The sequence below is a fragment of the Sinohyriopsis cumingii genome, chromosome 9 (genome assembly GCF_028554795.1).
Source record: "Sinohyriopsis cumingii isolate HCF-2022 chromosome 9, ASM2855479v2, whole genome shotgun sequence".
NCBI classification, from domain to species: Eukaryota; Metazoa; Mollusca; class Bivalvia; order Unionida; family Unionidae; genus Sinohyriopsis; species Sinohyriopsis cumingii.
In genome coordinates, this window is record NC_142969.1 from 63,784,187 (window position 1) to 63,928,365 (window position 144,179).

Genomic DNA, 144,179 nt, shown 5'->3' on the forward strand with positions numbered 1-144,179 from the left:
GAAATGTAATATATCATCGCCCAAATAAAATTGAAATTGATTCCTTTATATCGGATTTCCATAGACTCGGACTTATATCCGTCAAAGATCTGCAAAGCACGATCCACCCCATATCCAACGCAATGAAAGCACAATATTTATGTATTACAATACAATTATAACTGAAATATAAATGATTTCATTTAATATTTTTATATTTTATTTCTTTTTTATATATGTTGGTGAGCAATTGGATTGAATCATATGTTTTCGCGTATTTGTGGTGGTATTTTGTCTTGCAGGTATTTTCAAGGGTTCTTCCCATTACAGATATCATAAAGGGTCCTCCCCCTTACAGGTATTATCAAGGGTCTTCCCTCTTATATATAATATCAAGGGTCCTCTCACTTTCAGATTTGATCAAGGGTCCTCTCCGTTGCAGATATTATCAAGGGTCCTCCCTCTTACATATATCAAGGGTCATTTCCTTTGCAGGTGTGATCAAGGGCCATTTCCTTTACAGGTGTTGTAAAGGGTCCTCCCCCTAACAGATGTTATAAAAGGGCCTTCTCTTACAGTTATTATCAAGGGCTCATTCCCTTACAGATATTATCAAGGGTCCTTTCCCTTACAGATATCATCAAGGGTCCTCTCCCTTACAGATATCATCAAGGGTCCTCCCCTTACAGGTATTATCAAGGGTCCTCCCCCTTACAGGTGTTATCAATGGTATTTTACCTTACAGATATCATCAAGGGTCGTCTCCCTTGCAGGTGTTATCAAGGGCCATTTCCTTTACAGGTGTTGTAAAGGGTTCTTCCCCTAACAGATGTTATAAAAGGGCCTTCTCTTACAGTTATTATCAAGGGCTCATTCCCTTACAGATATTATCAAGGGTCCTTTCCCTTACAGATATCATCAAGAGCAGCAGAGAGGGTGAACAGACCATAGAATTCCGACAAAATAAATAAAACAAACAAATAAATCATCTCGTAGAAAGGTCCAGATTTTACAAATGAACTTTCCTTGAGATGTTTATTTTTGCAATTACCGATTGTGCTAATAAAACCTCAGTTCGAAATAATAGCTGAAAAAATAAAGTACTCTACGTGTTTATTTATTTCTTGTTTATTTTTTTGACGACCAACGTTGGTAGGTACCCTCTCTGCTGCTCCTCTTCTGCTGATATTAATTAAATTATTATGTTATAATAAAAATGGTACATCCAGAATCTCATACTGCAAGAACAGCACGAGAACGATTAGAAACAATTAAAAAATTTCTTCCTGTCAGAGACTCATTTAGAAAAAACTTGCAAGCGCAGCAAGAATCAAAAGTTGAGTATGAAGAGGACACTAAAAAACTGTTTAAGCCCGTCACTGCAGCTACTGAGAAAGCTGCGGCGGCTGCTGAAGAAACTATATGGGGAGATATTGCGGAGGAAGATGAGAAGAGGAAAAAGGGTATTTTTCCGGTATTAGAAAAAACAGCAAGAAGAACTAAACAGACAAGGGAGATTTTACGAGACCTTCCAACTGGCATAGCTGCAGCTCAACCTCCACCTGTTGATGAGGAAATACTTGAAGGTATTAAAAAACTTCATACTGAAGTCGCCGATGTGAGAAAAGAACTTGCATCTAAATCCAAACCAGCAGGAGAAAACGTAGAATTAATTGCAAAATTTAACGAAGGAGTTGTTGAGGAAATTAGAAAAACTGAAAGAGAGAGATTACCTGAAGCAATATTAAATAGTATATCTAATAAATCTAGTATTTTAAAACCCCGTTATGAAAAAACAAATGATGATAATTTCATTAAATGGATATATCGCGTATATTACAACAAAAAACAAGCTAGAGGTCCAGAATTTGAAAGACTTAAAGAAGAAGTAAAAAGACTTTATAGAGAGAGATGGGAACAACCAAAACAAGGAGAGTCCTCCCAGTATCAGCTTCCTCCACCTCTGCAACAAATAGAACAACAACAACAATCTTCTTCGCCACAGCAAAGGTTGATGTCGGAAATTAAAAAGGCTAAAGAGTCACTTAAATCACCCTCCTCGAAGAAAATTCCTTCACCTTTACATAAAATTTCTGCACCGAAAATGACATTTACACCGATAGGTTCACCACATGGATTTCGAGAAGGTTCACCCCCGGTCACCACTGAAGTACTTACTCCGGTAATGCAACCACCAGTATTTAAAACACCTCAAGATGAACCTAAAACAGGATCTGGTTTATGTCCTGATAATATCATCAATGACGTATCACGGTTAGAAGTTCTCATAGGAGGAAAACGTGCCGGAAATAATTCACCAGAAATAATTAATGAAGCAGCTGATATTTGTCGGCGACTATTTCAAGGTGGTATCATGGATATTGGCGTTTACCGAGAACTTATTGATGAGCTCGTTGATGACTAGTTGTTAGATAAATGGTAAATAAAATAAGATGATTGTGCATGATAATCATCGTAAACCCACACAGGTTAGAGCGGTAAACTCACGATTACCAATCTATGAAGCAATTTACGGAAATGGACTTGGTGATGTCATTCGAGGATTATTCACGAGGATAGCTCCAAAAGTAGCACCTGTTGCAAAACAATTATCGATGAAGGCTATTGATATTGTTCGTGATAAAGCTCCTGGAGCAATTGTCAATGTTGCTGGTAAGGCGTTCTCGGCGATCAAAGAAAGACTAGCACGATTACTGCGACGAAAACAACAACCACCGGTGAAACTGGCAAGTACTGAGGTGATGCCCTCAGACGTAAGTAAAATAATAAATCAGGCTGCAAATCAAAAACTAGCGGCGATATCTGAAGAAGCGGAAAAAAATATAACGGCAAATTTAATAGCAGGAAGCGGTTTTCGTCGACGATGATCATCATTTGAAAAAATGATAATTATAATAAAAATGTTCAGGCGCGAATCAGACCCAGCATTTGATATGGAGGCACCTGTCCTTAAGTACGAGTCAGTACGTGATTATCAATTTTATTCTTATGACGCAAGACTACCAAATCAGCGTTGGAGAATCGAATTACAGGTTCATGATACAAGTAGATATTTCTTGCCCGCTGAGGCGTTTATTGAAGTAGAAGGTACACTTGTAACGAATGTTGATGCTAATACGGCATATGCTGCTAATTTACGTGTTGGTTTTGTCAACAACGGGATCATGGCATTATTTAGTGGCGCCACATACATGATTGATGGAAAAAATATTGAATCAATTCAGAATGATGTCGACGTTGCTACAACAATAATTGGTCTGGCGAGATATTCTGACGACTTTACAAGATCAGCTGGTCCAACAATGATGTTTGCTAAGGATATCACCGATAACGCTAATCATATCAGGTATATTAAAATACGGACACCCCAAGTTACTGCAGTTAATCCACAACCAGTTGACTTTGAACACGAAACTAGACCAGCTGCTGATTTTGATATTGTAAAGGGTGATAGCATGACTTTCAACTTAGGATTTGCAACACGCCAAGCATCGCTGTCGGGAGATGATAGAAATTTTTCGTGTGCAATTCCATTATCTCACATCTTTGGATTTTGCAGAAATGTTAGAAAGGTCATCTTTGGAGCTAAACACACAATTGTGCTCGTAAGAAAAAATAATGATAATGATGCAATCTGGCGAGGTGGTGGTATTGCCGATGGTAAAGTAAATATATCAAAACTTTCATTGTGGATGCCAGTAATGACTCCATCTATTACTGAGGAACAAAAATTACTATCTTTTATGGATCAAGGCGGTAAATCATTGCTATCATGGTTAACAGTAACCACAGATGCTACTCAAAGCAATATTAATGGTTTATTTACATGGCAAATAGCATCACAGCAGGGTGTTTCTGCACCACGACATATTTTTATTGCACTACAAAATATTAACCGGATAAATAATCAACAACAATCACATATGGTATTTGATAACTTTGGAGTTAGTGAAGTATCCCTACGGATAAATGGACATCAAGAACCATCCGAGGATATACAACTAAATTATGCACAAAATCATGTAGCGCGCGCATATCATCGTTTAATGTCATTCATGGGACGTGATCAAAATATAGATACTGGTTTGCAAATATCACAACTAGATTTTACAGGTGTATATCCGATTTATTATTTTTCACTAGAACATCTTGATTTATCCAAACAATCTGTTGTTGATGTACACTTTCGAGCTCGTGTTACTGCCCCTCCTCCTGATATACCCGGTCCACCAATTGTTCGCGGCGCCTACAAAGCAATCGCGGTCATACTTAGCGACAAGGCCATGTTACTTGAAGGTGGCAGTGGTCGAATGAGGGTCGTTGATGCACCGGTGGAAAATCTTTAATCGTGTTATTTAGAAAAATATATTTTATATAAAAATGTCGTATAGTCATGTTAATGTTACTCTGACCCCGGGTCAGGTAAAAAAGCTTCAATCAAAAACCGCCAACAAATGCGGAACTAAAATATCACTAAAACGAGATCATATTAGTGGTGGTCCAAACAAATTATCGTTGACAAATAATCAGATTAAACATTTCAATAAAGCCCTAGAATCAAAAACTGGAGTTCAATTCCATCTCTCCTCGAGCGCCATCAAAGACATGGTTAAAACGGGTGGTATATTCCCACTACTTGCGGCCATTCCGGCATTAATAGCTGCAGCTGCTCCAGCCGTAGCAAAAGCGGCCGCGTTAGGTGCTGTTGGAACAGCCGCTGAAATGGCACTAAAGAAAGCAACAGGGAAGGGGTACAAAAAAAAGGGACGCGGTCTAAGATTACCGGGATCTCGTTGGGGGAGAGGCCTAAGGCTTCCAGGATCATTTCGTTAGATGCTCCAGCATCAAATTTTGATTTACTTGATGCCGCTAAAAAATTAAAAATATCTGCCTTTAGAGGTGTTTTCATGCGAGATCAATTACCGAAACAACCAAACAAACTAGAAACAGGTATTATTAATCTTGACAAACGTTCCGGACCGGGTACTCATTGGGTATCATACGCGGTTGATCCGCGTGGAATTGTTTATTTTGATTCGTACGGGTTAGCTCCACCTGTTGAATTTATCAAGTATGTCGCACCACTCCATGCAACCAGAGGTTATAAAGTTTGGTATTCAACGCTACCCACACAAACAATGACAGATCCGCCAATATGCGGCCGTGAAGTAATTAATGTACTCGACGCTATATCAAAATCATCCAGGCCGCCACATAAAGTCGTGCACGATTATACAAGCAACCGATATGTTGCGCGTAAAGCATTTTAAACAACGGATCTTATTATAATGGTTGACATTTACGGAAGATCTTCACGCGTTAAGAAAATAAAATCCGACGTTGATCTGTCAAAGTATGCGACTAAAGATGACCTCGCTGATATTATGAACTTTGCTGGAGTTGATCAAGATGAGGTTGTTATTTTTCAAGATCGATATGGTAAACTAAAAACCAGCAATATCAAATGGAATGATATAGTCCGGCGAGTACTCGGTGCAGTTACAGATAATATTCCCGTGTTTACTAACGGTGGTAGAATCAGAGATTCAAGTGTATCATTAGCAACCATCAGAGATGAAATTGCAAAAAGTGTTGCTAATCGCGTGAGAAACACCGGTGACACAATGACGGGTGAACTTAACATGAACGGGAACAAAATAGTAGTTTTAAGAGATCCAACATCTGACGAAGACGCAGCAACAAAAAGATACGTCGATGTCAACTATGGCACCGTAGATAATAAATTATCCACGTTACGGGCCGAATATGATGTTCACGTAACTGGTTTTTCAAGGTTCCGAAGAAATTTTCAAAAAACCGATGAATCTATAGATAAATTCTTCGGTACTCCACACGTCATTGACATGAAACTCGTTGATATCAAAAGTAACCTAGACACGATCAAACAAACACAGCAAGACGTCGTAGCGGGAATTCCTGAGATTGTCAGTAAAACCAATTTGATTAAAATTCCAGCTGCAATAACTCCCGGGCATATTACAAACATCGTATGCACGGTATCATCGGGATTTGCAACATGGTCGCAGCAAAATAATACTATCAAATATACCGCAACAGTCACTAGCGTGTACAGGCTGTCTGTGTTTTCCGCCGCTAAGTTTGAAATATTTACAACGTTTCCATGGCGTCATTCCACAGACAGGTTTTCCGGGGTTGTATCTGTTATATTAAATAGCGGAACCGAAGAAATATTTATTCTGGAAGCAGATGATAAGAAATTAACCGCAACATCCTTCTGGTGGTGTTTGGAATTTGTAGCTGAAACACCTCAATTGGTTACGGCATAAAAATATATATGGACGGTGCACAATACAGATACAATCAAGCGCGTGAATGGCAGGCGGCGCTAAAAGATCAAGTCGATCAATATACAGTAAAAGTAAAAAAATATCGACGACGATTGGTTATCGTTGATGTGATTGTTTATTCAGTATCCGCTGTTGTTGCTGGAACCGGTGTAATATTATCAGCGTTGACAACAATGGCACCAGTAGCTGTAACTATCTGTATTTCAGCAGCAACAACTATTGCAGGTGTGCTTGGTATCATCACAAAAAAAATATGTACTTGTACGAACGAAAAGTTATCCGATTACAAAATAAAATTACATACAGCGACGGTAGCATACTCGAAATTATCCTCGTTGTTATCAGCGAGTCTCAGTGATGGAATTATATCTGATTTCGAATTTTCAATGATGACCAAAATATACGATGAAGGTATTAAAGATACAAGTATCAATAATGACAGAATTACTCCAGCAGATCGTGACCAACACAACTCCGCCAAAGATAACGATGATCTCGGTAAGTTCAACCAATCCTGAATTTAGTGTTAATTTTCCTACTGCAATTCCAGTAAAAGAAATAGCACTAGCACAATTACGAGTATATTACAGCTGGCCAAATATCAGATCAAAATCATTTAATGGTACACCAGCAAATAATTCGCTCGTATTTACTAACAACAACAAACCCGATGGAACACCTGACTGGGTTGTTGTTGGAATACCAACCGGCAGTTATGAGATCGAACAAATCAGTGAGGAATTTGCGCGTAGAATAAAATCAATAACGGGAAAGGAATCAAAAATATCAATAAACGTTCATGAGCCGACGTTGTCCTCGACGGTTGAAATAAACTCGCCTGATTATGCCGTTGATATTTATCAGTCCACGATAAGATCCGTGCTAGGATGGCCTGAAATATCACCACCGATAACACCGATACCACCAGAACCGAAAAAGTCTGATTATGTCACGGATAGACAATCATATCATGAAATTAATCCATCATACGGGGAACATCTACGTATTATAAAAAATAAATCAATGCTTCACAATTTTGTCTTCTTCGGTGGAGTTGAGGCATGGTTTTTTAAAAATCCGGGAGAAACAGGACCTCATTGGGGTTTTCATCGAGAAACGATTATTAGATTTTTTCAGGAAATCAATCAAGAGTGTAAAAAACAACTAGATCAACTAAATCAATATTTTAACGAACATATTTTTGACATATCAGCGTCATCGCGTGAAAAAATCATCACGCGTGTGGAAATATTAAATCAGCTTATATCAGATATGGAATATATTAATAACCGAATAGTTCAGGAGATGGTTAGTCTTTTAAAATCACCTGAAAATTCTGATGCAAAAGCATGGTTAGAAAAATATAAAATAACAGAAGCCGATGTACCAAATTATAAATTTCCCGGGTATAGTGTAACCGAGTTAAGAAAATCTGTTAGTGATGTCATTGATGAGTTTTTTCCTAAAATACTCGATGCATGGAGAAAATTAATTCCACCTCCAACTGTTCTTAGACATGATAATGATCCACACGGCGGCGGAAGACACGTATCTCCGGGGATCGTTAATATAACACCGACGGTCGCGGTCAATCTGGTTTGTGACGTAATCGATGGCAGCTATCAAATAGATCTCGGAAGATCAAATCAGGCTCAACAAGGATACATCCTATACACGTTCACACCACAAGTTCCCCCTGGAAATTTAATCGTGCAAGAACCAACTAATCCCGTGTATTTGCGGTGTCACAATAATATGTTAACGCGAATCAATTTTAAACTCACAGACCACCTTAATCGCTTGATTGACATACGTGAAGAAGAGCTTGTAATAAATCTGTATGTAAAGTCCTAGGACTTTTGTCGTAAAGACTTTTGTCGTAAAGACTTCCGTCTTAAGGATTTATCGTAGATCTTTATGTGGAGGGTTTTTACATGCGAGGATTTCTTAACAGTTAGAAGAACATTTGTAACAGAGATCAGAATCAAATTCAATCAACTTAAAAAAATATTTTATTATTACTGGCACAAATTTGTGTTTGGTACAAATTAATCGGCCCAGGCAACTAAAAAAGCTAGTCGATGAAAGTAAAATTAAAATTTCTATCACAAAAAAAAATAATATTTATTAATTTTCCTGATTTTTACTGAAATTGTACAAATTACTTGATTTTGACTACCAACTACCCCCTCAGAAACATAAAAATGCACGAACTACTTGATTTTGACTACCAACTACCCCCTCAGAAACATAAAAATGCACGAACTACTTGATTTTGACTACCAACTACCCCGTCAAAATCAAGAAAGTTCTAACCTTGTCAAATTGTTTCTAACAAATTTTATTTATTATAAATTAATTTTATTTATTAATAATATTATTTTTACTGAGATTTTTATTTTTTTTTACTAAAATATAACGAAATTGCTCAATTTTCCTGATTTTGACTACCAACTACCCCGTCAGAAATCAAGTAATTTGTGCATTTTTCTTTGATTTTGACTACCAACTACCCCGTCAAAATCAAGTAATTTGTGCATTTTTCTTGATTTTAGTAAAAAAAAATAAATTAATTCAGTAAAAATAATATTATTAATAAATAAAATTTATAATAAATAAAATTTATTAGGAACAAATTTGACAAGGTTAGAACTTTCTTGATTTTGACTACCAATACATGTGGTCAGCGTTGACTTGGACCCCAGTTACCAAAACTTTCATTTTCATTATCATCAGTAACGAGGTTACCTTGGATCGTTTCACCAGTAACGAGGTTACTCTGGATCGTTTCACGATCTGACATTATTTTTCTTAATTGTCTTATGCGAGTACTAATCGTTTTCTTTGCCTCATACTCGTGGGATAATAACGACTTAATTCTTTCTACGGCGGTAGAAAGAGGAACGAACTTCTTCACATGATCATCTTCTACGGTAGCTAGCGACTGAAACATTGCCGATTGAATCCGTTTCATGAGCCTGTATTCAGATGATAGTGTGTGTGTCCCCATGGTTTTACGTTCTTGTAAAATCTCAAAGTCAGAAACTATTTTTTCAGGATTAAGTTCATCAGATATATTAATTCCATCTTTTTTTAATTTTTTAATAGCGACAATTACATCATTGATATTTTCATGGTTCATTATATAATATATAAATCTTTAAAATAAAAAAAAAATATCCCTAGAACACCTATCGAGTGTATTAGCGAGTTCGTCGGGATGTTTCAGGGACAGCACAGCCAAGAACTCGTAGCTTGCCACCGCAATCTACCAAGTTCATTAGGCAAATATTCCCTCTACGAGAGCCCCTAACCCGCCAAACAACGGTCTAGAGGCCCAAGAGGGAGGACGGCACAACCCTCATAAACTCGTAGCTTGCCACCGCAATCTACCAAGTTTAGAGGATATACACATAACATATAACTAACTAAGGACAGCACAGTCCTCATTAAACTCGTAGCTTGCCACCGCAATCTACCAAGCTTAGAGGATATACATATAACATATATACAATGAATGAAGAGCCCCTATCGAGTGTATTAGCGAGCTCAGATTATGAATGAAACGGTACTAACTAAGGACAGCACAAGGACAGCACAGTCCTCATTAAACTCGTAGCTTGCCACCGCAATCTACCAAGTTTAGAGGATATACATATAACATATATATAGTGAAATGAATGATATACAATGAAATGGTTATATACAATGAATGAAGAGCCCCTATCGAGTGTATTAGCGAGCTCAGATTATGAATGAAACGGTACTAACTAAGGACAGTACAAACATATACGCTCAGCAAAATCACACCCACAATAATTAATCCAGTGGGTGATACGAAAATATGTATCAACAACCAGTCAGTATTGTAGTTGTGAATTTGCTGAGCGGAGGGGTTCTTGCGGTTCCCCCCACTATTATAAAAATCGCAATTATGCGCACCACCGACAAATTGTCAGCCATGGGGATTCGATCCTGGACCGCGAGCGTCACAGTCCAATACCATACTGATCGAGCTATCAAACATTGTTACGAACATATGTTTCGGAAGTTAATATATAGCTAAGGAACCAATATTTACAGTAAACAGCGGTTTCTGAATCATAACAGTTTCTGTATTTAACAGTTTCTGTATTTGTAGCGGTTTCTGTATTTATAACAGTTTCTGCATTTATAACAGTTTCTGAATAATAGTTTCTGTATTTGTAGCGGTTTCTGTATTTATAACAGTTTCTGCATTTATAACGGTTTCTGTATTTAACAGTTTCTGCATTTATAACGGTTTCTGTATTTAACAGTTTCTGTATTTGTAGCGGTTTCTGGATAATAACAGTTTCTGAATAATAACAGTTTCTGAATAATAACAGTTTCTGTATTTATAACAGTTTCTGAATAATAGTTTCTGTATTTGTAGCAGACCGAAAATCAATAATAACAGTGGCATTAATGCACCAGTTAAAGAAATTTCCAGAATTGTAAGTTCAGTGAACACACAACTGCAGGTCAATTACAATGAGTAACGGTTTCTGTTTACACACAGCTTCCTACGGATCAATAATATTATCTGTTGTATGATGGGGAAATATTTAAAAACCATAAATAATACTTATGAGTCTAATGAGTTAGGTTCGTCGGCACTATACGATGTAATTAGTTAAACTGACTAATTACGATCATAAAAAACTAACCATCTACGAAGAAAACTATATATTACAAAGTAATCTCCCCTTAAATCAAAAATTCAGTAGTGTATGGAGGACCTCTGTGACATAAATTAAAAAAATTAATTCAATGTGGTGATGATAGTTAATAATGTGGTGATGATAGTTAATAATGTGGTGATGATAGTTATTGATACTGAAATGTAATTTTCTGCTTATATTTTTTCGAGAAAGCTGTTTTATATATATTTTCTGCCACTCTTTGTACTGATTGCGGGTGAATATCAAAATATTTAGCAGCTGAATACATTGAACGCAATTTTATTTCTTCACCAGTTTCTATGTTTGTAGAAATTACCGCCCTCTTTCCGATTGTCTTACATCTTCCTGTATTACCGCGTGTATTATTCTCGCTGTGAGAGATAGCTTGTAAATTAGATAAATTATTGTTTTGAGGATTTCCATCAATATGATCAATAACAAGACCATCATTGATCACTCCGAAGAAACATTCATACGTAAATCTATGACAGAAATAATGTTTTTTCCCAACTGTAAATCTAAGATAACCAACATTATTAATACAACCAACTTGTCTCTTCAACTTGCGGTGTCTGATGATACCATTAATATTTGATTCATAGTTTGTTATGACAGGATGTGGGACAAATATATTTTGCTCCATTATAATAATATTATATGTTTAAATCATTGTTTGTCTGAAATCTTGATATATAATCCTTCACGGATTTTATAGCGTTTTCACCGCTATTATTTTTTTTGTCATAATATCTTTTAAGCTCTCTGAACCGTTTCCCGCCACACTTCCCACATAATTCTGTCTTTCCTCGCACTCCAATACCACACCGTAGACATGGTATTGGTCCTAGACTTCCTCGTCGTATGTTTTGTGAGTGCATCCAACAAAATTCCTTTCTACAGGATTTGTTGCATCGATTTACTGAGCCGATCATCAACCATCTGCATTGGGACATTGTATATATATATATAATTTTCTTTATTTAAATATTTGTTTTAGTTATATGAACGAGTTTGAGAGATTATCCCAAACTAGGCCTGTTAAGTATAAATTCAACCTTGACAGATTATCTCAATTGCCAGTACGAGATCTGGTTGATCCGAAAAATAAAAGTTTGATCTCGAAAATTCATGACGCTAAGAAAGAATTTTACACGGATGGTGCATCTCATACCTGGTCAACGTTCAAGATTATACGCCCTGACTCCGTCAAGGACACTGACTTTGTCACGGACGCTACAATGAATGACAAGCGAGCGGCAACTATCATTAACTACATCGCTGAATACGAGGGCAATCAAAAATATTTATTCAGAGTAAAATTTATTGTATTAACAGAAACAGATAGTTGGATTATCCGTGACAAATATGATCCTGTCCTTGGCAATAATAAAACTATCATATTAAGTAAAAATTCCAGACCGGGTCTATTGACTGGTATTGATAAACCGTATTATGAACGAGCATATCCTGTAACAGCGGTTATTTATGGAATTTATGAGATAAATAAAAAACCTAACGTTGATAAACTAGCGCCGATGAAATTTTCAAGGTTAAATTGTGTAGCTGAACGAGTAATAGAACACTTTACAAACGCGATGCGTGGAAATGGATTAACTGATTTAAGGCGTGAAAAAATAAACTCGTGGGCTGATTCAGTTAGGGATACCGGTGCTACAATAAAAGATGTTGCTGAGTTAGGAAAAATATTAAAATTTCCAATAACTGTGGCGACAATAACGGGAGAAGTACTGTACCAGTCGAAATATAAATCGAAAGGAGCTCCAATAAATATTATCGATCATAACGCACACGCATGGACTAACGCAGTAACAATATTTCCACGTGATCGAACTGTTAGATTTTATCCCACAGATATGGCTGTGGCAGATATGAGTATGTTTGATTTTATTAACGAAATAAGTAAAACCGATCCTGTATCGGTATGGTTATTCAAAAGTAATGAGGAGGGTGAATTTGATCAGTTTGTCAAACCGAACGGTGAAATATATCGCACAGAATCCCTCCATGACGAGATGAAAAATCTTGCGACGTTTTTACAGTGCAAGCACGCGGAAAATACTGACAAATTACTAACTAATTGTTTTACCGTTCCATCTGTTGCGGCTCATTTCGCCAGAGAACGAAATTCATGGAAACCAACACGATTTGATTTACTCGAGGACGTACGCGCAAGTTGCGTCGAATATGGACATGGCGGATTATGGAATACCAAATATAATTACAACGATGTTATTTCAGTTGATATGGTTGCATGTTATCCAGGAAGTTTTCTGGGATACGGAGATTGTTCTACGTACTTTGAAAGATTTGGTCACCCTACAAACGAGATGACGCGAGTGGCAATTAATGGACCATTACCTGATTTTGATCTGACTGGATTCGCCTGTATTGAGTCGTTCGAGTTTAACGAAAATCTTCACAGGATTTGTTATGTTTGGTTTGGCAGACATTTTTGTGAAAAACGTTGGACGCCTATAGTTTTGTTGCGATATATGCTAGATTGTGCGATACTGACATCGTTGGTGGTCAGTGAGGCAATTATATCATATCATGCACAGACCAAAGTTTGGTTGCCCATGTCAGATTCTGAAGTTATCAGCGAGTTTAAGGATGATATTCCTAATAAACTCAAAACCGCAAAAGATCTTGGTAGAAAAATTATAGGTAAATTTACTCAAGGTGGTGCATATGATTATAAAAGACATCACGCACGATTAATTTTAGATGATGCCGAGTACGATTTTATAATCGCTGATACAACGGCGAAAAATACATTTGTAAATCGAGAGAGTGTTTATTTATCCGACGGAACAAAATTAGGTACGATCGTTAGTTACATAAATGACGTATCCCCGCAATATACTCATCTAAGATCTTCCATGTTGGCTTATGTTTCTATAAATTTATTATCGATGATTAATAGATTTCCTGAGACCGCAGTCAGAGTCGCAACGGACTCGTTTTATATTTCAAGTAAATATTTAGAACCTGTTATGAAATTTACAAGTAATGATGAACGATGGGGTTCGTGGAGAATAAAAAAGGAACTATTACACAATTACACAGAATCAGCAGATGTTCCAGTGAGAGATGTTTATCGTGAGGGTAATAAAATATCAGAAATGTCGAAAGCACCATCGTTGAGTGATCCAATAACCAGATATAAGACAGTATATCTCAATGGACCTGGTGGATGCGGCAAAACAACTCGAACGATTAATGTTTTTAGAAATTCAGATATAATCGTGCTGACACCCACACATAGACTTGCACGTGAGATGAAACAGCGGCAAGTACAATCGTGTACGTATCATAGTTTCTTTCGATGGCGCGGGGATACATGGACTCCTGAACGAATGGGAGAAAAATATATACCTAAAATAATTATTTGGGATGAGATATGCACGGTGTCATTAGATACATTAAAAATGTTTCTTGATTGGTTGTTGACGAAAAAATAATGTGTGGCGATCATGGTCAACCTCCGCCTTTTGTTGGACCATCTCCACATGATTGGTTAAAAAATTTCGTTAATTATTACGAAGAAATAGATGATGATCATAGAGCTCTTGATGCAAATTTGAAGGAGTTTAAAAAATTAATCAGATTACAATCAAACAAAATTCAGTGTGAAATAATACGTGGAGTGATCTCAGAGACATCAATGAGTGATTTTTTGAACTCATGGAGACCCACCGATTTGATCGTAGCAAGTAGAAAAATAATCAGAGACGCTTTACAACAACAGTTATTTCAACTACATAAAGAACAATATTCAGAACTACCCGTTCCGTTATGTTATAGACCATCAGATACACGAAAACAGAATATTAATGTTGATATTCCAGGACAGACTGAGAAGCAAAATCTCGTATTAAATGATATTGTCGCCGTTGATATCAGTGTGGTCGAAGATGCATTACGCGCTGACAAATCTCCATGGGTGTTGGGATACGCTATGACGATCCACTCGTCACAGGGATTAACTATTTCTGATACACGAGTCTGGATTGTAGACGATCGCATCGAGTGGTCAAATTTAGTTTATTTAGCGGTATCGAGGGTCAGAAATATATCTCAATTACGTAGAATTATAATTCCTGAAATCGTTGATAAATTTAACATCATCGATGATGATATAATAAGAAAAAAATTAATCGGATACAAACAATCTGACAAAAAAAATAAACGCGACTTTGATCTTGATGTTGAATTTATTATTGAGTTAAAACAGCAGCAGAACAATCACTGCACCAGTTGTAATTGTATAATGTTATGGCGATATTCGAATAATGATTCAAGACAATTTACCGTAGATAGAAAAGATAATAGTCGCGGTCATACACGAGAAAATACCATGTTAACCTGTCTTGAGTGTAATCGACGTAGAGGCGCTAGAGCCTTGGGTGCTAGTTAAGTGATCGAAATCACCGGAGTGATCGCGGCGGTAGTTGTGTATCCGCGGGAATTATTTGTAGTTGTTCACGTGTAAATCCACGTTGAGGAGCAGCTGAATCTAATCTGTAGATTGCAGGTCTGGAAACGCCTGCATTTCTTCCAGTGGATCTTGTCACGGTAGATATTTTGTGTGTGGTAACACTCCAAATAGGATCAGTTGCTCTCGCGCTACCACCTTCAAGTTCACCAGGCTCATATAAATATCTGACTGTGACATCACCTAATATTTTTTGTTTTCCAGCATCTTTCCGTTGTGTTGGTATATTTTTTTTTGTGACAGCGCTAATGGGTTTCATGTTGGTTGTTCGTGTGATCTCATTATTTAATGCAGCTATCACGATTGGTAATCTTGCAACCCATTCACGAGATCTTTTATCCTGAATAAATTCCCTCGCGTATTGATATCCAAATAACCGCTCAGCAAGTGTTCGATTAAATCGCTCAACAATTGCTTGATCACGGTGAATTGCAGTATGACCTCGTCGTATTTTGGTATTATGTTGTTTCATCAACGATGATACTGGACCAAGAAATTCTTTACCAGGATCAACCTGTAGTAGCTGTGGCCATCGTAGACCACCTCGTGGTCCACCACCTCGTTGATAAATTCGTTCAAACGCATCGGCTACTTCAGATGATGTTTTCGCTGATAGCGGCTCTGCTTCTTTATATCTACTTGCAACATCAACTACGGTTAGCGCATACTTGTACGTTTTTCCATGTACAGTATCATGCGGTAAAAACAGAATATCAGCTTGATGAACTTCATTAGGAACACTGACATCGAAATACGAGTACTGAATTTGTTTAGGACGTGGTAGATAAATTTGCCATATTGCTTGTTTAGATAACCACGTTTTAGCAGTAGAATGTTTAACCGATGCTGCATCAGCAAGTTTACCAATTGCTGCTTTGCCTCTCCAGTATCCTCTCGGCGAATAATAAATTGATTCCATTATTAATTACCAGCCCCAATCGCTAATTTACCTTTCATCGAGGATCTTACTAACCAATTAGCTAATGATTCTCTAATATTTTTATTTTTTATAGAATTTAATGAATGAATTAATTTTACATCTGCAATATGCCTATCTTGTAGATTTTTACTTTTATAAGCTACATCATGAGCATGACAAGCTCGATCAATAGCGTTTATTGGTTCCTCGCCTGGTTTTGGTTGATCCTGATTATCGAGCCTGATATCAAGTCGAGTACCAGGACCGCAATAATTATATCCTGGTAGATGTTTTTCTCCGCTGTATTTAGCCCATGGAGCACCTGGAAACTTTGACATCAAATTAGCAATATCACCCCCCCCCCCCCGCTTATTAGGTAAAAATGAAAATTTCTTTCTACAGCAGACAGAACATTTTCCACCGTACGCTATTTTTTTATTTTTTGTTATAACTGTGGCTAAATCAATAGTTGGAGTTTTAACTTTACAGCGTAAACAATATAAATTCATGTTATAATATATATGGATATAATTGATTTCTCAGCAACTCGGCAGCGAGAGCCAGTTAAGCATCATCCTGCGCTACCGAACTCCATCAGAATGATTATCATAGGACCATCTGGATCGGGTAAGACGCAATTATTACTTAATCTGATAATGAGATGGTTGAAATGGGATAAGTTGTATTTAGTAGCACCATCCGTTGATGATCAGCGATGTTATGATGTACTTAAAGATTTCAATGAAAACGCGCGATTACTGGATGAGGATAATGATGTTATAGAGTTTATAACCGATATTGATGAAGCACCATCCGTAGATTCCATAGATGGATTTATTAATAATTTAGTTGTATACGACGATGTGATGCTAGATAAACAATCAAATCCAGCCAGAATATTTTCCCGAGGTAGACATAAAAATACAGACGTGATCTATGTTACTCAACGATATACACAAATACCAAAAGTGATCAGAGACAACTGCAACATTTTAGTTGTGTTTAATGGCGTAGACACACACACGTTGCGAAATATTCATCAAACTTGGTGTGGTGGTGACATGGATATAATTAAATTCAAAAATTTCTTCTCACGAGCGCAAGCTACCCCACATGGATTTATAACAATAAATTTACATGATCCAAGAACAAGATATCGTGTGGGTATTGATAAAATATTTGGGTAACAGGGGGAGCAGCAGAGAGGGTACCTACCAACGTTGGTCGTCAAAAAAATAAACAAGAAATAAATAAACACGTAGAGTACTTTATTTTTTCAGCTATTATTTCGAACTGAGGTTTTATTAGCACAATCGGTAATTGCAAAAATAAACATCTCAAGGAAAGTTCATTTGTAAAATCTGGACCTTTCTACGAGATGATTTATTTGTTTGTTTTATTTATTTTGTCGGAATTCTATGGTCTGTTCACCCTCTCTGCTGCTTCAAGGGTCCTCTCCCTTACAGATATCATCAAGGGTCCTCCCCTTACAGGTATTATCAAGGGTCCTCCCCCTTACAGGTGTTATCAATGGTATTTTACCTTACAGATATCATCAAGGGTCGTCTCCCTTGCAGGTGTTATCAAGGGCCATTTCCTTTACAGGTGTTGTAAAGGGTTCTTCCCCTAACAGATGTTATCAAAGGGCCTTCCCTTACAGATATTATCAAGGGCTCATTCCGTTATAGATATTATCGAGGATTGTCTCACGTACAGGTGCTATCAAGGGTACTTTCCATTACCAACATTATCAAGGGGCCTTTCTTACATATATTATCAAGGGTTCTTTCCCTTACGGACATTATCAAGGGTCCTCTCGCTTGCAAGTGTTATCAAGGGTCCTCTCCCTTACAGATATTAACAAGCGTTCAATCCCTTACAGATATTATCAAGGGTTCTTTCCCTTACAGAGTCATCCCCCTTGCGGATATCATCAAGGGGGTATTTCACTTACAGATATGATGAAAGTTCCTCTCAATTACTGGTGTTATCAAAGGTATCAAAGGTCCTTTCCTTTACAGGTGTTATCAAGGGTACTTTCGCTTACATGTATTATAAAGGGTCATTTCCTTTACAGATATGTTCAAGGGTCCTCCCCCTTACAGCTATTATCAAGGGTCCTCTTCCTTACGTGTATTATCATGGGCCATTTGGCTTACGGGTATTATGAAGGGTCCTTTGTTTTACAGGTGTTTTCAAGAGTCCTCTCCCTTACATGTATTATCAAGGATTCCTTTGTTTTGCCTTACATTCATTATCCTTGGTCCTTTTCTATACAGGTGTTATCAATCGTCCTTTCCCTCACTGTTTTTATCAAGGGTCCTTTGCCTTATCCAGAGTCCTCCCCTTACAGATATTATCAAGGGCCCTGTCCCTTCCATAAATTATCGAGCGTCCTCTCCCTCACTGTTATTATCAATGGTCCTTTGCCTTACCGGTATTACCAATGGTCTTCTCCCTCATATGTGTTATCAAACGTCCTTTCCCTTAAAGATATTATGATGGGCGCTGTCCCTTCCAGGAATTATCAAGCGTCCTCTCCCTTTCTCCCTTACAGGTATTTTCAAGCGAACTTTACATTACAGGCATTAACAAGGGTTCTTATTGAGGGCCATTTCCCTTATAGGTATATAAAATTTCCTCACTCTTACTGGTATTATAAAGGATCCTCTCCATTACTGGTATTATCAACGGTCCTTTCCATTACTGGTATTATCAAGGGTCCTCTACATTAATGGCATTATCAATGGTCCTTTCCATTACTGGTATTGTCATGGGTCCTCTCCGTTACTGGTATTATCATGGGTAGTCCCCCTTACTGGTATTATCAAGGGTCCGTTCCCTTACTGGTATTATCAAGGGTCCTCTCCATTACTGGTATTATCATGGGTCCTTTCCATTGCTGGTATTATCGAGGGTCCTTTCCCTTACTGGTTTTATCAATGATCCTCTCCCTGACTGGTATTATCAAGGGTCCTTTCCCTTAATGGTATTATCATGGGACCTCTCCATTACTGGTATTAACAAGGTTCCTTTCCATTACTGTTATTAGCATGGGTCCTCTCCATTACTGTTATTATCATGGTTCCTTTCCAATACTGGTATTATCATTGGTCCTCTCCATTACTATTATTATCATGGGTCCTTTCCCTTACTGGTATTATCAAGGTTCCTTTCTATTACTGGTATTATCAAAGGTCCTTTCCATTACTGGTATTATCATTGGTCATTTCCATTACTGGTATTATCAAGGTTCCATTTCATTACTGGTATTATCATGGCTCTTCCCTCTTACTGGTATTATCATGGGTCCTCTCCATTATTTGTATTATCAAGGTTCCTTTCAATTACTGGTAGTATCATGGGTCCTTTCCATTACTGGTATTATCATGGGTTCTCACCATTACTGGTATTATCATAGGTCCTCTCCCTTACTGGTAGTATCAAGGTTCCTTTCCATTAAAGGTATTATCAATGGTCCTCTCCATTACTGGTATTATCATCGGTCCTCTCCATTACTGGTATTATCAAGGTTCCTTTACATTACTGGTATTATCATGGGTCCTTTCCATTACTGGTAATATCAAGGTTCCTTTCCATTACTGGTATTATCATGGATCTTATCCCGTACTGGTATTATCATGGGTCCTCTCCATTACTGGTATTATCAAGGTTACTTTCTATTACTGGTTTTAGCATGGATCTTCAGCTTTCCTGGTATTATCATGGGTCCTCTCCATTACTGAGAGCATAAAGGTTCCTTTCCATTACTGGTATTATCATGGATCTTTTCCATTACTGGTAATATCAAGGTTCCTTTCAATTACTGGTATTATCATTGGTCCTCTCCATTACTGGTATTATCATGGGTCCTCTCCATTATTGGTATTACCATGGGTCTTCCCCCTCGCTGGTATTATCATGGGTCCTCTCCAATACTCGTATTATCATGGGTCCTCTCCATTACTGGTATTATCATGGGTCCTCTACATTACTGGTACTATCAATGGTCCTCTCCATTACTGGTATTATCACGGGTCCTCTTCCTTACTGGTATTATCAATGGTCCTCTCCATTAGTGGTATTATCATGGGTCCTCTTCCTTACTGGTATTATCATGGGTCTTCTCCATTACTGATATTATCAATGGTCCTCTCAATTACCTGTATTATCAAGGTTCCTTTTCATTACTGTTATTATCATGGGTCTTATCCCTTACTGGTAATAACATCGGTCCTCTCCATTACTGGTATTATCAAGGGTTCTCTCCATTACTGGTATTATCAAGGGTCCTCTCCATTGCTGGTATTATCATGGATCTTCTCCATTACTGGTATTATCAAGGTTCCATTCCCTTACTAGTATTATCATGGGTCTTCTCCCTTACTGGTATTAACATTGGTCCTCTCCCTTACTGGTATTATCATGGGTCCTTTATATTACTGGTATTATCAATGGTCCTCTCCATTACTGGTATTATCAAGGTTACTTTCCATTACTGGCATTATCATGGGTCCTTTATATTACTGTTATTATCAATGGTCCTCTCCATTACTGGTATTATCAAGGATCCTTTCCATTACTGGTATTATCAAGGTTCCTTTCCATTGCTGGTATTATCGTGGGTCTTCTCTCTTACTGGTATTAACATGGGTCCTCTCCATTACTGGCATTATCAAGGTTCCTTTCCATTACTGGTATTATCGTGGGACTTCCCCCTTACTGGTGTTATCATGGGTCCTATCCCTTACTGGTATTATTATGGGTCCTCTCCCTTACTGGTATTATCAAGGTTCCTTTCCATTACTGGTATTATCATGGGTCCTTTCCATTACTGGTATTATCATGGGTCCTCTCCAAATACCATGGGTCCTTTACATTACTAGTATGATCATTGGTCCTCTCCATTTCTAGTATTCTCATGGGTCCTCTCCATTCTGGTATATTGATGGGTCCTCTCCATTACTGGTATTATCAAGGGTCCTCTCCCTTACTGGCATTATCAATGGTCCTCTCCATTACTGGTATTATCATGGGTCCTCTCCAAATACCATGGGTCCTTTCCATTGCTGGTATTATCAATGGTCCTCTCCATTGCTGGTATTGTCAATGGTTCACTCCATTACTGGTATTATCATAGGTCCTCTCCCTTACTGGTATTATCATGGGTCTCTCCCTTACTGGTATTATCATGGGTCCTCTCCATTACTGGTATTATCATGGGTCCTTTCCATTACTGTTGTTATCATGGGTCTTCCCCCCTTACTGGTATTATCATGCATCCTTTCCCCTACTTGTATCATCATGGGTCCTCTCCCTTACTGGTATTATCAATGGTCCTCTCACTTACTGGCATTATCAATGGTCCTCTCCATTACCGGTATTATCATGGGTCCTCTCCAAATACCATGGGTCCTTTCCATTACTGGTATTATCATGGGTCCTCTCCCTTACTGGTATTATCATGGGACCTCTCCATTTCTGGTATTATCAATGGTCCTCTCCATTACTGGCATTATCATGGGGACTCTCCCTTACTGGCATTATCATGGGGATTCTCCATTACTGGTATTATCATGGGTCCTTTCCATTACTGGTATTATCATTGGTCTTCCGCCTTACTGGTAGTATCATGGGTCCTCTCCATTATTGGTATTATCATGGGTCCTTTCCATTACTGGTGTTATCATGGGTCTTCCCCCTTACTGGTATTATCATGCATCCTTTCCCCTACTTGTATTATCATGGGTCCTCTCCCTTACTGGTATTATCAATGGTCCTCTCCCTTACTGGCATTATCAATGGTCCTCTCCATTACTGGTATTATCATGGGTCCTCTCCAAATACCATGGGTCCTTTCCATTACTGGTATTATCAATGGTCCTCTCCATTGCTGGTATTGTCAATGGTTCACTCCATTACTGGTATTATCATGGGTCCTCTCCCTTACTGGTATTATCATGGGTCCTCTCCATTACTGGTATTATCAATGGTCCTCTCCATCACTGGTATTATCATGGGTCCTCTCCCTTACTGGCATTATCATTGGTCCTCTCCCTTACTGGTATTATCAATGGTCCTCTCCATTACTGGCATTATCATGGGTCTTCCCCCTTACTGGTATTATCATGGGTCAACTCCATTACTGGTATTATCATGGGTCCTTTCCATTACTGGTGTTAGCATGGGTCTTCCCCCTTACTGGTATTATCATGGGTCCTCTCCATTACTGGTATTATCAATGGTCCTCTCCATCACTGGTATTATCATGGGTCCTCTCCCTTACTGGCATTATCATTGGTCCTCTCCCTTACTGGTATTATCAATGGTCCTCTCCATTACTGGTATTATCATGGGTCTTCCCCCTTACTGGTATTATCTTGGGTCCTCTCCATTACTGGTATTATCATGGGTCCTTTCCATTACTGGTATTATCATGGGTCTTCCCCCTTAGTGGTATTATCATGGGTCCTCTCCATTACTGGTATTATCATGGGTCCTTTCCATTACTGGTGTTATCATGGGTCTTCCCCCTTACTGGTATTATGAATGGTCATCTCCCTTACTGGTATGTCGTGGGTCACTTCCATTACTGGTATTATCACTGGTCCTCTCAGTTCCTGTTATTATCAAGAGTCCATTCCATTATTTGTATTATCAAGGGTCCTCTCCCTTACTAGTATTATCATGGGTCCTCTCCCTTACTGGTATTGTCATGGGTCCTTGCCATTAATGATATTATCATGGGTTGTCTCCATTACTGGAATTATCAATGGTCCTCTCCCTTGCTGGTGTTATTATGGGTCATCTCCCTTACTGGTATTATCGTGGGTCACTTCCATTACTGGTATTATCATGGATCCTTTCCATTACTGGTATTATCATGGGTCCTCTCCATTAATGGTATTATCAGTGGTCCTCTCCATTACTGGTATTATCAATGGTCCTTTCCATTACTGGTAATATCATGTGTCCTCTCCATTACTGGTATTATCAGTGGTCCTCTCCATTACTGGTATTATCAATGGTCCTCTCCATTACTGGTAATATCAAGGATCCTCTCCATTACTGGTATTATCATAGGTCCTTTCCCTTACTGGTGTTATCATGGGTCCTTTCCATTACTGCTATTATCAAGGGTCCTCTCCATTACTTGTATTATCAAGGGTCCTCTTCATTGCTGGGATTATGATGGGTCCTCTCCATTACTGGTATTATCATGGGTCCTAAGCGTGTAATAATATAAATACAAGACAAATGAAGAATGCAGGCAACCAGCATATTACAATACAGAAACGACAGTTACGACGCAAAATGAAAAACAAGGAAGGAAGTAGAAGAAGAAGAAAGAAAAAAGAATGACTGACTAAAGACGAAATTAAAAGAAAACAAAGACAGAATAACTCAGAGTATGCACAAAACAAAACTAAAATATATTAGTCGAATAGATGAGTTTGCTAAATATAAATCTGAGTTGATTTTTGCAGGATAAATTAATTTCAGTACTAGGATAATTACAAATACAATACCATTTAAACAAATTCACAAACTGGTTCAATGTAGCTTCCATTATTCAGCCCTGAAAGTCACGGTATATACCCCTTTATTTCCAGAATAATTTAACCAACTGAAGGATATTTTAGCCCCAAAAATCATTGGTGTATCAAAATTACCTAAATAATGTTTACATTGCGGTTCACCACACGTATATGTAAAACACTGTAAAGAAAAAATAGAAGACAAGAAGAAGAAGCATGATTTATCGCCAATAGCCCGATTCACTTGTATGACAAAATACTGAAATGTTGTTCACTATACAAACGAAAATAAACAAAACCTTTTCCAACATTGTTTGTTTTCTTTCTGAAAAAAGCAATTGTTTAATCAAAAACGTTCCAGGTATGAATCAAAGGATGTACCAGACATTGCTTATGTCCCATTAAATTATAGATTCCTAAGAAAAAGTGATTCTTTGTTAAACACCATTATATCAAGCATCGTGTAATTATAGATTTAATAAAAATTACAACAACAGGAACATAATAATTATAATAATAATAGTAATAATAATAATAATAATGATACAGAAATGTGAAAGCATTTATTATTGATGGAAAATATAACATTCCTATCATTCTCTTTAACAAAGCTGATATATTCTTGCGCACGCTTATTTCATTGTGAACAAGCAGACTCATTCAAACTTCAATAATTGCATGTACTCGCTTTTAAAACGAGTTCAAATATAAATTGCACAGACCCAGATGTGGATAATACACCAGCAGATTTGTTTATATACAGTTTATTTCAAGTAATCAGTAAAAGAAAGATAACAAAGAAAATAGAATATGATCTGCAGGCACATTAAGCGACGGCAGATCAGGGTCTATGTTGTTTGCAATTGCAATCGAGTATAGTACGTTATGTACTGACTACAAACACTTGCATCTTCTCCCAGCACGTCGTCATCCAAGGGGGGAGGGTATCAGTTTTAAATTCACATAGCTGTGTCACGCTTATCGATTGGCTGCCAGTGAACTAAGACATTTTGTATCTCAGAATGAATTTATCAATGTCGACCAATCGATTTGCAGCAAATGTATATACTGGGATTGTAGCTGAGATAATCAACTTACGAACGTTCGCACACATATACAGATTCTGATTTAATTAAATTAACCCTGTTGTGCGAAAATGGTGATAAGGATTTGTAAAAGACCAAACAGTATTTGATCTGGAATTAACCACGATTAAGCAGATCAGTGACATTAGTAAATTCAGTAAAGAAAGGTAATCACATTTCAGAATGATCTGTCTCATGAGGCATCTTGTCATTTAAATATGTTGTTCGGCAACTTAGCCCTGGTCTGGACCAACACACATTTATGATAACTCCACTCTACTTCTTTCCGTTTTTAATTTGGACATTTTGTGAGCTTTTGTCAGGAACTATAAATGTTATAGCCTTGGTACCTGTTTTCCTCGTTTTGGATTCAAAACTGTTTACATTTGATTTGATGTATACTGTGGCATGTATATTTTCTCCCACAAATATAGATATGAATCTCATCAATATGAAACTGAGTCTGAATTGTTCCGAAATACAAAAGATATTTTTTTAAATAATTTTTTTTAAAGCAGTTTAAAGACAAATATCACTTTGTGATTCCCCGCAAACATGGGAAAAACAACAATCAAACAAACAAACAAAAAGGTCCTTAAACAAAAAACCATGGTTTTATAATCAAGATATTATTTGATCATTCAATGGCTGTAGGCACCTGATTTTCAATTACCAACTTCAATTGAAAACAAAATGTATGCTATTTGATTCTAACTAGACTGTGAGGGTAAGGCTAGCTAATATCTCAAAAGTAATATTTATAACACCAAACAAATCAGTATCATTCTTGGAACCCACGCGGATTAGTGCGTTTTTGTCTCTGTTTCTTTTCAGATTTTACTAAAAGACTAACTTGCACCTAGTTCTTCAACGTTTTTAATAACATATATATTTATCCCTATTTGTATCATGTGTTAATAAGAACATGTTTGGGTTTTTTTGCCTTTATTTCGTTAAAGACTTTAATTTTGAGACTCTTTTGGAGCCAATAATTCTGACATTCAACGGCATACTTTGAATGGCGCAAAGTCTCTTCCTCTAGTCTAAAATAGGTGTGTTTTAAGGGCATTTTTGAATGTGTGTGTGTGTGTGACTTCAAAGACGGTTGACTAGTCTAGTATATCTATGGAAAAGGTAAAGTAGAATGACGAGCTCGATTATAATAGATTTCCTTCTTTCACTACGGTGTCAGAACATTATTACCTATAAAATGTCATACTAGTTCGTATGATGTGAACAAGACTGATGAAACTATTAAGTATTTTAAGGATCAAATTTACTGTTCCTGACGAATCAAGCACGCAACGTGTCATGATTATTAAGTAAATAAAGGGTACGTTCTTTAAAATTGCTTGTGAGCGTGCCACACTAATTTGAAAACAACAATAGTACCAATTTCTTCATCAATCATACAAAAAAATGGAATTCACGATCCTTTTCCACGTTAATAGCAAACTGTAGCAAGCGTACAATTTACATATTAAATAAATTATAATTGAATCCCCTCATTAATCATGCATAAAGCGGAATAGTTTTATCAGACTGTGATTGGCATCATCCATGGAATACGAGACCCCTTTATCGGTTTATCGCCAAGGTAGCAAACGCATCTCTTACTGCATGTCGCGGTTTAAACAATTGCTAATTTAATTTAATTCTGCAACCTTTTCCACCATCCTTCTTCACGCAATTCTATCATGACTTTAATTCAAGAATATCTGCCCCTACACCGTGCAAGTTTAAGGGAAATATTCTCAAAGAACGGTTGTTCAGCGTGTCAAGACTATGGACATTGGTACGATTTGAATTAGTTATATTGTTAAAAATAATTGTCTTTTGTTTTATTTTGAGAGGCATGTTCCGCAAAGTTCGCTTGATTACATACATTCGCGAATACATATATTCCTTGGAAATGAACTTCATTGTGGTGTTACAATGTGGGAAATGCGGACTTTAAGTTGGAAAATGTGTTGAGGATATGGAACAGGTTATTGGTGTTTAATTTAATCGAAATGTCATTCAGTCAGTTAATCTATTGCCACAGAAGGTTCTTGATGTTTTATTGCCAAAACAGAAAATAATATTGATCTTAGCATAGCCTAGAAAATAGATTTTCATTTGAAAATCTCACCACTTTATTAGAGACTAATATTTTGTTAATTCTGAAATATTCACGAAAATAATAGAAGCTGATGATGTCGACTCTGGACATTAGTCTGTGCAGCCATTCGAGTATTTACGACTGTTATAATAAGGGTTTAAATGAATAAATGACATATAGTAACTTTGCCCAAAATGTAACATAACCAGGCCAATTAATAGATTTTCAAGCTCAGCACCTCAGTCATTATTACGTAAACACACAGAGCATAACACCAAAGATATGATACGCATATATAAACAGTCTCGCGACCGTGTGCAGTTGATTCTAGACCAATGATGAATTTCCACACATTACACATTAGTGACGGATAAAAATAATGATAAAAAGCATTAACAATCCCCGCTTTCTAAATGAATTTGATATGGCACACACTTTTATCGCAATCCTTTCTGCTTTCTGTTGTCCCTTCCCTCTCATGCATAACGGACAAACTACACAGAAATGTGGAGTGAGCGAAAAAATGAATTTTTACTGGATTAAAACATTGATATATAAATTACACCAAGTAACCAAAAGAATTTGGTTCGTCGGCACGATATGTGTGCACTTTCCTTGTGATTTATCTACAGTATTTATAAATGAGTCAAAGTTGCAAACCATGTCGACATTATACGGTAAATTTCTCTGTTACGTGGTAGACATACTGTGATGTATTTAATGTTTTGTTAAACATAGTATAATGTTCTGAAAATCGATTATTAATAATTAAATATGAAAATGTTCAAAGGCCTCTCTCTGTCTCTCTATAAAGTGAAGATTTTCGTCTGTGTAATCCCACGATATATATATATATATATATATATATATATATATATATATATATATATATATATATATATATATATATATATATGAGAGAGAGAATTATAAATATACATCAGACAGAACGGAAAGTGCATTCCCTGCATTCCTATAGAAGAATGCTTGCTAATAGTAGGCAGAAATAATATTTTAATACAAATAATACTATCATACAGGTTAGAGAATTTGTTATTCGTACTCTACATTGCATAAATGTGTAACAAATGAATGTGTCTATAATATGGCTGAAGAATCCATTAATTTAGGGCTATGTTATGTGTGTTTTCACTTCTGTAGGACACACTAGACCCCAGACTGAATCATTTTAAAGTTTGAAATTTTATACGTCAATGTTGGTTTGTCCAAAATCAAGGCTTCACCGTCTGATTCTTTCAGACACTTGAGTGACTCTTTACCTTTATTTGACGAACGCAAGGAGGAGTCTCTCTCTCTCTCTCTCTCTCTCTCTCTCTCTGGACCATGGTAGCTAGATGACACGGGCTAAAATCTATGAAATGAGGATTTTCATCTGTATCATCTCACGATCCTCGATGTCTCTGGACTTATGAATGATGGTATAAGTTAAGCCAAACCGACCAAAGGATGAGAGAGAGAGAGAGAGAGAGAGAGAGTTTTAAAGTCAAACCGACCAGATATATAATATAAACTGACAACGAACAGTGCGAAACTAGTATCTAAATAGCATGAGCGCTTTCGACTCTTTCGTGAGTCTTTTTCAAAGACCAAACAAACAAAACAGAAAAAACAGTTATGTTTGCAAAACGTTACATGGTTGTTTCTACATGAATTAAACCTTTTGACCTTATTATGTTTCAACTTGTTGCTGATACTGGAAAATATTTGTATTGACCTAGAAATTGATGAGCCATAACGACATCTGTTATTTGATGTAAATTTATGTAAGCGCAAATTATATCCCGGATATTTCTTTGTTATAGTAGTCATAGGCTATTAAGCAAATTGAGATAATTATTTAAAAGAAAATCTGCAAAAGATGACTTTATTTGTGCTGAAATAAACTAGTAGATAGATAGATATAGAATATGATGTTTGTAAAACGTGTGGATTGTGGATCTTGAATGTGTTGTTTTGTACTTAACGTCATTTTCAGTACATTGTCAGTATCCCTCCAGGAAGAACAACCCGGGAAAACACCCGGAATAACCACTGACCCACAAGTACTGGCAAGCATTCTCACATACCCACATTGGCCGAGCCTGAGACTCGAAATCATGTCATCTATTAGGGGTTGAAAAATCTAAATATGGAAACAAATGACATAGTAAAAATCGAATATTGGGATTTGCTGCTGCTATTTTGTTCTCTTTAGGTCTATAATTTTTTCGTCGTATCGTCACTTGTCCATCACACTCTTCGAGTAACCAATTATCTGTACCTTCAAGCATCGTTTATGTCCGCCATCTTCATCCGACAAGCTTGATGTCGCGATGACGAAATGATTATTATAAATATTTTAAAATTTTGCAATGGTTGGTCGATTTTTCAGTCAGTGCTTGTTGAAAGGAATAAATGTGGTTTGCTATTCTAACAGTCAATATTCAGATAACCTATATGGAGGAGTTAGTTTTATTCCTTTACCAAAACCTAGAGTAACCTTGGATGGAGAATGACTTGTGGTGTACCTCTAGATCAGCTGAACATGTACACAATTAATGACAATTACAGCTTGTTTGTTTTGCACTATGTATGTGGGAAAGCATGTCGTTTTGATAATTTGAAGAAAAACTAATGAAAATGGACATTGAATAAATATGTAAAAATGAACGTGTCTTTAATATGGCTGAAGATCCCAAGTAATTTTGGGCTATGTTATGGGTGATTTGACAACTGTAGGAAACTCTAGACGGAATCATATTAAAGTTTCAAATTTCGTACTTTAATGTTGGTTTATCCAAAATTAATGCTTCACTATCTCAGTCATTCATACAACTGAGTGACTCTTTAACATTAATTAATGAACGCAAGAAAGAGCGTCTCAGCTCTCTCTCTCTCTCTCTCTCTCTCTCACACACACACACACACACACACACACACACATACATACATACATACATACACGTAACGACACTTCACACAGATATTCGTAGTGCAAATAATATTGCTTTGATTTATTTTAGATTCACCTGTATCTTTATGGAAAATGTCGAAAAGTATTAATAAAGAATCTATACCAGAAAAAAAAATAGGAAACATAATTTAAATATGATTAGATAGCAAAAACGACACTATGAAAACCAATAACAACAAGAGCAACACTAAAACCAAGAATAAGAGTATCAATATAAACAAACTACTACTACTACTGCTACTACTACTAATAATAATAATAATAACAACAACAACAATAATAATAATAATAATAACAACAATATAATCCATAATTTTATCATTTTATCGATCTCGAGGATTTCTGCGATGTTGAAAAGGTGATGCGTATGACTGGTGATAATAATAAAGTACTAACATTGTCAAATTTTTGAGTATGAAAAGTTCAACTAAATTTCTAAAATGTGCAGACAATAAAGAAATGCATGAAGACGGGAGATAAATGCTAAAGGCAGCCATAAATGAACTCTTCTATATTACCTCCCTTCAACCAAAAATTATCTTTCTAGATGAATCTACTTTGCTTAAAACGGCATTCAACAGATCCTTCCCGCGTGCGTGTGTGTGTGTGTGTGTGTGTGTGTTTAACGTAACTTTAAAAACATATCAGTCATATCACTACTATGCCATCAGTGCGGCAGTTTATATTGATGTCTAGCAATAGTGGCATCGTGCTGAAGACGTAGCATGATGTCACTCCCAGTCACATTATCCTGACACTAGGCCGGCCAGTCCTAACATTAATCTCTCAATGACGAGCGCCTAGCGATGAAGCTGTAAGTACAATCTTTAATAAGTCTTTGGTATGACTCGACCGGTGTTCGAACCCGCGACCTCCCGCATCCGAGACAGATGCTCTAACCACATGGCCATCAGTGTGGTCTACTCCCATCGAAATAACTTACTTAACTTAATAACATGAAGTATTTAAATTATCTATGTTTTGAAAGGCATGGATTGGCAAATGTTATTCAATGTTCTCGATGTATACTTAATATGAAACCTGTGTGACATCAAGAACTACTACAAACACTACAATCACCACTTACTCTATTACTACTACTAATACTAATAAAACTGATAATGATACAGCTACTACATCCATAATTATGAATTCTAATAGAATTATTCATTTATAGTTCATTTATGTGTTTATTTTGTTATGTATTAATTTAATTGTCTCTTTGTAAGCTTAAAAAAAAATGTTTATTTTCAATTTCATTACACGTCAGTGTAATGCAATTTTGTTTACTAGGAGCTCGATATTTTTCAGAAAATAGTTTGACCTTGACTCTTCAGTTGTAAACACCATATGATGACCTAGTTCCCGACCTTAATTCAGAAATCACTGAGACAAGCAAACAACTTTTTATTTTTATCTTATTCTTAAAGTAAAATGATTGGTTTTTGTCAAGGTCATACTGGGACTACGTGCTTTTAGACGTAAATACTTCTCGAAGCTTCTGGAATGTTGACCCTCGTCCGGGAATCTGTTTTGCGTTTCAAGTGACTGTAAAATCTTTGTTTATAGAGATATTTCGTCACTCTGTGCTTTTTCTTTAATCTGGAAAGTGTATGTTGTGTCAATTGGCGTTACAATTTAAGTTTTATTCACATTATTTGGATTCTAAAGGATAATTATTTTAACGGGAAATATGTAAATGCTCATACAGAATTTTTGGACAAAGACATTTATTTAAATATTATTCGGAATTCAAACACCGGAATATTATTTTCTGTGGTTCACAAGGGACTGTACACATCAGCTCTATTCTGACTACAGTATACGTCATTGCCTTTATACGTCATTGCCTTCCATTTTGGATTTTTCGTCGGGACTCGAACTTGAATTCATTTGAACATTTCATTACTAGGACTGGTTGGGAATTTTGAAAATAGAAGTACAACTAAAAAGTTGAAATTAGAGATAAGACAGGTTCGGTAGAAAAGCTACAGATGGACAGAGAGGTAGAGGTAAGATAAATGCAGTTTCTGAAATAGATGGAAGTAACACGAACTGAGTTGCAAAAAGAGAGTGAAGAGCGAGAAAGATAATGACAAATGCAAAGTATTGTGAATTAAATCGCAAATAGTCCTAAACGTTCTATCGCAAGTCCAAATGTATGAAGTTCCCATTTAATTACATTGGTATTTCTAATAAGTTCTGATATTGAATGTGTGGATGTGTGGATGTACCTGCAGTCTCTAAGGTGCTAATGTGTCCGTTGTCTACATTGTCATCATGTGCTAAAGTCTTTTGATGTCTCACAATAATATAATCCAATATTTTCTTTTACATTATAGTTCCTAACTAGTGTTCCAGTCCACGAACAGTACTGATAACTGTAATTTCAGTGAATAATAATTTGAATAAATTAATCCACCCATATCAAAAACTGAATACTACAGTAAGAATAATTCTGCTTCCGATATTAAGGCAAGAATGAGTAATGTTTAGATAAACAAGATTATACACCTCTCTACTTGACGCTTGGCACTTACCATTTTCTAGACATACTCTCTCACTTAATGGAATTGTCCATTCTGAGGATTCTAAAATCAGAATCAAGACTATGTTAACTCAAATTCAGGTAAACATATTTACATTAACAATGATCTGAATATTTAATCCACACTCAAAAAGAAACTTTTGTCTTTGTTTTATGCTGTTTATAAAATAAATGTACTGTTCGGGTACACTATAAACTTAACTTTGGACACGGTCAAGTACAAATACAAATAATACAGATTAAATATACACGACAACATATATAACTAGCATGTTCTTTGCAGTATAATATACATTTGGTGAAATAATCAGGAAATGTCTGTATTTTGGATGTATTCCGCAACGATTAGATTTTACTTCAATGTATAAACATGGCTTCGGCAAATGTATGCAAGGAAAATAAATGAAACACCAGCATAATGGACATTATGAAACTGTATATTTGTTGACATATATAATCTACAAAATCATCTCTAAGCATTCAGTATTTAAGTTAAGTGATTTTGGAATCATAGTTTTTTTTAAAAAGTCCATAAACACAATCAGCTATAATATAATCACAAACCATATGACATGTTGATTCAAAGCAATAATTATACATTCCAATTCAAATGAGGACGAAATCGCATGACAGGAAATCCACAGCATCTGCTAATGTAAATATTGTGTATCCATTTCCAAGGGACTGTAATACATGTATACACATTATCCGCAACGTCACGAAAGACGAAAGGCACATAACAAATGAAGATATGATATTCTGTGCTTTAATTTGTATTTATTTATTTATTTATTTATTTATTTATTTATTTGCACCTTTACCTGTTGACTTCTGTAAAAGAAGAACTGAATATGGCCTGAAGTCCATCTTCTGAACATAAATGCACTTCACTGATGAACTATGCTTAATACGGACATTAACTCACAGTGATTCCTCCAATTTGTCCCCAGTGACATCGCCGTTGGGGTTTCTCTATACTGGATTTATTCCACAATGGTGTTAACGTGCTTTTTAGGTGTCAATTGCTGTCAGTAATTTTCACATTTTCGAAGACATTATACTCCAGAGAGAGTCTATGTGGTTAATACTTTGTCTAGCATAGAAGATTCGATAATAAATAGCAATCGCAGTTGGTTGTTTCAAATTGCAGTTATAAATCAGGTAGATTACGAAAAGTACAGTAAATTTTGTTTACAAACGCGCTCACCGTTAACATTATCATATCCATCTTTAAGAAATTCAAACAAACATAAACATTGTCGAGTGAAGGGAAATTGATAGAATTCATTCGTGGCTGACATGAATTATTGAATCAATCAGTCTCTCTCTCTCTCTCTCTCTCTCTCTCTCTCTCTCTCTTAGTTACCAATACCAACAGTATAAACTTCTTCTTTTTTGAAGGTTTGTTATACAAATATTATGATGCTGTGATAGGATATAAATGCAATATCATTTCGAGAAACTCGTCGAGCGATTGTAATAACAATCGAATCAACATTGCCTTAAAATCTGAGTAGAATAGTCCTTTTTTTATTCTGTTTTTTATTTCGGTGGATTAATTTATTAAAATTATTATTCACTGGAATTACAACGTGCTCAATATCGTTCTTGGAAAGGAACATTAATTTGGAACTTTAGTGACAAGAACATTGTGGATTATATTATTGTAAAATGAAAGTATATAAATATACTGCATTATTTTCATCATTGCCATTTTTCTCCTGCATAAGATTCTCAAACAACGATCTCCATTCAGGTTCATATCCTATCTGAGTTCAAGCTGTTGTGATGAGGCCTTTTTCTCAAAAGTCTTTAAAAATATAAAATTCAGTAAACAAATTTTCATACTTTGCAGCTGAATAGATCACAGTAAAATCTAATCTAAAGCCTTCTGAAGAATTAGAATGCTTATTTTCTTTCAAAATAGTATCTCTTTGTAAAGAGATGTAAATAAAATAATTTTCTTATTTCGTTGCTAGTTTGCTTATCGTTGATACGCTTGATAATTGTTTATTTTGTTTTTGTTTTTGTTCGTATTTCTTCTAATTTTATTTTCTTTAACTCTATTATTATTTAGGAAACCTCCAACAAACTATAAGACATACTAGACAAATGATTACTGTGAAGAAAAGACATAAAATTCCTAGAAAATTTAAACAATAATGAATTTGGTAAATGGTTAAACTTTAATGTGTTCCCTCTACATGGGGAATACATTATACAAATATAAAATTAAATTTTCAGTTAACTGAATGTTCCATAAATCAGCAGACTCGACACACACAAGATTTGTCCGCGCAAGAACAAGTTGTAGTATCAGTGACGAATGTAAGGACGGGCACTCCTAACTTGGGATTTGTTCCAAGATCGATATTACAGAAATAAAAATATGCCTTTCACCTTACCCGTGAGTGAAAATGTTTATCACAACTGATAATGACACAAAAATGGGAATATTACTGTAGAAGTGAGAGGTAGGTTGATTTTATGTCATGTTCTATTTCTTTATTGTTTCTTGTAAATGTGGATATATTTCTTATCTGCGGACAAAATTTGAGATATTTTGTTAAATCGTCTGTATGCGAACAATGATACACTAATAACCGTCTCACCCTTCAAGCTGTAAAGTGTCGTTTAGACCTGACTACATTTTGTGTTCGGTTTCTCCAATCTTCAATTATTCGAAGAGCCCTACAAAACATGAAAATGTTCTTCACATCATTATATCTGTTGCCAAGGCAAACCTGATATATATTTCCTTATTTTTTTTTTATTTTGCATACAGCATGCTACATTGTTCACAGTTTATCTATTAAAACAGTCATTAATTGTTCTTTCTTTTTTTAACAATATATGAGATGTACACAATTTTTAACTTAGCGTTTACAAACTGTAGTTTTAAAGCACACGATCGGAATTTCAATACAACTAAGAAAGAGATGAAACTGAAACAGTCGACCTGGGTTGATGTGATGCTGAAATTTTAGACCGCAGCCATTCGGTCTTTAGTCCACAACTTAAACCACTGAATACGTTGTTTGTGTCTTCCTAGTTAGCCAACACCATATCAAAATTCCCAAGGCGTACAAATGTGTTTAAAAAACTATGACACGAACAAATGCATACAAAACAAAGATAAAGGCAAAAAAGGGGTAAAATTCTTTAAGTTCAAATCAAGAATGTACTTATTGCTATAACTCTTGTAACTTCGATGATAAATAGCATCGTGAAAATCACAGCCTTTTGTTTTTAAAAGCAAACATTGTTTAATACAATTGTTGCAAAAAAAATATTAAATATAACCGTCCAAAATTGTAACAGTCTTGTTTATGACAACATTTTTAAGAATAGCTCTTGATTCTTCTTCTTTTGTTTTCTCATAATTTTGTCACAAGTTCTTTATTCATTAATTCCCTGGGATAATTTATTCATATGATCTTTTAAGGCACAACAGCACAGTTAAGTCATTTCGGGCCGAGACAATGGGAGTAAAGAGCCATGCTCAAGGACACACCACGGACCTGGCTTATCCGATGGTAGAATTCGAACCGACACCATTTCGGTTGCCCGTACGGCACTCTAACGTCTGAAAAGGGGAGTATATTTCTTTGTTGTTTCTGAAATTTTGATCACACCACTAAGCTTGCTATTTGAAGCTCTTTATAGACTGCCCATATCCTTTGATCTCTGTGCTCACGTGTACTGATATGACCTACGAAAATAATAATTCTGTCGATAAGGTTGGAGTAAACCGAATGATATCACCAACCGGAACATGTACGTTAATGTAGGTCAACTAAATAAGGGGTTAAACTTCAGAAACAAGCCAATAAACTTCCTGACACAAAGGCCTTCAACCGTATATACAATATTTAAAAAAAGACATCGTTGGACAATGATGGCAATATAATGTAGACCATCATCAAAACTTTTCTTTTATATGTAATTCTATTTGATTGCATACTTCATGCATGTATTGTCTTATCTTATTTCGTTTCGTCTTATTTTAGTTTGTTCTACTTTGTTCGGCCGCTACAAATTTGGAACATTTCTTAATCGAGAATATCGGTTTCCATGACAGCTTTTAAAAAGAATGCAGAAATTGCCATTATATAAGTGTATTGACATGTGTTTTATTTTATAGTATTTTTCTTGTCACTACTTTGCAAGGAGATCTGTGATTTTAGCATATAGGTAAGAACGTGTTCCCGTTAGGTGTGCACATTCTAGTAAGCTGGATGTTATCTATCTTTCGGTCAAAATGTCAATATCAACAATGTATGTATTATGTTTAATTAATCCCAGGAAAGTAATTTTGCTCTTAACCTCATAAAACCAATTTATCCAAAACCCTTCATTGTGTTTCTCATCGAAGGTGAAGGAGATATGCGGATAAACTACCAAATAATTCGGCATCAGACTGGATGACATCACAGCTATAATTCTAAATACTCTGTGTTTCTTTTACAATTTTACTATTAGTGTGCATTGGTTTATATGATTTTAATATGAATTATAAATGTTTTTAAAAAACCCTGAAGTTAGGGTTACCATAGGTCCTATTTTTTCCCGGCCACGTCCTTCTTTGTGGTCCTTAAATCTCCGTCCGCCGGGTTTTTTAATTATCTAACAATGTCCGCGATTTTGCCCTGCTACGAAACAAATTTAGAGATATTTATATAGAACCATATAGGAGTGTCTTTGGAAAGAAATGGACATGTTTTACACAGGTCACAATATATTGCATGATATAAAGTCACGTTATATATATATATATATATATATATATATATATATATATATATATATATATATATATATATATATATATATATATATATATATATATATATATATATATATATATATATATATATATATATATATATATATATATATATATATATATATATATATATATATATATATATATATATATATATATATATATATATATATATATATATATATATATATATTCTATGCGAGTATATCTGCTACACATCATTTTTTGGTGATGTATGCTTAGTCGTGAGGGAATATGGGCTCGTGTGTGCAGACAAAGCGATGGGTGCTGTTTACCCGCGAACCTGGGTTCGAATCTCCGTAGAGTATCAATTAAAATTTCTCTAACGTGCATGATAGTATTATTTGTATTAGATATTAATTATGCCTTCTATTTTCAAGCATTCTTCTATAGAATCCAGATATATCACTTTCCATTATGTATGGTGTGTGTGTGTGTGTGTGTGTATATATATATATATATATATATATATATATATATATATATATATATATATATATATATATATATATATATATATATATATATATATATATATATATATATATATATATATATACGTGTGTGTGTATATATGTGTGTGTATGTGTGTGTGTGTGTGTGTTAATACGGTTTGAAACATAGTAACTTTTGAATGAATTACAGAAATTTTCAAGCTCAAATATGCTTTCTTACGGTGCACGTTTTCAGCATTGAACGTTATCATGTACGTTCTAGACATAAATACTGTACCAACTCATCCCTACTCAGCTAACGTGATTATAGAAACATGTCTTGGTCGTTTGACCGACAAGAATTTCACATCAAAGGCCGTGCTGGGCAAAATCATCAATTATTTTGTCAAAATACACAGACGCTTGCTATGAAATAGACATGATCTCAGCCGAAATTCAATCAATGGTCGGTAGGAATTCGTGATAAACAATATTGAACCGGCGATCTAAACACAAAAGTGAAGAGAAGGAAAGCCTGTTCGGATTGTCGCTATAAAAGAACAATCTTGCTTTCATTTATTCGTTGGATCGGTGATTTAATGACGATTTTGTCATTTATTCAAACATGGAAATGCATTTATGCAATATGTGTTTGTTCCTGCAGTTTTGTTCTCATGTTTGAGTTCCCTTTGGAACACATTCTTGAATACTTACATATATGCACACGTGCACGCGTACACGCACACATGTGTACGTGTCTGTATATGTGTATGTACCTGAAACAGCATACGGGTGTAATTTACACAACAATATTGTTAGTTCCTTAAATGACTAAAAGATATTCATTAACTTGTAATATACTTTTATTTTAACTGACTGCTTTATGATCTATTTGAGACACAGTCAAGATCCACACGTGCAAAGACGTGAGAGAGAGAGAGAGACAGACAGACAGACAGACAGAGAGGAACGAACAAAGATTCGAAATTGTAGATATTCATACTGTTCGCCCACACCCAAAGGAAGTGAGGAGAGAAACAGTCTGTAACGTGGGTATCGGGGTTGTAATCGCCCTTCAAATATTCCTTGCTTTTATACATATTGAAATAATTAAAGACAATTAAAATTCATTTGTATTGTCTTCTATGTGGACAGCTTAAAATGATGAGTTACGACAAATATATATTTTAATTGCTAATTTATGTTATGTTTCTTGTATGTAAAGACCGATGTCTCCACATGGTAAGGAAAAAGAAACAAAGAAAGAACGGAAATTGAAATGGAAATAAATAAGGAACGTGTGTTTTGCTGTGTTATATTTGCATTATTTATTCGAGATAATAATAATAATAATAATAATAATAATAATAATAATAATAATGATAATAATAATAATAATAATAATAATAATAATAGTAAGATTCCGATCGAGATTTTATAAAAATGGTTTCTAGAATATTTTATGCCGATTGTTCAAGCTATCAGAACTTGGTTAATCAGTGTCAAAAATCCATAGCTGGCATGAGGAGATAGAAGTTTATATTAAAGATGTTCTTTGTCATAATTGATTGCCATGCATTTTTCCATGATCAAACTTTCTTCAAGTTGTTGGCACAGAGTGTGTTTTGCTTCAAAAATGTAAAGTCAGATTTAAAGTGGTACCTCCCACTGTGGAATCCAGTTTAAAAAGTGACAATTGCAAATTGTATCCGCAAAAGTAAATGTAAATAAAACTGCAGACAAATGCAAAACGCTGATATGAGACATGCCTTGAATGATAATGTTTTATAGATACAGGTAGTGTTTAACAATAAGCGGTTACATATCTATTCCCCAAAATGTTCTCTACGGTCAAATTAAAATGACGTTTCGAATATACAAACACCGGTTTTCCACAACTTCTTCATCATTTAGAGTATATACCGTTCATTCCCGCAAACCCGAGACCTGGATAGAGCGCAGTGATTTATATAAAATCGATGCCAAATGTTTGACGGAAGTAATGATTCATTCTATAAAAAGGACTGGCCCTACTTGTTTCCAGAGCAATAGGTATGCTAAGCTTTTCTTTCCTATAAACAGTTCTGAATGTCGGATGTTATTTTCAAATCGTACCCAAACGGAAGAGTTGTATTCCAACTGCTAATTTACAATTATCAGTTGTTGTCAGAGTCGTTTCCCGTGGAAAAATATGTTTACCATTGGAATGGAATGGCGTCTATGCAAAATATTAACTGACATACATGCAAAAGTTCTAATGATATTTCGACTTTGAAATTATTCAAGTAAGTATGCACGATTAAGATGTTATATCAAAATTATATATCATACATAATTTTACACATTGATATCATGACTATATTTTGAGTTGAAATCTCGCTTGAAATAATTTTGCCAAGCACACTGAAACGGAATTTTCTTATTCCTCCCGATGTAAAGTCTAGATATGAAAAACATGGATAATTGAAGAACATAGATTTGAGAAAGGATATTTATATGGCTAATGTTACATATAAATTCAAGCTGAAATAATCAGTAGCATTGTACTTACTATTTAAAATCATATTGCAAATGATTTCAAATTTACACATCATATGTTGTTAACAACATATTTGGGAGCTTTTCTGGCAACATTTATGCAGTATTCATAAGGCTTTATACTATGAACCGTATTGTTTGCCTATTTCAAAATTCTACATGTTTAAAGTGCTTGCAAAGCGTTTGCTTTTCTTTTGAATCGTTCTTAAGCTTTCATTGCGTTAGATACATATGTTGCCCTACAAAAATAAAAGTCGTGTCATTTTCAAATAATTGAAGCACAATAAAGCTTGAATGGAAAAAGGAAATAAGGAAGAAATAAATGAAATAATAAATAAATTAATTCAAGAAAAATGAATCAAAGAAAACACGAAGAAAGAAATACGTCTACGTCAATATTATAAAATGACCAAATATTACAATCCATAATTTTGACCTTATGAGAATTAGGTAGAACTATTTTTGATGCACACCAATGTAACCTAAAATATAAATCAGTCTCACACATTGTCTATTTCAGAAATTAGTATAAGTGCAAAATATACATCCGTCTCACTAATTATTTATTTCAAATTAGTAGTAGTATAAAATATACATGCATCCCACATATTATCTCTTTCAGAAATTATTATTATTATTATTATTATTATTATTATTATTATTATTATTATTATTATTATTATTATTATTATTATTAAACTCAATATTTTACTTCCCTGTAAATAGGTTTGAGACACATTATCTTAGATTTCTCTGGAAACCTTAGCCATAACAACTCTAAAAATTAGAAGGTAGATTTTAAATCTTTTATACAACTGAATATTATATTCCCAAATTGGAAGCGTCGAATATTTTTTGGTTTTATATTGTTTTAAATCCTATTCTGTCAAACTACTTCTGTGTCAATGTCGATGTTATGAAAATATTTAATGTCTTATTTATTTATATCACCTCTGAAACTTCCAGCTCGAGAGTGACTGACCAGTGAAGTCTCTCTCTCTCTCTCTCTCTCTCTCTCTCTCTCTCTCTCTCTCTCTCTTCATGCCAGTACCAAATAGTTTTACGACAATCTAATAAAATTAATACTGGGAAAGAACGCCAATGGTTTCTCCTTCGTCTAACCAACACGATATCAAGGTATTCTTAAATTGACCGAAGATAGAGGCGAATGCAATATCTGTACTTACGTTTCACATGTGTGATCAATTTTGACTTATCGACAAAGTGTCTGGCTTTTACCAGAAATTCAGCAGGAACTTGACCATTAATCTTGAACAGAAAGACGAAGGGATGTAAATAATGACTAAGAAGAACGCCGAAACTTTTGTGCGAACCTGTAGGGAGTATGTTTCCAGCATTCACATCATCACCAATTACACAATAACTTCTAAATATATGGAATGATGTATTGGTAGGAATCAATTTTCTTCTTCAGTTCTCGACAGTAATTATTCTACTGAGGATATGTAATAGATGGATGGGTGGGGGGTCATATGGAGGGTGGGGTGTCATGTTCGAACTTCTGGACTGAATCCTTTCATAATACAAGAAACAAATATCTCTAGCGCGTCCCGTGATTGCTCCTCTTCCCATCTTAAAACAGTAGTTAGTTACAGCTTGTTTTCAAACATATTTCTTAATGTTTAAACCATAGATGAAATGTTCTCTGCTAGTACCATTTACATCATTTCGTTGTAGGATAATCATGAGAAAATATGTGTGGAATGAAGAAAAATGAAATTATCAGTTTGCCATAATCATTTATTCGTTCAAAATTAAATTAATGATACAATTCTATATAATTTTCTCAATTTCTAAAATCGTTTTAAATAAATATATTTTTAATGGAAAATTCAAGTTATTATTTTGCTTCAGATAAGTTTTTCTTTAGAATCAAATTTAGCTGGAACGTGTCTTCCTTATCAATTATTTCAAATTTAGCTGGAGCGTGTCTTCCTTATTAATTATTTCAAAGTAGAAAATGGAGAAATATATTACAATCTCTCTACTGTACAAACTTCGACAAAACAGATTTACAGAAAGAATGAAGTTATTTATTAGCTTTCATCAAATTCTTGCATAGAAATAAGTGAAGTTAGAAATTTCTTCTCGATTTTCAGTTACCTTTTAAAATCTGTGTTTTGTTGTGTAAGAAATTCTATAAAAAAAATAGAAAGTGTGAAATAATTATAATAAGCAGAAGTAGTACACGATAAGTATTTATAAACTGAGTAAAATAGATCGAAGTCTGCTACATTTTCTCCACAGATATAAGGTATATTTAATAAAATTGCGTAGCAATGGTTCATAATTTGGTTTATTTACTAAAATAAAGCATAATGATTCAGAATTTAGTGTATTTAGTAAAATAGCCCTAATGGTTCATAATTTGGTTTATTTTTTTTTCAAATATTTTTGTCAAATATCACCATAATGAGTCAGACTTTGGTGCATTTATTAAAATAGTCCCATTGGTTTATAATTATGGTGTATTTACTAAATAATGGTTCAAAATTTGGTGCTATAGTTGTATAGAGATTTTACTTTTCTTAATCATTAATTTGTGATGGAATTGTAACAACCGTACAGCTTTCAATTAAGAAGCGAATTCTTTACTACAGACTTACAGATTCATGGTAGTTCATAGCATTTTAGTTTTTATCGCAAAATGTTGTGTGTTTATGTGTGTATACATTCAAATGCAAATTATGTATATCAGTGCTGCGTGTGTTTATATCATAAAACATTGAGCAAAATCCTACCGCGTCAGATTCATTACCATAGGAACACAGAAAATAATGAAGAAATATATATATATATATATATATATATATATATATATATATATATATATATATATATATATATATATATATATATATATATATATATATATATATATATATATATATATATATATATTAGTTATAGTAAGTATCAAAATTAACAGAAATTAAATCGAATCAATTCCAAATTAGAATCAAGTGGAACTTTGGCTACCAGTTTGTCTCATTGGGAGGAATTGGGCTACCATAGGTGGATATATGGATAAATGGGCTACCAGTTTGTCTTATTTGGTTGAACTTTGGATACCATTTTGTCTCACTATATTTAGTTCAGCTACCAGTTTGTCTCATAGGTGGATATTTGGACTTCCAGTTTATTTAACGATAGCAAGGTTCTTGCTGGCGCAAATTCGATGATGTAGACTCTTTAACAGAAATTATAATTTTGTTTGCAAAATTGCGATTAGTATACCTGTATTGGACGAGATAAAAGCGACCTGTTTATGTCGGCAACTCTATGATTCGTTTACTTCTTTTGCGAAAATGTATTATTCTAAAACTGTATTATTCAGAGTAAAATAGAATGCGCAGTATAATAAAAGCAAGTCACGTGTCTATCAGACCAAACCAACGTATTAAAAATCTATAGAAGACGATCTTGAAGGAAAATGAAAGATAAACTCCACGTTTGCAATTCATCAAAGTACAAGATTTCCATTGAGAAACAAGCAAATAAATCAAAACATTCACTTTCCTGAGAAAAGCAAACATACAGGGTAAACAGAGATAGCCACACAAAGTTCTAAACGGAAAATAATATTAAGTTAAGATGAATTAAAGGAAAAACAAAACAAATATATTTATCTGTTCCTGTGGCGTCAATACAAATGAAAATGTTTCGGTAAGAAAATAAAAATATTACATAATGCCCCGAAAAGTTATATTATGTACAAGATGTCAACTGAGAAATATTTCACAACATGCTCACTTTATCCATATTAATTTACCTCCTTTTCTGCCATCGTCCAGTATATGTTTGCATCTGCACAAGAAAAACCAGAATTATATCAATGATAACTGTCATGTTTTTTAATGGTATGATTGATGTATCAGTAAGAATCTTCAACTAGCGCCCTCTCATTAATTGAGTAATGACTGTCCCATTACCAGACAGACATATGTTTGTCCTATACTCATTTCAAGTAATTTAGAGCTCTTCAAAAAATATTTATATGAACATAATAGCTGTCTTACGATGAAGAAAGCAATTGATTGATTGTTTATTTACATTTATTTTAATATGAAAATTTGACTGATCAAGATTATGTATACATATTTACAGACAAGCCGCCAAACTCCTCTATCTACGAATTGTATGAGTTGCTAACAACACAAAATGTGAGTGTACTGATTGGATTAAAAAGATGTAGAGATATTAAATACATGTATAGAGATAAAGAACATTTATAGAAGCTACAAAGATTAAGTACATGTATATAGAGTATGTACATTTAAAGTGATTAAGTACAATTATAGAGATTAAGTACACGTAAAGACATTAAGTACACGTAAAGACATTAAGTACACGTAAAGACATTAAGTACACGTAAAGTGATTAAGTACACGTAAAGACATTAAGTACACGTAAAGACATTAAGTACACGTAAAGACATTAAGTACATGTAAAGTGATTAAGTACACGTAAAGATATTAAGTACACGTAAAGACATTAAGTACACGTAAAGACATTAAGTACATGTTTAAAGTTTAAGTACTTTGATGCAGATTGAGTAAATATATAGAAGTTAAGTACATGTATATATACATTTATAGAGAATAAGTATATTTAAGAGAGATTAAGTGCATGTATAGAGATTAAGTATATTTATAAAAATTAAGTATGTTTAGAGACATTAAGTATATGTATAGAGATTAAGTAAATGTATATAGATTAAGTACATGTGTAGATGTTAAGTACATTTATAAAGATTCAGTACATGTATAGAGATTAAATACATTTAAAGTGAATAAGTACACTTATAGAGATTAAGTACATGTATATATATTAAATAGATTTATAGAGATTAAGTACGTTTATAGAGATTAAGTAAACGTATAGATGTTAAGTACATTTCCAAAGATTATGTACATGTATAAAGATTAAATACATTTAAAGTGAAAAGTACATTTATAGAGATTAAGTGCACGTATATACATTAAATATAGAGATTATGTACATATATAGATGTTAAGTACATTTAAAGTGATAAGTACTCTTATAGAGATTAAGTACACTTATATAGATTAAGTACATGTATAGACATTAAATACGTGTCTAGAGAGTGTACATGTTTAAAGATTAAGTAAATTTATAGCGATTAAGTACATGTATATGTATTAAGTACATTTACAAAGATTAAATTCATATATAGAGATTAAGTGCATATATAGAGATGATGTATATTTATAGAATTTATATTCAAAAAGTATGTTTTAAAGTAAACTCAGAATAGTTATTTATATTACCGTTTCACCCTATTTTGTCGTGTCTGTCCGAAATATCTGTCTGTCTGTATGTCTGTCTGTCTGTCTCTCTCACTCTCTCTCTCTCAGCTTCTGTATCACTGTAAATAAAAGAATGTTGAATGCGACATAAGTCTGACTTCATACAAATATATTTTGGTCATTTTTTATTTGTCTGATCCACCTTATGATAGCTGTCATTGATTTTGTTTTTATTTTATGTTAATTTTTTACTTTGACCATATTATATAAATGGGTACAAGAGTTTAAGATTTGTCACCATATATAAACTGTGGGTATATTTTTCATAAATATTTTAATTTTTGACATTTTATAAAGCATATTAATTTAACAAAGTAAATAGTATTTATTTTTCGTTTCTTTACAGCTACAAACGTCTTGTCACAGACTGCGTTAATAAGATTATTCTGACCTTTGTGATCCACAGCTACATCAATGATTATAGGTAATTGTGTAAATATTTATTTTTATTTTCTTGAAATAAATAAATAAATAACTTTATTAGCAATGAAACAGGTACAAGTACCACTTATACGTATCGTCATTAGTTTTAAATCTGGACATCCAAGAGATATCACGTGACCTGTCATACGTTCCTGCTCAGCTACATATTTCAATCGGAATTGGCTTCCTGCATTCGTAAGACAACAAGGGAGCCGATTCGTCCTGAGGCGGTAAAGGTAATTTATTTTCTATATATCATTTGATTCATAGTTCTGTTCAAAAGCCGCTAGGTTAATGAACTTAATGGACGTTTTGTTGCTGATGGGAGCAGATAGATCACATATTGATGGTGAAAATCTTTGTTTTAAGGTGGTTACAAAACCTAATTTTATTGCTATCATTATGTGGAAAATTTCACATTATTCGCTGTTATTGAGAGAGCTTCTCCTATTGGTGAACTATTTATATACGATCAATAACGTCTGGACAACAAGCAACGAATGCCTACGTGCCATCAAACTGACATTATGTTCAGTCTGCAAGATAACGAGAATGCAAAATAATTTGACTTCTTTTTATTTCTAAAAGATAATAGAAAACTATTACGTTATTATTATTATTATTATTATTATTACAAAAACCCAAACTACATTTCAATTTGTTATATGCGGTGTAACACACGTAACAACTTACAATCTGGCAAACATTAAAACGATAAAACCAGTATACACATACTAACGTAGTTAAAGTGCAAGAAATCTATAAAACAACATCCTGAATATTTTTATTTACAAACTTCATGTAATATATTTTCCATGATATTCAATGTCTTGCTGTGAAACATTGATATTTTGACATATCCAAATTTGTATTATTCAATACTACTACTGCTAGTATAATTATTGTTATTATTATTATTATTATTATTATTATAAACATATTATATACATGTTTTTAATTTACCCCCTTCTCCCTCCCTCTCTCTCTCTCTCTCTCTCTCTCTCTCTCACACACACACACACACACACACACAAATCGATTAATCGACCGAATGTTCAACATATATTTTTGAAAATTTAAATTGTACAATGATACAGCTGATTTTTATGTAAGTGTGGCTTTGAGTAAAAGAAGGCTTAACTCCTTGATCTTGTATTAATGTATTCTGCTTTAACGTTAAATTCTGATTCTTTCACACCTGAAATTTACACCTGTCCTTTATCCTTTGATGTTGCTGCTTGCGCTTCCAGTATGTACTTCAACCGATCCACTGATGGAGTAGTGGTGTTTTTATAAGGTGTTTATCTCTGTAACTGACAACACCCCCTCTGGACTGTGAAAACACACTTAGTCTCGCCCTCTATACTTATTCCATTTTCGGGACCAGTTACGAAGTAGCCATTTGTGATTTTATCGGCTTGAAACCTGTGATTTTAAGGACGTATTTTAAGCTAATATTTACCTGTCAATCATCTATTGTAGTGCGGCACTTTTAATGTACTAATAAGGTTACGGACCACTCGCCGGTTGCGCAGGAAAATTTGGAATAAATCATGTATATTTAATAGCCCTTGGATCTATATCAAACACAGCCTTTCAATTACCTTTGAGAGGTGAGAACTATGTGCCTGTCATGTTTTGAAAGAATACTAGAGAACAACATTTAATACTTTGTATTGAGAAAATATAGATATTTGTGGAAATGTATTAGCCAATCAGAAACGAAATAATTGTTCATTCCTTCTTATTGTGAAACCACTCTAGCCGGGTTGCAAAAGACTCTCCTCTTGCCGGCACGAAAAGCATACAGTATGTTGCTAATTCCTTGATATTAATGACAAATATCTTTACTACAATATTTGCAGTGCCAGACTGCAAATCAATAACATTTCCTCGATGCGTGCTAGGAAGAAATGCTGAATTTTTTTTATCATGAGTGGTGCGTTCTCGCTCTGGCATTTTGTAATGACGAAATCAAAGATTAATTATTAACCATCTATCAACACGAATCTCGTATGTAAACACGCCCTTTGTTCGAGAATCATCTTCCAAAAAGACTACCATCGGTTAGTTATAAAATATAGGTGGACTATTAGACTAATTAACAATTACGTTAATGCTCAGTTATACATTTGATATAAAAATCTGGAAGTTAGAGAGAATCTACACTTGAGTTTACACAATCTAATATACACATATTTTAATACACGTATGTGCATGTTATATGTGTATAAAGGTTAAGCTATAGCTTTCTATTAGGAAACTCAACGAAAAACACAGTATTCCTCAATTCCTTTTTAATTAACAAAAACACAGTATTCCTCAATTCATTTTTCATTAACAAAAACAGTATTCCTCAATTCCTTTTTCATTAACAAAAACACAGTATTCCTCAATTCCTTTTTCATTAAGAAAAACACACTATTCCTCAATACCTTTTTCATTAAGAAAAACAATCAGGACGTTTTCTTTCTGGTCAAAAAGGAGTGTTTGGTGAATTTACAATTAAAGTTAGTAAGAAAAATTAGGGTTACTTTCAGACACATATGAACAATGCAACAGGGTTCTGAAAGTTTTAAACTGAGGCACTTCTTTCATTTTGATTAGCCAAACAAGCAACAAACTATTATTATTATTATTATTATTATTATTATTATTAAATATATATTAATTTTTTTTGCATTGTTATCAAAGTACGCCAAATCTATGAAGAAGATGACGGTATATTCTGTGTAGACGTATTTGAAACTGGGAAGGCAATGACAGTGACACGACAACAACAAGGTTAAGTTTATAATGATGCAAATTGCCAAATAAATGAAACTTTGCATTCACCCGATGTATTTTGCTATTTTAACTAATGACTGTCTAGCAGGGTTATTTATTTTGAAAATAACGGTATGTGTAAACGAATACTAACGGGCCTACAATTTTAATACAGATTTTGTAAAAACTACAGATAATGTTTTGCAAAATATTTATATATAAAAAACTCATTTAAGAATGTATAATTTTGAAAAATATATAAAAGTCGCTTACAAATTTACTAAATTGAATAAACTGTAGACTGAAAATGTGTGTATCGTCAGTATTGTATATAAAAATACATGTAAGAATTCATAACTGATATCAAAACAAACGATAATATTGAATGAATGCAAATAACTGAAGGGAAATTAATCACCACAGATATCACAGGAAATGCAAACAGTTAACGATAGAACATTTCAGTGGACGGAATTTGTTAGCGACTTCTTATATTTTATATATGTATAAATGCATATTGCAATATATATTTTATATTAGTTTCATAAGGGAAGACATTATAGAGGCTGTACATTCTTTATTTTCATGTACTTTTTTCGATAAACAACTTTGCGTAACATCTAAATGCTAAGAATGTAGATTGTAAAATCGAGAAACCATGTCTATCCCATTTTTATTCCATGATTCCAGATAGTTTGTTGTGCAAAATCATGTATTGCTCAGTTATTCTGTTTTTCTTTACACTTCATCTCTCTTTGACACGAACCTCTTCCAAAAGAACCATTTCCACATGTGATGTTAACATAATGTTTGTTAATACTGCTCTACGTTCTTAGACCATGATATTTAAATCATTGTATAATGTGTAAAATTAGCAGATGTGGAATAGAAATTAAGCACAGATCTGTCTTTTAGACGTTGATGCATGTCATGTTTCAAAATAATGAGATAGGACGATTTCAAATTCAGTCTACTCTAATCCTATTGTTTCATTTTTAAATCCAAACCAACCATCTTGTTGAAGCTGTCGAATTTTTCCGTGGATGACAAATTACATTCCAAGAAATCCTTGCCCCAAAAGTCATTTATCACTTCCAAAGAAAACTAGAAACTTAAAAGTACAATGGCGCCCGCCGTGGCGGGGATTTGATTGGCCGAGAATTTGGGGGGCTTTGAATAGGACGCGGTTCTGCGCCAGCCGTTATCAAGATGAAACGGAGCAAAGATTGCAGGAAAAAAAAAGTAATTGTCCGCTTTCCTCTTGACTTATCTTATCAGGAGTTTTAGTGAAATATGGAAATCTGACAAGATCTGTCGCAATCATGGGTCACTTCTATAAAATAGTTCCTTGAAACGAAATTACTCAAAATAGGACTTGTAAGGGTCCGACAATTATTAAGGTATAAAAAAATTCAACCCACCATTAAAACAAGCAAAAAATTATTTGATTACTTAATATAATGAAGAGAAGATAAATCAAACATACACACTCTTATTCTCTACAAAAGTGTATGTTGTTGTTCTTACTGCTGTGTTTTTAACTAGCTATATAGTTGCAGTGCTAAAATTCTGTATTGAAACCATTTAAGAAATGCATACAGGATAATTATATTTTTTGAAACCAGTATCATTTAATTCGTATTCTCTAACGGAATGATTTGTTTCAAACACTCTAATCTTCACAGCTGGCCCTGTAATATTTCATTACGCATATATCTTCATAGAATCGTTGTTGTAACAGGAAAATATTTGGGAATATGTGAAATAAGTTAAAATGTAAGTTTGCTAAAGTTTTAGACCTCTATGGGTTATTCACTCCAGGATTAGCAGCTGATCTATGGAGGAAAGGCTAGAAAACCAGACCAAAGGGAAATACAAGAAGTGAAGGGAGTACTGACCTAGAAACCCTAGCAAAGGGACTTAGATGCAAGAAAATGTAAGCAACAAATCAATCTCAACAGAAATTATACATTTTACAAATTTGAAAAGAAAATGCAAAGCAGAGTTCAATTTCAAATTCAACGCAAAACAAAAAATTAACCAGGATGAATAATCTGGACCAATTAAATTAACTTCAAAAATAAGACTTTATTTCAAAATTGAAAGGTTTTACATCCATTAAATAAAATACAAAGCCTATAGGTACTGTAGACCTATTTCTGAGGCGTCATCTCTAAAGTTTCCAATCAGCCAAATATGCTTGGACGGACTTAGAGTTTCCAACCAACCATGTCTGCTGGGACGGACTTAAAGTTTCCAACCAACCATGTCTGCTGAGACGGACTTAAAGAAGTCCACAAACAGTACACGTATGGAAGGTTTATTCATATCTGAAAACAGAGAGAGAAAAAATCGCATATTTTTTTTATTTCTCTCTTTTCTTCACTAAATACGCATTAAATAAACACGGAGCCAAATGATGGGTATTCTTTTTTCAGTTTGCTACCAATATCACACACCTTATAAAATTGATTAATGAGATAGTAGTATTTAATGTCCAACGTTTCAAAAAGAAATATAATTTTATATTACTTTTCATTTAGTTATTAATCTGTTCTAGTCACTAATCAGAGATTTATGAATTGTACCCACTGTGATCAGTTTGACGATTCGGAATAGTTTTTTCACATGATCACGCAATCTCAGTAAACTAAGGGTAGTAGAAAACTAAACCAATCTATTCCACCTGATCAAGTCAAACAGTAATGGGAAACTCTTAAAGTGCGTTAATGCTACAAAAATGAAAACATGTAAGTTAACTTTGTGTATGAAAATATTTATTTAGAATAAATGTTACCATGAAAATATTTAATTGGTTAATTAGACTAAAATTGAAATTGTTAAAAAAATAAATCAAATTTCTTCTATTATCTACACATTTCACTGCTTTATGTCATATTATAGGAAATTCCAGTGTCATAAATTTCTGAAGAAAGATCTACAAAAGCTTGCCCATTTTGAAAAGTTGATAGGAATTTTTAGGAAATAAAAAGGTCATTTGCAATTAATTTATTCTAAACCTTTAATTATCTTGGCACCAGAGTAATGCCAGTTAATTATAATGAGTCACTATTAAAAATGTGCTTAGAAATAGGTAATTGATAACTATTATTATTATCATTATTATTATTATTATTATTATTATTATTATTATTATTATTATTATATCCCACTACCACTATATATATTCTGTCATAGAGAGTATTTGCGAATCAGCACAGACAGTGAAAGTAGCTCAGAATGATTAATATATACGAACATTTTTTGATTTGGTCAACATACGACCTTGGTACTCTTTAAAAATTAATTAATTAATTAATTAATTAATTAATTAATTAATTAATTAATTAATTAATTAATTAATTAATTAATCAATAACAACAACAACAACAACAACAATAATAATAATAATAATGATAATACTGATAATAAAGAGGTATGTTTTATGCTTTATTTATCTTTTTTATTATGAGAAAGTGTTTGTTATGACTGTAGCTAACTTAACATAAATTAGTATATGTTAGAGATATAATGTTTAAAATACTGAAATCCATGTATGCAAGGGCCAAAGCTTGTGTGAATAAGCCAAATCTCGTGAGATAAATATTTATTTGGCCGGCTGGGTGAGGCAAAGGATTTTTTAATCACGTATTTTATTTTTCTGGTTTAAAGACAAACATTTCTGAAATTGACAACGGTGTTACATTAGAATTTAATCAGCTATTTGCACTGTATATGCAGAGGAATTGGTTGCATTTGCCGAAACTGTTTCAACTTCCAAAAATTCTAAATGAACTAAAAGAATATATGGAAAGATTGAATAAACTTGAAAGAAAAACAAACCCAACTCAAATTGCAGTTTTTTGAAGAGAGGGATATTTAAGAGGATATGAAAGTTGGTATTTTGGTGATTGACTGGTATAGTGTTATAAATATTTTGGTGATTGACTGGTATAGTGTTATAAATATTTTCGTGATTGACTGGTATAGTGTTATAAATATTTTCGTGATTCACTGGTATAGTGTTATAAATATTTTCGTGATTGACTGGTATAGTGTTATAAATATTTTCGTGATTCACTGGTATAGTGTTATAAATATTTTGGTGATTGACTGGTATAGTGTTATAAATATTTTCGTGATTGACTGGTATAGTGTTATAAATATTTTCGTGATTAACTGGTATAGTGTTATAAATACTTTGGTGATTGGTGTAGTGTTTTAAATAGTTTGGTTGTGTTTTCTCATCTGAAATCTCGTTTTATATGTGTCGAGGAAATGCATTCTCCAGAGACACTTTGTAGTTTGAATATTTGACTTAATCGTTTGATAAGTTGTCTAAACAAAACCCTTTAACCGTCTATTCCAAATATTTAATACTAAAATACGTCCTGGTTTGAATTATGGGTCAGAGGTTTGGGTTTTACATACAAGGCAAATGACATTGGAGCTGTACATATCTTTTGTAAATATATTGTAACTATTACAAACCCCACCCAAAATGCTTAGATCGATAATGTGGTGTGAAGAAATATAAGTAAATATATATGCTCTTTTCGTGCAGATACATAATTTCACTCTTCCGATAAATGCCCATGTATGATAATTTGAGAAATGCCTATTTACCTTCATGCGTCCATGGTAATGTAAAACACATACCGTTTAATAACTTTATGCAGAGAATCAATAATATTATCCATATTCTACATAATTATCTATCTTTATCTATCATACTCTATGAGAATTAGAGTCAGCGTGTTTATCCTAGAATTATATTTCGTGCTTGTTACATAGTTTTTCAAACATGTATTTAGGAAGGTGGCATATGTTACAAGAAATTATATATATATATATATATATATATATATATATATATATATATATATATATATATATATATATATATAATTTAGGGGCAAAATTTCACCACTAAATATTGTTAGAAGTGAAATTTGTTCTAGTAATTACGTTATGTTTTTGTTTCCACGCTAAGAGGAAAGGAGAAATGAATGTGCCTTATACATACATACATACATACATACATACATATAGTAATTACATTATGTTTTGTTACCACGCTAAGAGGAAAGGAGAGAATGAATGTGCCTTTCTCATTTTGTTTCTGAAAATCATTGTTTAGAAATCCTATTTTCTCCAGCAATAAACAAAGGATCACACAAAATTATAAGGAATTATACGAAAGAAAACTAAACAATAGTTTTCTCCATGAAGGATAGAAAGACCATTAATCATTTTCTTTTGACTTTTTAATTTGCGTTTTCAACAGTGAGCAAGCGAGGTAAGAGGAAAAATGTTGGGCACTCTTTTCAAGGCATCGCGTATTTCTTTTCTATTTTAATTTTGACTAGAATTCGCTCCTATCAACTTTTTCTTTAATCAACATCTCGGGAGGAAAGAAAATTGGTTGTTGTCAATTTCAAGTTGCCCAGTTGTCGATTTCATTCCCTATTGGGAGAAAAGCGGAGATTCCTTCCGTCACTGATTAGTGGAGTAAATTTTAGTGTAGCGAAAAGTTCTGAAACTGACACCGGGGCAACATTGTGCAACCGGCAAACTGTGTATTTGTGACAGAAATAAGTTAATTAACAGATATTCCTTTGGAAGTTTTGTAGCCAATAAGGCTCATAGGTCATTAATCTTGATGCTGTCAGATTTTCAATTCTAATATTCGGCTCTTTCTTCATCAGCTAAATCAGGCGGCATATTCGTCTCTATTTCTTTAACACTTCGCTGCTTTTATTTTTTATCTAATTTTTTGCTTGCGATCTGATGTGTACAGAATCAAAGCTTGTTCTTTGAAAATTACAATACAAAGCTTCTATGGTCCCGGAGTCTTTGATTGGATTAAGGCAAACTCACGCTTTGATCAGTCCATGTCTCTGTTCAATACACAACAGCATTTGTAAAAAGCTCATAGAGAGTATATCCCCACAACACAATTCCTGAAACACTCTAACTGGTCAGTAAAATGGGATTATTTGTATGCTAGAGATTAATGGAAATCAGAAAATATGTATTGCATTGAAAGTAAATCCCCATATTGTATCTCCTATTAAAAAAGAAAATTCCATCTAAATCTTTTTATACAATCTGTTCGAATGGCTATCGTGTAATACTTGCGATATGTGTATCAGGATATAAGAGGATTTTGAGATCTTGAATCTATTACATTTCTAAGGACGCGCTTTTCTTGACTCCTAACTACTAACAAATCCCAAAAAATAAGATACGATCGTCCTATTCTCCAAATATAATCTCTTTATAGTTTGTTATTTATCTTAATATAAACTAAGAACTGTAAATGCTTACATTTTAAATCATCAGTTCAATTTGCTAGAAAAGCTACGAGCACTAAGTTGATGAATAATATGATAGAATTGAATATAAGAAGTAGTTTTTCTACATATTTGGAATAAAATTAGACGTGAATAATTCATTTTTAAGTATTATTTCGATAACATTGAAAACCTATAAATGACTAAGTTATAAACTAAATATGTTACTAACTTCAAAAAGACTGATGCAGTCATTGAAATAAACTTAAATAAAAGAGTTCATTTTTATTTCCATTATCCATCGATTTAAAAGTTGTCAGACATACATTTTAATACAAACGAAAAACAATATCTCGTAACTTAAGCAAATTTGCATCATTAACCCACAACCGCATGCCACCACCCACCCATCTCCCAAAAATGTGCCCATAGTGCAAGGTAGAAAAATAAGACATAAAAATTTTCTATCAAAGATAATAAAATGATATTTATATGTCTATACATGTTTTCGCTGGTTCAAAGAGAGAGAGAGAGAGAGAGAGAGAGAGAGAGAGAGTACATGTGTGTATACGTGTGTGTGTTTATGTGTGTGTGATTTGGATTTTGAACGTAGCTTTAACAATTTTTCTGTCATATCGCTACGATGTCTGCAGTATGGCAGTTTAAAGTGTGTGTGTATCTGTGTGTGTGTTTGTGTGTGTGTGTGTGTGTGTTTTGGATTTTTAACGTAACTTTAACAATGTTTAAGTCATATCGCCACCATGTCTGCAGTGTGGCCGTTTATAGTGATGTCCAGCACTGAAGCATCATGCTGCAGACATGTCCCACCCAGGCAAATTATCTTGACACCAGGCAGACAAGTCCTAACACTGTCCTCTCAACGCTGAACGCATAGCGAGGCAGCTGTTAGGATCATTTGTTATAAGTCTTTGGTATGACTCAGCCGGGGTTCGAACCCGCGACCTCCCGCATCCGAGGCGGACGCTCTAGTCAAAAAGGCCACCGGAGATGACGGCTGGTTCATAGGTAAACTATCTTAAATAATTGTTACGTCTGCATCGGTGATATTTATTTATTTATTTAAACGTGCTGCACTAATTATTCTTCTTTTGTTGTTTTTTTCGTTTACTCTGCAACAAACTCTCCAATACAATTTTTGAAAATTAGTTTTACATAACCCCGATTTATTTCATGCTCCGAGTCAAAGAACACACTGAATCCAAATAGCGCCAACTTTCATGTTGAATGCCAGTGATGACCTAATGGCAACATTATGGATTGAGTATGCTTGTAATCACAGCCGTAGAACTTCATTTGGAATGGACAACGCGGACCAACCTTTTTGAGATAACGTTCAGCATTGATCAAGCAACACACTTTGATCACCGGGGATAAGGAATGTTTTGTTTGATTGTTTAGTTTGGGGGGTTGGAGGGGGCAACTTGTTATTTAGGGTAACTTCAATATGCCGTTTCCTGAAACATCTCTCTTTCATTGAAGACAGGCATTTGTTGATCTGAATTTACTTTTGATAAATGACCTGACCTCTGGAGAAATGTTTTGCTCAATATTTGTATATAAATCATTATCTCATCGCTTTGTGTGCCCGAACGTGAGTGAATAATTCTTTTACCCTGCGACATGATAAAACGATGACTTGCTCATTCCTCTCGTCCACAGTAAAGCAAACTTTAATCCAAATGGGGTGGAAACGTTTCGTTTCTGCGCGCGCTTCTCTTTAATCTTTTACATGAAAGAAAATTAGAATTGCCAAAAATCTCACAAGTGATGGCTACTGTTTGGAATCTAAGCTTTTGCTAATGTTCTTATTCCGTAACATCGTTCAGCTTCGTTTTTGATAATGCAGTAACTCATTTTACCCCTTCATCATGTGGTTTATATTAATGTCATATTGAAAAACATATTCACCATTAAAACACCTCTTTACTTGAAGAGTATCAAGTACCAGGAAATTACAACAAAAAAGCAAGTTTTGGATTCCCGTCGAAAACACAGTCAAACTTTTTACTTTTCACTCAAGTTGATTGACAGGTTCTCAACACTCCGGGAATCCTCAGCACGTAACCAGATGTACATTTCATAACATGAAACAGACACTTCCTCGAGTTCTACAGAACTGTTGAGTATACAAGACTAGTTACTGGCCCTTTTGAAAAAAAGAATGGCAACTACTTAGATTAGTGGTATATTAAACAAAGCAAACATAAAGAAAAGAACCAAGTGAGAACAGATTGAAAGACAGCGCTGAAGAAAAAAGAGGAAACAAAAATTTTGTGTTTATGTGTGCTAATAGATGCATGTGCATGGATGTATTCTGAAACTGAATATTTTGTTCCTACCTAGATCGCAGTCATGTTAATCTTCAGTCTTTGCCTGGCTATAGCATTACATTTACTTCAGTGCCTGAATATTTAGAAGAATATGACTGTAATGGTGTTGCCAACATATTAGCTAACAATGACGGTGTTTAAAAAGATGCACTCTTTAAGAATCACCGCACTGATGTTACTCAAGTCAGTAAGCAAAACAAGGGTTAAGATTTTGATGGCTGCTAACAAAAGCTAGCGTACCATAACGTATCTAGTGTTGTGCTTCTGGCCGTTAACAACTGCACTAATGCAACTCACTAAGAGCATGGCTGAAATGTTTTGAATTTAATTGACCGTTGTTAATCCTTGTTTGGGATTATTCTTTTTGTATAATAAAGAACAGTTGTGATAGATACTCCTGAAAATGATGATAACAAATATTGTTTTAAAGAAATGAAAATTAATAATAGTCTATTTCATATGTCCGAGTTCATTCAACTTGATGAGCATGACAGGTGATAGAAATTGTTGTTGACTTTTATTCGGTTTCCACTTTCTTTTCTTGATATGCCAAGGCATAACAAACTGACTGTACGTATTGATGTGTAAACATGTCTATACATGTGTGTCATTTGCTTCATACGAAATCACAAGTTTAAAAAATCTGACCTTTTATGTACTTACCCTCTACCTCTTAGATTCAAAAGAAGTATTCCCTTTCTAACTCCTTAAATTAAAAGAAGTATTCACTTTGTACCTCCATATTTCAAAAGAAGTGCTGTGGTAGATTTATCATAAACATCCATTTTCCATTGGCATTTTGCAAATTTTGTCTGGAAAGTTATTCATGTCTTTGTCCAAAATATAAATTGATGCAATCAGTATTTGAAGATCTGAGTCCGGTAGACCTTGTATTAACGTATATACTGTAGGTGTCTTCTACTCAACAAATATGGTCCTTAGAACACAACTGGATATCAATAGTCCTGCTTTTTGTTGATTAACTTTGCAGGACACGATTCTCTGGTGCTCGCTTTGTTCAACTTCACCTTTTCCACCTTTTCAGCCGTCTTTCATTTATTCGTCCTTTCTTTCTTTATCTATATTAATCGTTGTCTTATAATGTATACATATTTACCAAATAAGAGAAGAAAGAAATAATAAACAATATTAACGTACAGTGAGTGGTTACTTTATTTTGATCACAATTTACAAATATATTAGCAACTAAATGCTAACCCCTGCTAGAGGAACTTTCCAGACTAAAGATGATAAAAAAAGATTACGACTAGAGTAGCTGAATACTTTTATTGCATTAGAAATCACTTGAAAAGAATAGCGTGTGTTATGTCCGTTTTTCTATTTATGCGTGTCATGAGACTTCGACAAAAAAGGACTGACACTAGTTCATAAAACAAAAATATTTTTACTCTAATCTAAATTCTCATGCATCGTTTAAGATGAAATTGTAATCACTGATAAGAAAGATTTTGTTATTATTTGTCTGTTTACTAGCTTATTATATATTTTTATTTTGTTTCGCTTGATTAAAATAAGCAGCGTTCATACTATTTATAACTCTGTTATCAGGTATTTATTGTCGTAAACAGCACAAGAAACATTATTTAAAAAATTAGGTTTTATTTTGTACTTTGACTAGTGAAATACCATTGCGTTAATTAATTTTATAAAATATAGTTTGTCAGCTTTACATTTACATTGAAAGGAAGGTTGATAAGAGACAATACAAAAAAGAAATAGTTGCTTCGGATTCTAGGTAATTGTCTTTACTTGACATTCTAGGTAATTATATTTACTTGATATTCTAGGTAATTAGAGTTACTTGATATTCTAGGTAATTATATTTACTTGATATTCTAGGTAATTATATTTACTTGATATTCTAGGTAATTATATTTACTTTATACTCTAATTAATTATATTTACGTGATACTCGAGGTAATTATGTTTACTTTATACTCTAGGTAATTGTCTTTACTTGATACCCTTGGTAATTATATTTACTTTATACTCTAGGTAATTATATTTACTTTATATTCTAGGTAAATATATTTACTTTATACTTTAGGTAATTGTCTTTACTTTATATTCTAGGTAAATATATTTACTTTATACTCTAGGTAATTGTCTTTACTTTATATTCTAGGTAAATATATTTACTTTATAAGCTAGGTAATTATATTTACTTTATACTCTAGGTAATTATATTTACTTTATATTCTAGGTAAATATATTTACTTTATACTCTAGGTAAATATATTTACTTTATACTCTAGGTAATTATATTTACTTTATACTCTAGGTAATTATATTTACTTGAAAATAGTTTAAATACAATTATCCTTTTAATTGCTGATCTCTTGTTGAATGAGGAGTTGTGGGGGGATGGGGATGAGGGTGGGTGGCAAACAACATTTGAAATACTTTATAGCATATTTTCAACGCAAATGCATGTGTCTATAAAGATCATATCAAATAAAGATAGTAAAGGGTTGTTCATCAGCAAATTAGTAAGCGTTGTGTCTAACTCACATAACTTTATTTAGAATTTATTAACTTTTTAAACTTTTTGTATTGACCGATGAATTTTGATTTAATTAAACCAACGTAATTAACTTAATAACCAAAATGGAAACAGAGACTACTGAATTCAAATATTTACATGTAATATCTTGAGATGCTGGTACTTTGAGAAAGTATAATAATTACATAAAGAATGATTAAATTTGCATATAGTCATGGTGCATTTCTGATGAAGGGTCTTTTTACTAGTTATTCAAATCTCGGATCATTTTGCATTCCATCAGTTTCAACGGTGTTCTGATATATACCTTGCATATTCTTCTGTAAGTTACGGGTTTTGCATTCAGTACGGGTTTGAATTCAGTACGGGTTTGCATTCAGTACGGGTTTGAATTCAGTACTGGTTCTGCATTCAGTACGGGTTTGAATTCAGTACGGGTTTGAATTCAGTACTGGTTCTGCATTCAGTACGGGTTTGAATTCAGTACGGGTTTGCATTCAGTACGGGTTTGAATTCAGTACGGGTTTGCATTCAGTACGGGTTTGCATTCAGTACGGGTTTTGGTTTTGCATTCGGTACGGGTTTGCTGGACGATTTCCAAGTGAATCAGTAACCCTCCCGAAGTTGCTTAAGGCGTGTCATACAAGAAGCCCATGTTTCGAATAAGCACATCTCTTAGTCTGGTTCATTAGCCCAGAATACACTTTTTGTCGACCAATTAGGTTAAGAAAAAATAGAACCGTATAATTAGAACAGACAACGAGTGAAGAATCTAGTCATAGATGTAGCACGATGTGCCATGAGCACATGGAACCAAGGCTAAGTAAAAGATCCAAATTATATGCAATATACCAAGTAATTCTTCAAGCTATTGCATTGCCAACACCCATTTCTTATATGATCAGGTATCTGGGAAGGAAAGCAACTTGTAGACGTAATGAAGGATATAATAAATGATGAAGTTCATTCCATCTCGATTTCTCCACGAAGCCTACATTTACTGCAAATACGAGAAAAGGATCACGTGGCTCACCTGAAACGTTAAGCATTGTACATTATTCGGATACATATGTATATGTATGTTTATATATATATATATATATATATATATATATATATATATATATATATATATATATATATATATATATATATATATATGCCACATTAAAATGCAATTCTGAGACACTGGGATCTGGACCAGCAAGCTCATATCAGAATTGGTCAGATAATTTGTTATCGCAGATGGACCCGTAAATGCTAACACAAACGTTTATTAAAAATATTTTAAAGTCAAGTTTTACAAAAGGAATAAAATTTGATGTGGACGTTGGATTACTTCAAAGAAGACAAATCGGAGTACATAAGTACTGTTCTAGATAGCTATATTTTTGTAAACACCCAAGATTTATGGCTTGAAAGATTACATGCTTAACACAAGAGATTTTTTTATTGAAGTTTCAATATCGAATGACACCTGAAAAATTCAGAATCTCCTTTCAGAAAAGAACCCAGCAAAAATGGTTTTGACGACAGGAGGTTAACTTCCAAAATCTTATGCTTAAATCCAAGGCAGCTACCTAGTACTACTACATCTCGTCAGGAGTCATTATGGTCTTTCTAGTCCTACTACTACTACATCTCGTCATGTGTCATTGTGGTCTTTCTAGTCCTAGTACTACTACATCTCGTCATGTGTCATTGTGGTCTTTCTAGTCCTAGTACTACTACATCTCGTCATGTGTCATTGTGGTCTTTCTAGTCCTACTACTACTACATCTCGTCATGTGTCATTGTGGTCTTTCTAGTCCTAGTACTACTACATCTCGTCATGAGTCATTATGGTCTTTCTAGTCCTAGTACTACTACATCTCGTCATGTGTCATTGTGGCCGTTCTAGTCCTAGTACTACTACATCTCGTCATGTGTCATTGTGGTCTTTCTAGTCCTAGTACTACTACATCTCGTCATGTGTCATTATGGTCTTTCTAGTCCTAGTACTACTACATCTCGTCAGGAGTCATTATGGTCTTTCTAGTCCTACTACTACTACATCTCGTCATGTGTCATTGTGGTCTTTCTAGTCCTAGTACTACTACATCTCGTCATGTGTCATTGTGGTCTTTCTAGTCCTACTACTACTACATCTCGTCATGTGTCATTGTGGTCTTTCTAGTCCTACTACTACTACATCTCGTCATGTGTCATTGTGGTCTTTCTAGTCCTAGTACTACTACATCTCGTCATGAGTCATTATGGTCTTTCTAGTCCTAGTACTACTACATCTCGTCATGTGTCATTGTGGCCGTTCTAGTCCTAGTACTACTACATCTCGTCATGTGTCATTGTGGTCTTTCTAGTCCTAGTACTACTACATCTCGTCATGTGTCATTGTGGTCTTTCTAGTCCTAGTACTACTACATCTCGTCATGTGTCATTGTGGTCTTTCTAGTCCTAGTACTACTACATCTCGTCATGTGTCATTGTGGTCTTTCTAGTCCTAGTACTACTACATCTCGTCATGTGTCACTGTGGTCTTTCTAGTCCTAGTACTACTACATCTCGTCATGTGTCATTGTGGTCTTTCTAGTAATAGTACTACTACATCTCGTCATGTGTCACTGTGGTCTTTCTAGTCCTAGTACTACTACATCTCGTCATGAGTCATTGTGGTCTTTCTAGTCCTAGTACTACTACATCTCGTCATGTGTCATTGTGGTCTTTCTAGTCCTAGTACTACTACATCTCGTCATGTGTCACTGTGGTCTTTCTAGTCCTAGTACTACTACATCTCGTCATGTGTCATTGTAGTCTTTCTAGTAATAGTACTACTACATCTCGTCATGTGTCACTGTGGTCTTTCTAGTCCTAGTACTACTACATCTCGTCATGAGTCATTGTGGTCTTTCTAGTCCTAGTACTACTACATCTCGTCATGTGTCATTGTGGTCTTTCTAGTCCTAGTACTACTACATCTCGTCATGTGTCACTGTGGTCTTTCTAGTCCTAGTACTACTACATCTCGTCATGTGTCATTGTGGTCTTTCTAGTAATAGTACTACTACATCTCGTCATGTGTCACTGTGGTCTTTCTAGTCCTAGTACTACTACATCTCGTCATGAGTCATTGTGGTCTTTCTAGTCCTAGTACTACTACATCTCGTCATGTATCATTGTGGTCTTTCTAGTCCTAGTACTACTACATCTCGTCATGTGTCACTGTGGTCTTTCTAGTCCTAGTACTACTACATCTCGTCATGAGTCAGTGTGGTCTTTCTAGTTCTAGTACTACTACATCTCGTCATGTGTCATTCTGGTCTTTCTAGTAATAGTACTACTACATCTCGTCATGTGTCACTGTGGTCTTTCTAGTCCTAGTACTACTACATCTCGTCATGTGTCACTGTGGTCTTTCTAGTCCTAGTACTACTACATCTCGTCATGTGTCATTCTGGTCTTTCTAGTCCTAGTACTACTACATCTCGTCATGTGTCACTGTGGTCTTTCTAGTCCTAGTACTACTACATCTCGTCATGTGTCATTGTGGTCTTTCTAGTCCTAGTACTACTACATCTCGTCATGTGTCATTGTGGTCTTTCTGGTCCTAGTACTACTACATCTCGTCATGTGTCATTGTGGTCTTTCTAGTCCTAGTACTACTACATCTCGTCATGTGTCATTGTGGTCTTTCTAGTCCTAGTACTACTACATCTCGTCATGTGTCATTGTGGTCTTTCTAGTCCTAGTACTACTACATCTCGTCATGAGTCATTATGGTCTTTCTAGTCCTAGTACTACTACATCTCGTCATGTGTCATTGTGGTCTTTCTAGTCCTAGTACTACTACATCTCGTCATGAGTCATTATGGTCTTTCTAGTCCTAGTACTACTACATCTCGTCATGTGTCATTGTGGTCGTTCTAGTCCTAGTACTACTACATCTCGTCATGTGTCATTGTGGTCTTTCTAGTCCTAGTACTACTACATCTCGTCATGATTCATTGTGGTCGTTCTAGTCCTAGTACTACTACATCTCGTCATGTGTCATTGTGGTCTTTCTAGTCCTAGTACTACTACATCTCGTCATGAGTCATGATGGTCTTTCTAGTCCTAGTACTACTACATCTCGTCATGTGTCATTGTGGTCGTTCTAGTCCTAGTACTACTACATCTCGTCATGTGTCATTGTGGTCTTTCTAGTCCTAGTACTACTACATCTCGTCAGGAGTCAGTGTGGTCGTTCTAGTCCTACTACGACTACATCTCGTCATGAGTCATTGTGGTCGTTCTAGTCCTACTACTACTACATACGTCATGAGTCACTGTGGTCGTTCCAGTCCTTGTATTACTAGATCTCGTCATCAGTCATTGTGGTCATTCTAGTCCTAGTGCTACTAGATCTCGTCATGAGTCATTGTGGTCATTCTCGTCCTAGTACTACCACATCTCGTCATGAGTCATAGTGGTCGTTCTAGTCAGTACATCTACATCTCGTCATGAGTCATTGTGGTCGTTCTAGTCCTAATAATACTACATCCCGTCATGAGTCATTGTGGTCGTTCTAGTCCTAGTACTACTACATCTCGCCATGAGTCATTGTGGTCGTTCTAGTCCTACTACTACTACATCTCGTCATGAGTCATTGTGTTCGTTCTAGTCCTAGTACTACTACATCTCGTCATGTGTCATTGTGGTCTTTCTAGTCCTTGTACTACTACATCTCGTCATGAGTCATTGTGATCACTCTAATCCTACTAATACTACATCTCGTCATGAGTCATTATGGTCGTTCTAGTCCTAGTACTACTACATCTCGTCATGTGTCATTGTGGTCTTTTTAGTCCTAGTACTACTACATCTCGTCATGTGTCACTGTGGTCTTTCTAGTCCTACTACTACTACATCTCGTCAGGAGTCATTGTGGTCGTTCTAGTCCTACTACGACTACATCTCGTCATGTGTCATTGTGGTCGTTCTAGTCCTACTACTACTACATACGTCATGAGTCACTGTGGTCGTTCCAGTCCTTGTATTACTAGATCTCGTCATCAGTCATTGTGGTCATTCTAGTCCTAGTGCTACTAGATCTCGTCATGAGTCATTGTGGTCATTCTCGTCCTAGTACTACCACATCTCGTCATGAGTCATAGTGGTCGTTCTAGTCAGTACATCTACATCTCGTCATGAGTCATAGTGGTCGTTCTAGTCCTAATAATACTACATCCCGTCATGAGTCATTGTGGTCGTCCTAGTCCTAGTACTACTACATCTCGTCATGAGTCATTGTGTTCGTTCTAGTCCTAGTACTACTACATCTCGTCCTGATTCATAGTGGTCGTTCTAATGCTAGTACTACTACATCTCGCCCTGAGTCATAGTGGTCGTTCTAGTCTACTACTACTACATCTCGTCATGAGTCATTGTGGTCGTTCTAGTCTAGTACTTCTAGATCTCGTCATGAGTCATTGTGGACGTTCTAGTTCTAGTACTACTACATCTCGTCATGAGTCATTATGGTCGTTCTAGTCCTAGTGCTACTACATCTCGCCATGAGTCATTGTGATCGCTCTAATCCTAGTACTACTACATCACGTCATGTGTCATTGTGGTCGTTCTAGTCTAGTACATCTACATCTTGTCATGAGTCAGTGTGGTCGTTCCAGTCCTAATAATACTACATCCCGTCATGAGTCATTATGGTCGTTCTAGTCCTAGTGCTACTACATCTCGCCATGAGTCATTGTGATCGCTCTAATCCTAGTACTACTACATCACGTCATTAGTCATTGTGGTCGTTCTAGTCCTAGTACTACTACATCTCGTCATGAGTCATTGTGTTCGTTCTAGTCTTAGTACTACTACATCTCGTCATGAGTCATTGTGGTCGTTCTAGTCCTACTACTACTACATCTCGTCAGGAGTCATTGTGTTCGTTCTAGTCCTAGTACTACTACATCTCGTCATGTGTCATTGTGGTTTTTCTAGTCCTAGTACTACTACATCTCGTCATGAGTCATTGTGGTCGTTCTAGTCCTACTACTACTACATACGTCATGATTCATTGTGGTCGTTCTAGTCCTACTACTACTACATACGTCATGAGTCATTGTGGTCGTTCTAGTCCTAGTATTACTAGATCTCGTCATCAGTCACCGTGGTCATTCTAGTCCTACTACTACTAGATCTACTCATTAGTCATTCTGGCCGTTCTCGTCATAGTACTACTACATTTCGTCATGAGTCATAGTGATCGTTCTAGTCTAGTACATCTACATATGTCATGAGTCATTGTGGTCGTTCTACTCCTAGTACTATTACATCTCGTCATGAGTCATTGTGTTCGTTCTAGTGCTAGTGCTACAACATCTCGTCATGTGTCATTGTGGTCGTTCTAGTCCTAGTACTACTACATCTCGTCATGAGTCATTGTGGTCGTTCTAGTGCTAGTGCTACAACATCTCGTCATGAGTCATTGTGGTCGTTCTATTCGTAGTACTACTACGTTATGTCATGGGTCATTGTGGACGTTCTAGTCCTAGTACTACTACATCTCGTCATAAGTCATTGTGGTCGTTCTAGTCTAGTACTACTATGTCTCGCCATTAGTCATTGTGGTCGTTCTAGTCCTAGTACTGCTATATCTCGTCATGTGTCATTGTGGTCGTTCTAGTCCTAGTACTACAACATCTCGTCATGTGTCATTGTGGTCGTTCTAGTCCTAGTAATACTACATCTCGTCATGAGTCATTGTGGTCGTCTTGAGTCATTGTCATTTTAATTTAGTGACACATTAGATCATTCTCTAACGATTCGGTACCAGCAATACTAGTATCGGGTTCTCAAGAAACGAAAAAGTTCCAAAAGATATTTTGAGTTTAGGTACCAATCATGAAAATTTATATTACCGGAAAGCGTTGACATCGATGGAGTCTTTTCCTGCTTAAATTAAATGAATTCTTTGACATATCCTGCCATTAAAAATGTTGTCAGTGTCCAGAGAATACCTCACAAAGTTATGACGTAGGAGAAAACGTCGTTATAGCTTGCATAACAAGATATAGCTCGATAATAAATGCAGTTTCGATGTACTGTAGATCAGCTATGATTTAATGGCTCATATTCAGTAAACATTTATCTCTGATATAATGCAGAGCATTGATCGTGATGCTGGGTGTCGTTTTATAGGGTGGGTGTGTGGCTTTTGAATTATTTACATTTAGTGTAGACAATATCATAATATATTTAGTCGGTAAGATCGATTCAAGTTGCAATCAAAAGAATTGTGATTATTTCTTCTTCTTCAATGAACGTTCTGTTTTTCGTTGGCTTCTATCTCTCTAGGTATATTTGTAACAGTCGATATTGACAATATGCGTATTTAAAACAGTCTGTATTTACTAGTGGACTTATCCAGGAGAAATCTCTAACAAGAAATCATACAGTGGCGTCATCTTGTTTGCTTTCTGTTCAGTTAGATTGCTTTTGTTATAGGTTACTAATGAAATCACAGTTTAACTACTTTGCAGTCTCTAGAACTTTCTTAGCTAGAAACGTTTTAATGCTTAGCTATGACCGTTAATTTTCTAATACGAACACACGAATCAGCCTATTCGAGATGTTTGGACGATCAAGAAATTGACGTAACGCTATCGACCTTAGATCGTATAGCCCTTTTCAGATTTAGCTGATGTCAGCTTCGGCCTCGACAATGTCCCTATATTCTGTCACTCTTTCATGCTGCTTTAAATATTATCATCACAAATGGCTTCATTTTGTCAAATTCTCAGGAGTAATTGCAGTGCATTTAATTGCTTTGACAAAATCGCCATTTGCTAATTATCTAGCGGATGCAACATTTAAGAGCTACGCCTTGTTTTGAGCGATAAGGGAAAGAACACGACAAGTTCGATGTTTGACTCAGTTGTAGTTGTTTTGGGGTTTAACGCCAATTCTCAGCACAATATAGGCTATACATGGCGGCCAGTACAATTGATGGAGGTAGAACCCGGAAAGAGCCACCTACCCACGGAACGCTACTGGCGGCATTCTTACTTACCCACATTAGCAGAGCCTGAGACGCGACCTCACGTGGACCGGTGCGAGATAGCAGTGACCGGATTTGTGCTCGAAATTTCAGAGATCTAACTTCGTTTACTTACCTAAATAGCAACATAAGTTTCAGAGTGTATTCTGTTTGACGTCTTCTTATTTTGCCAATGTCAGACCATGGTGAGTACGTGATAGTTTAGTTTAATTTATATGGCCGAAAGAATGTAAAGTTAGCTCTTTTCTACTACAAAGAAAACGTCCCTTGATAAAATATTCATGAGAACTGTAATCGCCTTTCTTATTCGCTCTGATATCTTTCTATTTAATAATGACGTGACACGGTAAGACAGTCCATGTTATTGAATGATAAGAGCTGTCTCAATGATAATTGGTTTTATATTTGCAACTAATGCATTACCTTTAGATCTACGTCAAGAAATACCCTGTTCATATAAACCTTTTTTGAAAACGTTCAAGGAAAATAGTTGTGCAATGGGCGTCTGATTGTTCAAGAAAGGCAACATATTTTGTTTAGTAAAATTATTTACCCACATATTTATTTAAGGCATGTAGGTCAATGAAAATCTGGGGGTTTTCATGCTATTTTGATGTAGATGTCGCATGTTTTGTTCCTTACAAAAACTGTGTCGGGAATCGAGCCAATGACGGGTGGTGTGAGACTTGAAAGCCACAGACATGTATCTTGCATTGAATGGTATTTTGATATTTTATCGGCCTTTTCCTGTTATAGCGCCGGCTGTGAATCTCTCATCACGTGACACGACTACAAACAGTAGGCATGTGTAGCATTATGACTGAAAGATATAACATTGCATTTTGCACATGATTGAGAATGGATTTCAAAACACAAGTTAAGGGCACGCATTGTTGAAAACAGATATATAAACATGCTCAGCACACGTCATTTCACCTTTGTGCGTGTGCGTGTTTCTTTTTCTGCGCTAACAGTAATTAACTTATATACAAATTATATCGATGAAACGTGCGAGCCTTCCGCATCATCCTTTTATTGCTGACAACCTACTATCCCATATTTTCTCTGTTCAAAGGTAGGTGCGTAGTCCCAAAATCAAATGCATGTACATAGTCCCAAAATCAAAAGTACTAAAATAGTCCCAAAATCAAAAGTGCTAACATAGTCCCTGAATCAAAGGTATGTAAATAGTCTTTAAATCAAAGGTTTGATCCAGGGCCGGCTCTACCATATAGGCAAACTAGGCAGCCGCCTAGGGCGCTGATTTCAGGGGGGGGGGGGGCATTTTAAAAAAAAAAAAATTATTGTTTATAAATTTTGAAATTGATATATTCCGGGGGGGGGGGGGGGGGCGCCAAAATCTAACTTTGCCTAGGGCGCCAGATAGTCTGGCAGGGTCTGGCGCCGGCCCTGGTTTGATCCCTATATCACAAAAGTATATTTTTGGTGCATATAAATTCTGTATTTTCTGAGCAGTCCACACTGGGAGGCTCTGACTTACAAATGAATTAGATTCGGTCTGATATACTTCTAATTTGTCAGTATTCAACGTATAGGAAGGTGAGATGACACCTTATATACGAATGTATATACCTATGTAAGTATCTATTTAAACGGGTAAATCTATCCATTGATTTACATTTCTATGTATGGAACTTATTTTATGCCTGTATTTAGCAATCAAAAAGCGAGATATTCCATTGAATGAATGCCATTAACTATCCTGAATTATTTGCACTATTTGTAGAACTATCACGTGTTAAAGACAAAATGGTGGCAGCGAAAGTAAAGTAGATAAAGAGCGTAAAATTTCTCGACAAGCATTTAACTGACACAGAATCCGAACCTAACTCTCCTAATCACATTTAAAGAACAAACATCATAAATGAAAATGCATTGCATCCTAAGATAGTTACGCGGCTCAGAACCGATTCTTAGAATTACATTTCTCAAAAACAAAAACACTTTAATGTACATTTTGGTCGCAGATATTTGATGCAGCTCCAGCCAAGGAACACAATATAATACGCTTGCTTATCTCAAGTGATTGACTGTTCGAATATTTCTCTTTTTATGATTTCGTATAAGCAAAGAATAAGTCATCAACAAAACAATGTGACAATCACCAACACAAGCACCAGCATTTTCGTTTTATCGATTACTTTTAAATGAGAAATTTTGATAGGCTCATTGAAGTTGCGTAAAAGGCCATATTAGGTACACAATTGCCAGAAATTTTACCCGCGCTCACATTGATTTGTTACATAAATTTATGTATATTTTTTATTTAATTTATATTTGATTTAATTAAATTTGTTTGTAAGTTTTAAAATGAATTTAATTTTAATTTTAATATATGTATAAAAAAAATTTAGTTTGACCTTAAAGATCAGAGTATACACCGAACTTTGTATCTTATACTGACTTAGTTCCCGACCTTGAATCAGAAATCACTGAGACTAGTAAACAACTTTCTTATTATCCTATTCTTAGAATCAAGTGATTGAATTTTGTCATGGTCATACTGGGACAACATGCATTTAGACGTAAATACTTCTCGAAGATTCTGGAAAGTTGACCCTCATCAAGTAATCTGTTTTGCGTTTCAAGTTACTGTATAATCTTTGTTTATAGAGATATTTCGTCAGTTGGGGCTTTTTCGTTACACTGAAAAGTGTGTGTTTGTGACCAGTTTGGGTATTGAATTTTAATTTGTATTCGAATTATTTGGCATCTTAAAGATTAATTCTTTTTCCTGGAAATATTGGAGTGCTCATACAGAATTATTGGACAAAGACATCTATTTATATTGTATTCTGAAATTCAAACACCGGATTATTACTGACTGTGGAATGAAAAAGAACTGTAGACGATACAACACCAAATTGACTACAATATACGTCATCGCCTTCCATTTTGGATTATATGTCGGGACTCGAACTTGAATTCATTAGAACATTTCATTATTAGGACTTCTAAAATTTATTTCGTAGATTATTCTTGGATTATCTAAAATTTAATTCGTGGATTATTCTTGGATTATTTTTTTATTTGATTCTTAAAACCGTTAGTTCTTTTTTTTCTCATTTTAACCGATTATTCCAGATAAATTATTTTTTTGGATAAATTTTTTCAAAGCTTGCTGTTTTCACTCTTTCTTTTGTTACTGTTTATTAGAGCCTAAACGCTAAACAATATAGGAAACGGTTAAATCTCAAAACATATAGCCACGAGTGCCAAGGAGTGTAACGTATTGTTTTCACGTGGTTTGCGACGATCCCCCAACCCTCAATCCCTCAACTCCCACTACTCATGGGTTGACGGACATTTCAAAAAGCAGATTTCGAATCCAATATTTACTTAAGTTCAGCGCGTCTTCGCTGTACAGAAGTTCTTGAGTAAACGTTTAGCTTAACCTTTATTGATCAGGTTTTTATGCCGTAACTTCGATGTCTGGTTTTAAATGATGTAATTGACGGTTCGTGCAGGGAATTAGGAATATTCATCTAATATCCCATTTACATAAAAAGATATCAGAGTGTATTAGACCTTCTACAATGAAGGTTAAAAAAAGGATTGTTCCTTCAAGACTGGCCAGAGGTAGTAAAATGATAATGTTCAACCATTCTAGCGTGTAAAACAGCCTTGGCTCCACAAGGAATTTTAATCAAATTATAGATCGAATTTAAACGCGAATATAGAAGTCAGATTGTTGTGAGGTTCATTGCCGTGAATAACATGCATGTCTCTTACATAATCCTTAACGAAATTATAATTTATCCTCAAGCCAAGGTCACAAGGAACACTCTTGAAAGCAGATAATATTAACTTTTGCAAAACAAAAAAGCACGTATTTGGCGAGTCAGCAACCTAAATCAATATTTCCGAGTTAGCATCCTAAGCAAGTATATGGTGAGCCAGCAAGCAATGACTGTTATGTTCCCATTCCCATTACCATACAACAGAGAGAAGTAAAAATTAATTTTGACATCTTTAATTACACCTTTGAATAATTTTCTGCCAATAGGACACTAAAGGTAAAATTGGGTACACAAGTCAGAAGGTATTCTTGTTGTTAATGTGTAATGTTTTCACCAACTAGAAACAGTTTGTTTCCAGTCCGTAAGTACTCCCTAACAGAAATGAATTTTCTTGGTAGTCTGAAAGTCAACGACTTACTAGAAGTCAATTGCGAATCCGCTCTGATGAAAGTATTATTAGTTTATGAGTTCGTGTTCTAACCACTCATATAACTTCAGGTGATATACTGTCTCAGCAACCTTTCAGAAAGTTTTGTTTCGGTTCGTGAATAGTTTGTCAATATTTACAAAGGCATATTCTTATGTTCCTGATATGCGTTTCCGTTTTGATACTGGTCTGAAGCTTAGTGTGTGCAGAATCATTTGTATAGGTTGTCATTGTATAGGTTGTCAACCATTAAACCCTCAAATAAGCCAGCACTGGAAACCGAAGTGTGGATGTGGAAAATAGCGTTAAGAACTGCTTTCCAAACGAAAATAGTGTATATGATATTTTCAAGATATAAACGTAAACGCTGTTTTTAATTCAACTTAATGACAATATCTGTTTTAATTGTTAAATATTCTGGGTATTTTACTGTATATATTACTGCAGTTCAAACTGAATATTTAAACGAAAATTTAAATTTATAGAGAAGGCCTCTTTTCTCAATGAAAAAGTTCATTATTTTCGCAAGGTTTTTATGTCTTCTGTATTTGGTCTCGATTACATATGACAACAGTTCCTTAAATTCGACATTCGAACTGTTTTTCTTTCTGTTCCTGCATTATTTGGACGTGTTTTGTTTTCTATTTTGGAGAAAATAGAATTTCTTCTGCGATTCTCTCTAAATATATAATACTTAATCTCTATACATGTACTTAATCTAAACAGTACGTTAACATTTAGATTTTTAGCTACTGACTAAATTCGTATTTTTAAAACATTTGTCATATATTTGAAACTTATATATTAGCTTATATTTCAGTTGAATATTGACACTGAATATGACAGCCATCATCTTGAGACAATATTTCACATTATATCCCAAACTGTGCCACTTTCAGTGTACTAAGAACAAAAGGTATTGTCCTTGAAAGCATATCTCGTTACCATAGTCACTAACCTCGCTTCATAAACTGCTATTCCAACAGAGCATGTATGTTTTATCTTGTTTAATATCATTTAGAAATATAATCCATTTTCCCTCTCAACAAATACAAATCCGACTATTATTTTAAGGGGTTGGGGAGAAGTGGTGCAGTGGGCAAGAGAACTCTAAAATAAAAACTTGCATTGCATACATGGCATGTTTAAAATGTCTTGTGTCATTGTAACCTTTAATGTCATCAATATAGCTGACACTAACATCGTATACGTATGTATGTATGTATGTATGTATGTATGGATGGATGCATGCATGCATGCATGCATGCATGCATGTTCCTTGTTAGGTTCGAATAGTAACACAAGAAAGAGTTAAAGCAACAAGCTTTGAAACATTTAACAATTAATTTATTTCCATGGAAAAATACTGTAAAGGTGAAAAAATAAGAACTGACGGTTTTAAGAATCAAATCTAAAAGTAATCCAAGAATAATTCACGAATTAAATTTTAGAAGTCCTAATAATTAAATGCTTTATTATGAATTCATGTTCGAATCCAAGATGGAAGGCGATGAGGTATGCTGTATTATATAAAATGTTGTTGTCTATAGTTCCTTGTAGAAACACAAGAAATAACACTCCAGTGTTGGAAATCAGAATAAAATTTTAAGAAATCTCTTTGTTCAAGAATTATATATGAGCAACATATATATTTACAGGAATAAATAATTAATCCTTTTGAATCTAAATAATTCGAATAAACATTAAAATAACTCCAAATTGCCACAAGAAAAGAACACCTTGACATCAAGTGTTTTAAGCCCAGACTGAGAAATATCTCTATAAACAAAGATTATACGGTAATTTGAAACGCAAAACAGATTCCCGGATGAGGGTCAACTTCCAGAATCTTCTAGAAGTATTTACGTCTAAAACAAACACGTAGTCCCAGTATGACCATGTCAAAAACCAATCATTGTACTCTGACATTACGATATAAATAAAAGATTGTTTAGTTCTCTCGCGGATTTCTGAATTAAGGCCGGGAACTAGGCCAACATTAGGTGTTTACAGCTGAAGAGTCAAGGTCAAACTATTTTCTGAAACAATATCGAGTTCCTAGTAAACAAAACTACTTTATTTTAACATGTAATGAATACAATAAAATAAAGCTTACAAACAATTAAATTAAATAAAAAATAATATCAATACAATATAAGTAACACTTCCCCATAAAGAAAAAGAAATACTTTTATGATGAAGCTTTCGTTTTACCATAGGTTAATTACACATGTGGTTAAAAAAAGAACTTATATTTTATACACAGTGTACATGAAATAATACATTGTTATACACGGGAAAGTATGTCTGCTATTAAATTATCTTTTCCCTTGATGTCAATATCATATTACTGCAACAACAAACCGCACCTTAGTAGTTCTTGAGTTTCATTTTTCATCTTGCCGATGAAAGTAAGGGGGTTGTGGTCACTAAACACAATAATCGAAGAAGAGGCAGAACTAATGTAAACTTCAAATTGTTGTAATAACAATATCAACGCCGAACATTCCTTCTCGATTGTTGAATAATTTCCTTGGTGCTTATTTAATTTCTTTTTAAAAAAAATAGCACGCTGGATGATCAATACCATTTCCATCTTCTTGCATCAAAACTGCTTCAATCCCAACATCATTTGCATCAACAGTCAGTTCAGATGATTGGCTGAAATTTGGAGTTGTAAGAACTGACGCGCTTTTAAATAGACAAAATCCTCCTCACATTTTTCAGTCCAAAGGAACTTGTTTTTCTTTCACAATAAATTTGTCATGGGTTTAGCAATTATAGAAAAATTGGAACACAATTTCCGATAGTATCTGGCCATACCTAAAAGTCGCATCAGTTGCTTTTTATTTACAGGCACAGAGAACTCAGATATGGCCTTGACTTTAGCATCTATTAGTTTAACTTGTCCATGTCCCACAACATGTCCTAGAAAAGTCACACTAGCACGGCAGAACTCACATTTGGATAAATTAATTGTCAAACTTGCATTTGTGAGTCTGTCAAAGAATTTCCGAATTGTTGCTAAATGTTATTTCCAGGTGTCGTTTTAGATGATGACATCATCGATGTAAGCATCACAATTGTCTAGACCAGAGGTAATCATATTCATGAGACGTTGAAATGTACCTGGCGACCCTTTCATCCCAAACGGTATTACTTTATATTGATAAAGTCCATGTGGAGTCACCAATGCCGAAATTTCTTTTGCTCTTTCCGTTAGTAGAAATTGACAACATCCTTTCAGAATGTCAAATTTGGTGATATACTTGGCATTTCCGATCATATCAATAAAGTCATCGATTCTTGGTAATGGAAATGAATCTGTCTTTGTCCCACTATTCACCTTCCTATAAGCAGTGCACATACGGAACGTTTTATCTGATTTTGGAACAAGTATGCATGGTGAACTCAAGGCACTTTTCTGGGCTTTATAAAATCATTCTACGGCAAATTCTGAATTTCTTTTTTCAAGTATTCCTGTTTGAGAAGGTTCATCCTTTACAGGTTTGGAATTTGCAAATAGAACGTGATGGAAATTTTTGTTGGTTCTTGTAGGATCATCTGGAAATAAGTGCTCATATTCAAATAAAAACTGTTCAAAGGAAGTTCATTTCTTTATTGCTCTTGAAAATATGAAAGTTTCTGGTCCAGATCTTTCATAATTTCTGAATTCTGAAGATTTGGAACTCCAATATCCCTATAATCCGATGATATTCCTTCACTTAAATCTTCACTGAGTGGGACAAGTACAACTAAATTAATTGTACGTACAACCTGGCTATCTCTTTCAATATACTCTTTTAGCATGTTTATGTGGCAGAGATGGTTTTGTTTACGCCTCCCATGAGTATTTATGATGTAATTTAAGTCATTTATTTTCCTGTCAACTGTATAGGGACCATAATACTTGGCCTGAAGAGGATTTTGTGGTACGGTCAAGAGAGCAAGGACTGTTCAAAGAACTAGGCTGAAAATTCCTTTCCTTCGAGGTTTTATCATATCTTAATTTCAGTTTTGATTGAGTAGAATGCAGATTTGCTCTTGCGACCTCACAAGCCTTTGAAAACCTATACTTAAAATTAGAAACATAATCAAGAAGACTAATTTCAGTAACTTCGTTAGAAAGAAGTTTCTTTCAACAAATTAAATGGTCCACGCACAGTGTATAAAAAAAAATCCAGTTCAAAGAGACTGAAGCCTAAAGATTTTTGAACTGATTCCCTAACAGCAAACAATAGTAAATGGATGCCTTCATCCCAATCTTTACCCGTATCACAACAATATAACCGAATCATATGTTTCAAAGTTTGATCAAGTCTTTCTAACGCCGCTTGGCTCTTATGGTGATAGGCAGAAGATTTGAATGGTTGGATGCCTAATTCATAAATAACTTACTTTAAAATTATAGACATGAAATTTTAGCCTTGATCAGACTGGACAGACTTGGGAAGGCAAAATTGAGTATAAAAAGAACTTTATTATATGCTCATTTTTTCCCCTGTTAACATTCCATTGTCAGAATCGTTCAGTATTTCCCGATACTGAACGCGCGCGACAATACACATATAGCATTCACGTGCATAAAGGAACTACTTTCTAATGTAAACAAACAATGACGCAGACGCCAGCAGTTTTCATTTGTACACAAATCATGTACACTCGCGTAAGAGGCTCTTTACGTTGTGGATATTTAAATTTGTTTCTGAATGAACTAAAACATGTTTCGTGGACTGCAAAAAAACTGTTTTGGCACATTCAGCGTTGATACAATGTTACGGATTTAGGCTAGCTACATTATATAAAAGACGGAAGATAAGGTCCTTACAAATAATATACAAGTGACAAGGCATATACTGTCTTCTTTAGCTGGTGATAAAAATGCCAAAATAAAATATACTTACAGTTTTACATCCTGAATTTCCTCAAAATGTATTTTTTTAATTCTGCAAATCCGAATTACATGAGCCATGTCATCGGTTTTCAATCTGGATTACACATTTCGAAATTGTGCTGTAATTTCGATGATAAGTGTAACTGCATCCTCCTTACTGCACTCAAAATGAAATAAGCATTAAATTCCATAGCGTCTTTTTGATAATTGCAATAGAAAGACTTCATATTTTCCCCACATTATGATTTCAAACATTCAGTGACAGAAACAGAAACACATTTGCAGACGTAAACACGCTTCTCCCGCGCCACTTCAATCCGATGTATTTCATGTATAATTTGCACAGATGAATCCAGTCCAAAATCACAAACTTTCGTCGAATCGAAACAAAATACCAAAATATATTCATTCCAGATCAAATGGAACACTTGTTGCAATGCGCATTCATTCACAATATGACTGCAAATTTCAATTTTAACTAGACACGCCATTTTCTTTCGAAAGTTATGTCGAGCGCGCGACTAAGTTCAAATTTATCTGGGCGGAGTTATGTGCGCATTAATGATGATGTCATTGTGTAATGACAAATCTGCGCTTGTGTATTTAGTTTGGAATACGGCATTCATTCATTTACGTTGTTTCTTGTAGTGTATTTTGTTTATATAATTAAACCTTAGGTAGAATAAAAAAATGAGCATATAATTAAAAGGTTACTGCATTTGTATGGGAAAATATGAACTCGTTTTGTCGGAAGGATATACTGCACTCACAAGTTCGTGCAGTATTCCATCCCAAAACGTGTTAATATTTTCCCACACAAATGCATTAACCTATAATTATCAAAGTTTTTTCTGTTGTTTTAGATTTAATATTCCCCAAAGGAATTGCTTCTGGAAACCTTGTTTACGCACACATCATGGTCATCCGGTATTGGTTACCTGACTTGGTCTTACGTAAGGGACCAACACAATCGACCATAATTCTACTAAAAGGATCGTCAAAGGCAGGGATAGATTGTAGGTGAGCATTAGGCATCTTATGATTGCGTTTTCCTACCATTTGATAAGTATGACAAGATCTACAGTATTTACAAACATCACTTTTGATTTTTGGCCAATAGACGTGAATCAAGATCTTGTTATAAGACTTATTAATCCCTAGATGACCAACCAAAGGACATTCGTGGGCCAGACTATGTATTTCATGTCTGTAAGGATTTTGGAACTATAACACTGGTCAACAGTGAAATCATTACTGACTTGAAAAGGCCCTAATCTGTAGTATTTTGGTGTGCCGAACACGAATATAACCGTGAAAAATTTGTATTGGCTCTCGTTTAGAAGATATTCATATACCTCATTTTCTATGTTTCACTGTGTAAATTTCTCCAGTAGGACTGCAGCAACATCCGGAATAATGATGTAACATTGCATAATACCATCATGCTCACATCATCCACAGTTGATTGCATCATTTTCTGATGCAATGCAATACTAATGCCATGCGGCTGCTGAAGTAAGTTGACGTCAGCAGTGTACTATACATGTGTAGGCCTATTATACTAATGCCAGGCGGCTGCTGAAGCTGACGTAAGCAGTGTACTATATAAAGCCCAATCAGATAGGTTCAGCATTTAAAATATTTTAGACGTTGTGCGAGACAGTTCAAGCTACTGTTACATAAAACTTATTATTTTATCCATTTACGTACAATAAAGAACAGTAATGCCTCGAAAGTGTGTTAATACCGCGGACAATTTTTGCTATATTTGTGGGGAAGTGACATTTGCCAACCAGAAGAAAAGTATCAATTCTCAAGTGAAGAAGGCATATCATCTTTACTTCGGATGCAAGGTTGGTGACCAAGACAAGCCTTGGGCTCCGCATATATGCTGTGCTACATGTACAACACAGCTTTCACAGTGGTTGAATTGCAAAAGGTCATCAATGCCGTTTGCAGTCCCAATGGTGTGGAGAGAGCCAAGCAACCACCTAAATGACTGTTACTTCTGCTTGGTTCCTCCTCTTTCCGGCGGAATAACGAAGCGAAAGAAGTCGAGAATAGTCTACCCAAACATTCCGTCTGCATTGAGACCAGTTCCACATGGTGAGGGACTTCCTATTCCAGAACCTCCAGCAGAATATTCTCTTGATTCATCTGACGAAGACAAAGGTGAGTCGACCTGTTCTTCTCCTGGTCCATCAGCATGCAGTGATCCAGATTTTCACTGTGGTGCATCATCAACCCCACACAGAATAACACAGGAAGAACTAAATGACCTGATTCGTGATTTGGACTTATCAAAGAACAAGGCAGAATTGCTAGGATCAAGACTCCAACAATGGAATCTTCTAGAAGAAGATGTCACAATTACTGCATATCGAAAGCGCCACCAGCAATTGGAGCCTTTCTTCAGAAAGGAAAGTAATCTGGTATTCTGTTCCGATATTGAGGGCCTCATGAATGCTTTAAAAATCACTCATGACCCACAAGAATGGAGACTATTTGTGGACTCTTCGAAACTGAGTCTCAAGGCTGTGCTTTTGCACAATGGAAACATTCTTCCATCTATTCCAGTAGCGTATGCTGTCCACATGAAAGAGACATACGATAACTTAAGGCAGCTACTGAATTCCATTGAGTATAACAAGTACAGCTGGCACCTCTGTGGTGATTTGAAGGTAGTTGCCCTTTTAATGGGACTGCAGCAAGGATATACAAAATACATGTGTTTCTTATGCGAGTGGGATAGCCGAGCAAGGGAAATGCACTACATGAGGAAGGAATGGACTCACAGGCAGAATGTAGCCATTGGAGAGAAGAATATCCAACACCCAGCTCTGGTTGAGGCTCAGAAAATCTTGCTACCACCCCTTCACATCAAACTAGGTTTGATGAAGAACTTCGTGAAAGCCATTGACCGGACTTTGCCAGCATTCCGATACCTGCATGAAAAATTCCCTCGACTCAGCGAAGCAAAGATTAAAGAGGGAGTTTTTGTGGGTCCTCAGATTCGAGAGCTTTTCAAAGATGACCGGTTCAACAACTTGCTGGAAGGTGACGCGAAACAAGCATGGAATGCTTTTCGCCTAGTTTCTACAAACTTCCTCGGAAATGTTAGGGCAGAAAACTATAAGGAACTAGTAGAAGACATGTTGATGAAGTATAAGAAACTTGGCTGCAATATGTCTCTAAAGATTCACTTCCTTCATTCCCATTTGGATTTCTTTCCTAGCAACTGTGGTATTGTTAGTGATGAACACGGCGAACGTTTTCATCAAGATATCGCAACAATGGAACAAAGATACCAGGGAAAATGGTCCACTACAATGCTGGCTGACTACTGCTGGACACTCCTCAGAGATGCTCCCGAACAGCTGTACAAGAGACAGGCGAAGAAATCTAAGATGTAGTCAATGACTTGATTTTTTATAGGTAGGCTATTACAGTTGACCTTTTACTATTGGAATGCATTTCGTTATGTAAACATTAATTTCTTGCAGATTACAAAAAAACTAGAGCCAATTTTGCAATTTGAATGTCATATTCGTGTTCAGCACATAAAAATTGATAAGAATTGACTAATTTTATTTCAGTAACATGACTTTTGTAAAAATTTGTTGTCCAGTGTAATTTGATAGTCCACTGACTACTCATCACCAGCAGGTACCTCGGGAGGTCTCCATTTTCTCATAAGAATTCCATTTTTAAAGAAATAACAGACATGAACATATTTGGCTTCAGTTTCACTAATGGCCCCTTGAAACAAACAGGAGATCTCCGACATCTTTTTCCTGTTCGACGACAAGTGAGTGTCGTTTGTCACCCGGATTAGAATAAAGTGAATGAGTAGTTAAAAGAGGATCACTGTGACCAATACCTTCTAATTGATCGAAACAAGGATTGAAAGTTACCTCATCAAAATCCTGACCAATACATCTGACAGCTAAAGGAATACGTTCCTTATCAACATCATTCTCAAGAGCTTTATTTGCCATTGATCTGGCAACAGCACAAGCTGGGAATAAATCAGGGAATTCGTTTTAAATTGGATCGACTTTCTGATCCAAACAGGGCTTGTCAGTCACAAGTGGATTAACTACCACCTTATCTCCAGCTAGGTAATTGCCTAGTAATAAATGAATGCCCTCAGCGGGTAAAACATACAATGTACCGACTGTCACGGGTGCTGAGACAAAGACAGATAAAACAAATACACACTGGAGACGAACATTAGCAAAGCTACACTCTACTCCCTGAATAAGAAAACTCTCATTAGAAGATTTCTCAGAAAAAGGCAAACTACCTAACACAGTGTTATTTTTGTGTTTCTACAATGAACTATAGACAATTACACTGTACATAACACAAGAAATAACACTCCTGTGTTAAAAATCCTAAACGCAAAACAGATTCCAGAATGAGGGTCAACTTTCCGGAATCTTCGAGAAGTAATTACTTCTCAAAACACATAATCCCAGAATGACCTTGACAAAAACGAATCATTTTACTCTAAGAAGAAGATAAAAATAAAACGTTGTTTACTTCTCTCGCTGATTGCTGAATTAAGGTCGGGAACTTGGTCAGGTTTAGGTGATTACAACTGAAGAGTCAAGGTCAAACTATTTTCTGAAAAATATCGATTTCCTAGTATACAAAACTGCATTATTCAGATATGTAATTTAAAAAAATAAAGATTACAAACAATTTAATGAAATCAAATATGAATTAAATCCAGTATACGCAACACCGCGGCTTCTCGTAAAAGTGGAACCAAACTGCACAACCTATTTATATACTTTTTCCAACTCTGAAAGTACGATCAGTATCCACATTTTAAAACCAGCTATATGGTCCAAAAATATTAAATTAACATCATGTTGGTTTATCGACTGGATATGCTTCTTTCAGAGTCACATTAAACAAAATGTATGACCCTTTACTGTTTATTCGGATTATACAAATACTGACAAACCTTATGTTTATGAACAAGCAAAATGTGTTGTAGCTGTGTGGGGTGGGCGACAGCTACATTGGAGAATTTGCTGATATAACAAACAAACAAACATCTAGGTTACATATTTATTTAATTCAAATTCAAAAACTCTCTCTAACCATTTCTGCCTCTGTATATATATCAGCCTAGCAGACTTCACAGGATACATCCTGGTATAATATTTATATAACTGGCTTGATTGTTTCTGGTACACAGATCTGTGTTTCCTACATTAAACTAAACATCTGATATCTCCCTAATGAGTTGTCTAGAAGCTGATTTGAAAACATATAAACGATTAAATTATATCTGACCAGACTCACACTCACTTTCAACTTCTTCTTCAAAATATAAATGTTAAATAAATTTAGTTTAAGTGTAAGGTTTGGTAAATATTGTCAGAGTTCAGGTATAAAATATATATTTCTTTAAAATCAATATATAAGATACTGTTGCTAATTAGAGAAACTTAATCCACTATCTTGTCTCTAACAACATCAACATTTTCAAAATCTAAAACTAATTGTAAGTCCTGCAAATAATCATTTAATTAATTTGCATAAACACAAATACCTGTTCTCACTTACATAGACCATAGAGCTAGACCTGTTAAACCAAATGATTAATGTACCTGAGGCCATGGGGTGAGTGTGCTGTAAAGATTATGCTTGTATTGTTTTGGAAGATGTTGATTCTTTTCAACTTGACTATGTACAAGACTAGAAAAATGGAAAACAGTTAAATCATATAAAAGGTCCCTAGTACAAATGTATGACTTTTGGGATTCACATATATGATGGTCAAATTACCTGAATTTTGTAAAATACTTCCATATGACCAAAATTACTGGAATTCCCGTGTTTAAGCTTTGAAAGATTTATGGGGTTCATTTGAAGGTGCAATAAATGTCTATGATTGCATGTTGACATCTTGCCAGGATCAGAGTTCTTTGCTACTGTTTTGTCCAAGCAATTCCGTACATGGTAATTATGTTATTCGGCCATCGTTGTCAATTTCAATGGCCAGAACGAAAAACTGGATATCGATTATTGTCATCTCGTGGGGCCTCGAATAAAGGATGCAGCATTGCTTACAATATGGGCAGTTAGGAGGGAAAAGAGCAGTCTATTTATATTGAAAACTTAATTTTCGAAATAAGACATCAGTGTAACGAGAAATTATTGTTTTCTATTTGATCCAAATAACCGGTTTCTTTGTTTTACAATAAAACTCAGTGATTTCATTGTGTCATCTTGTCAGTGCCATGAGTCGCGGCTAAATCATTTGTCCAGTCCATTCGCCATGGAAATTAAGTAATTTGGACACTGCTTATATTATATGGTTAGATATGGAGAATCGCAGAATCTTGCTTATATTCGTTGATTGGGAACACAATGCAAGGGCTAAAGCCAAAATGCAATATCATGTAATCAGAATACTCAGTAATGGAGATGTGGTAGGTGAGTTGAATTTTTATTTTCGTGGAAAAGGATAATAGGCACCCGAGGATAGACTGTATGCTTTCGAAAAGAGATTTTGCTAGCATACCCAATAGTGGAATAAAAAATTTCGATAACAAATAAAAATGCGATTTTCTTTTCGAAAACAGTCCTATTATGTATTAATATAATTTGAGCAACGTACTTGAACAAGCTTACAAATAAATAAAAAATACAAGATTTAATCTCTTTTGATTAAATTTGTTTTTAACGTTTCGAAGATAATATTTTATAACTTTGATTCCACGTGATTTCTCATGTGGACCAGAACCACGTTTAAAGGAATTTTGGTCCTACGAACTGGTAATTTATATAACAATGGGTGATTAAAGAATTCCTCAAATTTGGGACAATACTGCAGTTCAATCTTATGTTAATAGATCAGTGATCCAAGCCGAAAATTGTACGTATTACTTTCAAAAAGACCTGGTATATGAATAAATAAACATCGATTAACAGAAAGATAATCTATTTAATAATAAATGGAGAAAATTAATGAACTTGACAATATATTAATTACATAAAAAAGTAACAATTCATACATAATTAAAACCAATATCTTTTTCGTGCAGAAAATATTACCAGCATTTATCCATCTTTTGTTTTACAATTTTGCACATTTTCATATTTTAAGAAAGTGGAGGAGGGTGGGAGCAATTATAAAAAACAACGTTCTTTTGTGTATGTATTAGCTGTCAAATTTAACATTAAACGAAAGAGAGAAAAAGAATCAATGTCTGCCTTCTTGGCAGAATGTTAGTGATAATGTCAATCGTTTCATCATTCTACTGCGGGCTAAAATTCAGTATAATGGGGTCTAAGTTTCCACGGTATTATCTATCTATATCAATGAAATTTTGGCACACTATCTGTAAATATTTATTTGAGGTATAGTACGTCGAAACCTGAGATGGGAAGCTTGAATGATTACGGATAAAAACTCCACACCCTTGTATGCCAGTTTTGTATGTATCATTTTTCCAGCCTGCCAAAATATGTCAAGCATATTATTGAAACCCTTGCGCCCCTAAGCTAGTGAGTTCAACCCAGACCAAATTTGCAATGTAGATTTAAGGTACACTGACTTTGACGGGACACTCTGTGATATTATCAGCTAACAGTAGATAGAGAAGGTCCTAGTAATTTAGCCTCTCGTCTAAAATGTGGTTTTCACGATACACTTCCTTTATCAATGTACAGAAGAGACATACGTGTTTTCTACAGAGGTTAAAAGTACATGGCTGCGTGTAGTTAATAATTTAAAGCAAGATATTTTCTATCTACTTCGGATCATACCACTTTTTCCTGGAGTTATAACGTAGGAAGAATAATTTATTTTTTGACGATTTGTGGATGTTGCTAAAAAAAAAAGTTCAGAATATAGACATATAACTTTCCATCCACAAGTCTATACATAAACTACTAAAATAAAACTAATTTATATAAACATTCGTGGGGAATGTAACTGTTTAACAAGATCTGAATTCAAAACCGGAAGAATGTTTTGTTTTCCTTCAGTGGAAAAATGGAATAATCTGCATCCTGTCCTTGGTAACGAAAAGTGAAACAGACAACCGCCGTTTCCTGCTGATGGTAGGTACAAAAGGACAATAAGGAACTATATATCGCACATTTCTTAACAATGGACGGTGGTGATGGATAGCAAAGCCAGTCATCGCTGTATTGTCCTATGATTTTGCTCTTCAGGTTCGCACTTCAAACAGGGGTCTGATTTTTTGTTAAAAAGAGAAATTTCCCAGGTTTTCCTCATTGGTTATCTTGGTTATTTAAATACGACCTTAAATATTTTAGATATTTTGTAAACTTTTGAATTCCCTAATTTTTGTGCATGATTGATGGCTGTAATTTGGGTTATAAAATATGCTTCATCTCAAACGACTGTTAGCTCCAATTGGTCATTTTATTTTCGATACTTTAAAGGTAAATTGGAAAAGAATACAAACATTAAACACAACATTTTATGTACTTTATAATTCCTTTTTTACACTTTTAGAAGCTGTCATTGTCTTCTCTGCCAAAATTAATATTCCTTATCTTAATATATTTAATGTTTGCTAAATTTAATGTACTTTAGAAAAGTTCAGACCCCTACGATCGGCTGTTTGCTTTAGAAAGTGCATAGATTCCATTATATATATATATATATATATATATATATATATATATATATATATATATATATATATAGCGGAACCTACACAGATTTTCGTTTTTCCAATATGGACGTCGAACACTTTGCGTTGTTTTAGATCGTTAGGCTATCGTGAACATAAGTGTTGCACAATATCACATTTAAAAATAAAATAACCAAGCAAAGCGAGGCCATTTAAAAATTATCAACTTATGAATTTGAGCATGATTTCTGAAAGTGATTCGAAACAAACTGATGAAGCTAAGGTATATCCAACTGTGGTTCCAATTCGAAAAGTAAGGGGATGGACCATTTAATTTTCGGTGGTTTGGGAGGAAAACTATATATGGTCCTCAGATTGCTTGAGCGCTACTCTTTGTGTTTTAAAAAAGAAACACACACACACACACACACACATGCACACACACACTTGATATAAATTGTCGGCGCCTAACAAAAGTTAATGAACATTTCCCCAAAGACTGATTGCGATATTTAAATTGGAGAAAACTCTTTACAACCTTGACAGCTATTGAATAAACATATGTATGACAGAGACGCGAGAGATCCTATAGAAAATCACTTTTGTTCCTAACATCACGTGCGTGCCGGCCGTATTATAAATATTCGATGTCAATCAGTATGTCACAGTGGAAAGCAGAGCTCAGTAGCCTATGTCTGTTGGTTTTATGTATATTTAATGGACTGCCACATGTAACAATTAGTAAGCCTCGGGTGACTTTGATGCAGTTTGTATGTAAAAACTAATTTAATGATTTCAGTATACATTATTAAACCTAACTGAGGAAGAAATACTGCCAGATTTATCACACACACACACACACACACACACACACACACACACACATTTATTTTATTTGTTTGCATGTTTGCTTGCACTATTGATTTTACTTTATTTCTTTCTGTCTTTCTATTTATATATTAATCTATATATTTAGTCTGACAAAGATGTACTTGTCTTAATCTTTACAGTTACCCTCTTATTCTGACATGTTATATTATTATTATTATTATTATTATTATTATTATTATTATTATTAAAACTAAGCATATTTGGTATAGCTTTCTAAAAGAATCATTAAGCAAAACGTCGTTTTTTAATCATGTCACCTGATAAAGCTAGGACAAACTATCACCTATTTGAAAATTTCGATTCGTTCTTCTAATTTTGTTAAACTTGATCAATATGTAGCATTACACTTTTGGAACTCAATTATATATATATATATATATATATATATATATATATATATATATATATATATATATATATATATATATATATATATATATATATATATATATATATATATATATATCACACTCTTTAAAAAGGTGAAATGTGTTCTAGCCTCTTTCTCTTTCTCTCTTTCTCTCTCTCTCTCTTATTAGCAGACCTCTGAATATCATAGTTATTATCGTCGTCCTTATCATCATCGTCGAAATTGAAATAAACTAAAGCAATAATTGCTAAACACTAATTATAACCCTGATATTTTCTATCTATTTGCTCTTAACTCTGCCCTTACATTCCAAGTAACTCGATATGCCTTATGGAAATTAACTGCCATAAGTGACTGTATCTAAATGGAAACACTAAATTAACTGCCATGACAGTACCTAATTTATTTGTATCAAAATATTGTAGATGAATTTGCATAAGGGCCATAGCAAGGTGTTTTTTTTTCGTTCTTAATAACTACTGATTGACCTCGAAATACTTCTATTTTACATCTATATCAGGATTTCATCACTAGGTTGTATCTTCTTTCTCTATTTAAACTTGCTTTTATTCGTGAATTTGTTTTTACTGAAGTCAAATACAATTATCGCAGCAATCTTGATACCCTCTATAAGTAACCTATTTGATAATTTACTGCTTTAGTACTTTTTAATCTATAAGAACATGACAGAAAGGTATAGACTAAATGATAGGGAATTCATTCTCTTTAATAGGGTGAAGAACAGGCGCTGGCTTTGTTTTATTTTCGTTTGTAAAGTTATTTCCGACATACAGTATTTAACATCCGTATAAGGAATATAAAGTTTTCGCTTGAAGCTACAGATATAATAATCGTATTGGTAAAGGCGTTTACATCACTATTTCTTTTATTTCGCTGTCTTTCTTTATTATTTATTGATAATAATTTGTAAACGTCCAGGATAACCGCACAATATTCACAATACAGTCCCTAGTTCATCTTCAGTTTAGAAATACAATTCACATTTCAAGGAAAGCGCTAAATGATCTGGCGTATGTACCACAAAAATCGACGGATCTATTATTTGTAAGCAGACATATTCTAAGTAGACGGTACATTTAGGTTCGATCTAAATCTTGCCAAAAACAATAGGAGTCATTTAAATACATTACTCGCATAAACTCACCCAATTTCTGTTAAAAAATGCAAGTTATGTAAATGAAACTATAAATATAAATTTACGCCAATACACTAAACTGAGGGCAAGTATCGAGTGACACAGATATAATCAAACTGGATAGAATTTGAATTCATTCCAACCAAGAATCGAACTTACACTGCAAAAAAAAAAAAAAAAAAAGAACTCATCGCCTAGATCTCGTTCTCTGCATTTTAATCTACTCGGCTAAGCGTTCATCTATGTACAAGTTTGGGAAAAAAGGTGAAGGGAATGTGCCGAAGGTGGGAAAAAAAAGTGAAGGGAATGGGCCGAAGGTGCACATATGTATACAGGTGGAAATTTGTAACTATAATTTCATGCGTACCCACCATATCGGCTAATACTGCGCGTCGGGTAATTCTGCGCAACGATACGTCATTTCTGTAAACATTGGATCACGTGTTATGTTTGTTACAAAATCCATTTTGTATCAAGAAAGAACTGTCGTACTTTAACTAGGGCAAGTGATATTCATAAAGTGTACAAAAATATCCCGCATTTAGACTCGAAAATGTGAGTTCTAAATGTCAACATGAAAACACATTCCATGACCTTCTTGAACTGGTAACCCAGAAAATCCGATTTACTATGTATCTTTTAGATCCATACAAATAAATACATTATATAAAAGATAGAAAAGTATACCTTAACACAATACTGCATTTTAATCCAAGTTTCCAAATGTGCAAGAAGTCATACACGTATAAAATCGTCTGCTACCCAGCGTGTCAACTTGTTGCCAGCATAAGTTCTCAAGAAAGTCTCCGTCGTATAGTCTGTTTCTAAATACTTTAGTAATATTTCCCCATAAGCAATGTACATTTGTTGTTTATCTTCCACATAATAGCTTATTTGTTATAAAATGTTGAACTTTAACTTTACTAACTTGTTTACAAGATCGGTTTAGTTTGCTTAATATATCTTGCCATTTATTCGCATTGTTACGTTGAATTTTGTAAAACTAGCTATAAACCTGACCTAATTACTCGATTGAACTGCTAACAGAAATAGTCCAAAGTAATGTATTTAATTTATATAGCCCGATGTATAAATATTACATATTTTCACAGTTGTGCACAGGTGGTATCCCCTATGTCCAAAATGAATGTTATTTTGAACAGAATATTCTAGTAACAATTGCCTCTTTTCAAATGGTAAGCATTGCTGTATTTTATTTTGGTCAGTCGGTCGAATTTGTGCTTCAATATTTGGAGACGGAAACCTTAAGTGCGTAGAAATGCCCGACAGCATTGCATACATTGCATTGCTAAATAGAACTCCATTGAGTTTGTGCATTAGGTGAGAGTGAATTTCCTAGCAAGTCGGTTCTCTTGGACTTCGAACAATTTTTTCACCTCCATCTTATTTCGTCATTTTTGGGAGATGTTCGCACGGTCGAGTAGATTAAAGCTCTGATGCACGAGAGTTAGGCTATAAATTCCATTACTTGGGTTCGATTCCTAACCAGAAGCTAATATACAATGTTATCGGGCATTTCTGCGCACTTATGGTTTCCGTCTCCAATATTGAAGCAAAACGCTTACCGAATTCGACCGGTTTACGGAAAGAAAATACTGCAATACTTTTGAAAAGAGGCAATTGTGACCAGAATATTCTGTTCAAAATAATATTAATTTTGGACACACGTTATACCACCCCCGTGTTTTCGTGACTCGCGATTTGTCGGCCTATTCTGCGCACAGGTTTGAAAAGATGTAATGTTTATCCATTGGGCTGTATAAATGAATTACATTACTTTGGAATGTTTCTGTCAGCTAATAATAGAGTAATTAGGTCAGGTTTATAGCTAGTTTTACAAATTTCAACGTAACAATGCCAAGAAATGGCGAGAGATATTAAGCAAACTAAACCGATCTTTTAAAAAACAAAAAGTAAACTTCAGCATGTTATAAAAAAGAAGCTACTATGTGGAAGAGAAACAACAATGAAAAGGATGTAATGTGTTTACAATGTCTTGTTTATGGGGAAGAATTACCAAATAATTTAGAAACAGAATATACGCCGGAGAATTTCTCGAGAATGCCGTTGGGTGGCAGACGATATTGTACGCGTGGGGCAACTTCTTGCAAAATCGGAAACTTGGATTAAGATGCAGAATTTTTTAAGATATAAATTTCCATCTTTTATATAATTTATTTATTTGTATGATTCTAAAAGATGCATAGTAAACATGATTTTCTGGGTTACATGTTTAAGAAGGTAATGGAGTGGGTCTTCATGTTGACATTTAGAAATCATATTTTCACATTCCTTTCGAGTCGAAATGTGGGATATTTTTGTACACTTTATGAATTTCACTTTTCTTAATTAATGTACGATCGTTCTCTCTTGATACAAAATGAATTTTCGACCCAGAATAGCACGTGGTCCAATGTTTACAGAAATGAAGTATTGTTGCGCAGAATTACCCGACGCGCAGAATTGGCCGCCATGGGGGTATCTCTCTAGAAGTGTGAGTGTGTGTGTGTGTGTGTGTGTGTGTGCGCGCGCGCAATTGTATTTTTTAAAATCAAATGGCAGATAACAAGCTTCTCTAGAGATTAATTGTAGCAACATTACAGGATACACGCCTTAATGTAGTTTTTAAACAAACATATCTTTAATCTATTTCTTTGCTAGAAAATCACTGTAATCCTTCTTGATAGCTGATAAAACATGTTGGGATTTTATACACAGATTTATGACAAGATATATTTTTTCTCAGTTAGCCCTCGAGTGTAACTCGATACTGATTTGGGCAAAATGCACACCTTTTTCATTTACAATGCCTTTATAATGAATAATCTTCAAATTGTCAATATATCTGACTCACGTAATAATTAAGTCTAATTACAGCATTCATTAATTCCAATATTATTTTATTTTGTCACTCTGTATATTTCATACTATCGACACATTTTACTCGCAAAATTTTTGTTTTCTGCTAAGATATTTACTATTTCGTTTACATTTATTAGCGCCATTCATGAACATCTTTTCTTTTCCTCAAAGTGATCCTTATAAGCAGAACATAATTTGTTTCGCTCAAAAATTAAGAGAAAGGCATGAGTGAATTTTAAATATAATATTCTCATTGATAACCATTGTGGTTCTCTAGAACTAATTTTCTGCTTAGATTGCCTTTCTAACTCCTTCTAAATGAGTTACAAGATTTCCATATCAGCGGGTATAGTCATAATACAGTCAACCATCTTCGATAGGTATGTCAATTTTAATCCGTTCTAAATGAAACGAACACATACAAATTTCCTCCACTGGTCAATTTCAATAGAAATTGCACTTATGTCGTCTCTGCTAAAGTCAGAAATTAGTGGCAAAAGCTTCCGGAAGATGCTGTTGATCTAAGCAATAAATCACGGCTCAATTGTTTCCCCTCGTACTTGACATAAAGATCGAATGAAATGCATTCTTTATATTGCTACATGTATTGAATATCAATAATAAAGCCCAATCCACGTGGCACCTGTACGATTTTTACTGCTATATTATTATCCATTTAACCGACTTTAAGAAAAAAAATTATAGCGTTGCAGTCTAGGGAGTATCTTAAAAAAATGTTCTCTTGCATCTTTACACATTGATTTCTTTTTGTCCGTTTGTTGGTATTTTATGCCGTTGCCATAGCATTTAGAATGCTTGTAAATAAATGCTTCTCCATGTCTATCAGAGAATATCTCTGATAAATTCAGGCCCAGCATGACGGATTTGTAGCTATTCATGTGGCGAAGAAATGCGTTTCTTAATTCGGTTTCGAGATGTATCTTTATGTTTGAGACTAATGTAATTTTACAGTTTTCTACCAACTTCACTAGCAGATGGTTATTCGTTATATTATTCACTGATATGTACATTTTATATGTATATATATATAAAAGTTTGAATCTTTATATTTGTATGAGTTTGTAGCTTTTTAGTGTATTAGTTTGTATCTTTGTATGTGTATGGTTTGTATCCTTTAATGTGTATGAATTTGTAGCTTTATATGTATATGAGTTTGTATCTTTATAGGTGTTTGAGTTTGTATCTTTATATGTTGTATCTTTATAGGTGTTTGAGTTTGTATCTGTATATGTTGTATCTTTATAGGTGTTTGAGTTTGTATCTGTATATGTTGTATCTTTATAGGTGTTTGAGTTTGTATCTGTATATGTTGTATCTTTATAGGTGTTTGAGTTTGTATCTTTATATGTTGTATCTGTATAGGTGTTTGAGTTTGTATCTTTATATGTTGTATCTGAATAGGTGTTTGAGTTTGTATCTTTATATGTTGTATCTGTATAGGTGTTTGAATGCATATAAATGCTATTCTTCTTTTCTTAGGATATTTTGGTTGAAAATGTGTCATTAATGAGCGGTTAAAAAACGATAGGAATTTATGAATTTATTTTGAAAAGTTCTTTAGCAAGAGTTCTGTGTAGATACAGAAAGTACTGAAGCACCAACAAACTAGCCTGGTGTTGAGCATATGTTCACTGAACATTGATTAAAGGAACATTATTTCCATTAAATATTCATTTAACACTTGGCATTTTAATACAGTAACACAATTTCCATTAAATATTCAGTGAACATTTTGCATTATTATACAGTAACATTATATCCATTCATTGAACATTTAGCATTATAATAAAGTAACATTATTTCCATTCTGTAAGCTGTAATTTCTGCATAGTATCTCACCCGTTTGAACATCAAGACTAGAATAGTCAAGCAAATCTCTATGTTGATTAAAAATGAATATGCATAATGTTTATTATTTCAAGAAATATACCAAACGTTCTCATCGTTTTTTAAGCTATCTTCACTTATTCTAACAATAGAGGAGAGGGGGACAATAAAAAGCAAATTATTTCCCGATATGATCTGTGCTTATTATTTGCGAAATAATTCCTTCTCCAAATGGAGTGAGTGTTCTACATGTCAAATTAACATGTTGAGAATTCTCTATTTATCAGAAAGTCTTTATTTCTATAAGTATAAAAATGTAACATTTGTTTTCTCATAGAGCTAAGACGATAATGCTCAGTTATATTTAAACCAAAGGTAGTTTGCATTCCTGATGGACCCAGAATTCACTTTCAAATCTGCTCATTTCGACTAATCGTATTTAGTACTATGGTACATGAATCAATTCGATTAATCATATCAAGTACTATGGTATGTGAATCAATTCGACCGATCATATTGTTAATATGCTACATGCAATAATTCAATTGATCATATGGTCCATGGATTAATTCGACTGATCATATTAGTACTCGGGCACATGGATCTATTCGACTGATCATATTAGTACTGTGGTACATGGATCAATTCGACTGATCATATTAGTACTATGGTACTTGGATCAATTCGACTGATCATATTTGTACTCTGGTACATGGATCTATTCGACTAATCATATTAGTACTCTGGCACATGGATCTATTCGACTGATCATATTAGTAATATAATATATGGATCTATTCGACTAATCATTTTAGTACCCTGGCACATGGATCTATTTGACTGATCATATTAGTAATATAATACATGGATCTATTCGACTAATCATATTAGTACTCTGGCACATGGATCTATTCGACTGATCATATTAGTAATATAATGCATGGATCTATTCGACTAATCATTTTAGTACTATGGCACATGGATCAATCCGACTGATCATATTAGTACTCTGGCACATGGATATATTCGACTAATCATATTAGTACTCTGGTACATGGATCTTTTCGACTGATCATATTAGTACTATGGTACATGAATCTATTCGACTGATCATATTAGTACTATGATACATTGGATCAATTCGTCTCATCATATTAGTACTATGGTACATGGATCAATTCCACTGATCATATTAGTACTCTGGTACATGGATCTATTCGACTGATCATATTAGTACTATAATACATGGATCTATTCGACTAATCATTTTAGTACTGTGGCACATGGATCAATCCGACTGATCATATTAGTACTCTAGCACATGGATCTATTCGACTAATCATATTAGTACTCTGGTACATGGATCTTGTTGCCGTCATATTAATGCTTAACATTTCCCTCTAATTTATTTGTATAAATATTTGATTATCATTAAGACAAGAGACAGTGGTGTACATGATAGTTTTAGTTTAATGGATTTTAAGCGGTCAGATATGGTAATGTTAGAAACAAATTCTACCTAGTTCACATCTGATACTGATAAAGATTCTGACCCATTGGAGTTGGAGTCTGCAGTTGTCATCACTGTTGTTTTGATAAACTATTGCCCTGGTGTAAAACTAAAGAATTGTTCTCTGTAAAGAGCAGTCGTCTTGAGCCCTAGCTTGGGTGAACATTAAAAATTGGCTGGGAATATACTTTGTGTTGGATGTTATTGTTTGCAACTTTTGTACCCCGTAACAATTTTGGTGGCAGCGGCGGGAAAGCAAAGTTGTTGGAAATTTGACAGTAACATTGAAACAGCACAAGTACCAAAGTTTTGTCTGAGTAGTGTAGCTGTAAATTGCTATTGGATATACTCTGTAACTTTGTGTGGGTGAGATTCCTGTTAAGCCAAGGATAAACAAAATAAGGATTGAAATGACAACCCAAGGTGGCGTTATAGATGAGGAAGTAGGAACGATTGTTGAAGAGCACAGCATTGCAAGGGATAGAACCAGACGGAAACAGCAAACAAATTTGATGCAATTCACAGATATTGAGGGAGACTTCAGTGGTGAAGAACCATATGACATGGAAATAGAGGAAGAGCAACCGGTAAGAAAACTAAAGAAAACACAGAGCAAACTAAAAACATCCAAAGACATCAAAAAGCAAACTGAACGTGACCGGTTACAGTTAGAGAGGGAATGTGCAATTGAGAGACAAAAATTAGACTTTGAAAGGGAGAAGTTGCGAATGGAGCACAGTCTTAAACTTAAAGAGCTGGAGTTAGAGATCGAGAGGGTGAAACATCAGAAAGACATAGATAAAAGGAATGAGAGCCTCCCAGTCAAAGTCAAGCTTCAAACTTACAATCATCAAGCGAATGAAGACATTCTTACATTTCTCTCAGAATTTGATGCCGTGGCTGATCACGCCAAATGGGGCGAAGAAATGAAAACCCTGCAACTGAGAACACTGCTAACAGGGGAGGCAAGAGAGGTAGCACAACAAACAAGTAAAAGCTATGTTGAGCTAAGAAAGGCCCTGATAAATAGGTTTGGGAAAAGACCTCATGAATATTTTAACCAGTTAGTTAGCATAAGAAGGGATGCTAATGAAACATACAGAGGTCTGATGGCACGTATAGAGCAGTATTTAACACGGTTCATTGATAGTCGTGATCCACATAGATGTTTAGCAGATGAATACTTCTTGAAGGCTCTCCCACCAGTGCAGGCCCAGTGGATAAGGCGCAATAAAGGCAATGGCTCTGTTGTCGATGCTGCTGAGGATTATGTTTTGCCCATCAGTGACAGCAAGTTCGACCATAAGCACAGCCGACAACAAGCAAATAACCAAGCATCAAGTTCACCTCAGTCCAAGAAAACTGGTTTGATAGAAAAATCCTATGGAGACAAAAAGTGCTATAAATGTCACCAGAAGGGTCATGTTTTGCGTGACTGTCCCAGCAGAAAACAAAATCAAGCAACCTACTTTGTCCAGAATACCATTGGTGAACGGTTAATAAATGTACCGGGAACAGTGAACAACAAGGAAGTATTATTTGTTAAAGATACAGGCGCAGAAATGACCTTGATACGTGACGACCTTGTCGATAAGTCATGTATCCTTGAAGGACAGAACCTGACACTCTACACTGCCATTGGACAGCCTTTTGAGGCGAAATTAGCCATAGTAGAATTAGACACGCCATACTACAAGGGTCATGTCCAGGTTGGACTGGTATCTGACTTGGCAGCACAAGCGCTGCTGGGTATGGACATTCTACGTAGGAAAAAAAGGACTATGGTAGTAACGAGGAACCAGGCAAGAGCGCAGAAAGAGGATGCTGAAGAAAGTGAAAGGAAAATAAAAGAATGTGGGGTCCGATCCCATGAATTGGATGACGTGCATGTAGATAGGCTATTTTCGGACGAAAATAGTGATCATGGTCTTGATGAGGATGAGGATGACATCCATTGTGAAGATGAGGCTGATAACAAGAACTTGTCACTTGATCAGCTGCACAATGTTAATGTGGAATTAATTTCTCAGTATCAAAAGAATGACAGCTCGTTGGCTGGAGTGAGAGAAAAGGCCCTGTCATCTGCAAGTGAAATAGAAGGCATGGACAATGCATTTTTCTGGGAGCATGGAATTTTAAAACGGAAGTGGAAGTCGTCGGATGGAGAAAAATATGGAATCCAATTAGTTTTGCCAAAGCAGTTACGTCAAGCAGTGATAGAGTTGGCACATGATAGACCGCTTGCTGGTCATCTAGGAAGGGAGAAAACGAAAGCAAGAATAACAACCGCATTTTATTGGCCAGGAATGTTTGGGGATATTCAGAGGCACTGTCAGGCCTGTGACATCTGTCAAAAGACAGCAAGGAGAACAGGGAAAGAGAAAGCTCCAATGGTGTGTCCAACAATTGTGTCTGACCCTTTTGTCAAGATTGCGATGGATATCGTTGGCCCACTACAGCGCACAAAGGCGGGGAACAAATATATACTAACCATAGTAGATGAAGCTACCAGGTATCCGGAAGCATTTCCTTTGAAGGACATTGATGCCAAAACAGTGGCCAACACCTTAATTGGCCTATTTAGTCGGGTTGGTATACCTAGGATTATCCTTACAGACCAAGGTACCAACTTCACAAGCACACTTCTGAAAGAACTCTACAACATGTTGAACATCAAGGGGATCACAACTTCTCCTTACAGGCCACAATCCAATGGAAAGGTCGAAAGATTGAATGGCACACTCAAAGCTGTCTTGAAGAAACTGTGTTCCACGAACGGTGAAGACTGGGATGTGATGCTGCCTTATGCACTGTTTTGCTATAGGGAGGTACCACATGAAGCAACTGGGTTTTCGCCGTTTGAGCTGCTGTATGGTTGGCCAGTAAGAGGGCCGATGGAGATTCTTAAGGATCTATTCACCGGTGAGGGTGAGACACATAAGTCAGTTGTTGAACATGTGCTTTCGATTCGCCAGAGATTGGTTGATGTAAGTGAGTTAGTGAAAGAAAATCTAACAGAGTGTCACAAGAAAGTTAAATCATGGTACGACAAAAATGCTACCAAACGGGAATTTAGGCCGGGAGATGAGGTCCTAGTTTTGTTGCCATCTGATGCATCGAAGATGAAAGCTCACTGGAAGGGACCTTATCGTGTCATTAGTAAGGTTAATGACGTTAATTACAAGATTAACATTGGTGGTAGGCGAGGACAAGTAACATACCATAGTAACCTATTACGTCAGTACAAGAGAGCTGTACTGTTATCAGCAACTGTGTGTGATGAATTTGATGGAGGAGGACGGATTGAATTCCCACTGGCCGACATGGAAAGTTTGGACAAAATCAGTCTGAATGGTAGACTGATGAAAGAACAGCGAGAACAGGTGCGAGGATTATGCTCGGAGTTTGAAGACGTGCTAACTTCAAAACCAGGCAAAACCAACTTGATCACTCACAACATTCGAACAACAACAGACATTCCAATCACGCAGAAACCCTATCGTATTCCCCATGCAAAAAGGGCTGAAGTCAGAGCTATAGTAGACGAAATGTTACAGCAAGAATTGATAAAACCATCTACAAGCCCATGGAGTTCACCAATTGTCCTTGTTCAAAAGAAAGATGGAAGTCTGCGACTTTGTGTTGATTACCGAAAATTGAACAACGTTACACTCTTTGATGCCTATCCTACACCAAGGATAGACGAACTTTTTGAGAAGTTGGGAAATGCAAAATATATTAGCAAACTCGATATGACCAAAGGTTACTGGCAGGTACCTCTGTCAAAAGAAGCGCAGGAGAAATCTGCTTTTGTGACACCCTTTGGACTTTATGAATTTACCGTTATGCCTTTCGGGATGAAAACATCACCTGCTACATTTTCACGCATGATGGACCTGTTGCTGGCCAAATTACGTAATGTTGCATCTTACTTTGATGACATCATTATTTATAGTGAGACCTGGGATGACCACCTTCAGGATCTACGAGCAGTCTTGGAGAGATTGCGAGAAAACAATCTGACAGTTAGACCTTCCAAGTGTGACATTGGAAAGGATACTATTGTTTGCCTTGGTCACGTTGTTGGCGGAGGGCAAATTAAACCAGACCACAGCAAAGTCAAAGCTATGGTTGACTTCCCACTTCCGAAAACAAAGAAAGAGGTTCGATCCTTTCTAGGAATGGTGGGCTATTATAGAAAATTCATCAGGAATTTCGCTGAGCTCTCGGCTCCGCTTTGTATTTTGACAAGGAAGGGTCAGCCAAATCGTGTTACATGGGATGAGACAGCTGTTAAGTCATTCAGTGATTTGAAGAATGCACTTGTAAAGGCACCTATCCTGATCAATCCTGTTTTTGAACGCCCATTTGTACTGCAAACGGATGCAAGTGATGCGAGCATTGGAGCTGTTTTGAGTCAGTACAATGACAATAAGGACGAACATCCGATAGCGTATCTCAGCCGCAAACTATTGCCCAGGGAGCAGAATTATTCTACAATTGAGAAGGAATGCCTTGCGATAGTATGGGCGATAGAATCTCTTCACTACTACTTGTGTGGTGCTCCATTCAGTGTTGAAACTGACCATAACCCATTAACCTGGCTAAGCCAAAACAAAGGAAAAAACCAACGGCTTCTGAGATGGTCCCTGTGTCTGCAACCATATGAGTTCACGATCAAACACCGTCGGGGAGCAGAGAATGCAAATGCTGATGGATTGTCACGTGCTGGAGTCTAAGACTATGTGTTTTAGTGTTCATTCTTGTTGGACTTATCTGAATTAAGACCCATATGATAATGTGTGTTATAGCTTGTGTACTAATTAAGTACTTTCGTAATGCACATCAATTTGATTTTAAGTGAATCCAAAATGTTTGTTTTAGATGTTGTGCTAAATGTTGTATTCGGAATATGGAAATATTTAGTGACTCATTGAATGCTTGCACTGTATGCTATTTGATAGAACTCTAATTGCCAGGGAGATGCTAGAACTTTTAAATTTCTTGAAGTAAGGTAATTGCATAGAACTGTATACAGCCAAATATTAACCCTTTGATCTTGCTTGTCCATCCTTTATAATTTTGTTCGAAAACTAGTTTTCTCTTAAGGGGGTAGGTGTTGCCGTCATATTAATGCTTAACATTTCCCTCTAATTTATTTGTATAAATATTTGATTATCATTAAGACAAGAGACAGTGGTGTACATGATAGTTTTAGTTTAATGGATTTTAAGCGGTCAGATATGGTAATGTTAGAAACAAATTCTACCTAGTTCACATCTGATACTGATAAAGATTCTGACCCATTGGAGTTGGAGTCTGCAGTTGTCATCACTGTTGTTTTGATAAACTATTGCCCTGGTGTAAAACTAAAGAATTGTTCTCTGTAAAGAGCAGTCGTCTTGAGCCCTAGCTTGGGTGAACATTAAAAATTGGCTGGGAATATACTTTGTGTTGGATGTTATTGTTTGCAACTTTTGTACCCCGTAACAGATCTATTCGATTGATTATATTAGTAGAATGGCACATGAATCAAACAAGCGTAACAAATTGAATTCTCATTTTCATGGTAAAATTTATATCGAAATGTTATAGCTATTATTCGATCTAATTTTGAAAATGTATGGGAAGTTGGGATAATCTCACTATTTACGAGTTTGAAAAACAATAAAAAGTACAAATTGAGGGTGAATTTTAGTTAGATTGCCAGTATAGTCACGAAAGAAATGATGTTGACATATTTCTAAGTGGACTGCCTGAATGTTCATGAATAACTTGAGATTGAAATAATTGTAACTGGACTGCCTGAATGTTCTTAATAACTTGAGATTGAAATAATTGTAACTGGACTGCCTGAATGTTCATGAATAACTTGAGATTGAAATAATTGTAACTGCACTGCCTGAATGTTCATGAATAACTTGAGATTGAAATAATTGTAACTGGACTGCCTGAATGTTCATGAATAACTTGAGATTGAAATAATTGTAACTGGACTGCCTGAATGTTCAAGCCAAGAAGATTTATATTTGGAACCTTGGTGAGAGAGTATGAAGTATCAAACAAAGTTTAGAAAACTGCACATAATATAAAATAAATATGACGCACGGTCATTTACGTGTACTTCTGAGTGCATTGTTTGGTAGAAGTATTAATTTATATTTAAGAAGTGGCAAAGATATAAACGAGTTACCAATGGCGATTCACTTTTCTTTACTCTTCTTGGTACAATAATTCTATGGAATGCTTTCCCTCAAAAAAGTGTACATTAAAGCTAGAACCAAATTACCAACAAAACAAAAATGACTTTGCATAAACTTACTTTGATACGGGAGATATACACCAAAATAAGGCAAAATGTGATTTTATCAACTCAGATTGAGTCAGTCTCACACATACTTATAAGGGAGATCCTTTAAATGGAATGGTTTAGAAAATGCAATGGTGCTTCAAATGTAAAATTTATTTCAGAGAAATCAGTTGATACTTTAGAAAGCGGGAAAATTGTATTTTCTTCACAATATACTAAATTTATTTCATCTTATCCTTAGTCTAACTTTAACAATTCTTCACAGAATTTATATTAAGGCAACATATTTAAAAATTGTTTTTTGTTGCAAAAAAGAGGCAGCCCTAAAAGAAGACTGCCCACGGTTCACTAGAATCATCGTGCCGCTTTCTCTCTCCCACTCCCATCTCTGTCATTATCGATTTTTAGGTTGTACATCACCGAAGTATGTAATTGTTATTTACATTGCAATATATGGGGTAATGAGAATTTATGTTGGTGCTTTTTAATCATAGTAATTGTAACAGCGTTTACAAATTATGTTATGAGGATATGGCCATTTTGAATATGAATCAATACAATAATAGGATCGGAATATATACCAAAAAGATTTATCTGAAATACACCACTTCTGTTTGTGTTCAAGGTAATAATTTAAACAAGGCTTTTTTACTAAAAATATGGAATAGTTTGCTAATTTTCAAACTTTAAAAATTATCAAATAATAAAGGAAAGAAAATTTTAAACCCAATCCAGCCTCAGACATTATAGTAACTTGAAGTTTTAGCCTGCGAGTTTCAGATTTACACAGTACCAAACAATCGATCTAGCCGAACGTTCAAGTTGACATGCTTCCAGCTGCGCGTGAAGACATTTAATCAATCAGAGCGTTTGATTGGATACATGCCAGCCATTCTTGATTTTAATTGGCTAGATTTAATAAGGCATCGACCAGTGAAATTGATTAATTACAACCACTCGCTGTTTTCCCGGAGCTCTAGTCCTGTCGATTTCAGGCCGATTATTTCGCTAATTGGAACAACTTTCCACAAAGCTATTGGCGGTTTTATACTTGAATGTCGGCATTGTATTCTTGGTCTGCTTATGTTTCTAGCGAACGAATATAGAATTTAAAAAAAAAAAAAAACTGACTTTTTGTTAAAAACCGAATCTCTAATCAAGATACTCCCAGATATGACGTAGATGTGTTCTGTTAATATAAAATAAAAATTATGTCCAAACTTACAAACAATTATCGAAACTTCCAGTGAATTTTGTCCTTTAACTTCCATATGAATGGTCCACGTTGTGCTTAAAAGAATACTAGGTAAATATTGAAATTCTACATATTTTACATTTAATACAAACTGTCTATCATGAAAAGTTTCTCTTGAATACTTGAAAGACACAAAATATAAGGTTACGAGCAATGTAAATGTATATGATGAATAAATGTCCTTCACACACACGGGCACACATACACATACTCTCTCTCTCTCTCTCTCTCTCTCTCTCTCTCTCTCTCTCTCTCTCTCCCGGAGTAAAGTTCCAACAATGGTTAGCATGCAAGACTCATGACCAAAAGGGCACGGGTTCGAATCCTACCATTGGACCAGCCTGGATCACCTTCCTTTGTGTATCATTTGATAAAGCGCTTTACTGCAAATGTTTCGGCACTATATAATCTACCTGTGTTGCTGAGCCATAAAAGCACCAAATTAGGCAACCAACCATCAAGATATTCCGTGAATCATTCAAAATTTACATTGCTAGAACTGTTTGGTTCTGCATCAGATTACAGCCAAATATAATCATTGACAAGAATGTTCTCTTCAAGGGTAAAACCCGGTTAGTTTACAAACAATAATTTATGTCACCAACGGATCACTGTTTGTTATTTTAGGAGAACGAAGAATGTGAGGGGAAATGTTTCGTTCATTATAGGTAGGAGTCTTTTAAAAGTAGGGGGACAAACTCAATGGCAAGAATGTTATTATATCTTAGATAATGACGTATCAAATTCCTTTCAGAGGCGATCTCGCTTTTTGTGGTTCTGAGCGCGACAAAGAGTCTAGCACAAGTGCCTCTCAAATTCCTTGGCTGGTCCCCATCTCTTTTATCATATTATATTCGCAGCAGTTACTCTGCTTCAAGTAAGACTCAGAAAAGTAAGCATTAGGGTGGGAGAAACAGTTACACAAACTCCAATCCATTCTTAGTTCTCGCACCAGGAAACATGCAAATCTTTACCTAGGATAATAAGATAATAGGAGAATCAAGATATCTCTTTGACAGAAGTTTCTTTTTCAGGGTTCTGATAATTTTATTTCCTGTTTAGTCGTTAAAGTCTCAAAAATATAGGGTTAAAACTGACTAACTTCATATACTAAATTTTTTCACAATGTTACCCTTTCACTTTAAAGTTGTGTAAATTTGCTTTTTATGGTACCAACGTCTTTTGTGACGTTGGTACCATAGAAAGAGCAAATTTACACAACTTTAAAGCGAAAGTATGGTCAGATTATTTTCGTTTGATTTGTGCGTTGAACTCGTTAAATATCCAGTTACTCTGGTAAATAAATTGTGTCCACTCTCGCGTGGAATTGGGTTCAGTACTTGGCTTTCGAGTGGTCACAACGTGACCGACTGGAAATCATACTGCAAGTTTATATCTATATCAGATTGCGGTACGATTTCCAGGGGGTCACGTGGTGACCAATCTTGTCCTATGCTGCGGTCGCCAATGCACGCATCATCAGGGTTCCCCCCAGAGACCTATCCGAAGAGCAACTTAGAAGTTTTGGCGTGGCTGTTTGTTTTGTTTCTTTGAGCCATAATGATTTAATTTTTGGTTGGTGTGTCCATTAGTGTTTGGTGAAGGGGACCTTTTACTTTCTCAGAACGTTATTCGTGGAGAATTTAAATTCCCGCTTTGAATTATAGACGCAACCGATACCGCACGAAAAAATAATGAATTCACATTATAGAATTTTTTTTTAAAGTTTAATCATGCAAATGCAAATGCATTTCCCCTCACATTCTCCTTTCTCCTGAAGTAACAAACAGTGATCCGTTGGTGACATAAATTATTGTTTGTGTATATATATATATATATATATATATATATATATATATATATATATATATATATATATATATATATATATATATATATATATATAAGTTTAATCATGCAAATGGAAATGAAGCTGAAAGTGTGTCACAAGATTTTGTACAAAACGCTAAGTAAATATTAGCATTAGTTTCAGACTGCGTATTATAATAACTACGCAGCCAACTCTCCCGGGTGTGAAAAACTGACCCCCCATTCCAGCAAAAAATCCTGCGGGCGCCCATGGTTGCGTGGAAACCTTTTGATCACTTGGCGCAGTATAACTGAATTAGCGGACTGGTAATACATATTAGTCTCGGTTTTCTCGAATGATTCACAAACCGGCAGGCTATGGGTCAGTCATATTGACTTTTAGTGATTCAACATATAAATCAACGTATCAAACATTATATGCTTGAATAAAATTTCACTTCATTCTTGATATTGAAAAAATATCATAATGTTTGCCTCCCAGCTGACATCTACCGTCAACAGCCAAATCCTAAATCGATAAATATTTGTGGAAGACCGACAGTGTGGCAAAAGAAAACAATTTGTAAAATCTCTTTCGCCAAATAATATCGATACATGATATGATTTTCTCTATTTTTAATTGATACGACGGATCATCAACTTAATAAATAGATGATGTTTATAGATTTGTAGCAAATGCAGCTATTGAATTGTACTTGTAGACATACAGTCTAATACAATATATACAAAATATATTGTTTTAGTTTTATACATTCAGAATAATACAATGCTTTGTGTACTTTTAACACAATACATTACATGTGTCTTGTACTTGTAGAAATGGAACCCAATTCCAAAAAATGTTGTAACTAAAATAAAATTACGCATATATATATATATATATATATATATATATATATATATATATATATATATATATATATATATATATATATATATATAAAGAGAGAGAGTAAATAATCACTGAGAATAATGCTAATCGCAGACCGAAAGTCATGTGTTATATTTAGTCTGCGTAAAAGACAAATTATTTAACTTTATATATAAGTTTATTTTGAGTAAGGAAGTTGATGTATGACGAATACGGGTTTGAATGATACAAAATAGAGATTCAAAACATTGGCTCCTTGGTCGAGTGTGACGAAATGAATAGGGTTCCTAGCATTATATTCGATTTAAAGTAATTTAGCTCATCTAAAATTCAGGAAATGTGGTGGATTTTGAAATTTAACATACAAAGTTATTTGAATAAAACTAGCTATTTTAAAACTCATCTGATCTCTGGACTGTTTTCACATGCCAAGAAGCCCACCATTCTTACCTCAAATGTTTTAATGCCTTCTGCTTTGTTGTTTTAGAATATAATGTATGGAGCTGATTGGTCTATATATGTCCATTTGTTCAAAAGAGTTCATGCTAAGTTTAATTTTCATAAAGTCCTTGAAAGACTTGTGGAATACTATTGCATATAGTTTGACAACAATCTCTCCACATCGTACTTATACAAGATATACTACTGAAAATTCCATTAATTACGTCTATCAACTACTCAACTCATTAATCTTATTCAATTAGTGACTGCATACATTTAGACTTGAATCACATCCCTGAACATCCTTTTAAGTCTTTGTCACTCGAGGATAGAATCAGATAGCATATTTTGGGCCAGTAACCATTCTTCAGGAATGAGCTATAATTTGATAAAGACGTTACAGCCTTCAGATGATGTTCGCAAGGGACCCACTCTCATATAAAATTTGCCTGATCTGTGTGTAAATTCGCGTGTTTCCGTGTCAATTTGACGTCGTGACGCTGTCGTGTACTGTAGCATCTTCACACCCAGGGGCATGACATACAAAGCGTAGGATACAAATTAAATTGCAAAAAGCAATGCCTAGAATGACAATTTATAAAAAAGACACAAGGCAAGAATAACTCCTTGAACCTTTAGGCAAACATAAAAGAAGAACCAAACAAATCTATGGAACGATAACCAAAAGAAACAAGAAAACAAAGCATACGAAGACTGTGGCACACCCTTAGGCAATGTAAAGTTATCAATTTCACATGCAAACAAATGTAGCATTTTTTTTTAGGAAGATCTTTATTTAGCAAATATTTCATAATGAGATAATTAAATATAATAGTGTGCGATACTACTTTTTGCGACACTGTGACGATTTCATGTTTGGAATAATTTATAAATATATATGCCCTTATGCGTGTTATGCAAACCTGTCCATATTGAGACATGTTTCATGTCTCTTCTTCTGCTTCTTCTTCTCTCTCTCTCTCTCTCTCTCTCTCTCTCTCTCTCTCTCTCTCACTCACATCTTTCTCCCTCCAGCTCAGGTTGTACAGATCTAAAATGGTTTAATTGTATACCCTTATATATAAATGTATGCAATCAGTGAGGTAAATGCTTTAAAACGATTTTATGATATTACTTTTATAGACCAGAAGAGTTTATGGGATGTCATGGTCAGTTGCCCTCCGTATGTCCATCCGCTAGCATACGTTTGTTATCGTTATTTCTCCTAAACTTTATAGACGATTGCCCTGAAACATTGCACACGCATTCATTGCATATCTGATTGGTTCAAGACGAAAATGGTGCTGCTCGGACATACAAGGTGGCTGCCACAGTGTCCACTTTGACAATATTGTTATCGCTTCTTCTGACTGGATGGATATATCAACATAGGGTTTCACTAAAAGACTTATTACGGTATCCAGTTTGTCCTGTATAAAATGTTGCCGATATGATGTCCAATATGGCATCATGGCAACCATCTTGAAAATCGTGTTATCGCCACTCATCCTGTAGGGATGGTCATTTCAGCATGGGTTTTCACTAAAGGATTCCCTAAGATGTCTAGTTGGCTCTGAACGAAAATAGTGCTGGTCTGATATACAATATGGCTGACACGGCAGCCAACTTAAAAATACTATTACTGCTACTCTTCCTGAAAGGATGGTCGTAAAAGACGTCTTATGATGTTTAGCTTGTCGTAAATAAACATGGTGCCTATCTGATATCCAGTATGGCCGTTATCACAACCCTACTTGAACAGAATATATACTGATCTGAGGTTTTCACCAGAGGGCTTTTTTATGCCAAGTTGGTCTTAAATAAAACTTGTGCCATTCTAACGTCCAATATGGCAGTCACATTGAAAATCGATATTGCTTCTCCTCCTGAAAGGAAAGTCATATTATGAGCATATTGTTATGTATACTGCTCTCCTAACGTATGCCATATCAACGTGGCTTTTTCACCAATACATTTCTTATGATACCTAGTTGGTCCTTAATGCAAATGGTGCCAGTAATATATCCAATATGACTGCCACGAACACCGTCTTAAAAATCTTGTTGTCATTACTCCCTAAACGGATAATCATTATGAGATCGTATTTTCACCAAAAGACCTCTACTAATGTCTATTGTGATCGAAATGAAAATGGTTCCGGTTCCAATATTTGTATCACATCAGCTAATTTGAAAATCTTGTTTCCACTGAGAACACCAGAGATTGTTTCAACACTCTACAGTTACAATGAATAAACAGTCTTATCTTGAAAATCAAGTAAACTTCTTTTTGTATAGCAGAGGGACTGTTTTCCAGTGACTCTTGCTGATAATTAGGTTCCTATATGAAACATGGAAACTGGCTGAATTTACGTGACCGTTGCTATTTGTCACACCTACAGTATTGTATACCTGTGATAATCTACGATATTTCATAGAAGACAAAACTGTCATGTTTACATACAGAAAACAATAACTTTATCAGTTGCAATTTTAACTAGCATCATAATATATACATCGGACATTGATCAGTGTTGATTGTAAACCGAAATTAGGTGAGAATCGAAAATTGGCTACAACGTCTGCTACCGACCTACACCGCAAACTTGCTAAGGCCATACAAAAATTCACACTTGAATGTGGAAATAAAGAAATGAAAGAAACAAGAAAACCAAATTATTAAAATATGTTGTTTAATGACGTCATGCTCTGAAGTCTGTCAGACACATCTGCTCTGTGATATTTCTGCATTACCCCACCCCAATATCAATAATCAACGCATGAAACGTGTTTTAAGGAATCTCTTTATTTTCGTACAGTAATTATTTCATCAAAATACACAATTGGATGTATATGTACACGCTAAATTTGTACAACGTCGCTGTTACAAATTTAGTGTAAAAATTAGGGAAGTTGTAATCTTTTGTACTGCAGCTGTGAAATGCATCGGCACTTAATGGAGAACATCTATGGAAATAGACGGCTTTTGCTTTTAAAATTAGGTTATGAAAATAAAGCGTGCTTTTCTGAGTAGATATATTGACATATTTCACTAGTGGAGGGGACATATTTTGTATTGTCACTCATGGCTTCGCCACAGGTTGACAGTACAATGTTTCAAGAGATTCAAGTAGTCATTTTGACTAAATTTGTACCCGTGCGTGAATACTACGTCAAAGAGATTTAGAACCGTGGTTCCAATGTTCCGCGAGACATTCATTTAAGATTCAGAAATATTTAAATTCCGTCTATAACGCTACAGTATTTTTTTTTATTTTATTAAATGGTAAAATCCTCTGACGACCTAGATATATTTTGTTTCGTGTCGAGTAGGTCGAATTGCGTTGTATAATGCTCGTGTCATATCAATTATGCTTTATATTGAAACTTGGTTTGGTGTCATTTTTTATGGCACCGCAAAACATGGGACAGTTGAAGTAAAGAACCTTGCTCAATGCCCCCTTGTTATGGAGCTCCCATTCCACTATAACAGCCCCAGGATAACCCAATACAAAGATCTGAACCTGCACTCTTTAGGTCGCGAGTCAAATAGCTAACAATTTCCGCCATTCGTCGTCTCTTACGACATTTAATATGGCGCATTAAGTATATTTTGCATCCCCGAGCTCGCAGGGGTCAAATATTAACGACTGGAATACAAATATTGAAACGAACAAAATATGTATTAGAATTTTAAAATAATATCTATTTGATCGCTTCTATGTATATTACAGGTGGGATTTGGAACAAAAGAAAACATTATCTTCCAATGTATTTAATACATTCACAACTGAGTTCAAGACTGCCACTCTATGTGCATGCACAATGAATACTTCCATTACAAATGGAATTGCACCACACTAGAATGGTCTTGCACGAAATGGAGGGGGAGGGAATTCATCAGAGTATCAGATATATATTTGATGAACAAGAAAATATTTCAGCTATGATCTTTCAAAAACGATTGTTGTTTCTAGTTTATATTTTCTGAAAAAGGACTATTTATCTTTCTGGGCTGTCCAGGACGGGTTTTAGAATGCAATAAATATCCTTCCCTAAATTACTGAATCTAAATGATGCAAAACTTTTATTTATTTTGTTTCTTTTTCAGATAGTGTCAACAGACTTTTGAAAGCGAAATCTAATAGCCGTTTAAGGGTAAGTGTTTCCTTATTTTCACTGATCGTTTATAAACAATGTCATGTATTTCTAGCCTAGCGCAGTATCATAGCAAGAAATAATGGGACTTTCACAATAACAAACGTAGTTTGAGGGTAATTTGGGTCCGGCTTGATCTGTTAGGCGGTTGTTACAACACTGTCTCTATGCCATTTCCCTCTCCACACGCTCTTCTATATAAAATAATATAGCGATAACAACGTATCTAGTGGGCGCTTTAGTCGGACCGAGTGCCACCATTTTACTATTTTTGAACAGAGAGGATACTCCCCGTTACGGGGCTCCCATTCTTTAAATTTTTTTGGATAATTTCATGAGTAGCTGGAAAACATTATGTCATAACCTGCACAAAGGAAACCGTTTGGCTTTTGATTGAGATTCTTTGTTATTGGTAAGAATTTGATACGGCTCGGAGTAAGATTTTCCTGAAAAACCCACAAAATGTGGACCAGGGAGGGCTTTGATGCGGGAGAGGTTTTCTTTATATGTCCAAATGTGGAATGAGTTAAGAACGTTATGGTTCTTATCTTTGTTTCGTGGGAATGCAGAAGTATTATAACTTTTCATAAGAAATATTATAGAAAAAATATGTAAACCTGCATTCATAAAAACAAAATTATTTTGATGAATTGGTCTAAAAACAATTAGCATACAAGTAGGCATTTATAAAGAATAAATACCTGGATTGTCGTGCTACATTTTCGTTATAGATTTTTGTTTCAAAATAAGGAGGTGGATGTTACGAATTCCTTTTGTTTTTCACTTTCACGTGAATAAAACATGAATAAAAACGAGTTTTTCCCATAATTTGGCTTTTAGATTGGACATACACACATCATTATAAATTCTGTGTAATTAAAGCTCCAAATTCTGTATTAGCCGAGGCACATTTCCCCAAAATGTCCTTTTATGTACCACGTACATTTGTAAATTATACTTCAAGAACAGTCTGATTATATTATCTAGTGCCTATTTCATTCATTAATCCAATAAAGCATCCTTTTGTATTCAGGATATACACTGTACAAAAACAAAAATGATTAATTTTTGGAGACAATTGTTTTACTGCAGGTAAGAAAATATGTTGTTTGCACAAGATATGAGCAAAAACCATGAAAAGGGTTATATTTTATTTGCTGATTTGTTATTTCTGATGCTCTGACCTTTATTAACCTGAGATGAAATTTTAAATTTGGCCTATTATTCCTAAATAATAACATATCATGCTTTGATAATGTCTTTTGTTTTAATAATCAAGACACAAGGATGACTTTTAGAAATTGTAATATTAAAAAATGTTTCTTTATTTTGATCATACGGAGACGCTCATTTTACTGTTTCGTGCATTGTGCCAAGTCCATTTTTCTGTCATGAGTGAAATTACTATTACACTTAAAGTCCATTATATAAAGTCATAATGTGGACGTTTCTCATTTGCTTTATATTCGTATATACGTGTGTATGTATGTATGTGTGTATGTGCGCAAGTTGAGCAAGGGCGTGAGAAAGAAAGAAAGAAACATGTTGGTTGCCTGTTTTTACGACACTTTCATGACTTTGTTGGCTATATCTTGCCGAAGAAATGCGAATTCCGTGTCTTTAGACGTGAAAGAAGACGAGGACTGGCCTAGTCGTGTCTCAGACTTGCAACCCGTGGCTTACGAGTCCAAAATTTGTTTTAAATAAGGCTACCGCACCCCGAGTTTGCGTGTCAGAGAGAGAGAGAGAGAGAGAGAGAGTGTGTGTGTATGTGTGTGTAATGAGATGTTTTCATCATGGTCAATAGGCATCAATATTGGCAGAGGAGTCCGATCTGAAACAATATGTTCTTCTTTCTTTGTCGGTATACAGAGGGCATATATTGGTATAAAGAGGACATATCGGTATAAAGAGGACATATATCGGTATAAAGAGGACATATATCGGTATATAGAGGACATATATCTGTATATAGATGGCATATATCGGTACATAGAGAACATATATCGGTATATAGAGAACATATATCGGTATATAAGGACATATATCGGTATATAGAGGAAATATGTTGATCGTACGTATGAAGAGGACATATGTTGATCACCAAATACAAGATTGTTTAAAAATGTAATTTATATATATAAAAAAACTGAAACTTTTACGAATGAAATAATGCCCATGCCCGCGACCGTCGAAGCTCAATACATGCATGATGTATTGTGAAGTTTTACAACCTTGAAATTGCATTTGTAGTAGTTTATTAAATATGTCCTTGTTAATGTATTGTTGTGTCTTATTACATACATTCATGTTTCTTTAATTTAAAACCTCCTGGCTCTCTACTGTCTGGCACTATATAAAATCAAATGGATTAATAGTAAATGATCATGTTATATGTAAGGGTAAACGATGTGCGCACAAACTAATGAGAAAAATACAATAATAAAATTAGAACATAATAAAAACACTTGCATAAATGTAAAATATGTCTCACATTTATATTGCGTGGTTTATATACAAGAACGCGAGGTATAGCCGCTTTGAGATCACATGTAAAATGGCGTAAGAGAAAAGATTCCTATTTACAAAGGCCAAAGTATGATCATGGAGTATACATACAGGTCTGTTGTTGAAAACGTGCCTTCAGCATGGTGGTGACAAACGGTGTTTTCCAAATGTAACAATCCCGAGTGGCAGAATCTGCAGACAGTGTTGTAATTAATGCAATAAAAGATAACAAGAAGAAAAGTTTTTACGTGTTTTAAATCATTAGCGAAACAATATTTACAGTTTATTCTCAGCAGCTAAAAGGTTCGTTATTCTATTTCGATTTTAGAAAATACATTTTTATTGATAATATTTGAGTTTCTCAAATTATTTTCATATTGTTTACTTTATCGTAGAGCGACAACTCCTCGTAAAATATCCCCAATTTGTATACATCTAGTTGATCTAATAATGTTCACTTTGAAACTTTACAAATCTGGACTATACAGAATGTGAGTATCATTTTGTAAAACTTGAATACTATTTTGAAATTCTTACTATATCACTTGTTGCATATTTATGCGTTCTAAAGGTATCAAGTAGGAGGCAATCAATTACATTAAACCAGAATTTATACTGAATTTATTCTATCTTCGTTCTTTTTGTTTTATGTTCACGGTTCAATGATTACACTTAGTTGATCCATCGATCACTGTAGGCAATATATTTGACCATTTTCATCATTTACAGTTTCACATACTTTATTTCAAGTTGTAATCAATCCATCGATCACTGTAGGCAATATATTTGACCATTTTCATCATTTACACTTTCACATACTTTATTTCAAGTTGTAATCAATCCATCGATCACTGTAGGCAATATATTTGACCATTTTCATCATTTACACTTTCACATACTTTATTTCAAGTTGTAATCAATCCATTAATTAATTTTATTCAGACTAAGTAGAAATACATTTTAAGCGTTATATTATTCACGTAACTCCTTACCAGTCCTGTTGTAGAGTGTGTTATGTGAATCAAACTATAGCTTTGCAGAGTTCCGCTCTCTAAAGTTACTTTTAAATACATGTTGCATATCATCATCTCTTTTCTAATGCACCATTTTAACCCATGCGCATTTGGACAAAATATTTATCTCAGTTAAAATATATTTACATTCGTTGTTATCAGATTAGAATTCTTGAAAGAATATACTGTATCTTCCAGGAACTGAAAATCAATGTTATTTAATAAACATTTACTCTTGCTTTTGTGGTGTATAGGTAGCTGTTTCAGTTAGCCGTTCTTTCAGTCTTTATTCTCTCTCTGTCCAGTTCAGCATGTTTGATTCAGTTTCGTAAGAAACTGGACTTTCATGACATATCATATCTGGTTAAGATATTCCTTCTCTATAATTTGTTTAAATAACTGTTAACAACGTAATCAAGCTTGATATTCAGGGTACAATGCATTTAGAAAGTATAACGGTCAAATGACACTTGGATAATGAAAGATTATAACCAAAGGTTCATCTCCTGGTTATAGAACAACTAAGTTTCAAGATTTAAAAAAAAATATTTAAGTCAGTGGTAGTATAATAAACGACCACAATAATTGACTCACCAATAACAACAAAGATTTAAAAGGAAGATAATCCAAGAAAAAGAATATTTTGTTTTAAATTGACAACTGAAAGTGGTTAAAATCAATAACTACATATGCTTCGGATTAAATGAATATCGACATTTTCAGAAAGCAATCTGGTTTTTCATTGATTTTTTTTTAACAACGTCGAACAACTACTTAAGAAAATATAAACATTAGACTTTTAGACGTTTAGAAGATTCGGTTCAATATATGTCTTACGAGACATTTCTTTAACAATTAAATAATCAATAAAACCAGAAACAAGTGGCCAGGTATAACTTACTCAGAACAAGTGGCCAGGTATCACTTACTCAAAACAAAAATCGCAGAACAAAATAAATATAAACGAAATTGAAAATATAACGGAGTTATCGTTTGAAATTATATATACAAAGGAGTGTAACTACAAATTTTCTGAATCAATTATTTTGCCTTATACTTAGATAAAGACATACTAGAAAGGTCATACAGATAAACGTCGAAGTGGTTGAAAGAAAATGAAAAACGAAACATAATCCTGTTTGATGTCAAACATTTTGACGATAGGTGCTTTTTTATTCAATAGTTTCAACTCGCACACATCTTGCAGATCACAAAATGAATGTTTTAAAAGTGTCCTCAAAAGATAAAAGATGATCAGTTTGTAACACAAATTTGATTTATCAGTGACTGCTTATGAGTTAGTGGATGAATGAAGTGATGGCATAGATTACATGCAACCGGATTAATCATTTATCAAAACTGATTTCATCTCATATAAACAATACACAGCTAAAATATTGATTTGCATAATTAAGTAACATTATCAGTTGGTCTGTACTGCAATCGGTTGTTTACTATCTCTATTATCAACTAGATAAATAAAATAGATTACTTCTTTTTGTTGTCTGTCAATAATAATGAATTATTCCCTTTTTAAATAATATATAAATGTTTTGTTTCTTCTTCTAATTCTTTCCATGTATATAATATGCATTATTGATTTTCTAATTCTTTCCATGTGTTTAAGATACATTAACAATTTATATTTATTTCCATGTGTATAAGATACATTAACAATTTGTATTTATTTCCATGTGTATAAGATACATTAACACTTTATATATATTTCCATATGTATAAGATACATTAACAATTTATATTTATTTCCATGTGTATAAGATACATTAATGATTGTCTATTTGCATGTATTGACTTCAATTTATTTCGCTCCTCATCAATATTATCATTAAAGAATGTTAATGTATTGTTTTCTTTATGTTCGATACCTTCCTCCCGACTACATTTTTTGCATCTTGTGTCTGTTATCTTTAGCTATGACATTTATATCCCCATAACACAGCATACAAAAATTGGAAAGAACAACATAAAGACTACTTAATAAATCGGAGAAACAGAAACAGAACAAAGCAAGATTTAGAAATTTATCGGCATTGATACGAAATATCACATTTAATTCACTGTTAAATCACGATGTTTTAAATTTTATTGGCAGCAGTCAATGGTATTGTTCTTTCATATACTAATTTTTCTAAACGTTTTATGAATCCTGCATCCTGATTGAATTATTATGGTTTATTATCATGTGTTATATTCCAGTAAGTTATTTCTAATGCAACTGTTGCCATTCATATTGTCTATTTTAGTGCATTATTCCAAACTTTCCCGTTTTACTGTACTCTGTATCTGTTCCTTATATTATCATTTGAACTCATAAATTGTAGTCACCAAAAACCTATTCTGCTTTATATGTAAGCGAATGAGTTTAATTACAATAGATTTATATCTCATTAAATAGTTCTGATTAATTGGATTGTTAAGTTGAGTTGCAGTACAATGACACAGTACTGTGTCTTAATTTCTTGAATTTGAAATCAAGTATACATTACATAATTGTAAGTTGTTTTACTCTGTTTTCGATTAAATATATTGGGCGAGTTTCTATGCTCACTTGGATTGATTATAAGTAAGTCTTAGAGATTATTTGACCTAATTATGAATAGCTTTGTATATGCGTGTACTTTGATGCTTGTGTTGTTTTTCTTCTCACGGTTATTCGTTCTTTGTGATTGTTGAAGGTGAAAATGGCCACATTTTGACACAACTCTCTTGGTTTTTGGTTTTGCCAAAAGTAATATTTTCTGTAATTTAATATATGATAATGGAAACTAACATACAAGATGATGGTTTTATAATTTAAATACCCCATAAACTGAAGATTATGTGTCGGGCATGGTTACGTGCTTAAAGGCTTCATACATCTAATATGCTTCTTGGAATTCTAAACCTTATTTTGCTTGGCAGTCAATATATATATACATATATATATATATATATATATATATATATATATATATATATATATATATATATATATATATATATATATATATATATTCTTTCGTCTTCATGGTGAAATAAAAATAAACAAAACTGAAAGGTTAGTGTTTTAAATGTAGCCAAGAGAAACGGCAAACTATCATACTTGTTTGGAACGATTCCTAAATCAACATACTCTGCTTCCTATTTTGGAAAGATGAACGTTTAAGGAGAGTGTGTGCCTTTAAAACGGTTATCAGCAGATATTGGTTGGATAAGCCCAGAGATCACTTCCAAATAGACTCCAGTTGTCAAAATAACGGTTATAACTTATTTAACACAACTTTGATCGTGTTACATATACAGGTAATGTTTACCCGGGTACACACTTGATAAAGATAAGGATATTTTGCAAGAGCAATAATTGTTACACTTGTATTTTACCATAGTTAACATCTGTGTCACCGACAGTTTTTATGCAGTTGATACGGATACCACATTTGCAACAGACAGCAACTAGAATGTAAAGAGAATATGGCAAATATTGCGATTATATCTAAAAAGCTAACTCACAACCTCAAAACTACGAGATAATTTGCTCAAAAGCATCTGCACATAACTAAAAACTCCAATGCTAAGTATTAGTCACTTCTGTCAACAATTAAAGAGAATATTTTCTTTTAATGTAACTAAAACATGAATTCAACTCATCAAAAGTTGAACAAAATCAATAGAAGAACATAAATGATCCAACAGAGGCATCAAATCAATTCAGAAGACCCTTGCAGTCTTTTACAATGTGAAGATAGTTTATGCAATAGAATATGTAAATCCTGCAATCCTGATAAAGAGCGAAGCTTATATACATATATAATAGTAGTAATAGTAATAATGATAATAATTACCAAAATAGTCACATGTCCTGACGTTTAGTTTCGCTAAGGTCGTCGAAGCACATCTTTTCACATCGACCGCTGGAGTGTGTACACACCCTAAGCAATATCTACCGTGTCGCTATCAGACTAAATGAAGCTGAAAGAAACCACTACAGCTTGAATTATCCTTATATTTATTTCGGGAGGTGAAACTATCCATATCTGATTCAGTTTACGACGCATATCTCATGTACCTTTCTCTAATTAAACCTTGCGCACACAGGTTCATTTTTTATTCAGTGCACCTGAGCATCAAAGAAGCTGCCTTAACGAACACCTGAAACGAGTTCTCTATTGACCAATTGATTGTGATTGCTACGGGCGGCAGTTATTTCATCCACACTTGTTTAGAACCTTGTTTCAACATGATGTGTATGTCAAATTCCATTTGGATCGAAGCGGATCGACGGCCTTTGACATTTTCTATTATATCTCTTTCTTCAGATTCGTAGGAAAGGTTTGTTATAAGATTTCTTTAATAAATTGCATTGGTAATGTCAGTCACAAAACATTATTTCCTTCTAAAATACTAATTACGATATGTCAGAATATTTACCCTTGGCTTTATTTTTGCGCCTTCGCTTTCTAGTGGTAAGACGCAAAACATTTTTACCGCCTGGAAAATTGATCGAGTGAAACCATTTGTATCATCAATTTCCAAAGTAATGGACGTTAAACACATGGAAATTTAAAAGATCCGAAAAGTTCGCAAAAATTTACAAGAGCGTAAATGTCGCTTTATATGGTTTATGGCTATATGTTGACTGCTTGACATGTACAGTTGATATTATAACCGCTTAATGCAAACTGATGGTCACATTTATAAAGCAAATTGGAAAAGTAGTCAAAATATGCATATCCTTTCAAATCCTGATCAAATGGGAATTGATACAAATCATAGCCATCCATTTACTAAATTATTCAAATCATCCTTTTTTAAAGTGTAACGTTATCATTTTCGCACATTTTGCATAGGTTTTCTATTCAATAATTGCTACACGATTATATCGCTATTGGATACTAACACGATGGCACCTTTAGCTTAATTATAACTGAAAGAAAAAACCGCAGAGAGTAAGAACAAAATCATTATGAGATATTTTTGACAATAGCTGCATGGGGTCGAATGTCTTATCTACTAAAAAGTCCAGATATTGCCAACAAATTGTCATTCCTCAGTGGGAAACGAACTATGGTCATTGAATTTCAACTGTTTAAGTCTACATTAATAGACGGCTCCTCACCTTTACTTGGCAATGGATGTCGCCAGTGTCTTTCAAACTTGATGGTACGTTGAATCGGATACAAGACTTTACCGCCCATTGACAGCAAGGCATTCGTATAGTTTGAAAAAGTTGTTTGTTCAGAGATAATTTATTCAAATCGTGGAGTGTTATTCTACAACATTCGTTTATCTAAGTTACAAAACTTCTCACAAGTGAACGGATGACGGGTGATAGGATTAAATCTAACACTTCAACGTCTCTGTCGAATGATAGACATTTTGAAAGTAGCTGTTGTTATGATTCTAAAGGTGCGAATCATAGCACCGACATTCTGTCGCATCATTGAGAAGATTTTACATTATGTGTTTCTTATATATTGACATAACAATAGAATAGGCCTGTATAATCGTGCCAGCGACAAACGGGGGCCATACAGAATAAGAAAGCATGAATAGATTCAACTTTATTGTGAGGAACATTTTGAAGTGTGGACATGATGTCTCCAGTAATGTTGACGGCAGGAAAAGAACACTCCAGTCTACATGCATTATTTATGAGCGAATCCCAACTCAACCTGAGTCATTTTATTTACATGATATATGATCATGACAAAAATAAAAACAAAAAATAATCAATATTTATATCTCAATCAAAATAAGCAAATGTTGGGCTTATGTTCCTGATCTATAAATAAGCATCTCTTGTTAAAGTTACCTTTTCCGTTTAATTCATGAATTTGAATGAAAGGTTGTTAATTAATCCTTTATACTATTAAGATTTGGATGTGTCACAAAAACGGTTGAAAATATGTCATTTAATCCCATGATTTCATCTTTTGGACAATTTAAAATTCATCTAAAGGTGAATACTTTTTATTCTTTTCCAAAAGCGATGATGTTCAAGTTAACACTTCTGATAAGTTCAGAGAGAATGTTCAAAAATGAAATCTTAGGGGCAAGAAACTAGATTGCAAACTATTTCAAAACTTTTGAGACAGTTTCCTTTTTATCTACGATCAAGCTACCTTTGGCACTAAATATATGTTACAGGAATGATTGCGTACCGGTAATAGGTATACATGAAATTAATTTAGTCGACGGAATGAAACATGGTCATAAATCTAGAGGAAAAGCAAAAAACACTGTCACTGGAGTTACCTTTTTTTAATATCATAAAAACGAAATTTCAGTCGCAGAAAGGCGAATTCATAGAAAGTACAAATTCTCGGTCCATGAGAAAGCAGTTTCTGGCTCATAAATCTTTATCTTTTATGTTTGGAAGACGAATATTTAAACAAGAAACAGTGATGCGACAAAAGCCCCTCAGAATATAGGAATGGACTCTCCATATATGGATACATTTGTATTGCCTAACATAACACTACACGTTTCCCAATGTTATATTGTGGTGGAGATGGTCGAACGGTGAGCATAGACCCGGTTATCGTACCCATTTTTTGTTAGACGGGATAGCGACACAAAAACACAAATGATATATTGTAAATAATAAATGACAAATCAGTAAAACCTTGTAAATAATTGTGAGGTTTAGAGACTATATATATAGAAAACAAACGAACATTTATCAGTAGAAGAGTGAATTAACCGAACTAACTAACCGGGCACGATTATAAAAAAGAAAACACAAATTGGCCATACAAGAGAAGACATCTATTTCCTTAACCATTATTAGCATATTGCGCAGATTTGTATTTGTTAAAATTGGTTCATGCAAATTGCAATTATCATGATGCTAATGTCAGTGAGTATAACCTTTACATTTTATAAAAATAGTTCTTAAATTCGTATGTGTATACTATACTAATTTTCAAAGTTACAGTATGCTAAATGCATGACGTCTGTCTAAGTCTTGTATGTATACTAATGTTCAAAGTTACTGTAGGCTAAATGCGTGACGTCTGTCTAAGGCTTGTGTGTGTAAAAATGTTTAAAATTACCGTATGCTAAATGTATGTCGTGTTATTTATATTTTATATAATTTATATCTGATGTAACTGTTTGTAAGTTTTAAAAAATAATTTATATTTTAATTTCATTATATGTCAGAATAAAGTAGTTCTGTTTAATAGGAACTGGATACTTGTCCAGAAAATAGTTTGACCTTGACTGTTCATGTTAGTAAACACATAAGGCTGACCAGGTTTACGACCTTAATTCAAAATTAGTAACAGCCACGTGAAGTTATTTTTAATTCATTTTTATTGTGGGAATAATAATGTTGAGATTGAGGCTGTATTTAATAAGTGACACTAGGCTTGTAAATAGTTTTAGTGAAGTAAACAACGTTTTGTTCTATTAGTAAAATGCTTGTTTTTATAAAGGTCATACTGGGGCTTCGTGATTTCCTATATGCAAACATGATTTCGTGACAGTTATCCGGGCATCTGTTTTACGTATTATTCAAGTTTTAAACCATTGCTTAGAGAGAGAGAGAGAGAGAGAGAGAGAGAGATCTCACAGTCTGTGCTTTAAAACGCTTGATGTCAAATTGTTTCCTTCTGCTGTAGCCAGTTTTCGAGTTATATGTTCATTTTTCTTCAGGTTATATTGATTCTATAAGATTAATTCGTTTCTCTGGAAATATTTTTGTGCTCATACAGAATTCCTGAACAAGGACATTTCTTTATAAAAAAAATATTCGGATTTCAAATGCCGGATTACTTCTTGTGTTTCTACAAGGAACTGTAGACAACCACACTATACACGATACAGCATGCGTCATCGCCTTCCATCTTGGATTCTTCGTCGGGACTCGAACTTTAAATCATTAGGACATTTCAGTATTAGGTCTTCATAAATTGTATTCTTGGATTATTCTTGGATTAATTTTGGATTAGATTCTTGAATCCGTAAGTTCATTTTTTCTTTTACGGTATTTTTCCAGGGAAATAAAGTATTTGTTAAATTTTTCAAAGCTTGATGTTTTCACTCTTTCTTGTGTTACTGTTTAATCGAGCCTAAGCACGTAACAGTCGTGTGTCTAAGGCTTGTGTGTATACTAATGTTCAAAGTTGCTGTATGCACAATGTATGGCGTGTATCTAAGGTTTGTGTGTATACTAATGTTTAAAGTTACTGTATGCTCAATGTATGGCATGTGTCTAAGGCTTGTGTGTGTACTAATGTTCAAAGTTACTGTATGTTCAATGCATGGCATCTGTCTAAATCGTGTGTGTATACTAATGTTCAAAGTTACTGCATGCTAAATGTATGGCGTCTGTCTAAGGTTTTTGTGTCTACTAATATTCAAAGTTCCTGTACGCTAAATGTATAGCTTGTGTCTAAGGCTTCTGTGTATCCTAATGTTCAAAGTTACTGTATGCTAAATGTATAGCGTGAGTCTAAGGCTTTTGTGTGTATTAATGTTCAAAGATAATGTACGCTAAATATATGGCTTGTGTCTAAGGTATATGTGTATACTAATGTTCAAAGTTACTGTATGGTAAATGTATGGCGTCTAAGGTTTTTGTGTACACTAATATTCAAAGTTCCTGTATGCTAAATATATAGCGTCTGTCTAAGTCTTGTGTGTATACTAATGTTCAAAGTTACTTTATGCTAAATGTATAGCGTGTGTCTAAGGCTTTTGTGTATATTAATGTTCAAAGTTACTGTATGCTACATGTATGGCGTCTGTTTAAGGCTTGTGTGTATACTAGTGTTCAAAGTTACTGTGTACCTATTATTATTCACATATACTGTATGATAATAGTATGGTGTATGTCCATATTATTGTTCACAGATACCGTATACTAATAGTATGGTGTATGTCCATATTATTGTTCACAGATACCGTATACTAATAGTATGGTGTATGTCCATATTATTGTTCACAGATACCGTATACTAACAGTATGGTGTATGTCCATATTATTGTTCACGTATACTGTATGCTAACGGTATGACGTGTACCTACAGTTTGTGCAGCTAATTAGGGTCTTACCAAGAAGCACATCTTACATGCGATTGATCCGATCATATTCGTGGTGGATTGGAGTGTAGGGTGGCGGTAAGGTCATATAATCGATTTTAGTTTCCTTTAAAAAGAAACGAAGTTTTGTCCATGGCTTTAGGATGTTTCATATAGAAAAGTAAATATGTAAATTTTAAGAAAGATAAAAATGCCTAAAGCAATGAATAACAAATATTGAATGCTTTGATTTCACTGAATTTAAATGAGAGTGGTGAGCTACAAAAAAATCACATTAAAGTTTTGCATTTAATATCACAAATGCTTGTTAAGACCATTTATAGCTATACATCAAAAAGTTAACGACATCCATATATCCCACTTGTAAATGGAATTAATACATCTAGACATTTCAAGAAATTCAAATATAAATACTGGCATGATGTCCTAACATTACCTGAACAATATGACTCTAGGGCATACTGCTACTACTACTACTACTACTACTAATGATAATAATAATAATAATAATAATAATAATAATAATAATAATAATAATAATAAAATTGATTTCAATTTCCAATAACGGAAATATACATCCCCTTATTATTGTCCTACAACTTAGTTCAACGCCCTGGTTTCTTGCCGTTGACCTAGGCATTTCATATATTTCAAAGGAGATCAAATTTGCTATACTGAAACTAAAGATTTTATTGGTGTACTGGAACGTTACGTCACCATACAGATATTTTAATGAGAAAACATTAACTATCGTTGTTTTATGCATGGTATTTGTTATTTATATATACATTGTGTGTTTGGCTTGTGTCCATGATCATAGATTGTATCGTTAAGCAGCATATTAAATATCCTAGATTTGTTTTTAATTGTAGATTATATTTTAAGATAATTATTACTTGTAGGTAAATGGTAAACATGTTTACTTAGATTTGATTTCAAGACAATAGTTTTCCCCTTGCTAATTCTTGCTCTACCTGATGTTTGTCATTTTATTTATTCAGAATTTAGTAAAAGACCTGACCTTATTTATAACTAAGAATGTTCCATAAATATAATTTTTGACCCTCATCCTGTTCATCTTTTTCTCAGTTTTTTTTTGTAGTACGATTATTTACATTATAATTATTTTATCACTTTCTTAATATATTTAAGTCAGTCTTTTATATATGTTCAATTAAAACGTGATAGGATTTTAACATTTGTTCAATGATATTATATAGTCATCGACTTTTCGGACTAGATGACTATTTGGAGATTATTGTTTATTCATTTAAAGACATTCTGTTTTATATTATTGTGATACATCAAGAATGTTAGCACGTTGCCATATTAAAAGATATTGGTACATCAGCACATTCAAAACTGGAATGCATTGGGAACAACTCCGGCTTTCGTTCACAATGCTCTAACGTTTGCACTTCTGATAGAGCTTTTAGGATTATTTGTGATTTAATTCACTATAATGTCAGTTATCTTGCAAATTTTCATTTTCTATTATAGGAAAATAAATTGTTTGTTGAATTTTGCTAAACTTGTTAGTTTTCGCTATGTTCTGTTACTTAGTTCAAGACCATAGATTCGTAACATACCAACATATCAACAAATAAACAAAAAGGTTTATATCATGACATAATCAAAACATCAGGATAAATATATATATATATATATATATATATATATATATATATATATATATATATATATATATATATATATATATATATATATATATATATATCGTATCAAAGGCAGACGCTCTATCCAGAGCGGTAGAGATATGTTTAAAATATTTCACGCAATGATGAAACCAATAGTATGTTATTGAGCTGACATAGGGGGCTTTAAACACTCTAAGCATACTGAGGAAGTGCAGTTTCAATTTTGTACAAATATACCTCTCTGGTTCAAACACTGCAACTAATTGGGTGTGTATAAGGGAATGCGGTAGGTTCCCTTTCTTAACCTGATATATGGTAAGATGTATAAAATATTGGATTAATATTATGCGATTATCAGATGATAGATAACAACCTCAATGTTTTATTATGTTGAAAAAATTAGACAAAGTTGGTAGAGTCACATGGGCTTAAGATATGGTCTATCAATATGGCTTTCGATAGGTATCGATAACGCAAGATGTTGGCGATGAAGACGTATTTATTTCTTATTTCCCACAAACGATTAGAGTTACTGCATTTCAAAGTTGGTCATAGCTTATTATTCTTCAAAATGTTATTCCTATAGGTAGTGTAAATCCTTACTACAATGTGAGAATTACCTCTCTTGCAATATGCCTTTTAAGTTAAGCAAATATATAGTGTTACTATTGTCTTCAAGCCGTAAACTAATGATTGAAACAGAACGAAAGGGACAAAATGATAAAGCATTCAGATTATGAGAACTGTGCAGGAAAAGAAATATGTATGTCATAGAGGATGATCGAGGATGAATTCCAGTTTGTTTGCATTTGCCCAGAATATGACATTATTAAAAGAAAATTTCTTAAACATGTATATTATGCACAACCAAGCGTTGACAAATTTGTCTCACTTACGGCTAGCAGTAATGTAGTGACGCTATTTAATTTATCACACTACTTGTGTAGATAAATTGTTACGAGAGAGGCACTTTTATCTCCATCCGAATAAGATCATATGAAAATGTTACTATTTGGAAATATGTGTAGAAATAGTTGTAGAAGTAAATCAAGAATTTATATCTCACCTGTATTAAAGAAAATGCGGCGTTCCAACTGTGTATATGATAAATAGAATGTTGTATCATTTGCCGGAGGCCTATATTATTGAAACATTTTTAATACATTTTGACATCATTGATTAGTAAAATTGTTCAATCGAGAACTTTAATAAAGTTTATATTGTGAACTTAAAAAAGTTTGCACGACATGCAAGGGAATAGTATTCCTCTGTCAGCATTCAGTTGAAGTTACATTACATTCTAGCATATCGATTTCTAAAGAACAACATAATATAAGTAGCAAATAGAAAACACGAAAAATGTTTGATGTATAAACGCGTACTGGTTGCTTTGTTGACGATGGACTTGACTTTTTAAAAATAATTGTCAAAATTGCTGTTATTGCCGGAGCGGTTTCTTGTCATGCGTCAAGGCAATAATGAAAACTCTTATTGACAATACTATAATAATTCTTAGATGGTGAAGTCTGTCCATAAAATATTAAACTGTTTCTCTTGTATATCTTTCTAAGAAGACATATTGGCATGTTTTGATCTGTTATAGTAAGTGTTTCAAAAATGAAAACGCTTTATTTATTTCTCAAGATGGCACAAATCACTCGAAGAACGTGGAGGAGAACCACCAAAACTGGCAGCTTATGTAACATAGCAAGCGTAGAAGTCACTTGATGGAGTATTTTCAATATTTTATGATTTAACATTATGATTGTGTCCGTTCTTTCGCGTACTCTCTGATGGATTCGTATGCTTTCTACACTCCACTCATTGCTTTATTTAATTTGAAAGGGTTTACTTTTAGTTTTAATTTTTGGTTCAACTTAGTTGTTTATTTAACTTGAACATTTAGGACATTTCTTTATATTCATTGCTTTCATTTACCCAAATAAATGTCAGACATGTTTTAATAATTTCAAGTGCCATTGAGGGAGGGCTTACAGTAAATATTATGCCGAGTTCGATTCATAATGAGTTAAGTTTGTAATTTTACATGCAAACATTTTGAAGCTGAACTAAGTAGTAGAGGAAAAGGAAATCAAAGTTACGTAATAAAGAGCAATAACTCGCAATGTTGTGTAGAACGTGACACATATATTTGTTCAAACGAATTATAAAGGAAAGTACAAGAATACTCAAAAACATAGTATGATGCAAGCACAGTACGTTAAGGAAAGGATACAACGTTTTGACGATGAGACAAAATATGTTATTTGATATGTGGTGCTGTATCCTTTTTGTGTCTCTTGCACCTTTGGTTAAAATACAAAGTTGTTTCTGTGTTTAAAGCTGGTGAAACGGCAAACATCTGCAAAACAGAATCTTAGTGTCCGCTAAAATCACCACCACTAAGTAACAGTATAAAGTAATGTACGAAGTTCAACAGGAGAAGACTTTGCATACAACAGCGAAGTCTGTACATTACCCAACCTTGTAGCACAAGCCAAACAGAAAAGTTGGAGACTAGGTATCTCTGACGGACAATACCAAAAGAGTGCATGGGTCTACACATTATTTTACAGCCAACAACTTTGTGTCCCAGACGGGCAGCATTAAAGTAGTACATGTGTCTATTCATTATTTTACAGCCAATAGCTAGGTGTCTCTGACGGGTAACAACAAAGGAGTACATGGGTCTATACATTATTTTACAGCCAATAGCTAGGTGTCCCAGACGGGCAACATCAAAAGATTACATGGGTCTATACATTATTTTACAGCCAACAACTATGTGTCCCAGACGGGCAACATCAAAGGAGTGCATGGGTCTATACATTATTTTACAGCCAACAACTATGTGTCCCAGACGGGCAACATCAAAGGAGTGCATGGGTCTATACATTATTTTACAGCCAACAACTATGTGTCCCAGACGGGCAACATGAAAGGAGTACATGGGTCTATACATTATTTTACAGCCAATAGCTAGGTGTCCCAGACGGGCAACATCAAAGGAGTGCATGGGTCTATACATTATTTTACAGCCAACAACTATGTGTCCCAGACGGGCAACATCAAAGGAGTACATGGGTCTATACATTATTTTACAGCCAATAGCTAGGTGTTCCAGACGAGCAACATCAAAGGAGTGCATGGGTCTATACATTATTTTACAGCCAACAGCTATGTGTCCTAGGCCGGCAACATCAAAGGAGTACATGGGTCTATACATTATTTTACAGCCAACAACTACGTGTCCCAGACGGGCAACATCAAAGGAGTACATGGGTCTATACATTATTTTACAGCCAATAGCTAGGTGTTCCAGACGAGCAACATCAAAGGAGTGCATGGGTCTATACATTATTTTACAGCCAACAGCTATGTGTCCTAGGCCGGCAACATCAAAGGAGTACATGGGTCTATACATTATTTTACAGCCAACAACTATGTGTCCTAGGCCGGCAACATCAAAGAAGTACATGGGTCTATACATTATTTTATAGCCAATAGCTAGGTGTCTCTGACGGACAACATCAAAGGAGTACATGGGTCTATACATTATTTTGCAGCCAAAAACTTTGTGTCCCAGACGGGCAACATCAAAGGAGTACATGGGTCTATACATTATTTTACAGTCAATACTAGGTGTCGCAGACGGGCAACATCAAAGGAGTGCATGGGTCTATACATTATTTTACAGCCAACAACTATGTGTCCCAGACGGGCAACATCAAAGGAGTACAAGGATCTATACAGTATTTCACAGCCAATAGCTATGTGTCCCAGACGGGCAACAACAAAGGAGTGCGTGGGTCTATACATTATTTTACAGCCAACAACTATGTGTCCCAGACGGGCAACTTGAAAGGAGTACATGGGTCTATACATTATTTTACAGCCAATAGCTAGGTGTCCCAGACGGGCAACATCAAAGGAGTGCATGGGTCTATACATTATTTTACAGCCAATAGCTAGGTGCCTCTGACGGACAACATCAAAGGAGTACATGGGTCTATACATTATTTTACAGCCAATAGCTAGGTGCCTCTGACGAACAACAGACAATGAAGAAGATAATAAATGTGAAATTAACCCCTTAGAAAGCGATATGGAGAAAATAAACAAACTCCTGGAAGGCTATATTACTGCAATTTCATCTGGAATGTGGAGATTACAATGATGAGATCCAACGAAAACGATGGAAAGAATAAAAAAAGTAACAAATCATTGCAAAATAAAAAGTACAGAAATTAACAATAAAGCAATAGTTAACATTAAGAGAGTAGCAGAAGCAAAATGATTTAATACAGAACACCAAAATGCTGAATGGCAAAAAGGTCATAATAAATGTCAAACTCAGCATCAAGAGAGCCAAGAAATCAACTTACGATTAAACTATTACAGATCTGAATAATAGATCGGATAGGTAAAAACTATTATATTTGCTGAAGTTTACACTACGTTGCATGCTGGTGTCGAGACTGGAAACCGAAAAATCAGTTTATAATATATTACTAACATGCGTGTGAGACAGAAAAGATGAAAGGAATTAGAATACATTTCACTTATTTGGAGCCAACGCTTACTATAAATGCAGGTGCAGTCAAAGAAAAAAAGATGAAAGATTGATACAGTTAAACCCTTCTTCTACATAACTAGGAAGAGAATTATCCACATTGCAACAAATACAACTTTAACGATACCCACGCTTTTATCCCGTAAGAACAGTTTATCTTGTAATACACACACACATATCCATACACATACACATGCATGCACACACATATGCATACACACACATATATTTCTCCCGTCAAGTTGATGAGGACCACTTCAGTCATCCATTGTTAAAGCGGGAACAAATGGCTTGTGGGTACGTAGGTGACCGATGAAGCCGATGTGAGCCCTGAATGTATGTGGCATTGTGGACATGTGATGGTAGCAACGCTGAACGTTGTTGGCCTCGCAAACTTCAGCACCTTTAGTGATTGAAAAGTGCCACATGAATCTGTTCTGGGCAGTCTGTTCCCATGTGTCATAGCTAATGCCAAAATTATTCAATAGCGTCGGCAGGGTGTCTTTATATCGTCTTCTGTGGCCTCCTTTGTTGAGTTTACCTTGTTCAAGCCATAAGAGGTTATTTTTGGAAGCCGGTGGTCTGGCATGCGAGGTACATGGCCTGCTCATCGCAACTGTGATTGCATCAAGATCGTGTAGATACTGGGCAGGCTTGCTTGGGAACAGACCTCATTATGCGAGATCCCGTCTTGCCACTTGATTTTGAGGAGTCTTCTGAGGCACGTTGTGTGAAAGTGGTTCAACCTCTTCGCATGGCGCTGGTACACTGTCCAGGTTTCGCAAGCGTATAATAACAAAGGGAGTACTATCGTTCTGTACCCCTTCATCTTTGTCTGTGGACTAATGCCTCTTCTGTTCCAGACCTTGGCGTGTAGTCTGCCAAAGGCTGCGCTGGCCTTTGCTGTCTTAGCACTAACTTCATCATCGGTTACTACGTGCTGCCAAGATAGTTGAACGTGTTCACTGTGCTCAGTTTGTAACCGTTGGCTGTAATGTTTGGCTCAGTTTATTGCTTTCCTGGGGCGGCTGATACAATATGTCAGTCTTCTTTGCGTTGATCGTAAGGCCGAAATTTGTTCAGGCATCAGAGAACTTGTCGACGCTACGTTGCATGTCGGATTCAGAGCCAGGGTTGAGGGCACCAGCAAATATAAAGCCTCAGATGATATATGTTGTGAACTTAGTTTTTGCTTGGAGCCTCCTGCTGTTGAACAGCTTGCCACCAATTCGATATTTGATGCTGATTCCCACGTCACCATCTCTGAATGCATCAGCGAGCATGGCTGAGAACATGAGACTGAAATGTGTACAGTACACAGCCCTGATTCACGTGTTTGAGACAGGAAATGGATCTGATGTCTCACCATTGTTCCGAACTCTGGCTTCCATACCATCGTGGAATCGCTGCACCATGGTGATACATTTCCTTAGGCATCCTTACTTGGTCATGATCTTAAAAAGACCCTCTCTGCTAACAGTGTCGAAGGCCTTGGTCAGGTCGACATAGATAGAGAAAAGTTCAGCATTTTGGACATGGCTTTTCTCTTGCAACTGCCTAAGCAGCAAACGCCATGATGATGGTTCTACGCTCCTGTCGGAATCCACACTGGCTTTCTGGTAGGAGTCTATGGTCAAGGTGTGATGTGAGACTCTTGAGGACAATCCTGGCGAGTATCTTGACTACGATTGAGAGCAAAAGAGATACCTTGGTAGTTGTCACAAGCCTGAATATTTCCTTTACGCGTTTACAGATGTATACTAGTAGCGTCCTTGAATTCTTGTGGGATCATCTTTTTTTGCCACATGAGATGAAACAAATGATGGAGCCTTTCAGTCAAAGCTGCACCGCCTTCTTTGTATATCTCTGCTAAACTTGAGTATGGGTCTCTAACATGATTGGTGGGTCATCCAGTGATTCATTGACTGGCACTTGGAACACACGATAAATGGCTTCATCAGTGATGAATGTTGGGCAATTCAGGACGCAGTTGAAGTGCTCAGCCCACCTTTCGAGGATCTTCTCTTTGTGATCAACATGTTCCCATCCGCACTGAGGAGAGGGAAAGATCCTGATGATGATATGCCATAGACTTCATTCAGCGCATCATAAAATATCATCATAGCATGCATGACAGCGTGGCTTTGGATCTCATCAGCTTTGTTACTCAGCCAGGTGTCTTGCATCTGCTTGAGTTTCTGCTGAACAGTCCTGCGGATGTTATTTAAGGCATCTTTTTTAAGTCAACACGGGATCATTTAGGTATACTTTGTGGAGGCGATATTTTTCATCCAACAGCTGCCAGATATTTTCGCAGTTCTAAACAGTCCTTGCGCTTTCTGGGGGAAGACCCTAAGATTTCTGTGGCGGTGTTGTAGACCAGCTCTCTTAGGGTCGCCCAGGCTGCCTCCACATTCTGGGTGTTCAGAGGGCTGGATTGAATATGGTTTTCTAGAGTGCTGACAAAGGTCGTTTTGGAGTTCGAGTTCTTCAGCTTGACGATGTTCAGCCGTTTTGTAATTTTGCCTTTCAGGCGCCTTTTAGGTTGGATACGGACGTTTAGCTTGGAAACTACAAGGCTATGGTCAGTCCAACATTCTGCGTCACACATGGAGTTGGTCACCCCGCACATCCTTCCTCTCCATCTTCCTAACTTTCACGTAGTCAATGAGATGCCAGTGCTCAGATCGGGGATACATCCATGTCGTCCTGTTACGAGTGGGGAGGCGGAAGACGGTGTTGGTGATGAGCAGTTCATGATTTGCACAGGTCTGAAGCAATAGAAGACCATGCCTGTTTCAGCGACCGACACCATTCTTTCCAATGACCCCTTCCCTGGAGATGTTGTTAGAGCCAACTCTTGCACTGAGGTCACCAAGGACGATGAGCTTGTCAGATTTGGGAACGGAGGTTATGAAAGAGTAGAGTTCTTCATAAGATTTGTCCTTTGTTCCACCTGAATTGGCTATGGTTGGAGCGTTTGAATGATTTTCAACTTTTCCTTAGTAGTGTTTTCAGCGCTGATGTAGGGTCCCCTCGGTCCGAGATGAGCTGGCTAGAGAAGGATGGAGCAGGTAATATTTAGGGCACCTTTTCTAGCCCCTTCCTCATGCCATGGAAATGAGCAGTACACATCCTTAAAAGGGCTACTCAGTCGCTCAGGTGGCTGCCGAAGTCCACTGATGGTCTGTGTCAGTGAAGAAAGACCATATGGCCTGAGCCGCCTGTGTAAATATTTGCGGCTACGGATGCAAGTGTACCTACACCTGCGCTTCGTCGCTCGTCCGTCGCCACGGGACTTTGGTTAGAAGGACGACCAAGTTTTGTACGCGTTGACTTGGTTTAGAGTGAGCACACGTTGCGGGTTGTCTACCTCACTCTCTCGTCCAAGACCATCTTGATCCAGTGGCAAGACAATGTCAAGACGGCTGGAGATGAAATCTGATGCAGTGGATGACCAGGACTATCTACAGGCCTCGTCCTGCACTATGCGCCCAACAGAGCGTTGCTGAGAATCACCTTTCTGCCCGATGAACTAGCTATCGGATTCTTTTGCGAAGTCTGTAGAATCCAGTCTTCACGTGATTGGGTAGGCAAGCCCAGACTCACAGAGGGTTTGAGACAGTTTACCGGGATGTGGTTGCTGTGCATGTTACAGCTTCTTGGAGCCACAGGTGAGAACTTGGTGCATGTAGGGACAAAAGGTGTGTGAGCTACCCCAAAAGAGGCACGACTGTTCCCCTACCTGAGGTACTACCCCTCCAATACAATCTCATACACCCCATATACACACACCCATGTGCATGGACACGTATGCATGCACATATACACATATGCATACACACATGCATACACACATGCATAAACACAGAGACATACACACATATGCATACACAAAGTGGAAAAAGTAATCCGTCAGCGCGTGTTTGTTTGTTTCTTTCTAAAATTTAAAACTCGGCAATGTACAAAATCTCAGTGTCTATAAAAGGCCGCTAATGGTTGAATGTCTAGGGTTTCAAATTAAAACACCAATTTAGCAGAAACCACTAAATATTCATTTGATGAACACGAAAAGCACACAGTAATTAGCAACATAATTCTTAACAACTTTCACACATCCTACCTGGCTAAATGTATGGAATATACAATGTGCATGGCAGTGGTTTTCTAATGTGCAATAATGTTTCCACCTGCAGGTCAACAGAAACGCACACGTAAATGCCAACATAATTTGTATTTCTCTTTGTAAGATTTAAAAGGCATTATAGTAGATATTTGTCAGTAAATACCGACTTATGCAAGATACTATTCATAGAGTCTTGCAGCGTCAGCAGAATATCGATTTTCTATATTGTGTTACTGTGTTATGTACGAATGGATTTGTGTATTGACCTAGTAGCTGTACTTTTGGAATACATGATCGGCATGGCTATTCGCTTTTATTACCATTGCATCATTCCCACTCATTTCAAAGAGCGTACTAGAAGGATATAACTCCGCTAGAATGGAGGATTTAATAAACGGTACAGCTAGTTGTCGCAATTTCTCAATAACGTTTGTTTGTTTGTTTATATGTTTACAACTAAAAAATAATTGCAATCAGTTTAGTTTCGCTAATGGTCCAGCACTTTCATTATTTCCACTTCATACATACATACATACATACATACATACATACATACATGGGCGGAGCCGGGTGGAGCTCAGAAGTCGACTCAGCCATCAACCCCATAAAATTACAGTTACATGGCTAAAAGTATGGTCTGCCAACGTGTAAAATGCAGGAGTTTCTTCGGTCTTAACCGCCTGGGGTTCCGAGCCAAAGATCCATTAATTACATACTGTGTATGTTCACTCCCACGCCTGTACTGCATGCATCGATACTTAAAGATGGACAAACAATTTTGGACTAAAGAAACTTAAGGGAAAGTTTGGCGGAGAGAGAGAGAGAGAGAGAGAGAGAGAGAGAGAGAACTGACGTAAAACGTTTACCTCTAGCAGTAAGAACCTTTACAGTTTTCGATTAATAGTCATCGGTCTTCGTGTGAACATATATACAAATATTATCTACGACCTTTTCAATACAGCAGTCAATTCTGCATTAGATATCTTATCGCACATATGCACCTGCCTATTCCAAAGAGAAATTCCTGTTTGGTATTAAATGGTACTATCACAATGAAAACTGAAATAAAATAAGTCCAACACCTTTATTTGTGGTCTCTTTATCTAATAGATAGAATTTTGTTCTGGATAATGTTTTTTATTCATGGTACCAATGTTATCAGGTAGAATGAAAACTAAATGTATTCCCCTTGTATGTGTAAATGACCATTCATCTTGGACATATTTTTGTGACCTTGTATGTGCAAATGACCATTCATCTTGGACATATTTTTGTGACCTTGTATGTGCAAATGACCATTCATCTTGGACATATTTTTGTGACCTTGTATGTGTAAATGACCATTCATCTTGGACATATTTTTGTGACCTTGTATGTGTAAATGACCATTCATCTTGGACATATTTTTGTGACCTTGTATGTGTAAATGACCATTCATCTTGGACATATTTTTGTGACCTTGTATGTGTAAATGAGCATTCATCTTGGACATATTTTTGTGACCTTGTATGTGTAAATGACCATTCATCTTGGACAAAAAACAAAAGTTAAACAGGTTCACTGATTGTGTTCTCTTGGTCTTACAACTCTAGGCAATAAATTTATAAATTTATAATCTGTGGCGATTTGACCATAATAATATTAGCATGTGCACTTGTGATAAATTGTTCCTGGCTCTCGTGAGCAACGCGGGGAGCACGTCGACGTGAATGAAGACATAAATCATGCTTGCCATTGTTGCGCCAGAAAATGTCAGCATGCAGACATCTATTGTTTACTTTAAATGAACAAATAAAGGAACAATTGGCTAAATTTTAGTTACTCTTGCATGAGCATGTGTGCGCTTTCTCTTGCTTGGACGGTTTTACTATGGATCTACCATCTCCTACAAGTCAAGCAACAATGCCTGTCCCTTAACGGCGTAAGGAAGAACCTTTTGTTAGAAAAACGCGTCGATGACAGTTGAAACTAGCGTGCTTAAAAAGGAGCCTTCGTACATAAATGTCATTTCGATTCTGTCAATGCACGACAGTAGGTTGTTTTTATTTCTCATCTTCGTATTACAAAGCAAAGAGCAAAGATTGGAAGGGACGGTGGGGGTGTATGTGAATATATATATATATATATATATATATATATATATATATATATATATATATATATATATATATATATATATATATATATATATATATATATAGAGAGAGAGAGAGAGAGAGAGAGAGAGAGAGAGAGAGAGAGAGAGAATTTAAATTGACAGCACCCAGAGAGGCTTTAAGCAGACATGTTTCGTACTCCATAAAACACATGCTAAGTTATATAGACAAGATACTCAGTAACCCGCCTGGGCTCTAAATTAAAACTGATTAGACATCGGGATCAGATGTTGGCAGTGGAATTTATTTTAATAAGCCTTTCATGCATAGATATCAGCTAACTCCAGGAATTGTATCATGCAACGAGAAAAATACAGCCCCAAAGAGCGTATGTGTACTTAGTACCTTACTATGTTAAGTATGGCCTATATGTACAGATACTAGCTTGCATTGTATAGCATTTCTCTGTATAGCATTGATTGACGGTAAACGTACCTTAAATATCGAACAAAAGACTATTTTCGTAAATCTCACTTGTTTTCGTAGCATCCTATAATGTAGAGTCAAACTCTAAATAACAGTGATTGGACCACAAAAATGACGACGTTACCTTTAGTAGTCATACAGCCACATTCTTGCAGACTTTGAAAATTATTATAGAAGCAAATTTCAAAGGCTATCAATTTGGTTTGAGCGTAGCATCGACTGTGCTTGCCAAAGTCAAGTATACAACATATGGCGAACGCCACCAGCCTACCTTACTACCTGGTGAGTATGATGAGAGAGAGAGAGAGAGAGAGAGAGAGAGAGAGAGAGAGATCAAATCTCAAAACTAGTAACAGTCCTGTGCAAGTGAAACATCCCAGAGTCGAAAAGTTTCAGAAGGTATGCGTATATATACGTTCGCTGTGGTTCCATACTGCTGATACGTTTAAATATAACGTCTGCTTGGTATGATGGGTTTGAGTTATGGCTAGAACGGTGCAAAAGCCATCTTTGCAATAGGCAAACATAACATATGAGCGCACTTCCGCCGTTGTGAAAGGAAGGTTTTTACTTCCGTGCGGCAGGCAACATCGCTACAGCCAATGCAGATCAATAGAAAGCACCAAATGTGTAGTTGCAATATATATATATATATATATATATATATATATATATATATATATATATATATATATATATATATATATATATATATATATATATATATCTATCTTTGGTGACAACTTTTCATTTACAATCTGGTAGAAACTTTGCAGTGACAAAATATTTTTCAGGTCGATTACTGCAAACTCTTTGTACTGTCCCATCTGATATTGAATGTAAACCTTTTTTTTACAACAGGTAGAGGGTTTGCACTGGGCTAGTTATTACTGATTTTGCTTTATATTGGATGTTTTGTGGCGAGACGAAGAAGAATAACTACTGAACTATAAGGATTATTCTTCTTGATATATAATGTAACGTTGATTTCTTTGGGGTTTTTCTTCTTTTCTTGATGACTTTCAATACCCGTGGATTTTTGTCAGAATTTTGTTGATAAATTTTATAATTATAGTGCATTTCACATCATCTGTATTATATGTTTCCTTGCATAAGACGTACCATTACTTTTATGACCATTATTTTATAAATATACATGTCGAGTCGCACTTCTAGCAGGCATCTTGAGTGTTTGTATGTATTCTTTGAGGTAATGTATAGTGCATGAACCAGATTTGAATTGTAATTAATTTCTAGAGCTGGCGTGTCAGCAGGTGAAAGTATCTAGTTCCAAGGCATATGGATGTTAGAAATCCCCCCCCCTCCCAATTCATGTGCTATTGTCTGTTAAGCAAATGCATACGGTAGATTAACATGAGCCATGTGTTGGAACAAAAAACAACTGCAATAAGTTGAATCAAGTTCGTGGAATGAGACTGTTGTAGACAGAATATGTTCCGAAAATTACTCTTGTATGGTTTTATATTCAGACACAAACAACATTTACCGTATGTGGTTATATATATATATATATATATATATATATATATATATATATATATATATATATATATATATATATATATATATATATATATATACAGAGAGAGAGAAACAGACAGAGAGACAAACAGAGAAACAGAGACAGAAAGGGAGGACAGACAGACAGACATAAATGGAGGCTTGATTACAACAGTTACATCAGTCTTTCTCTACATTTCTCACGCGAATAACACCAACCAATAACAACAATACACAGAGGAGAAACCAACTAAATAAGGAAACTGAAAAATCTAACCAAAGACAACTAAAAGAGCCAGATTATTATCAACGTGTCCAAAGTTAATTCTATATTGTGAATATAACAAAGTGACGCAGAGAATTATCAACCTGTCTAAAGTTAATTCTAGATTGTGTATATAGTAAAGTGACGCAGAGAATTATCAACCTGTCTAAAGTTAATTCTAGATTGTAGCAAAGTGATGCAGATAATTATCAACGTGTCCAAAGTTAATTCTAGATTGTGTATATAGCAAAGTGACGCAGAGAATTATCCACGTGTCTAAAGTTAATTCAAAATTGTGTATATAGCAAAGTGACGCAGAGAATTATCAACCTGTCCATAGTTAATTCTAGACTGTGCATATAGCAAAGTGACGCAGATAAACATTAATGATGATGTTAGCTAGAAAGACGATAGCGCTGAATCGCTTAGCGTTGTCCGGTGTATATACGTTGTTGACCCACCCACCCCACCCCATAAACACATGCGCACAATGACAAAAGAACGAATTCAGTTGCTATAATAAAGCATTAAAATCATCATAATATTGAAATTCGAAATCTTTTAATTTATAAATATACAGAATATCTTCATCTCTCATCTTGGTTCAATCAGTTAAAATCAAAACTTAGTTAAATTTAAGATCCATTTCTTTTCAAATGAACGTTGAAACAGTATCCTCTGTGTATGATCTAGGTGGTAAGAATTAAGTCAGAGACTTTTTATCGTGCGATTTATGAGTTAGCACACCCTTTTAAAATTTCTTTTGGAGGGAATGAAACGACTGGTGGGAATGGGATTTTGGGTTTAGGAATCCCTGAGATTAACACAAGACGATTTCAGTCCACTGGAAGGTCATATATGCAGTTACAACATAATGTATCGCTTTGGTGTTTTTAATCATTGCTCGTAAATGTTGCTGATTCCTTTAAGAATTTTCTTTTCTTTATTTCTTTGATAAGTGCTGGCGAGAATTTGACAAAAGAACTATAAATCTAATGCATTTACTGCGTTGTAATTGAAGAACATACATCAACATTCTATTGCTATATTGTTCAACAGTTACTCAGCGGTTTTGAGAAAGGCAGATGTTGTTGTATCCCTGTAAATACACTATAAATAATGACATCATATGGCATATAAATAAATTTAATAATTAATATGTCACTTGCTATAATTCGAATGAGAAATGTTATGCTTTACTATTCACATGATGACATTTATTGCTTTATCTTTGCTCTATGCTGTATTGAGCATGACATAAATCGTATACAACTAGCTGTTGAATGTATTATTTGGAATACCGTGATGTTTTCGCTCATTTTACACCATATTTATGTTCTCGATTAAAGACATAAATAAGCGTGGATTGGAACCTAATTATGAATAAGAGGTTTAGAAGTCCTGACACATATGGGAATCATCTATGCCTGCGTTCAGTTGAAAGAGGTTCAATAGTTGGTAATAACTCCTATACAGAGGCTGACACATGTAAAATCAACTAATTTGACTATAACTCGAACAAAATTAAAATTAAATCATGAACTGCTGCAGAATTAGGATTTTAGAATTTGACTTTAATTCGTACATTTCAATTGAATGCACATGCAATAAATTAATTAATCAGAATTTGTACGTCAAGACAAAACATGCGTATGTAAAGAACAAATGTATCTGGAACACATTTGATCAGGCTTCCGTCATACATCGTACCTTTTCTCCAGAGAGATCAAAAAGAAAGAAGCACCAAGAAATATACGTTTCAAATTTCAAAAGATTGCAAATGTAATGTGAACTTCTATGCCTTTATACCCCCTTCGTTTTCTTATACCGTCTTATTGTTACCAAAACGGGACTTTGAATAAGATCATATAGTCATCCCAGAACGTTTCCAGGATTTATAGAAAGAATGTATTCGCTAGTACAGGTTTTCTAGGTCAACGAGAAATTCGTCGTCAATCTTGCCTATTACAAATGTAACCTTCCTTATTCCATGCACAATAAATTCGCTTGTTAAGATATAGGTCATAAATCAAGTTTATGGACGTGTTTCACTTCTAGAAAATTTACGCTCACTTTGCTCTCTTAACTTTATGGCCGGTTAAGTGATTCTAGATTTATCATCAGCTGATGGCTATATCGAGGGGTCGGTCCTATGCGTTCCAGTACTGAATCCGTATGGTATGTAGGAACCCTCTTGCATTTCGTGTTGAACATAACATAGGACTGATATATTATCATATTAAGTACTAGTAGTGAATATATTGGCGTTTCGAGGATGGGAATTGGTATCAAGGAAGTAGCGGTATCATAGTGTAGAAGCCCTCTTCTATGTTCTTTATTTGAGGTATCTTTTTCTGAAGCAAAGTTGTCTTATTCAATGGATGGATCGCAAGTGAATTAAAAATCCTATGTCCTGACTGCATCTAAAGTCGCTTAATTGACGCCTCCTTGGTAGTCGGATATATCTAGCTAGTAGCTAGTTAGTTAGTTAGTTAGATAGATAGATAGATAGATAGATAGATAGATAGATAGATAGATAGATAGATAGATAGATAGATAGATAGATAGATAGATAGAAAGTTAGGGAGATTGGTAGATAGGCAGACAGACAGACAGACAGATAGATAGATAGATAGATAGATAGATAGATAGATCGCACAAACATCACATACAGGTAGCCATTCTGTTATACCGTTAAGGCAAATTTGATCATATAATCTAGTGAATGATCGAACTCAGATTGCCCCCATATCAGCATAACCTTGTTGTTTTCGGTCCTTCCCAAATCGCTGTTGGCGGCAGGTCAGCGTTGCCATATCTCTCTCTCTCTCTCTCTCTCCGACATATTCCGGTCATGAACCGTAACTTGGTTTTATTCTGCACTCCTTCTCACTGTGTAGCACGGCTATGAAGCTTTTATCGCCTCCAAATAGAAATAATACACAATCTAAAATGATTTCACTCTTTTACATAAGATATCATATAAATTATAATTCAACAGAACGAAAGTAATGTGGTCAGTTCGCAACCTGATACACACAACCTATTGGCATCAAACTAATTTCTCATAAGTTAGATGCTACATGCGTTTCTAACTAGAACCATGACATAACTTGACCTCTTAGATAAACTATTACACCCCAATATGGACTATAAATTACTAACTGAACGATGCCTGGCGCCAAACGCCGATTTTCGTGTTTAAGAGAATACACAACTTAATTGCACGAATTAATTATTGGACTTAACCTCTTGTCTTTGACAACATTACCTGCTAACTATCGATTCATTGACTTTAACATAGTAAAATAAATTCTAGCATACATGCTACATATAATTTTAGACGGATAAATTAATTCTTACAATTCTTATCAGAGTAATGCATGAAATCCATACAATACATAACTTCCGTTACCTTCAAACCACTAAATCCGAACATATCCATATAAATTAACTATTGTATGACATTTTTACTATACATGAATCTTATTAAATTCAAGCTAATCTTAGCATGATTAAATTCTGAACTAAAGTAAAATTTAACTATGAATTTCACGCGAATAAACTAAAGAAATAATGACAAACTTTCAATAGTGAACATATTTGTTTGCGATTGAGACAATACTTTTGTGCCTTTTCAAGACTCGCTCTTTCTAGGCAGCCGAATCTCTCTCTGATTCTGAGTCTCCTAAATTCTTCCAGACCCCTGTCACTTTAACGATTTAACGAGAAATACTTGTTAAATCATGTCTTTCCACATACACAGAGACTGACTAATTGCGCGAGGGAGATTACTTAAATCTTGGATTTCGCCTGGGAACATACGTCACCTCGTTTAACTTAGCCAATCAGGATTAACTTTATCTAACCGCCAAAATTCTAACACTCAAGTCAGAAAAATTATTTCTGGTCCTCCGTTATAAATAAATATTCCTGGACAATTTCATGTCATGACACTTATTTCAAAATGGCGCAAAATGTCCATGGATTGTCTCCACTTTGCCATGTTCCTTTACTTGACCCTACATTATCATCTCTGTCGGACTGTTATCCTAGCGGGTCCTAATTAAAATCCAGTCATGCCCCTAAACAGAATATGTGCCGTCCTTCACAGGTACCAATTTATAGCTAGCCTAGCCCATACGTCAATCTTAATGGTTACGTGACATTCTGACCACGACCAAATGTGCTTGCTACAAAACAGCCACAATAATGCCGCACCATTACAGTGGGTATGCGAGAGAGCATGCCAATAACTTTCCGTTAGTCGGTGATTCTTACCGGGATTTTAAAGGGTTCTTCCTCCACCAATTATACTGGACACGATATACAGATAGATTATCGTGTGCTTAAAAACGACGTTAAACTCAAAATAACAAAAATTGTTGTTATAACAGTTTTATTATTACTACTACTACTACAACTATTAATACACTCTCTTCTGCTATGCCTATTGCTGCTACTACTAATATTAATACGTCTACTACACTTTCTTCTTCTACTCCAATTGTTGCTGCTACTACTACTACTACAACTGTTACCATCACTAATACTGTAGCTACTACTACTACTACTACTATTAAAGGAGCTCCCCATTACCGATTACTGCCATCTCATCTCTGTCCACGTGGGTTCGAATCTCGAGCTCGGCCAATGTGTGTCTCTAAGAATCTTACCCGATATTTCTCCGTGGGTATGTGGATCTTAACGGGGTTTTCCCGGGTTGTTCCTCCACCATTTATACTGAATGCCATGTAAAGCCTAACGTCTGATGAAAAATGGCATTAAAACTAAAAACAACAACAACTACAGAAATAGTTTCTTGTACACTTATATTACTAATGCTACTCTTTGTGCGCATATACTGCTTTTTACTACACATGGGTTACAAATACAGCAACGTGTACTACTGCTGTTTTAACCTAGTGGCTAGAGCGTTTGCTTCAGAAGCGGAAGGTCGTGGGTTCGATCTCCGGCTGAGTCATACCAAAGACTTACTAACAGCTGCCTCGCTAGGCGCTCAGCATTAAGAGGTTTGTGTTAGGACTGGCGGCCTGCTGTTAGGATAATGTGACTGGATGGGACATCATGCTACATGTCTAATCATTCTAATCATGCAGTCAAAGAAGAAAAAGAAAACCTAATTTTATATTCGCTGACTCTAATTCACTTGTATAACGGTTTCGTCTCCAATAGCTATATATCGTCCTCAGTTATATTTTACTAAGGCGATCGTTCATTTATTTGTCTCTTTTTGTTCAGAAAACAATATTTTCCTTGCTTGCTATTTTAAAGTTCTCTTAACGCTAGTTTTATTTCATTATGCACACACACACACACACACACACACACACACACACACACACGTGTTATTTTGGGTCAAAAATCCATTTTGTATCAAGAAAGAACGATCGCAATTTGTATATTCATATAGTATACAAAAATATCCGGCATTCGAAATGCATATGCAAATGTGATTTCTAAATTTCAGTATGAAGACCCACTCCATGACCTTCTTGAACCGATAACCCAGAAAATCCGATTTACTATGTATCTTTAGAATCATACAAATAAATACATTATATAAACGATGGAAATGTATACTTTAAAACAATACTGCATTTTAATCCAAGTTTTCATTTTTGCAAGAAGTTGTCCCACACGTACAAAATCATCTGCTACCGAACGTGTCAGCTTACCGCTACAATATATATTTTCAAGAAATTCACCCGCGTATAGTCTGTTTCTAAATTCTTTAGTAATTTTTCACCATCAGCAAGACGTTGTAAACACATTACATCCTATTCATTGTTGTTTCTCTTCCACATAATAGATTATTTTTTATATAAAATGTTGAAATTTACTAACTTTTTTGACAAGATCGGTTTTGTTTGCTTAATATATCTTGCCATTTATTGGCATCGTTACGATGAATTTTGTAAAACTAGCTATAAACCTGACCTAATTACTCGACTGAAATGCTGACGGAAACAGTCCAAAGTAATGCATTTCATTTCTATAGCTAGATTAATAAATATTACATCTTTTCAACGCTGTGCGCAAAATGGGCCGACATTCGTGAGTCAGGAAAACATAGGGGTGGTATCCCCTGTGTCCAAAATTAATATTACAGCATATTATATATATATATATATATATATATATATATATATATATATATATATATATATATATATATATATATATATATATATATATATATATATATATATATATATTTTTTTTTTTTTTTTTTTTTGAAGACCTAAATTGTGAGGATAATATTCTCGAAAATATATTTTGGGCGGGATAGATTGATTTTGTTTCACATTTGATGGATGATGTGGTAAGCGGCTATTACAGCGTCTTATTCACAAAACTTGACTTTAATATGTCCAGCTGGCCATTGCTGGAGGAAAAATGGACTTAAGTTAACATAAGTGAAATCTCCGGATGAAGACAAAGCTCTATTTAAAAGGAAATGGGAATAGACAAAAACTGATTGTAAGAGCTGTCGACCATTACGTATAGTTAGAAGGTAAATGTACATGCAGAGGGTAAATATAAAAGTAAAACGAGCGGCTAGTTACAAACCGGTTATATTAAATGTAACATGTGCATAACATTTTAAAGGGATAGTTTCTCAGTTTCTTTTCCCAACTGCGATTTTCCCAATGGGGTATTTTAGTGTGACGTAACGAATCACTACCTCAGAGCTAAAAGTAGAATGCAGTTCCAGTTTCAGACAAATGAATAATAATGCGACGGGCTAGTATCATTATTTAAATTATAACATATTATACTTAGAGAAAACGATAACAGCAAATTAACCTTTAATCAATATAATGAACCAGTAATTGATATGATTAATTAATTAATATGACTTTAATTGCTGCCTAACAACTAATATACACGGTTGTTCTGTTCTATTCGTGCGTCCCTTTAAAACTGTTTATAAACATACTCTTATGATCTAATGCACTGTAATGCTTATATACAAAACTGTTATTTATTTTAATTTTACTGTTTTTTTTATTGTTCTCTGAACAATTTTAACATTTGATTTATTTTCATTTTTAATAATAATAATAATAATAATAATAATAATAATAATAATAATAATAATAATAATAATAATAATAATAATAATAGTAATAATAATAATAATAATGATAATAATAATAGTAATAATAATACTAATAATAATAATAATAATAATAATAATAATAATAATAATAATAAAATTATAAACATTATTAAATCTTTTCTACTAAATTCAACTAATTTTAACGTAAAATACAACAGCAAGTTTAGAAATAATAGGTACGAAACAATATCGGTTGCACGTATGCTATTCGCTTGACACCCTCCCCTCCTAAAAAAGAGATGATATGTGAATTTATA

General features: G+C 34.8%; 1 long non-coding RNA gene across 1 annotated transcript; it reads left to right on the forward strand.

Annotated features, from left to right (window-relative positions):
* Positions 1-43,460: 43,460 nt before the first annotated feature.
* On the forward strand, positions 43,461-117,448 carry LOC149791921 (uncharacterized). The gene is made up of 6 exons (XR_016423231.1): positions 43,461-44,676; positions 46,190-46,267; positions 48,961-49,050; positions 50,854-50,968; positions 109,435-109,481; positions 117,115-117,448. It is a non-coding gene; the product is annotated as an uncharacterized LOC149791921 (long non-coding RNA).
* Positions 117,449-144,179: the final 26,731 nt, after the last annotated feature.